The sequence below is a fragment of the Nelumbo nucifera genome, chromosome 1 (genome assembly GCF_055504915.1).
Source record: "Nelumbo nucifera cultivar China Antique chromosome 1, China Antique-T2T, whole genome shotgun sequence".
In the NCBI taxonomy this organism is placed as follows: domain Eukaryota; kingdom Viridiplantae; phylum Streptophyta; class Magnoliopsida; order Proteales; family Nelumbonaceae; genus Nelumbo; species Nelumbo nucifera.
In genome coordinates, this window is record NC_142649.1 from 179,487,458 (window position 1) to 179,631,636 (window position 144,179).

The 144,179-nt window shown below is 35.7% G+C and overlaps 4 protein-coding genes, 1 long non-coding RNA gene and 1 pseudogene across 11 annotated transcripts; 2 read left to right on the forward strand and 4 right to left on the reverse strand.

Moving 5' to 3' along the window:
• The first annotated feature begins 25,570 nt into the window (after positions 1-25,570).
• Positions 25,571-28,512, forward strand: LOC148804207 (uncharacterized). The gene is made up of 2 exons (XR_016080729.1): positions 25,571-27,789; positions 28,007-28,512. It is a non-coding gene; the product is annotated as an uncharacterized LOC148804207 (long non-coding RNA).
• A 2,160-nt stretch (positions 28,513-30,672) lies between these two features.
• On the reverse strand, positions 30,673-42,890 carry LOC104600322 (Transmembrane amino acid transporter family protein). 3 transcript variants are annotated; one of them, XM_010263203.2, is made up of 7 exons: positions 42,586-42,890; positions 42,195-42,425; positions 38,412-38,509; positions 32,990-33,176; positions 32,186-32,316; positions 31,664-31,900; positions 30,673-31,432 (listed from the first exon to the last, which is right to left on the reverse strand). In XM_010263203.2, the coding sequence occupies exons 1-7, from the start codon at positions 42,659-42,661 to the stop codon at positions 31,043-31,045; spliced, it is 1,350 nt and encodes a 449-aa protein (XP_010261505.1). In that variant the 5' UTR covers positions 42,662-42,890; the 3' UTR covers positions 30,673-31,042. The 3 variants fall into 3 exon arrangements, with proteins under 3 accessions (XP_010261505.1, XP_019053800.1, XP_088751573.1); XM_019198255.2 differs by having other exon boundaries at positions 32,990-33,151; positions 38,412-38,471; positions 42,586-42,875; XM_088895447.1 differs by having other exon boundaries at positions 32,990-33,151; positions 42,586-42,874.
• LOC148804208 (QWRF motif-containing protein 2-like) lies at positions 42,706-45,500 on the forward strand (annotated as a pseudogene).
• Positions 45,501-53,284: 7,784 nt separating this feature from the next.
• Positions 53,285-59,036, reverse strand: LOC104600321 (protein trichome birefringence-like 23). The gene is made up of 4 exons (XM_010263201.3): positions 58,693-59,036; positions 58,077-58,358; positions 57,264-57,541; positions 53,285-54,363 (listed from the first exon to the last, which is right to left on the reverse strand). Exons 1-4 carry the CDS (start codon positions 58,850-58,852, stop codon positions 53,590-53,592), a joined length of 1,494 nt encoding a protein of 497 aa, XP_010261503.1. The 5' UTR covers positions 58,853-59,036; the 3' UTR covers positions 53,285-53,589.
• Positions 59,037-63,495: 4,459 nt separating this feature from the next.
• On the reverse strand, positions 63,496-69,534 carry LOC104600320 (uncharacterized). 2 transcript variants are annotated; one of them, XM_010263200.3, is made up of 5 exons: positions 68,910-69,534; positions 66,290-68,762; positions 65,905-65,965; positions 65,579-65,802; positions 63,496-63,961 (listed from the first exon to the last, which is right to left on the reverse strand). In XM_010263200.3, exons 1-5 carry the CDS (start codon positions 69,022-69,024, stop codon positions 63,907-63,909), a joined length of 2,928 nt encoding a protein of 975 aa, XP_010261502.1. In that variant the 5' UTR covers positions 69,025-69,534; the 3' UTR covers positions 63,496-63,906. The 2 variants fall into 2 exon arrangements, with proteins under 2 accessions (XP_010261502.1, XP_088751574.1); XM_088895448.1 differs by lacking the exon at positions 63,496-63,961 and having other exon boundaries at positions 65,575-65,802; positions 68,910-69,446.
• A 59,105-nt stretch (positions 69,535-128,639) lies between these two features.
• LOC104600319 (jasmonoyl--L-amino acid synthetase JAR4-like) lies at positions 128,640-133,675 on the reverse strand. Of its 4 annotated transcripts, none has more exons than XM_010263197.2 (5): positions 133,468-133,675; positions 131,659-132,006; positions 131,438-131,539; positions 130,273-131,093; positions 128,640-129,346 (listed from the first exon to the last, which is right to left on the reverse strand). In XM_010263197.2, the coding sequence occupies exons 2-5, from the start codon at positions 131,949-131,951 to the stop codon at positions 128,802-128,804; spliced, it is 1,761 nt and encodes a 586-aa protein (XP_010261499.1). In that variant the 5' UTR covers positions 131,952-132,006; positions 133,468-133,675; the 3' UTR covers positions 128,640-128,801. The 4 variants fall into 4 exon arrangements, with proteins under 4 accessions (XP_010261499.1, XP_010261501.1, XP_010261498.1 ...); XM_010263199.3 differs by lacking the exon at positions 133,468-133,675 and adding an exon at positions 132,600-132,909; XM_010263196.3 differs by lacking the exon at positions 133,468-133,675 and adding an exon at positions 132,589-132,909.
• Between the last annotated feature and the right edge of the window lie 10,504 nt (positions 133,676-144,179).

Below are 144,179 nucleotides of genomic sequence, written 5' to 3' on the forward strand. Positions count from 1 at the left end.
CCATAACCTTAATTTTAATAATATGAAAATAAATATTTTGAAAACAAAACCATTTTCTTCCCTCTTGGTAGTGAGTAAGCAATTCAACCATTTGGGGTCAAATCCATTAATAAAAATGATATAATTAAATAATAAAAATTAAAATAAATAAGATATATAATACGAAAAAAATAAAAAGAACTAGGCATGTCATTAATATTGTATATTCATTATACTGAACAAAAATAAGTATGAAATGAAATAAGTATTTTTGTAAATGATGAAAGTGGAATGCCAAAATTAAAATCAATCTAAAAATGAAATGATGTCATAGTCAAATAATAAAATTTTTAAAAGTAGGAAATACAAAGAATCACAAAAATAAATATTATACATAAAAGATATAATTTTATCAATAATGGAAACGTGATACAAAATTTAATGTCAACCTAGAAATCAAAATATTTTTCTTTTTGGGTCGTAGGTTAGTGGTTTGGGTCAAATGGATTAATCGATGATATAATGGTTAAATAATAAATATTTAAAGAATAATAAAAAAGTACAAGTAATCAAAAGAATATATAAAAATAATATATTAATTATGTCAAACGAAAATTAAGTGTGATAAGTATGAGTTTTCAAAGAAATTCATGATGTCAATAATTGAATAATAAATATTTAAAAAAAGATAGAACACAAAAGATAAAAAAGTATTGAGTTTTATCAAAGACATTTTGGAACATTTCTAATATTATATAATCATCATATTAAATAAAAATAATTGTTAAAATAAACATTATTTTTATATACAAAATTTAGTAGTAGTAGTAGTAGTAGTTAATAATAATAATTGTTATTGTAATTTAAATTTTCTGCAAGTGTACATTTAGTACAAGAATTTAGGTTTATTTTTAACTATATTATTACTTTTATTAATTTTCAATTTCTATCCTAATTATGACATATATAAAATTCAAATAATTAATATGAAAAAAATTCATACATACAACACAGTGCATATTTACTAGTAGCATAAATAATACTTAGAAACAATTTTTGATGTAGAAATCACCCTAATCTTGACAATTAATTGGTATAAAGGATAGAGCTAGTTCAGCTAGCAAAATAAGATAGAAGCAGGGACTATACTATCGTGGCCGACCGACACATTTAAGGCCAACCTTTTTCGAAAATTTTTTGACTGTTTCGACCCAAAAGCCTAGATCATTGGGGAGCTTCCTGTAAGTGACACATTACTATGGACAAGGGGTAAAAGTACTTGCAATCAAATTACTATGGACAGGGGGTAAAAGCTTGGGTCATTGGGAAGTCTACTGCGGCATCTCCGATACAAGTAAAAGCTTTAGCCATTGTAAGGAGTTTGGAACTGCTGAACAGATTTAAGGATAAGTCAGACAGTTTATCTTTAAATCAAGTTTTGAATGCCAAGAAGTTTGACCTAGATTTTCTACTCACTTTGTAAGAGAATCCACCAAAGTGGATCCAACTTACAGCTAACCAAGAATTGGTTAAACCTTAATTATTGTTTCTGTTGTTGTTGTATTTGGTGTTGCTTTTTAATCAAAACAAAAAATTATCTTAGCCAAAAGGACAAGCAAGGGAATGAGTGAGATTACGTACGTATCATGTGGAGGAAGGTCTCCGCCGATTGGGCCCAAACAGCTAAAGTTTCCCCATTCCATCCGACCTGTCTAGATTAACTAAACAGAATTATTAGGACCTGTTTGGGAGGGTTGTTCTGAGATTGGAAGATTCAGTGAAGTTGGTTCTACTTTTTTCATTCTTTGTGGTCCGAATAAGCTATTCAAAGAGGGCGGAGTAGACAACCCTTTAAATGACTGATTGACAGCCCATTCGGCCTCTCTTGATTTGTCATCAAATATAGGCTGTTAGTGTGGGGTCTACCTCATAGTTTTCAAAATCGGACCAGACTAGATGGTCGGACTAGAAAAACCGGGAACCGGTCAGGTGACCGGTTTCGGTTTTCCCCAAAATCGGAAATTTGCCCAAAACCGTTGATTTTGGTCAGCAAACCGTTGACCTGGGTGGTTAATCGTTCGAACCATTTTTTGTTTTCTTTAATTTTTTTTTTGTCAGAACGGGCCGACCGTTCGACCCAGTAACCGGACCCCTGACCGGTTCGATCTCCGGGTGGTTTTTAAAAACCATGATCTACCTTATAAAGCCATAAGCCATTTATTGCATAAGTGTTCATTTGGGAAAGTTGAGCTTCAACTAAATTAGTTCAATTGCTTTGAATTCTCTGGGATAAGCTATTGAAAAAACCTAAAGCAAAAAGCACTTCAAATGATTGACCACAACCGAAATGTCCTTCCATCCAAGTCAATGACTTTTAACCAAATGGAACCAATTGCCTGGACGGTTCCTAAGCCGAAATATCCGTCCATCCGGATGAACGACGGTTTGAAAACCATGGTTTTTATATGCTTTTAGATTTTTACTATTCAAAGGTTTCTTCTATTGTTGACTTTATTTGAGTGTGTGAGGTATGCTCATTTTTTTTCATTTTCTGTTTTTGTATTTGGTCTTCTTCTTCAAGATCCTCCAAAATGGAGGTTTATCACCATTTTATTTCTTCCCTTTTTGTTTTTTCTTTGGGTTTCCTGGTGTAGTGTTTTTTTTTTTCTTACAAGACGATCTTCTTTGTCTCTTTCTTTGATTGCATGTATGTTTAGCTCCACCTCAAATCTGAACTTTGGACTTGATTTTTTTATTTTTTTTTCATGTTTTTCTAGTTTGGTGGATTTATTACCAATTTTTTTTTTTGTGTTTAAGGTCACTTTGGATTTATCTTTTAAGGTTTTGGAATCCCTTGCAATGTCCACCCTTCCCATGACTATGACTACAAAATTATTTTGTCTAATTATTGACATCTAGAAAAAATGACCCAAAAACAGAACTGTTCTGGCCAACGGTTTCCAGGTTGACAGTTCAACCATCCAGTTCGAATGGATGGCCCGTTCTGAAAAAAGAAAATTTAAAAATAATTAAGAAAATGGCCAAAAACCGTTGAACGGGTCAACGAGTCGTTGACTGATTCAATGATTTTTTGCCAATGACCAAGTCTGGGGTAAAACGGAACTGGTTGCCTAGATGGTTCCCGAGCTGAACGGTCCTACTGTCCCAAACAACTGGGAGTTCTCGATGTGAAACAAAGGACAAATATGAAGTAAAACTCAGAACTATCATTGTATAATCATATTCTTCTATATGAGATGCTTTGTTGAAGCAATATTTAAAAAATAAGCACATGATGATCTCTTTTAAGTTTTTATATAAGTTTCAAGACTTGGTACTTATAATTGCAAGTTTCTTATTAAGAAACCATTGTCTTTTTTAATATAGAAAATAACAATGTTGCAATTCCATTCCAACCCCTGCGAAGCGGGGGCCCCTCCGCTAGTAGCTTATTATTGGAATATTGGTCAACAGTGTGGGGCAGGGATCTGCGACCAAAAAATGCTCCCAACAGTATCTTTACATGCCACTACAGTTGTACATTGAGTGGTAAACCTGTTTTTGAATTGTCATTGATCCGAACGGTCAGGCCATTCAGCCTGGGAACCGTTTAGGCAACCGCTTCCATTTTACCCCAAACCCAGTCCCAAGTAAAAAAAAAAAACCGTTAAATAGATCATGGTTTTTAAAAATGAACCGGTGACCAAACTGGTCAGGGCATTTGGTTACTGGTTCGAACGGTTCAACCATTCGACCCGAACGGCCAGCCTGTTCTAACAAACAAAAATAAAAAATTTTAAAAAATTGGAAAACGGTCAAAACTGTTTGAACGGTTTGAATGGTTAACTGGCCGATTCAGCAATTTACTGACCAAAATCAATGGTTTTGGGGGAAAAAGCGGTTTTGAAGAAAAACGGACCAGTTCCTGGTTTTTCTAATCTGACTGTCCAGTCCAGTCCGGTTTTAAAAACCATGAAATTGATCAATAACCCACTAACCCTAATGGGCTAACCATCGAGCTATTTGACCAATTTAATGATTTTGACCACTTTTTTATTTTAATTTTTTTATTGGAACGAGCTGTTCATTCAAACCATCAACCCGGAATCTGGTGGCCAGAACGGTTCCGATTCTGGATTTATTTATTTAAATCCTTGATCAACACCATTCACATTGGGATGAATCCTAATCCTACCAGCATTCTAGGGTCATCACTTCGTGGCATGACGACCAAGATTTAGATTCGATTTAAATCCCTAGCATGCACTCTGGAAAAAAAGGAAAAAAAGTAGGCCTTTTTTATTTACCAGTCTCCCAATTGTATGTATATTGTGATGCATTTAGGATCAAATCCGGCCACCATCTGACTATATATGTTATATGGGGTCCTCTTTCCTAAACCAAGTCCAGAACACCAGAACTCTTATTATTCACCAACTCTGGGGATCCCTCTCGCTGCCTCCATCTATCTCATCTCAGTCCAACATCTTACGCATGTCAGAAGATGGTAAAAATACGATCCTAAGATGATATATGGAATAAAATGTGGACAAGCTTTTAATAGAAAAAAAAAATTAACAAATCATGCATCAAATCAAATCTAAAATGTAGAGTGAATTCTTTTTTTGATTAGTATTATCTTTTATTTTTTTTAGTTTGAGAAAAAGTATAAAAGTCATTTTATTATAACTTTAATGATAGCTTTTATGACTACTAAAATGCCCATATTTGTGTATTTAGTCTATCTCTAATTCTAAGGGTTGAAAATGTAACTTCAATTATTACTTTCCACTCCATTTAACTCCCTCTCATTAAGTCTTATATACTTAAGGTATTAACTCACATTTTCTCTTATTAAATCCTTTATTTAAGTTATTATCCACTAATAAATGTTACTAACTAGATCTATGTCAATATTTTTAACAATATAAACCCATATATTTTAAAACTAACTCAAAAACAAAATATTCTTTATCCAAGTGTTAGCTAAGCAATCCAACCATCTGAATCAAAAAATATTCTTTATCCAAGTGTTAGCTAAGCAATCCAACCATCTGAATCAAATTGGTCAACGTTGATAGGTTAACCTATGAAGTCATAGCTAGGTAATAAAAGTTTTAAAACATAAATAAATATAGAAAATTACAAAAATATAGAAAATTTTGACACATTTATGCACCCCAGATCTAGTGTGTTTGGTTTTCCTTCGAGTCCACTAAAAATCTGACATGCCAATCCGTACTTAATTGACCATCACTTGCAATTGGTTGAAACTTTATGACATAACAATATATTTTAATAAAAAATTAATACTATAATATAAAATTTTAAACCCCTTGCATTCTCGCATACAAACCCTGCTCCCCCAACCCAACCATTAACCTCTCCTTTAGCGGTGTTTAAACCGCAACTAAACAGATTTAAATATATTAGGCATATTAAAGGGTATATACCAAGCGTGTTCATTGAGGAAGATGGGAAATAGTGAGGTTATGGAATAGCTTCCTAGTGGAGTTTTGAAATAAAAAAAATAGAATTAGTATTGGAGGTTCTTCAATGGCAGGTCTTTAGTTAGGCAAGGCTTTTAAAGGTAAGATTGATGGTGGAAGCAAAGATGGCAAGGTGTTGAAAGAGGTCGATGATGGGGGGTTTTGAAGGTAAGACTTGGGAGGGAAATAAAGGGAGAGGGGTTTCTGTGACAAAGTATAACCTTCCTGGTTAGAGAGGTTTCAGTTTTTTGTTAACTTTGAAGCTTGAATCAAAAGCTACGACCTTATTGTCATTTGAGGATTATGAAGGTTATTACAAATATGTTGCTGTTGGAAATGAACAAGGTAGAGTTTTTGTTTACTTTTCAAATGGAGATGCCTTTGTTGAATTCTACACATTATGTTTCCCCATTACAGCCATGCTTTTTTACCTCTCTGTCAACGAGAATGGGCACAAAGATGGGATGGCCTTAGTATATCGTGTTTGGAAGGCTTCAAATGTAGAAGATCCCTTTCCATGGTGAATTTTGGAGCATTTTCCCTCACAGAGAATGGTGGTAGGTCTTTAGATTTAAGGAGCATGACATTAGGGAATTTGAATGTGAAGGAGCGAACCTCTTACAGTTGCGGTTTGAACACCATTGGTGGAGAGGATAATGGTTGGGTTGGGGGAGCAAGTTTGCGTGGGAGAACATAGAAAGTGAGGGTTTTAGAATTTTCTATTATAAAATTAATTTTTTTATTAAAAAATATTGTTATCACTTATCAGTCGTAAAGTTTCAATCGATTGTAGGTGATGGCCAATTGAACATTCATGGATTGATGTGTCAAAATTTTAGTGGACTCGAAGACCAAACACATTGGATTCAAATATGATATTTTTATTAAATTAAAAAAATAAGTATTATAAACAAGAAGTATTTTTATTGATGATAAAAATGAAATACATAATTTAGAACTGGACAAAAATGAAATTATTTTACTATTTAGAAAAGATCAATAAAATATGTTAAATTTTAATGCCATAAATAAATAATAAAAATTAATAAAATATAAAAATACAAAAATTTTGCAAAAAGAAATTCAAACACATGTATAATATTATATAATTATCATATTAAACAAAAAGTAAGTCTGACATATCAGAATTATTTTTGCACACTATAATACCAAAAAAAAATTATAGAAAAAATTGAACACATCTATAATTCCATATTAACAATATCAGTACAAATATGAATAAGATTGTTAAACATTCTTTTGACTAAAATACTCATTTTTGAATTTAGTCTCTATTTAATTGTGAGGTTTAAATTGTAAATTAAACTACTACTTTCACCTTGTTCAATTCCCTTTATTTAAATCTAACATTTTTTTTTATAATTTGACAAAAAAAGATACATCAAAAAGATAAAACATTACAAAAATAAAAGAGAATCTAGCCAAGCAGGTAGGCCTGTCAATGATACTTGAAACTTCACAACTCGATCCAATTATCACATATTTGGATGAGGTGTTTATGTAGTCAAATTTGGATTTTACAATCTTCATTTGATTAATAATAAAAAAATATAAAAATAAAAAATAAAAATACATAAAGTTTATAGAAATTTTTGGATACATTATTACTATAATTATCATCATCTAGAATTGCCACGTGCAAAGTACATACACGCTTACTACTTTGTTAAAGTACCCTATGTTTTAGGAAATTGCTTAACTTTACACCTACTTTTTACATATTGTTTTAAAGTACCATTAATTCTTTTTGACAATTGACAAATTCTCCCCTGTTGTTAGCGCTCATTAACATTCCATCACAATTCGTTCATATGTGACACCACATGATGTATATAATTCTTGTTATAACCTGATATTACCCTTTTTGTGGTCGATTTTGCCCTCCTTTATTTTTTTAAATTTTTTTTTCTCTAGTGCCTGAAAATTTGAGCTCCTTGTAAAACTCCATGGACACCTCTACCTGTAATAAAGGAACAAATAGTGTTCTTGTGGTCAATTATTCAAGAAGAGTGTTTTATTACAATGTTCTTGCAGTCAATTTTGCCCTTTATTGTTCTTTAAATTTTCAAAATGAAACCTAAAGACAGATCTCCATTATCACTATTTCAAAATAAAACTTGTTTCAAATAGTTTTGCATATTTTGTTGACTTATTTGTATTGTTGGAGCTTGACCATGGTCGATGCTTAGCTTACATGGTTGTGCTACCGTTAATTGATGCCAAAAAGGATTCTGGCATATTCTTTTCTATGTAGTCAGAGATCCAGATCAACATTTTACACCAAATTTAACAAAAGCTTTAAAACATAATTGAAAGCAACCCAATTAATATTAGGGAACATTTGCTACTCCGCTTTTTTTTTTTTTCTTTTAGGACTAGGTGTTAAAGCCCTTCGATGAAGGCTGGAATACATTTGTGGAGTTGAAGCACCTCCAAGGTGTCACTCTCCATAGCAAGGTTTTAAAAACCGACTTAGAAATAGAACTGCTTTGATCATTGGTTTCTAGGACAATGATTCGACTGTCAGGGTCAAACGGTTTGGACAGTTTGACCTTTAGTTTAGAATTTTAGACTTAGTATATTAGGGTTCAATCTCTCTTTAAGAGAAAGTAGAGACCTAGAGCTAGGTCAGCTGAGAAAAGGAGGAGGAAAGGAAAGAAAGAAAGCAAAAAAAAAAGGAAAAAAATTTAACGAAGGAAGGATGGAAAGAAAGAAAGAATGAATGAAAAAAAGAATGAAAGAAGAAGAAGAAGAAGAAGAAGAAGAAGAAGAGGAAGAAGAAGAAGATGGCGATGTTCACCTGTGACGGCAGCAACGATGGTGATGGCACTTTCTCAGATCTGAGATATGAGATCTTGTTTCTCTCTCTCTAATCTTAGATCTCATATTTGATCTCTCTTTCTCTCTTAGTGATCTTAGATCTGAGGTCATGTCTTAATCATTCCCCATCTTTCAGTCTCTTTTTTTCTTTTCTATTAATAATCTTAAAAAAATTAAATAATTTTTTATTAAACCGCAAACTACTACCTGGGTTGAATGATTTAGCAGTTCGACCTTCCGGGTCAGTAGTTCTATAATCAATTCAACATATTTTATTTTTTAAAAAAGTAGTCCAACCTAAAAATGGACCTAAATATTTAACCAATTCCTAGTCAAATGGTTCGGTCGTTTGGTCCGGTCCATAGTGCAATTATGAGAGTGGATTGTACATGTTCTAAAGTTGTAATTATTGGGTTGGGCAAGTTTGTATAATGCACAAGTAATTAATACTCGATACCAACTTATCCATTGGGGCATTGAAGCAGTAATGTGGCTATCAATTTGGCCCATCTCTATGGTTACTGCTTCTTCACATTCCTCCCTAACCAAAATGAAAGCCCCAACTCAAGTATTAAATCCATCTATAGTGGTGGCCACGAGTAGAACTCTTCACGAGCTACTCGAGGTTGTCTCGTGAAAATCTCGATTTGGTTCGGTTTTAATTAAGCTTCGAGCCGAGTTCAAGTCTAATTTATAGGCTCATTTATTAATCGAGTTAAGGTCGAGCCTAATAAAACTTGGCTCGTGAAGCTCGCGAGTTGGCTTAAATAGCTACATACATACATACATACATACATACATATAATATTAATATATAAAATTATAGAAAATAATATATATAATAAAAATATTATATATAATATTTTTATTTATATATATAATTATAACAACTAATTATTATAATTCTTAATTTTTAAATATCAAATAAAAAATATTATATATATATATATATTTATTTACTTTTATAAAACATTTTTCTTAAGTCGAGCTCAAGTTGAGCTCGAGCTTACAAGCTTTTGACTTGAGCCGAGCTCAAGCTCAAGGTTTTAGATCGAATCGAGTTCGAGCTCGAGCCTTGTACTACCTTGGTGAGCCGAGCTTGAATCCACCCCTACCTATCTATGAATTCCAAACAAGGTGTCAAATGTTTCATTTGAAAATTTAAAGAATAAGGATGGGTAAAATAGTCTTTCATCTTTCCATTAACAAACGTTAACGACAGGGAGGATTTTGTTAATTGTCATAAAACTCAAGGGCACTTTATGATAATATTTAAACAATAGGGGTAGAATTATTCAATTTCCTAAAACTTAGGGGATACTTTAAATGGATTTGTACAAGATTATCAAATGGACTTAAACCTTTAACCTATTAGAAATCTAGATGATGTCATGGACTTAAACTTTTAACCAAAAATAGAAAACTTAAAACTTTTTACCATAAAAAACCTTAAGCTTCTTTTTACCCAAAAATAGGTTTGTTTATGTGGTAAAAATATGAAATACTAAAACATATTTACTCGTATTAATAGTTCAAGGATAAAGTTAGAATTAGAAAAATCTACTAACTTCATTGGAGAAATTAGTATGGGAATAATAGACATTTAATGTCTTTGTCCACTTAAAAGTAAAATAGGGGTCTAGAAGTCCCTTTATCGATCCCCAAAAGTCTGGAGAGGTTTAAGGTCTTTTTAGAAAACTCAGGGGAGCTTTAAGGGATTTACCCAATAGTCTTATATTGAAAGGTGCATAAGTAAATAGGTTGCAAATTAGAGGGTGTCTTAGTAAATGATAATTAACTTCATCACATTAAAACATCTCGGCCTTGGGTTAAATACTTAAAAGTACACCTTACTGTTTGAAAAATTATTTAAAGTATCCTTAAGTTTTATGGACAAAATCCTCCCCTACCGTTAGTGTGACATTACAATCCGTTCGCATGTAATGTAACATGACTTATATAATTTTTCTTCACTCCCAAACTATCCTTTTGCGACCGATTTTGCCCTTCATTGTTTTTTAACTCTTTAGAATAAAACCCAAAGGTTTTCAAACCCATCTTCGTTTTTAGACTGATCATTTCTCTTAGGAAGCTCCGATTTTGCCCTAATTTATTTAATTATTGTATATATAAACAGTTTTAAAAATCAAAATTCATATAAAATTAAAATTTTAAGTTTTTTGTCAATTTTTTTAAATAAATAACTTTGGCCTGATGTACGGCCTAACCTGGACTAAGGCTCGACCCACGGGTCAGCCCAGCCCACGACATGGCATGGGCCCGCACAGGCCTGGGCTGTGGGCCGTGCCGGGCCGACCCCCCAAGTTATCTCTGTGGGTGGCACGGCCCGTTTTACCCCTCTATTTGAGAACCATGGATTGAAGAGTTGTGTAGAGAACGCTCATCTGGACTCTCCGGTCGCGTTCTGTCTTAGGCGAAAGTTTCCATTTTCTTGAACATGAAGCAGCTTTTGCGTTAATGGTGATTTCCTTTGATGGCAAAAATTCAAATAATGAAGCAATTAAAGCATCGCTGCAGCCCTCCATGAGCTTCAGAAGCAGCTTAGAAACGTCTTTGTCTTCATAGTTTCCTTCCATCGATTTGTCTCTGTTAGCAACCTGTTAAGCCTCTAAAACCATGGTGAGGGGGGAGAGGGGGTATGGACCATTTATCGAGTTGGGAAGTTGTGTATGGGGAGCAATGGGGGTCGTGATGTTTGGTTCCGATAAATAACTAAGACGAAGACGTTGCTGTTCGAACTGACTAGGTGAGGCAAAGAAACAGGGGAAAGAGAACGAAGGGGAAGAAGATGGAGAGAGAGAAATAGAGAGAGAGAGAGAGAGAGAGGCTGGAAGTGAAGGGTGAAGGTGCAGAAGACCAGGATGATGAGCGTTACAATGGAAGTGACCTCCGGCGATTCAAATTCTCTAAGTAGTGATACTGAATCAGGGCCATTAGCAGATCTGGGTTTTCAATGGCAGATTGGCAACATGTGCTGATGGCTCTAGCGTTGGTGTTGGTGCCAATAGTTGGAGCCTTGGAGGGCGGAGGTGGAGGTACGAGTTTTAGTTCTAAGGCAAAACAGATCTCGTCAGTTCTTTTTTTATTGATTTTTTATGGCTATGTGGCAGTCATCGTCTCGCCTTTAATGGGTGCTTCTGGTCCTGATTTGGCCTCCAATGCATCTTTATTAGATAACAAAAAACACTTTCTCTTTCCGTATTATAGCTACTAAAGATTTTCTTGAAATTGATGACAGGAATGAGATCACTGCTGCTCCACGGAGGGGGCTGGAGACGATGGATGAATCTAGGTCGAAGGAGACATCAAAGAGAAAGTGGAGAGAGGGGCTGGGCGATGTAGTGACGGTGGTTGCGGACGGTGCATGTAGCAATGGTGATGGCGGGAAATTAAATTTGACATTTTATTTTTTCTGTTATTATTTAACGATGGTGATGGTTGTTAAAACTAGTAGGGATTATTTAATATAATAGTGAAATAGTAGGGGTATAATTAGTCAATTTCCTAAAGCTTTAAGGGAAGTTTAAGAAATTTATGGTTTATGTGGGGTATTTTGATTACATGGCCATTAGAGGTGAATCGGGCCATGGCCGAGTTGGGCTGTGATTCTGTCCCTTTGAGATACTTCGGGGGTTGGCTTGAACGACCTATGGCTTGTGCCTGTGTGGGCTTGTGTCAGGCCTCGAGCTTGGACCAGGTGGGCTATAGGTTGTGCTGTAGGCCTGGCCCATGTCAGGCTAGGCTACGGGCCAGGCCTTGGGCTTGGACCGAACCCGAACCAGGCCAAACTTTTCTTTTGTTTTTGACATTTTGATTTATTTATTTATTTTTGCTAAGTAAACACTAAAACTAAAATACTTCATTTTGAGATTTGGGAACAAATTGGAAAAATAAAAAATCTAACAAAGAAAAGAAAAAAAATGCTTAAATACTTAACAAAATACAAAATAGACAATAAATTGGAAAAAAAATAGGAATTTTCTTTCTTGAATTTGAACAATACAATGGTCAATTGATGAATGAAATATAAAAAATAGAATAAAATATAAAAATATAATACAATTATAAATTGAAAATAAATATATATATATATATTGTTGAAAAAATAGCAACTAATTTAAATAAAATTGAAAATATTACAATAATTTTTAAAATTGAAAAAAAAATACAATAATTGAAATATTGAGTACACAAAAAATAAAAAATATTGACTTCATCATTTTTCTTCAGGTTCCACCTACATCTTCATCTCCTTGATTTTCATCTTCTTCTTCAGGTGAAACATCAGGTGTAATGGCATGCTTTCCTTTGCCTAATAATATATCCTTAGCATCCAACCAAACTTTAAGGAGATGCACATCTCTAGACTTTCATCATTCATGTAGCTTCTCTTGTTGTCTAGCACCCTAGTACTTGCATTAAAATAAGACTCCGGTGGAATTATAGACACTAGAGGGGCTAATAGATCATGTGCCATGGCAACAAGGACTGCATAGTTATTTTCATGTCCTCCCCACCAAGCTAAAGTATTGAAATTATCCTGTTTCTGCAAGCCGAAGGAATCAACTAAAGTAGAAAAACTTGCTTGTAAATAAAAATTAAGTTCATTAGAGACCAAATTCTGTCTTTCCCACTACTAGAACTAGTTGTTTTAGAAGTGGAACTTGCACATGTACTAGATTTCCTATGCCATAACACTTCAAATTCATATAAATTATACATTTCAAATAATAAACTATTAATTTCTTCTTTTTTATTTCTAATTTCAATATTCATATTTTCACAATATGATTCAAGTAAAATTTTTAAACCATTTTTCCTAATCCTAGGATCTAATATTGTAGCTAACCAATAAAGGGGAGAAATTTTCTCCCAATATTTTTTAAATTTATTTTCCACTATTTCAATAATACTTTGAAGTTGTGTATTTTTTCTATATTTTTCAAAACATTCACTAATAAAAAGTAATCGATTAACTAAAAGACAACTAGTGGAGTAATAAACCCCGAAAATTCATTAGTTGCATCATAAAAAATTTGTAAAAAAATCTTTTATGCAAATTGCCATTTCCTAGACTTTTTCAAGTATAATATCATGTGACATTTTTGCATTATGAAAATCAATAGAATTTTTTTTGTAAGAAATACAACTTCCTAACATAGAATAGGTAGAATTCCATCTATGTTGAGCATCTAATACAAAATGTTTATATTTTAAACCATGATTTTGACATAAACATTTAAATTCTTGTTTTTTCTTAATCTATAATATACAATTTCTAATTTTAGAAATATGATGAGAAATAATATTTAAAGCATCTTGAATACATAAATTTAAGATGTGACATACACATCTAATATGAAATAATTTACCATTTAAACATGGTTTTAATTGAGATTTTAAAATATTTATTGTTGAATCATTATTATTAGCATTATCAAAACTAATAGAAAAAAGTTTATTTTCAATTCCATAAATATGTAAAGTATTTAAAATACTTACAACAATAATTAGGCCAGTATGTAACCATTCAAGCCTAGTAAAACTTAAAATTCTTTTATGTAAAAACCATTTTTCATAAATATAATGACCGGTGACACAAATATAACTTATATTTGCAACTTTAGAATTAATATTTGATAACATAGAAATTAAATTTTAATTATATGAATAAAAAATTTTAAAGCATATGTTCTAATAGTATTTTTAGAAACTTTTTTAAATTATGGATTTATAGATCTACGTAAAAATTTTGCAAGCATAGTATCTTCAATTAGTAAAAATGGATATTTAGCATGCACAATATATTTTGCTAACTCTTGCCTCATTTTTTCTTGGAAATATTTTAAAAGTACCAAAAACCTTACTTCCTATTTGTGCTCATGATGTTTTTTTCCCTCTTCTTCTTTCACGATATGGCATCTCAAATGTTTGCCCAAGTAGCTAGTACTACCACTACTACTGTAGCTAAAGTCAATCTTACATTTTTGACAAACGACTTTCTTTTCCTTCACCTCAACCTCCTCTATGTTAAATAATGTCCAAGCTAGGCTAATCAACCTAGAGCTCTCTTTTTTCTTTCCCTTACTTCTAGTAACACTAGTAGGGGTGGGAACGTTAGCAATATCAACAGTATCCATATGGGTGCTAACGTTATCATATTGTGACTGAACATCGACATCGTTGGCATTGACCACATTGAGAAATTGGTGTCAAGAGCGAGAAGAGAATCCGACCATTTTTTTAATTATAAAAAAAAGTTATTTAATTGCACTTACCTGGATTACTAGTTTAGAATCTCAACTTGATTTCAATGGTTAAAGCCTCAAAGTCTCCCAACTTGCTAACGTGAGATACTCAAGCAAGCCTTCTTCTTGTTGAAACTTGAATCAAGTTGAGAATTGGAGAGTAGAAAGAGTATGGAAATATATGTGAGAGTATTGATGTATGAAAGAGTATAAGAGATTATGAGAATTGGTGTGATGAAAATGGAGGATAAAGCTATTTATACGAATTGCAAATAATTTAATTCTCTAAAAACTAGTCATTTTTTAGTTGTTAGGAGTATTTTGGTCATTATAAAGTGATTTATTACTTTACCTAAATACCCCCTAAACTAGTTGTTATATAGTTATTTGAGGGTATTATTGTTATTTTATCTTATTCCAAAGTCAAAATACATAAATACCCCCACTATATAGTTGTTTATAGTTGTTAGGGGTATTTTTATAAAAAACCCCAAAAAGTTAAAACTAGCCGTTGGAGTGGAGGTCTCCAATAGCTAGTTCTTCGAGTGGGCCGTGCTAGGCCCACACTATCATCTCGTGCCCAGCATGGCCCATGAACCATCATTTCGGGCAGCGGGCAGCACGGCCCGATTTATACCACTAACGACTATCAAATGTAAGCTATTTTAGACTCTTGGTGTAATGTTGTGGCCCTATATGAAGTGTTTATTGGAGATGTTTTTGCACACTATTCATATGTATAACTACGTTTACAAGAAGACGAAAGGGAGTTGACAAAAATCCTTAAAATTCAATAGTTCGAAACATATATACCTATCTAAACCTAGTACCTTAGTTTTAGAAGCCTAGTCTAACCTAAAAGGCAAACTGGACCTAGAATCAAGTCCTACCTCAACATGGAATCATTGGCCTAGAGGACCCACTTTGACCTGCATCCTTTGGCCTAGGGGTTTAATTCAACCTGGGGGCTTGAGTGAGCACATAATAGCTGTGTGATACATGTTCCAGCATCTCTAAGATATGCCATGGGGTCTGGATGTAGTAGGCATGTTAGGTAAGCACAAAGAGTGAGCACATAATAGCTGTATGACACATGTCCTGGTTAATGTGCCTTCCATTCAAATGTTTTTGTTCCATTAGACATAAATTATTCATTATTTTATTCTCTTTATCAAAATAATTAGAAATAAAAACAATGAAAAAAGAAAACGTAAATGAGTCCCAACTCCAAACACGTTTAGATTTTCATTTTTCATTGTTTTTATTTTTAATTATTTTGATAAAGCTAATAAAATAATGGATAATTTTCGTCTAACAGAACAAAAATGTTTGGATGATAGGCACATTAATTGGGACATGTTTTGCACAGCTATTACGTGCTCACTCATTGTGCTTACCTAACGTGCCTACTACATCCGGACCCCATGACATATCTTAGAGATGTAAATTGAGTCGGGCCGTGCCAAGCATGGAACGAATGTGCAAGCAGTGCTGGGCCAGGGTTTTAGGTCTGTGGGTCAGTACAGTATGGCATGGCCCAACACGACCCATAAAATAAACAATTGTATAGTATTTAATTATTGTATGCATAAATAATTGTATAATATATAGTATTTAATGATTATATATAAACAATTATATACATGGTTTTCAAAACTGGATCGGATCGGACAATCGGACTGGAAACACCGAGAATTGATTAGGTGACCGGTTCCATTTTTCGCCAAAAAATGTTGATTTGGTCAGCAAACCGTTGACCCAAACGGTTGAACCGTTCAACGGTTTTGACCATTTTTTAATTTTTTTGTCAGAACGGGCCGACCATTCGGTTCGAATGGTTAGACCTTTCGACCTAGGAATCAGACCTCTAACCGGTTCGTTCCCCGAGTCAGTTTTAAAAACCTTGACTATATACATCAAAATTCATATAAAATAAAAATTTTAAGATCATTTTTTTGGTCCGGACTTGCCCAAGTCTCGGCCCACGGACCAATCCAGCCCATGGCATGGCATGGGCCTGTACGGGCTTGGGCCATGAATTGCACCAGGCCAACCCCCCCCCCTCCCCCCCAAATATCCCAAAAGAGGAAGGCACGACCTAGGACAGTCTGCACTTTGCATGGGCCGCACGCGGGATGTGCCATGCTGGCCCAGCACGGCTGTTTTATAACTCTAACATTTGTGGCCAATAGGGTACCAAAGCATAGAATAAAATAAATAATTTTTGCGGTATTTATGATGCCCTAGAAGGTGACATTACCCATGGGTATTTTAGGGCCCATTATGGGACATGGTATTGAAATCAACTCGAGTATTTCATCTCTTCTCCCTAGTCTATAAATGAGAGTGAAAAGAATACATTTTAGGCTAGGTGGTTACCTGTAGACCACTTTTACATTTCTTTCGACTCATGGAGGTTCTTTCATGGCCTAAAGCTCAATATTGATTATTACTTTTTTCCTCCTCAATTAGTGTTTGAAGTCACTTTAGAGAATCATCTCACATTGTGGCTGCTTTCTCAAATGGCAAGAGGTGTGATTAAAAAAAGGGCCTGATATTGTTGTGGAACGTCATGATTCCTGGTATTAACCCTGAACTTAAACCATGTCAAAAAAAAAGCGAATTCTTGCTAAAATACATTAAAAATTGAACTATATATATTAAAACAAAGCGAGGATGCATTTTCCCAATAACCTAAATGATCTCTTCTCCTAAAATCTATCCTAAACTATCTCCCCCGTTTTCTCCATTATTATCTCTAATTCCTATTTATCTCCACAAGTATCTCTAATTTAATAGAGTTTCTCTCCTAAATTATCTCTAATTCCTATTTATCCTCTCCCCTAATTTTTATCTATATCTATCTAAAGAAAGTTTGGATTAAAAATTTAAGAATTATTTAAATATTCTAATAAAATTATATAATAACTTTAAAATATTTACTAAAAACACAAAAAAAGTAATTTTATATTGTTACAAAATATATCACGAAATTATGTACTAACAATTTAAATTATGTTTTTCCGGATTATCAATTTAAATCCTTCTCAAATATTTAATAATATGTAATAGCTTTAAATAAATAAAATTCAAATAACAAAAAAATTAAATGTTTTATAGATTATTTAAATATTTAAATAACTAAATATTTATCATAACTACATTTTAAATAGTTAAAATAACAAAATTATCTAATAAATAATTTTATATTTTTACAAAATATATCACGAAATTATGTACTAACAATTTAAATTATGTTTTTCCAGATCATCAATTTAAATGTTTTTCAAACATTTAATAATATGTAATAACAGTAAATAAATAAAATTCAAATAACAAAAAGTTTTAAATATTTTATAGATTATTTAAATATTTAAATAACTAGATATTTATCATAACTAGATTTTAAATAGTTAAAAGAATGAAATTATGTAAAAATTTAAAAAATTTCTTTAAAGCAGAAAAATAATGATAACATAATATTGAAATTAATAATAATTTAATATATTACAAAATTAATAATGAAATTAAGTAATAATAGTATAAATTATCTCCCCCACTTTCTCCAAGATTACCTCTAATTCCTATTTATCTTCTAAATTATATCTAATTCCTATTTACCTCCAAGATTATCTCTAATTTAGTAGAGAGTTTTTCTCCTAAATCATCACTAAGTCCTATTTATCCTATCCACTACTTTTTATCTATATCTATCTAAAGAAAGTTTGGATTAAAAAATTTAAGAATTATCTAATATACTAACAAAATTATATATTTTACATTATGTATATTAAAAACACAAAAAATAATTTTATATTTTTACAAAATATATCACGAAATTATGTATTAACCATTTAAGTTATGTTTTTCCGGATTATCAATTTAAAAGTTTTGTCAAATATTTAACAATATGTAATAGATTTAAATAAATAAATTTCAAATATCCAAATATTTTAAACATTTTTTAGATTATTTAAACATTTATCATAACTAGATTTTAAATAGTTAAAATAATGGAATTATATAATAAATTAAAAAAATTTATTCATATTAGAAAAATAATTATAACATAGTATTGAAATTAATAATAATTTAATATATTACAAAATTAATAATGAAATTATGTAATAACAGTATAAATTTTATGGATAATTAAAATCAATAAATAATTAATATTTTAAAATTTACATATTTTACATATTATTTAAGTATTTAAATAACTAATATTTTAAATAACAAAATATTTAACATAACTAGATTTTAAATAGTTAAAATAAAGAAATTATGTAATAAATTTAAAAAAAAATCTGAAAAGTAGAAAAATAATTATAACATAATATTGAAATTAATAATAAATTAATAATTTACATAATATTATAAATAACTAATTTCACTTATATCAAGTAATAATTCGAGAAAATAAATTTCAAAAAAATAATATTTATTAATAATAACCTTAAACTCTTAATATGTAGTTATTTTATAATTATATATACTAAAATTAATATTTATCGTATTTCAGTAATTATTTATTGTTTTTTGTGATAAATGTATTTTCAATGATTATGTATAAATTTATTTTGTTTTCTTATTTAACAAAAAACTTTCAATAATTATTGGAGATTAAACTACTATTGTTGAATTTTTTAAATTTAATTTATTGTACTTGTTGTATTTACTATATTTTTGTTTTAACTTATTGGTTAATGAATATTTATTAGAGATTAAACTATTATTTGAGATTATACTATTTATTGACTAAGTTAATATATTTTTAGTACTTATTGTAGTATTTTCATTATAAATATATTTTCAATAATTGTGTATTTTCGCTATAAACTTTCAATAATTATTGGAGATTAAACTATTGTTATTTATCGGAGATAAGACAATTAATTTAGCTAAAATTATAAGTGTTCATGAGTTGGCTCGGTCCAGCCGTAGGCTATTTGTCAACTAAATTGACATGGTTAGGTTGGGGAGTTGGTCAATTGAAACCGACTGACCTTTTGTGAAAACCAACACACTCAAGTTGTATCGATTTTCACAAAAGGTTAGTCGGTTCAAAAGATATAAACTTAAAAAATTAATTTAATTTTAAAAATTATAGTGCAATTATTAAAAATTAGATTTATAAAATAAAACATTTTAGAATAAGAAATATGGGAAATTTCTCACTTTTTTTATATTAAAAATTATTTAAAATATAAAATATTAATATATATTCATGGTTAGGTCATTCGATTTTGGTCGGTTTACAAATGACCAAAGTGAAATTGATCCAACTTGGTCAAATTGGGAACTTTTTTAACCAAAGCCAACATAAAATACAAGAAAAAAGACCAACTCGGGTCGAGTTGATCGGGTTGGTCAGTTACATAAGTTTGATGAATAAACCTAACTGAAATTAATAATTGTTCTTTTTTAATTATGAAAAATGTATTAAAAGTTGTACCTAAATTTTGAATAATTATTAATTATTTAAAAAATTGAAAATGTAAAACAATTGTATACTCTTATGTGTTTCTATTAGGGTCATTTACTAGAAAACACCTTATAGTTTTACATATTTACTTAAACCGACCTTATAGTTTCATTTTACTAAAACATCCCATATATTTTAACAACTTATTTACTTAATCAACCTTTCATTAAGGAGTGCTTGTTTTGCCATTAGGCCCATGATTTTTTAATCCAAAAATACCCTTAACACTTTTTTAGCCAATAGAGTGGTTGCCTGTGTCTTATTAAGGGAAAAAATAGTATTTTTATTTCTATTTTCTTTTGATTAAATTTATTTAAATGAATATTAGGGTCAACAGTATCATTTTCCACTATCATCTAATGGAAGATTGATTAAATCTGTTGCAAATTATAAGTGGCATTTTAGTAAAATGCTAATTATAGGGTAGATTTTAGTAAATCCATGAAAATATAAGGGTATTTTAGTAAATGACCCTTTCTATTATTTATCTTCCACTTAATAAACCCTATGCATCACACGGGTCCCCACTAGTATTTATATTAAAACAAAGCAGTCAAGAAATTTTCTCCTTCTTTTGAATTTTTTTTTTTTTATTCCATGTCACTTTCAACACAACCAATGAGATGTACTTTCCCAATAAACTAAATAATCTCTTCTCCTAAAATTTCTCCTAAACTACCTCCCCCACTATCCCCTACTTTCTCCAAAATGATTTCTAATTCCTATTTATCTTATAAATTATCTCTAATTCCTATTTATCCTCTCCCCTACTTTTTATCTATATCTATCTAAAGAAAGTTTAGGTTAAAAAATTTAAGAATTATTTAAATATTCTAACAAATTATATAAAAACTTTAAAATATTTATTAAAAACAAAAAATAATTTTACATTTTTAGAAAATATATCACGAAATTATGTACTAACAATTTAAATTATATTTTTCTGAACTACCAATTTAAATGTTTTTTAAATATTTAATAATATGTAATAGCTTTAAATAAATAAAATTCAAATAACAAAAGATTTTAAATATTTAAATAACTAAATATTTATCATAATTAGACTTTAAATAGTTAAAATAACGAAATTATGTAATAAATTCAAAACGTTTCTTCAAAGTAGAAAAATATTTATAACATAATATTGAAATTAAAAATAATTTAATATATTATAAAATTAATAATAAAATTATGTAATAATAGTATAAATTATGCTTTTATGGGTAATTAAATTCAATAAATAATTCATATTTTAAATTTTAAATATTTTACATATTATTTAAGTATTTAAATAAATAAATATTTTAAATAACAAAATATTTAACATAACTATATTTTAAATAGTTAAAATAAAGAAATTATGTAATGAATTTAAAAATTCCTAAAAATTAGAAAAATAATTATAACATAATATTGAAATTAATAATAAATTAATATTTTTACATATAGTAAATAACTAATTTCACTTATATCAAGTAAGAATTCAATAAAATAACTTTCAAAAAATAATATTTATTTATAATAATTTTAAACTCTTAATCCGTATTTATTATATAATTATGTATACTAAAATTAATATTTATTGTATTTCAGTAATTATTAATTGTTTTTTGTGATAAATGTATTTTCAATGATTATGTATAAATTTATTTTGTTTTGCTTTTTAACAGAAAACTTTTAATAATTATTAGAGATTAAACTACTATTGTTGGAAATTTTAAATTTAATTTATTGTACTTATTGTATTTATTATATTTTTGTTATAACTTATTGATTAATTTTTATTAGAGATTAAACTATTATTTGACTAAGTTAATATATTTTCAATACTTATTGTATTTTTGTAATTATTGTATTTTTTTCATTATCAATATATTTTCAATAATTGTGTATTTTTGCTATAAATTTTCAACAAATTATTGGAGATTAAACTATTCTTATTTATCAAAGATGAGACTATTAATTTAGCTGAAATTATGAGTGTTCATGAGTTGGATCAGTTCGGTCATAGGCTATTTGGCCAACCAAATTGACTTGGTCAAGTTGGGGAGTTGGTTAGCTGAAACCGATTGACCTTTTGTGAAATCTGACCCACTCAAGTTGTATGGGTTTGGGTCGATTATTTGGTTTGGTCAATTGGTTCAAAAGACTTAAACTTAAAAATTTAATTTAATTTTAGAAATTGTAATGCAATTATTAAAAAATAAATTAAAAATTTAGATTTATGATATAAAACATTTTAAACTAAGAAATATGAGAGATTTCTCACTTTTCCATATTAAAAATTATATTTAAAATATAAAATATTAATATATATCCATGGTTAGGTCATTTGATTTTGGTCGGTTTACAAATGACCAAAGTGAAATTGATCCAACTTGGTCAAATTGGGAATTTTTTGAACCAAAGCCGACATAAAATACTAGAAAAAGACCAACTCGGGTCGAGTTGATCGGGTTGGTCAGTTACATAAGTTTGATGAATAAACCTAACTGAAATTAATAATTGTTCTTTTTTAATTATGAAAAATTTATTAAAAGTATCATATAAAATATTAATAACTATTAATTATTTAAAAAGTTGAAAATATAAAACAATTGTATACTCTTATGTGGTTCTATTAGGGTCATTTACGAGAACACACCTTTAGGGATGGCAATTTTTCCCATCCCCAATGGGGACCTGACTTCCCTAACCCGATGGGGCCGGGGATGGGGATTGTTTTGGCGGGGCAGGGGCGGGGACGAGGATTAATAGGAATCCCCAGTTGGGGTCGGGGATGGGGATTAAGGTCCCCGCCCCGCCCCAACCCATATATTTTACAACTTATTTACTTAATCAACCTTTCATTAAGGAGTGTTTGTTTTGCCATTAGACCCATGATTTTTTATCCCAAAAATACCCTTAAAACTTTTTGTTTTGATTAAATTTATTAAGGGCAAAAATGGTATTTTTTATTTTTCATTTTCTTTTGATTAAATTTATTTGAATGAACATTAAGGTCAACACTGTAATTTTCCATTGTCATCTAATGGAAGATTAATTAAATTCATTGCAAATAATAAGTGGTGTTTTAGTAAAATGCTAACTATAGGGTAGATTTTAGTAAATCCATTAAGGAGTGTTTGTTTTGCCATTAGACCCATGATTTTTTATTCCAAAAATACCCTTAAAACTTTTTTGTTTTGATTAAATTTATTAAGGGCAAAAATGGTATTTTTTTATTCTTTTGATTAAATTTATTTGAATGAACATTAAGGTCAACACTGTAATTTTCCATTGTCATCTAATGGAAGATTAATTAAATTCATTGCAAATTATAAGTGGTGTTTTAGTAAAATGCTAACTATAGGGTAGATTTTAGTAAATCCATGAAACTATAAGAGATATTTTAATAAATGACCCTTTCTATTATTTAACTTTCGCTTAATAAATCCCTCACATGGGTCCCTGCTAGTATATTGATTAAAACAAGGATGAGTAGAAATTTTCTCATTTTTTGAATTTTTGAATTTTTTTAATTCATGTCATTTTCAAAACTATCGATTAGAAACTATTTTCCCAAAAAAAATCTTCCTAAAATCTCTCTCTCTCTCTTTCTCTCTCCCCCAATAACCTAAATAAACTAACATCTTAAAATTTCTCCTAAACAACTTCCCCCACTATCCCCAACTTTCTCCTAAGGTATCTCCAATTTAGTAGAATTTCTCTCCTAAATTATCTCTAATTCTTATTTATCTTCTCCCTCACATTTTATCTACATCTATCTAAAGAAAGTATGAATTAAAAATTTAAATATTCTAAAAAAATATTTAGTAACTTTAAAATATTTATTAAAAAGATAAAAATTTATTATAATTAATTTAATAATATTCATATTATTAATAATTATATAATTTTAAAAAATTCATCATGGAATTATGTACAAACAATATAAATTATAATTTTCTGGATTATTCAATCTAAATTTTATTCAAATAATAAAAATCTAACATTAAAAATGAAATATTATTTAAATATTTTAATAACTAAATATATTAAATAAAAAATATTAAAATTAATATTTTAAATCAATTACTAATATATTTTAAATAGTTTCTAAATAACTTTCAATTATAATAAATAGATTAAGATTTTAAATATTTAGTTAATTAACTAAATATTTTAAATAAAAAAATATTTAACATAACTAGATTTTAAATAGTTAAAATAACAAAATTATGTATTAATAGTACTATAATTTTATGGATTATTAAACTCAACAAGTAATTGGTATTTTAAAATTTAAATAATGATATTATTTCAATAAATAAATAACATTGTAAATAACTAATTTCATTTATACCAAATTAATAATTCTAGAAATAACTTTGAAAAAAATTATTGTTTATTAATAATATTTTTAAAAATTTAATATTTATTTATTATATATTTATCTATAATAAAATTAATAGTTAATGTATTTCAATAATTATTTATTTATTTTTCATAAATATATTTTCAATAATTATGTATAAATCTATTTTTGTTTTGTTATTTAATAGAAAATTTTCAAAAATTATTGGAGTTTAAGCTACTATTATTTAGATTTTTAAATTTAGTTTATTGTGTATTTCACTATAAATTTTTAATAATTATTAAAGATTAAACTATTGTTCACGAGTTGGTTCATTTTAGTTGTAGGTTGTTTGGCCAACCAAATCGACCTGATCTGGTAGGGGGGTTGGTCACTCAGGTTATATCTATTTGGGTCAATTTTTGGTTTGGTCGGTCGGTTCAAAATATTTAAACTTATAAAATTAAATTTGAAAATTAAGTTTAAATTAAAAAAAAAAATACAATGGCATTATTAAAAATTAAATTTATGATATAAACTATTTTAGCCTAAGAAATATTGGAATTTTTCCACTTTTCCGTATTAAAAAAATATATTTAAAATATAAAATATTAATATATATCTATGATTGGGTTGTTTGATTTTAATCAATTTAAAATGACCAAAGTGAAATTGATTCAACCGATTTGGTTTGAGAAATTGTCGAACCAAAGCCGAATATAAATACTAGAAATTGGGTTAGTGAGTTTCATTAGTTTGACTCAGAATGGCAACGAGGGGGGACGAGGAGCCTCTCCCCATCCATGTCCCCAGGAAAATCCCCATCCTTGTCTTCACGAGGATCCCCACTCCCCGTGATTCTTTATAATGCCAACTGTTATGTTTTTGTTTTTTATTTTATTTAAAATAAAAACAAAATAATTAAAATTTACAATCCTATTGTAAAAGATTCAAACATATTCATCCATATTTTAAAAATATTAACATATAGACATATATGCATATATGTACATATATATAAGCTATGAATATACATATATATATATATATATATACATACATATATATTAACGGGATCCCATGGGACGGGGATCGGGGTCCATGTGGGGCAGGAGTGCTCTCCCCGTCCCCACACCATCCCCACCAACGTGGATGTAAATTTCCTCATCTTTGTCCCCGCGAGGGGAAAATCATCCCCATCCTCGCCCCATTAATTATTGTTTTTTTGTATTATAAAAAAATTATTAAAAGTAGTATATAAAACATAAATGATTATTAATTATTATATAAAACAATTGTATACTAGGTCAGGTTATAGGGTCGGGTCAGGGTCAAGTATATTTGGTTTAGAGTTGGGTTAGAGTTTTGATTCTTCGACCCAAGTCAGGTTCGGCTTTTGGCTGACCCGCCCTGCCATGTCATGATACTTTGCATATATACCAAGTATTCTTGCAATTTTTTGACTTCTAACTTCATAGGCTTAAAGTTTATAATTTATTTATATGTTGATTTTGATTTTCTTCTTTTTTTTAAATAGAAAAAATAACACCTTAGAATCTATAAAACAATTTCCTTATTTAAATTAATGTATTTTAAGTCTTCAAAATGTGTTAAAAAATACATTTAAAACAATATGGGTCAAGTCATGTCAGAACCGGGTTAAATTTTATAGGGTCGGGCTTGGGAATCGTGTGTTTTTTAAGCTGAATCAGATCGGGTTCGAGTTGGAACGATGGAAAGTGATGTTAGGATTGAGGCAAAACCATATGAAACACAATATGTTGACATCCCTATGTATACTCTTACATGTTTCTAGTGTTTATCTTTAATTTGACAAATCACATGCCCACTAATTCATTATTAAATTAAAGCATCCAGACCAACAAGATAGGTAGAGGTGACCTCACCGATGAGCTCTATCAACGCAATCCCAAAATAATCTATTACACCTCTTCTTATTCAAAATAATTATAATAGTATGAATATTAATGTTCTAACTTCTAATCTATTAAAATGGTCACAAATTCGGTAAATTAGCGACCGTTAGGGCGACCCTGAAATACCGATATATGGTGATTAAGACTACACAGATCGGAGGGGAAATCTGTGTTTACACTATTCTAACATTCATTTGTAACCTTGTATTGGAAATATCTCCTTTAGGTATTCTCAATGTAAATCAATAAATACTGCTCAAATGGAGTTTGCCCCAAGTGAAGCCGAATTTGTGATTATAAGAGGAGTTTTGTCAAAATCCTACGGGTTGTTTGTCAATGTATAATTTTGCAAATTAACCAAAAAGAAAAAGATTTTGTTGATGCGTTTACTATTTGTATAATTCCTTGTTTTGATGGGCAAGTCAAAAAAGATGAATAGGCAGGTTTGTCTGCATTAAGCCAGTGCCAGTGAACCCCACGTGCATCTTGTCACCGACTCCAATGACTCATTAGCTTCGTCCCTGTAGGAGTCAAATCTGCATTAGCCATCCCTAAAACCACACCAAAATTATTAAGTCTAACGTGGCCGATTTCCAGTGCGTAGCTAACTGGAAATCGGATTTCCTTTATTGACAATTACCGAATTAAGTTGCGATGTGATCAATAAGATCTTAGGGTAAAGTAGTCCTACACAAGGGTCATTAAACACAATAATCTCTCTCTCTCAGACACACACACACACAACTACCCAAGATGAGTAGCAAGTATGTACACCGTATCAACATGAATCAATTAAGCACAGGAAATACCAATTCTAGTTGCTGTAAACCGTTCGGAGGTGGTTCTCCTTGGCAGTGAGAGTGAGTTGAACTCTGGAGAAACCCTGATCATCATGTTGTTGTAGTTCATACCCACGTCTGCAACCTCTGGAATTGTTGAAAGCGTATGGGATGGATCATAAAACGTGTACGGCGACTCGTGTTGTGGTCGCTCCGCTGCTCCATACATGGTGCCGGGATTCGGTTTTGATCGAAAAACTGATCGAAGAAATCTGTTGAGGGAGCGAGAAATCTTGGAAGATTTCTTGGGCACCGGCTGGGCCTGGGGTGGCCGAACTGGGTCGGATAACCGCGGCATAGACATGGTCCTAGAGGCGATGGCTGAGTCAAGATGGCGTTTGAATGCATTGAGCTCGAACGAATCGTAGAGTGAGCTACCACAATCCCAAATTGGTCTCTTCTGTTCTTGGGCTGCTTTTTCCATATTTTCTGCTGTGAGCTTCAGCTTTCAGAGAGCAGGAGGGAGGTAGGGGGATGATGATATAGAATTAATAAGACTGTGTAAGAATGGAAGGTTTGAGAGAAGAGAGAAGGTAGGTTCGTATTTATTGTAATGGCTTGGCCGGTGAAGGACTGAAACGCGCTAGCGACGACTAAAAGGGATGGGTAATTGGGTAGGAGATACCTTCCCCCTTCACATTCTCCTCATATTGACTCACACTCACCATTAAATTCCATGTGCTGTAAGACTGCATAAATTAATTGTTGGGACATAGAAATCTAGCTAATTCATTCATTTGAATAATGGAAATGGTTTAGTATTGGTTTTCCATCTCTAATCAATCTTTAATCCTTCGTAAAGTTGACATTGACCTGCCTCTGCAACTTCAGATGCATCCGTACCGTGCACAGTTGTGGGGTAAATGAATCCCACCGAATCAGTTGGTCGATCTCATCTCACACATCACCCCCATCGGCGTGTTTGATAGATAGGACAAAGGGCACGTTACCTGGTATATGTATGTGGTCTTATTTCTCTTTTATTCTTTTAAGATTGTTTGAATAAAATAGTATAAATAAACCCGGTGGGGTTTGCTTTGCACGGAATTAATGCTTGTAAAGAAAGGTGATTGGTTAAGGGCTTTAGTTGGAAAGCTATTTAATATTCTGTTCATCTCTCTCTCTCTCTCATGATTCATGAGCGATGGGATGACCGGATGAGGATGGAATTTTAATGCTTTCATGAGCTCCCTGCAAACACGGAAAGGACAGTTAAAGGGTGTTGAGTTGAGGTGATATGCCCACTTTTCCAAGCCATGGTTGTGGCTGCTATTCTCTGTTAAGCTGACTTTTCTTTTTCTTTTCTTTGTAAACACCCTGTTTTGGGGTTTCAATTATTCTTCAATCCTTTACACGCGTCTGGGTATCTGGACTCTGTGGTGGATTTTACAGGAATCTGACCATCTGAAGCAATAGAAAATATCCAATTGCTTGCTTTGATATGGCGACCAACGATTAGTATATTAATTATGATTTGTGCTCTGTTTCCGTATTTTTCTTCGTCCAAGCAAGAGGAAGAAGAAGTACTCCGTATCCTATTTCATCTCATCTCATGGAAAGTCTAGAAGCAGAGACGCGTCCGGGTGGAATGAATATCATCGACTATGAGTATGAGCCATGCATGGCCCACGAAGAGGGTTGTCGGCAATGAAGAATTTTAAGAGTTAAAAGAGTTATTACTTATTAGTGCCCTATGCCCGTGGCTAGGGTTGTCAATTGAATTGGATTTGATCTAATCCGATCCAGTCCGATGCAAGAATGGACCTAGTTCAATCCAGTCCATTGAATATTTTGGATTGATTCAGAAACTGTCCAATTTGTTCAAATTCTTGTTAATTTGAATTGATTTCAACTCAAATCTGGTTCATTGATATTTATGTTCTTATCTTTTATTCAATAGACCAGATATTAGCTCAATCCATCCAATATAAATTCATTATGGACAGATTGATCCATCCAGTCCGTCCAAATTCAATGTCTTGTTGGTCCTCGAATCCATCCAAATTGATTTTGATTTGTACAGAATTCAACCCAAAACCGATTCATTGACACCCCAATGGGAATGGGGTTGAGTGATTTAACAACTGGGCAGGTAATTAGTTCACTAATAAAGTGGAGCCCAAAGTAGAACAGCACATACTTCAACAAGTAGTTGGCGTAGAAAAAACAGAAATAGAAAATATAGAAACAGGACAAAAGGGGAATCAACAGTGTATACTATGACAATGTAAAGAACATAAGAAATGGGTCACCACCAAAAAAAGTGCTTTCAATAATGTTTAGACTTTAGATAAGCAAGAAAGCAAAAAAAAAAAAAAAAGAAAAAAAAAAGCAGGAAAAGAATGTATATTACGCATCTTTTCACAGTAAGACAATAATAAATTAAAGTCATGTTTAACGGTAAAGGGGAAACCGGGGCCCTGTTTCCTCTAATAAACTCTTCTACGTAAATTATGGTTTCGTAGTTCTCAAGTCACATCACACAAATCCATCAAATTGCTGATATAAAGCCAAATTAATAATTTGTTTTAATAAAAAAAAATTAATAATTTGTTTGTGGCTTTGTGCTTAACATAAGACTGATAACCCCCAAGAACGCCCACTGAAGCATATGATGGATTGGTGTGATGTGAAACCATGTAATCAATTTTGCTACACAGATTTTAACCATGTCAGTTCCACCACATTATTTTATTAATTATTCTTTTATTTTTATTTATTAATTTTAATTAAATTATCTTATTAATATGTTATTAAATAATTAATAATTTTTAATGCATCATTGGTGTAATTAACTCTTAAAAATACTACAAAAAAGGTTTGTTTTTGTTAGATTCCACATCCCAAGAATTGAGAATTGCAAATCCACCTATTTCCCATCCCATCTCATTACATTCCACAAAGGAAACATGGGAAGAGAAGAATATTCAAAAACATTCCATTTTTTTCCCTTCCCATCCCACAAATTAGACAAGACCAAAAAGTATAAAAATAAATAAACAACGAAACAAAACATATCATTCACAAAGGAAACTTCAATTTTTTATTTAGTTGGAAAAGCAGATCTGTATATCTGATTAAGGTTTGCGAATTGGGTCAAATCAGAAGATGCAGGTGGACTGGGTGACACTAGATCAGATCCTTTCTAATATATGTAGCAGAGTCCACATCTGCTGTTACCATGATCCCAGAAAAATCTACTATCTCCCAACAAAACACCTAACACACAGGCAACCTAATAAAAAAACAGACCACTGGGGTCTAGGCATCCAGCCCTATTCTGAATTTTCTGATCAAATTCTACTTTAAAGCCATTTGTTAAACATGCTCCGGAGTTGTGGTCTTATTGTGCAATTGTGCAGGTTGATCTGGGGTGCCCAGACTTTGAATTCAAGTTATCACATGCATGGGTAACATGGAAACTTTGTTGCCTCACCTGAAGTTGAATATGATCCTTGAACTTGAAGATAAAACAAAAGTAAATAAACAGAAAGAAAAGAAAGAAATAATGTGCACTCTATTAAATAAACAAAAGCAAAGGCACAAAAGAAATGTTACCAATTGTTTTTCCAACTTTTGACAGCAATTCCTTGTAATGTGTACATTAATTTCACAGTTGGGGCTGAAGAATGAATCCAGATTATGGACAATAACAACTCCTACTCCATGTTTAGCTTTGTATTTTGTCAAACTGTTAGCCCATTTATCAAATAAAACAGTTGTTCTCGTATAATATGTGTGCCCTGATGGCATTGAAACAGCGAATAGCCATTGGATTTTCAACAAATTAGCCAGTTTCTGCACACTCTCCTTGTTTCCCAAGATCAAGCAGCAGTTCTTGATTTCTTGGAATGGTGAGATCACATTTCAGTCGACTACATCACTACTGAAGAGCTTGAACTTTTTAGCATCAAGGATCAACTTCCTTATAGAGGAGAAGGAGCCCATGATTCCAACACCAGTGAAGACAACTATAATAGATATGTTGATCCAGAAGGTGAAGGATGTTTTTGGAGGTCTATGGGTCATGTTGAAGAGAAGCATGGGAAGTATAAAATCAAGAGGAATAAAACCGATAGCCCCTACTACTCCACTGATGTCACCAAAGAATGGCAGCATTGCTGCAAAAAATGCACAGAACACCATGTACAAGGTTCTCAGCAGTAGCCTCGGAATTAGGTTCCTCCTGGAGAACATCCCTTGATTCACATCGGCTGATTTTTTTTCCATGATTTCATACGCAACTTGAGAATAAACCTGCAGTCAAGTCATATATAGTTGAGGAATTATTACACCACTGGAAGTCTGCAACCTAGTAAGATTTTAAATTAAGGGAGGACAACACCAAGCAAGAAACTGGATCTTGACAACTTTGAAATAGATAAGAGTAATCAGGGCTGGTAAGACAATATTCTTGTTGTTTAAGAAATTAAACCCTGAACTTCAGCTTCTCAGAATACCATAAGAAGGTATTGTTTATAGGTTTACCAGACCAATGGCAAAGAGCTGAAAGAGAACAAAGATAACTGCGAGACCAAGAACCCATATTGGAGCCAACGAAGGCGCATCGTCTGGCATTAGGCTCTTGAGAATGTTTGAAATGGATTTACTTCCGAATGCCCAATATCCAGAAACAGCTATTGAGTAGAAGGTGACAAATGAAACTGCATAACACATAAGAAGCCCTTTCACCATTTTTCCTGTAGCTGGTGGAGCAACAGTGGCCTGTATGAATCACAATTTGCAAATGAAATTATGGTTGAAGAATTAAAAAAGAAATTGCCAGAATACAGAACTGGATGGGTGCGACTAGCTTCAGCAATTTTGTACTTATTAGAAGGATCTACCAAATAAATAAATAGCACGATCAAGTTGGTTATACAAACTTATATTAATTATTAATTCGTGTGTAATCAACCATACAACATGAAGCCTCCAAGGATGAGATTAATATGGTCAATTGAACTGTAAGTTCTCTGAAACTAACAGATTTAAAGGAAGTGATATTACTTGTATCTCTGGTAGGATTCCGTTCCCAAAGATGCCTGCCAAGATAGAAATGGATGTAAAAGCATTGAACGTTCTAGTTGATTTTGAAGCGTCCAAGGAGTAATCCTTTAAGGGGGCACGTTTGGAATGTCCTGCAGGCAAGAAATAAACTCAAATATTAAAATCACTTTCAGAGAATTCCCAACCAATTTAATTCGATTTTCTTTTGTCTTTAGGCATGGATGGAGCCCAGTCAACCCAACGCATTTCCAAGCCACGCCCCCTCTGCACGTAATTGCACTACTTGCAGCTCCTGACGGTCCAGCAGCTGGATTGGCCCAAAATTTTCAGAGGAGTACAGACCGAAGAGAGTAAGTCAGAGGCAAACTAAATTACCTAATCAGTAGATCCACTCCACTCAATAATTAAGGGATCGAGCTGCATGGAAATATAATAGGTAGCAGAGCTGCAGCCAAGCAGGCAAATAGGCAATAATAGTTCGCTGAAAATGCTGATCCTTACAATTGGATCATCGAGAGCTGTTCAACAGTTGTTTGAAATACCAGCCCACCCAGAATCCAGATTCATTTCTCGCAAATCAATACGCTTCTGTGTAACAATTATTTTCCTCTGGCCGTCAGCCGTCGGGATCTGTTAATGGGTAACCAGCAGATTCAAGGCCATCGGGGTGGGGCGGGGGGAGTGTTCCCTAATATGCATAATTTTGGGGTTGAATTGCTGATGTCAAGATTCAAGAAGAAAAACAAAACAAGTAATGAAATACAATTGAAATGAGAAAGAAAATAATGGTTTTCTTATCAAAACCTGCATAAATACATGCACCAACCACCAGAAAGGTGTAGCCCAAGCTTAGCAGAAGCGAGCCGAGGTTAATGTATCTGAGAGAATGGAAGGATGGAAGTTGAGAGAGAACTATCATGACCACTGCCACCATTGCTATGAACTCGTATAATTTCAACGGCCCATCTGGATAAAGATTCGAGTACATGATCTATCTTGTTCAAACAAAAGACTGTTAGAACTTCAAATAGAACATTGATCGAATTGAAATATACCCCTTGAATATAAGAATATAATTGATTCAAAGTTGATTCGTTTATATTTGGATTCAAATGATCAAATTTTATCTGAATATTTCGGATTCATATTGAATTCAGATTGCATTCAGATTGAATAGTACTAGTAAATTAAACTTTCATTACACACACACAATATTCAAACCAACTTTACTAAATGTATGATACCGAAAGATCCTTGACTAATCACTAATGAATTTTGACCAATACCACCTGATTCATTACCACTATGATACAGTTTTTTTTTAAAGCCTACTTATGGTACCGGTTGATTGGTTATAAGTTTTTAAGGTATTATAGTCGAACCCCAAAATTGGATACGACGGATCCATATTCCATCGAATTCAGATCACCCTTACCCAAATTGAACTAGAATTCGGCATTCAGATAAACAGATATATGACTATCTTTCTAAGCTATCAAGCTCTCCAAGGTCCAAACAAACACAACTCATCTTATAACCACCATATTACACAAGTTTGGATCAGGGTTTCCAAATCCCAGAACTACAGTTTTTATTTTATTACCAATAGAACTTCATTTATGGTTCATATTCGACCATATGGTGGTACACATCCCTCTTAAACACCATTAGACTGAGTGGCACTGAGCTTGTAACTTGTAAGTTGTATAACTGGGCTTACTATTATGCCTAACTGCCCGGGCCTGATACTTCACTTTTAGTCCATGGGAAGGGCCGGGGCCAGGCCTTAAGTAGCTTGAGCCAGACCAGGCCTAGCCCAAACTTCCTTATGTATAACAAATAGCGAATAGCAACATAGGACTATAGGAGGCAAGTAGGCAACATAACTAAGAATAACCTTAATAGAAAACTGCAACTGATTAAGTTGTAGCCATATACATTTTATAAGTTCAAAATATAAAAATTGCTTCACTTGTTTGCTTATATATTTTACTAATTATTTGAGATGGAACACCCTATAAAATCGAATGAGAAAATTTCATGTACCAAAAAGAAGACTTGGAAGACTTGTCATCCTATACTTTTTGGGGGAAAAACTTTAGCTGTTGGGGCCCAACAGTCTCTTCTGTTGAGAGAATTTTTAGGAATGCCACGTGATTCTGAGAATGAGTAAATTAGTAATTACATATTAATTTATTTTTACTAAATATCAAAGTATGGACGTGAATAGGTGAACTACGCAGAACATGCCCAGTCCGGAAACTGTCTCAACAGCCTATGCTGTTGGGTCCCAACAGCCAAAGTTAGTGGGTAGCGACACTTAGCCCCTGAATTTTCGTTTGCAACAAGGACTCACCCTGAACTTATTGCGTCACTTCGCACTTACCTTGTTAGCAAGCTCAACAATGAAGGTAAAATTAAAGCACCCCCCATTGAAGTTTGATAGGTTGAGAAAAATAATATCAAAATAACAAAAATAGGCATATTAAAGCACACTATCTTTTTTTGTATTTTTAGTTTTTTTATGTATTCCATTTTCTTCAGTGTTTTCCTCTTTTCTTCCATTTTTTGTTGTATTTCTTATATTTTTTTGCAGTTTTTTAATTTTTCTTGTATTTTATGAATTTTCTGTAAAATGTTTTCATAAAATGATACAAGGGCAGTTTGGGGTTTTTGAAATGTTTAAACATGCACATAATAGTCAGGGACCTAAGGACCTAAGTGTCACTACCCCCAAGGTACAAGGTGGCAATCTGTAATTTATCCTAAATTTTATCTAACTATTCATTTGGTTTGGCTAGGAACCTTTAATTTTTCACACTAAGGTTGTTCAATAAATAAAAATAAAAACAACAAAAAGACACTCCTAATGAATATACTTTTAAGCTGTGTTTGATTGTGGTGTAAATATCATTTGCACTTGTATAAATTCGTGGGATTGCAAAAGGTTTTAGTGTAAATTCTGTTTTACTTTTGCTTCAGATTTAACTTTATCTTATTTATTGGTAAGAAGTAATATAGGAAGCAAAATGAAGCTTTTACTTTAAATGAAAGAAAATGGAGGTAGAAGGGTAATCTGTCTAAGAATAAGAATAAGGTGGTATTTCGTTGGTGTGTTAGCTGGGTTGTCCCAGCATTGACATGGAATTAAATCCCGCAACCAGCACTTTGGGAAAAAAAGGGGGTACAGGGGAAAGGGGAAAGTTATTGTTGATTAATAAAAAAAAAGAGTAAGGTAGTATGCAAGATGAATGGTCTCCACTTTATATAAAAAAGAATTGAGATGGGAGGAAGGTGGTGTAAGTTTTGGATCAGTTTTACAAAAGTACAAACTTTGTATCAAATAGAAATGCAAATCATAGTTATAAAAAAACCAAAGCAAAACAGAACTAGGTACAAATTTTACACATAGTCAACGTTTCCACTACAACCAAAATAAGTTTAGTTTGTCTTGTTTTAAGATTTAAGACACAATGCTATTGAAAATAGGGATGCAACTTGGACAGGCTCAGGTTGGGCTTTTGTCAAAATTTGAATGGGCCTACCCGTAAGGCCCTGTCCTAAACCAGTGTAAAATGCTAACTAGGTCCACCCAAGTTGCACCAATGGTATATTAGTAAAATACTTAATTAGTCCCCCACCCCATATCATCACTTTTGGGGTTCTTAGAGAACTGTGTTTCATTGCGGGGTGGGGGAGGGGGGGAGGGTGCACGCAGCTTTCTCCTAGCGGGGACCCGTGCATGGGATTTATTAAGCGAAAGCTAAATAATAGAAATGGTCATTTACTAAAATACCCTTTTTAGTTTCATGGATTTACTAAGCACCCCTTCTCTATTATTTTAGTAAATAATATTTTTATTGATGATGAAAACCATGAAAATACCCCTTATAGTTTCATGGATTTACTAAAATAATAATGTGATTAACAAGAATTGTTTTTATTGATGATGAAAATGAAGTACATAATCTAAAACTAACCAAAAATGAAATTATTTTTCTGTTTGGTGGAGATCAATAGTTTAACTTCTGGGTCAAATGTATCAGTGTCATGATTAAATAATAAAATTAATAAAGTATAAAAACACTAAAACGAAAAAAAATACATAAATTTTACAGGAAAAACATTTAGGCACATGTATAATATCATACATATCATATTAAACAAAAGATAAGTATATATAACAGAATTATCTTTACACACAGAAATAAAAAATATAAAAAAAAAATTGAACACATCTACAGTTCTATATATATATACTACTTTTAAAAATATGAATAACTGAAACTTTCTTTTGATTGAAATACCCATTTTTTGAATTTAATCCCTATTTAATTGTGAGGTTTAAAATGTAATTTGAAGTACTACTTTTCACCTCATTTAATTTACTCTCTTTAAATCTTATATTCTTTTGATAAACAAACAAAAAATGATACACTAAGAAGATAAAATATTACAAAAAGAAGAGCCTAGCCAACCAAATAGACCTGTCACATCTACATCCGATTAATAATGAAAAACAAAAATATAAAAAAGTATATGAATTTAGTAAAAAATTTTTTGATACATTATTACTATCATTATTATCATCTAAAATTACCACGTGCAAAGCATGTGCACACTTATTTAGTTCATTAAGAAGTTACTTCAAATCAATTGTTAACAAATGAAACATGATTAGAAACAATTCAGCACAAGGCTTTCAATGCATTACATGGTGTGGGAGTCATTCGTTTTTATATGTTACAAATATGAATATTCTCAACTCTAACCTTTTTGTACCTGTTTCATAAGGCACTTGGGCAATAGTACGTAGATAATATTTTATAATATATTAACGCTTGTTAGTAATTAAAATTAACTAATCTCTAACATTTGGCATATCATTAACCATGAAAATCGATTTGTATATAACTATATATTGTGTTGTGCTTTGAATTTTTTTGTTGTATCCTGTTTCATGTCCCGAACAAGGTTCAAAGTATTTATACGTATCATGCCGGTGGCTTCCCAATATGCCCCTCCAAGGAGTGTATTGTGTCAGACTATGGTTCAGAGGGTAGCCGGGCCTTAAACCGACCCCTCTGAACCAGTTTTGAAAAATAAATAAAACCTAAAAAAAGTACCGATACAGGTCAATACGCCCTACTGGTGTATCGACCTATGTCAATACTTTGAACCTTGGTCTCAACCTATATTTGTGGTTAACAACCTAAAGGAAAATTTTCGAAGTGTTTTATGGTGAAAGTGTAGCCCCCGTGGTGGTTTGGAGCTGATTGATCCACATTCAGCTTCGGGTCTGACTTAAATATGTTATATTATGTTGTTGATGCTTTTCTTATTTATGCATCTTTCGGTTTGCACAATGAGTTTGAGCAAGTCTTTGAGAGAGAGTTCAAGTGTATTAGCCATTAGGTTTTGGGGTTTTTTGAGAGAGAATTTGTTCAATTTTGCATTCTTCTTAGTGGAGTTTTTGTTCCTCCTTCACCCGTACATATAGGCTTTAAGCCAAATCATATAAATCCATGTATGTATGCTCTGTTTTTGACTTCTTTTTATATCTGTTTTGCTTCATTTGTGGCATTTAAATTTGAGTTTTCTGATGTTTTTTGTTCTGGACTAATATCATTATAAGTCTACAAAAATACATATCAATACTATGAACCATGTATATCATTGCCCCATTTAATATAGGTTAGATGCCTGGGCCCAACTTACCATTAAGAAACAGAGCAATTCATAGTGCACTAAAACATCTCCACACAAATGTTAAAGTGCTCAGAGGAGAAAATAGCTTATGCAACAAATTTTCTAACTTCTGTAATTTTTCCACCATACATGCCCTTAATTTTCTTTATCTATTCATCTGAGTACCATCTGTCCATGTTTTTCCTCCCTCTCTGTTTTGAAACTTGGGGTTAGTTTGAAAAGAGTATAAATATAAATATGTATAGAATAAATACATACAAAATACAAGGTTTTGCACTCTATATATTTACATCTGTACTCCTCCCAAACTAAGCTTTGGGGAAAATGAGCATTGGCTCTGTTTGGGAAGAATGCAAATACAAACATATTTGCATTTTTATTGTACATATTTACATTTATACTTTTCTCAAATTGAGCCTTAAATTCAATATTGCATTAAAAAGAATTTAATCAGGACGGATTACCAACCATTCACGAAGAAAGAACACCAGCAAATGAATGAGAATAATATATATACCTGGAGGCACTCCCCCGCAAGCAGTATAGCACCGATTCCAACTCCAGTATTGATAGCCGTCTGAATAAAAATTACAAAATAAAACATCCACCCCGACCCTATAAAGGGCAAAAGAAAGCATATTAATAAGTAGATGATTTAAATTGGGTTTGGTATCATCGATGTTTCTACATGAGACGTTTTAGGTTTATCAATATTAAATGGCATATAATTATTAATTGAGGCTATATTTATGGTTGAAAAATGCATTTTGAGAGGTCTAATCATTTTAAATGAAGTAATTTTCACATGTGATATGACAATACATAATATCTTTGGTCAATTTATATTGATCAATCTAAAATGTTTCATGCATAAATAGCAATGGTATCAAACACAACCTTATTAAACATTGTACATGCCAGGGATGATCCCATTTTTTTTTTATATCAAGAGAAAAACAATTCCAATTTTCTTTGCTAGATGGTTAAACTTTAGTGCATTTGAAATGGTAGGTTTTGAAGCTTATCATTCAATGATATTTCATATTTTGATAATGTATTGTATATTTCGAAATATTGAGAGTTGAGATATAAATATTTCTGTCAACTTATATATATATTAAATCAATGTTTATCAAGTGTATCAATGTGTTTTGTGTTATAAGACACAAGATTTTAATATGTTCCAAAATCTATCTGAAACCAAATTCAACCAGCTCCCAAGGATGAGACAATTTAAAAGAATGCATGTTTGTCATGGAGCCATGGAATGTTCTGAACGGAATTTATGAAGTTTTCCATTAAATCAAGAACCTAGCTCCTGTTGTTATCTCTCCAAGCTTAATATACCTTTGTCGTCCCATCTTCCCTTCAGCGAAACCAAGCCAGAATTATGAAGGGCCAGGAAAACAAGGTTGATAAACTAATAGATCAAATAGAACCAATTATATATTCAATTGCTTTGTGTTTATGATAAACGCAAAGGTAGGGTTTACAAGTGGATGGCCATTCTATCATAACATTCGCATCTCCTCTTACAATGGTTAATTTCCTTTTAAATTTACCTACTTGTGCTTTTCTTTTGCCTCAATGCTTCTCCAACTCCAATGAATCTTATACATACAGTCGCTAATGGATTTGTTGACTGGATGTTTTGGTCGCGACGACGCGAGTGATGCAGAGAGGAGCCACTGCAAGTAACATTTTGCTACCTCGCAATTCTGGACTTGCGGGGACTGATTTCAGTAAAAAGAGGAGTTTTGTTTTTTCTTACAGCTCAGTTTGGAAGGAGTATAAATACAAATATATAGAATGCAAAACTTCATATTTTATATTATTTTGTATGTATTTATATTTATTCTGATTCCAAACTGAACCTCAACTCAATTTAAAGGTTTTGCACTCTATGAATTTGTATTTGTACTCCTTCCAAACTGAGTCTAATTAAAAGATTTGAACCAATCAAAAACCCCACATGAATTTGAATGAATAACAGTTGATGGGTGATAGATACTGGTTGGTTGGTTATCAACATTTTTGGTACAATTCCTTTTCAGTCGAAGCCTACACGTTTTTGTCGTGTGCAAACGAATATAGGTGCTGATGGCAAAATTCTTTTAATGATGGAATATGGATAATAGAGCCGCACCAACCATGTTATTAAGCTTTTCATGGTTAACATGGGTGAAAATGGTTATATAGTGTGTTTCCTAAGGCCGGGTTAGGTGGGGTTGACCGGCCCAACCCGAAATTGTGAACCCTCAACCCTGACCCTAACCCAGCCGGGCCAAACCTTAATTCCTCTTACAATTTCTCAAGTTCTCTTAATCTGGCTAAGAGACTTAAATTCAACTTGATTTGTCTACTTTTTTTTTTCATTAGCTGTCCTAATGAAAATAAAATCTATCGTCCATCATAATAGATATCCTACCAAAATTTCAAAATCATGAAATCAGCAATCATAGAACACGAAATGTAGAATAAAACCCACTAATAACAACTTGTCATTAGAATTATGGATTAAGAATTAAGACAAATGGATATGATAGTTTGTAGTGAGAATATAATAACAATACAAGAGCAGGCTCAAGGTCGGAAACAGTCAATTCAAGCCTTAACTCATTATCGACCTGACCTAATCCAGTGGGAATGGATAGAAACATTCCTCCTGACTTTTTCTTTGAGTCCGATTCACACGATCGATGTTAAATTAAGGGTCATTTAATAGAACACCCTTCTTGTTACATGAATTTATTTAAACTTACCCTCTACATTTTATGTACTAAAATACCCCTTATTATTAACAACCTATTTACTAATCAACCTTTTAGTAAGAAGTGTTTATTTTTTCTTCTAAAAATAGTAACATCATCAGCTAAACTGAATGGAAAATGTTCAAGGGCATGGGCCATGATTTTTATTCCAAAATTACCCCTAATATTTTTTCGTACAGAAAATAAAATTGACCAAATAGAGTAGTCACTTGTGTCTTATTAAGAGCAAAAATGGTCAAATCAGTTTCTTTTTACCTTCTTTTGATTAAATTTATTCAAATAGAGATTAGGCTGCGTTTTGTTGAAGTGCAATTTTATTTGCACTAGTACAAATGGATGGGAGTGCAAACAAAAAATTGCAAATTCCAGTTTAACTTTGTTTTGATTTATACTTTGTTCTACTATTTCATGTATTAATTAACTTCATTTGTACAACAATCAAACAAAATAAGCTAAAATTTGAAATAAAAATAGGTTAAAATTTACACTCATATCATTTGCACCACCATAGTTTTGCATCAATACAAATTTATTTGTATTAAAACCAAGCATAGCCTTACGGTCAAAACTGTCATTTTCCACTGTCATCAAATGGAAGGTCAATTAAGTAAAGTACACTGCAAACTATAGGATAAGTATCAATAAATCCATGAAACTATTGAACCCTTAGGAGGCCTTCTTTTTTTTTTTTTTTGAGAGGGGGGGAAGTTGGTCAATGAGATTTTGGTTCCCATTGACTAAGAATTCCATATTCATTTTCCAAGTGGTATCCATCCCCTAGGTGGATACATAATTTTTCCACCAGGAGAAAAGTTGTTAACACTTGAATGAGACAAAAATGCCCCTATTAAGTGTTACTTGAGAAATAAAAAACAATGCAGTTAAATTAAAGCCACCTCATCTATAAAATTACAACACTTTTCAAAAAAAAAGAGGATTTGTGAAACAGAAAAAGCATGAACGTGGAGAAACTTTGGGAAATTTCGGTCAATACACCTAACACCCCATGGGTGATGGAACCGAATCCCATCTCCTACAACTACAAACTACAATCATGGCATGTATAACGGACCAAGAGGAGACCGGATCTGCTCGACCAAGAGTAACAAACAGATCGTCGCTGGCGCATTCAGTAGTACTCTTGACTGGGTTAACGTAGCCCGTTTTACACGCCCATGTTTGTAGCACATAAAAGTGTATACCTAACCTGACCTGATATTTTGATTGTTAATTCATTATTCAAGGATATTAGCCAAATCCAATTAACTATATGCTGGCCCAGCCAATCAAGCCCATTCAGCTCTGCAGACTGTAATCTGCACCCACCAAATTCGTACTCCTAAGTCTAAGAGGTCGTCCAAACTTTCGAACTTTTCCCTTTCTTTCTCTGTAATTTGGGTGTTTCGATGATGATTCAGTTGAGAACATCAGATAGATGGTTCAGAGTTAAGAGTATTTTGTCTTTTGATCCCGAATTTAACTATGATAATATTAAAATAGGAGGCAAAGGTTTTGAGGAGGTTACCCACCGAGGACATCGGCGGCGAGCTCCCGGAATCTGATGTGGCGGCGACCCTCCTTCTCGCAGTGGTCGAGAACCTTGGACATGAGATAATAAGAGTAGAAGGTGACAACGGCCATCCCCGTCAGACAAAAGAACCCCATCGCCCATCCCAGTCCCCTGAAGGCGTAAGGCAGAGTCAGTATTGATGGCCCCACTATCGCCGTCGTCAGATGAAATCCGGCATGCCACCAATTCCCTGATTGTATTAAACAGTACCAGTAGCATGGCCAACAGAGAAACGATTGTTTATTTCTTTTAACAAAGAACTTGAGAAATTAAGCATTAATAATAAAACTGAGAGGGAGAGACTAGCTCAGTAGAAGGCACGGAGCCATGCAGCATGGTTCGGTTGTTACCTTTTGATTCTAAGACGAAAGCAGCTCCAGCGTCGTCTTCGCGATGATTCCCTGAAAATCTCGGAGGCTCTGCCATTGACAACAGAGAGAGCTTAAGCCGTTTGGAGGAGGCCTGTGAGAATGGAGAACACAGCAGCAGCAGCAGCTGCAACAGGGTTCCGGCAAAGGAAGGGAATTTACGAAACTCCGATCACTGGCCTTAGTGCTCACATCAAAGAGGCGTTAAAAGCAATATAAGCATTGCACGGCACTCCTTCCCAGTTCTCTCCCTTCACACAAGACAGGACCCAAGTCTGATGAGTGATGACTGATGAGTTAATGTAACGTGTATTAATTTAATGTGTATAATGTGTATCTTTCTAAAAAAACGTCTGATGAGTGACGAGTTCTAACGATACGGGATCTGCTGCTACCAAAAAGCGTAGAGATACGCTGAGAGCATACATCCAGCCGCACATCGGGTACATCTTCCGATGAATTCGGCGTACAAGTGCGGTTAAAGTTCCCGATGTAAGGCAGGGTGCCGTACTCTTGATCTATTGCTTGCAACTGATTCGGGCTCAATGTCAACAGACGGGACTCTTTACTGATTATTATTTACTATATCAGACCCACCAATCTGAACGGTCTGTCCAACTCCATCTCTTTCTTACGGTAGCGAGATTAATCACTCTAATGGCTATGGACAAATTAATAATTAGTCTGTGTTATCAGTAAAACTTATTAGCAAACTTTGCAAATGCAAGGCTGTCCTGAACATTTGGAATTTGGAGGGGATTTCATTTTCAACTTCGGGCATGTAAATCGAAAGTCAGACTCGCATCAACGGTTTTTTTCTTTTTTTTTTTTAATTTCGGGGTTAATTACTTAATCCTCCCTTTGTTTTGTGAATTTTATGGTAAATACTTAAAACCTCCTCTATACTTTTATTAACCACCCTTCACGAGGCCTGCCCTTCATCTTAATTATTTTTATTTCAATAAAATGTTTGGATAAAATACAAAAATCTCCTCTGAAGTTTCTGACAATCATAAAAACCTCTCCTATAAAAGCTCCTCTATAATTTCATTTTAACAAAAACCTTCTCTCTATTTTTGAAAAATTCAACAAATACCTCCCTTCCATCAATGACCAGCTCGAACACTGTTCATCTTCTTCCTCACACACATTGCAGTAGAATGGCGGTGCACTCCCCCCTCCAAAATATTACAATAGACCTCTCCATCAAGACACTCCGCTTACCTCCTCACAACAAGAAGAGATTCATCAAAATCTAAAAAGGCCTCCCCTATTACCTTTTGAAAAGGACACTGGCGTCATTGATTCTCGGAGACTAAAGTCCAAAGAAATCACTTTTAGGTACATGTCCCCTTCCACTTCCACCTCTTCTATTTCCTCCTATTCTTCTAGACGATGCCCACCTCCTCTTGTTTTGAGGCCCACTACCTCGACAACCGCTTCAACACTTTTGTTGTCCTTGAACAAACGGTCTCAGTCTGCCGAGTGGAGGCGTCCAGTCGCCCCTCAACCCACCACGCCACTTGCCTGATTCGACGAGGACGGGCAATGCTGCCGAAGTTTCAGTAGCTTTAAAAATGTTGTTCACTTCTACGCGGAGTTTATCAGTTCCGTTTCATATGGGGAATCGTTCTTACTTCCGATTAGTAAGATGAAGGCCGCTCCAACGCCCAATTTGAGTAATACAAGAAAGGCTACATTGGAGCAAAGGAGGACAATGCCATTGAGAGGGAAGATTGATGGTCCTAGAGGAATAGATCAGATGGAGAACTCAAAACCCATTGATCAGCAACGTTGGCCAGACAGAACTAGAATGGCGAATCCTTTAACAAGAAGTTTAGATTACACTATTGACAAGAAAAAACTCATTGGATCTAGAACTGTGGTTCGTGCATTGCAGCAATCAATGATTGATGAAGGTAGGAGGGCATCGTTTGATGGTAGATTACATCGGGATTCAAGCATTGCCGACTTTGTAAAGACTGCTTAGCATGCAATGGATGCCAATTCCACAAACCTCCCATTGAGGTTTGTAACCACAGGTTTTTTTTTCAAAATTACAGGAGGGTTTGTTAAATTAAAATCATAGTTCATTCTTTTCTCGGCAATCTTTCTCCGACTCTTCTTTTGTTTTCATTCCAATGTTCTACTTCCAGCTGAATCTGGTCCTTTAAGACCTTGAGTTGATTCTTTTTTTAGGAAGTGAACAGAGGTGCATTCTTGGTCTTGAATTTTCTCTTTTGATTTGTCTGGCAGAAATTTGTTTTTTTGAGAGTTTGGTCTAGGGTCCTTGCATCCCCTATTTTTTCCCTTGCAAAGTTTGTATTATATAGATGAGTTGCTTTTCTTGTACGAATCCTCAGGGAAAGGGCATAAGAAAAATTGAAGACAGTAACAATGTTCAATCTCGCTATCGCCATTTCTGTAGTTCTTCAGGTCGCTCTTATTCCTTCATTTCTCTTTGTCGATTCAAACCTTCTGTTGATCTCCTTACCACTGCTTTGGCTTACAAAAACTAGTTTGTAATGGATGCCAATTCCAAAAACGGGTCATTAGTTCCCTCCGGTCTCACTACATCTGATACTGAGAGTGGCTCCTCTGGCAGAACTTCTGGAGTACAAGAGTGCAACGGGGTTTCTCAAGCTTGGATTGGGCCTCATGGAATCAGTGTCCCTACTAGGTTTTGGCAGGAAACAAATAGCCGGTTGCGACATTTAAAAGACCCTAGTTTGCCATTGTCAACGAACACTAGTTCAAGGATGACTGCTCCACCAAAACTTATTTCATCCAAGAAACCATTGAGTTTAAGCAATGGTCCCATATCATCTCCTCAGATTATCTCCACTATCGGTAATAGGACGTTGTCAGATATTGGTAGGTTGCACCATCTTTTGTGATGAGGAGGAACAAAGTGGCTCGTGGGGAAGCCTCGGATAGAGAAAAAAAGAAGAGGGAGAGCAAGAGGAGACGTGGAGATGCCATTGAATATTGAAGAATGATAGAGAGAAAGTGGAATGATGAATAGTGCTATTTCATGTTGGTAGAGAGAGAGAGAGAGAATCAAAGGAAAATTCAAGAAGATGAAAGGTTGGAGGGGGGAGTGCACCACCATTCTGTCATTGTGCGTCGTGAGGAAGAAGGTGAACATTGTTCCAAATGTACATTAATTCATAAAAGGGTAAAATAGGTATTTTGAAAAAATATCATCTCTTTAATGTTTTCCGTCTTGATCATTAACAGAAGGGAGGTATTTGTTGAATTTTTCAAAAATAAAGGGAGGCTTTGTTAAAATGAAACTATAAGGGAGGTTTTTATGATTGTCAAAAACTTCAGGGGAGGTTTTTATATTTTACCCAAAATGTTAATATAATGCTTTTATTTAAATTTTCATTTTTTCCCACGAGGAATTTTATTATTTTATTAGATTAAAGACCAAAGTTTAAGGAAATGGACCATGGGATTGGGCATCAAACCATAAAAGAGAGACATTCGTGGGTAAGAAGTTCAATCAAGGTTTAATCAGATGTTGAACTATGATCACATAATAAATATAAAATACTATCATTTAACATGTAATAATTGTATAATATATAATATGTAATCTGCATAGTTACAATATATATTATAATATTAATTATATATATTCAAAATATATAATTATATTTTAATTTTAGTTTTAGTTTTTATACTAAAAATAAGATTTGAGACCAAAAAGGCTTTTTTATTTGAAAAAAAAATAAATAGGTAAGCAAAGTTATGGCTTAAAAAAATCACTCAATATGGAGCACAAAGTTAAAAGAAGGGTAAATATACCTTGACTTAAATTAACGTAAATATACCCAGAGTTTTTAAAATAGATTATTTTACCCTTAAGATGCAGTTACGGTTGAGATGTTGACATCAAAAACACCACCAAAACGACACAAATGGCTCCCAGCGTTGGTTTCAGATAGATATCTGATTCAACTACCACTCAACAAGCCACTAAGAAGTTACAGTACATTATTACATCTGGTGTGTTAATGTTTCAAAGACCTATATGGTGTATGGGATATTGGACAATGGGATCACGCGCATTTCAAAGACCCATCATCAAAGGCTAATTCAAACACTGATCTTGGATGGCCATGGTTGTCTTGTTCTCTACGAACCAAGAGCTCGACAGTAAGAGTGTCAATACATCGGTTTTTTGATCGAATCTCATTCAGTTTAAAATCAATTTGGATGGATTGGACGGACCAACAATATATATTGGATTAGACCAATCCGGTCTAAAATATTTGTTAGATTGGATTGGACCCGATTCATCCGTAACAAATTTATATTGGATTAGATTGGATTAAGCCAATATCTGGCCCATTGATATAAGATAAGAATATATGTATCAATAGACCGGATTTGGGTTGAAACCAATCTAAATCAAAATGAATTTGAATAGATTGGATGGTCCATACATTAAATTGGACTGGTCCAAATTGATCCAAAACATTCATTGGATTGGATTGAACCTAGTCCATTTATAATAAATTCAGATTGCACTGGATCGGATTGGACCAAATCCAATCCAATTGACACCCCTACTCGACAGATCCTCCATCACTCTGGACGAGCAGAGTACATGAAGGAGTGAAATTAAAGTCAGCTAGCTATCCCCCTTCTCAAAAGTCCAGCAAAGAATAGTAGTTTCTGCAACTCTAATGTTTGATCACAAGAAGATCCTCCATCACTCTGGACGAGCAGAGTACATGAAGGAGTGAAATTAAAGTCAGCTAGCTATCCCCCTTCTCAAAAGTCCAGCAAAGAATAGTAGTTTCTGCAACTCTAATGTTTGATCACAAGAAGTAGAGAAGTGAAAGCTATGAGTTTATAAAGCCAAAGCTTCGACCATTTCCCTAAACCATCTCAATACACCATATGTTATATATAGAGAGAGAAATTGATTAAGGATATGGTACATATGGTCTATATCACCAGTCACAACAAATTTCACTTTTCCTTGTAACGAATAGATAATTATCTTTTCTTCTCCCTTTGCTCTCTTGCTCTTGTTGGAAGAAGAGGAATGTCATTGGCAGAACGATCACACCGAAAATTGGAAGGCAAAATAGAATTAAAAAAAAAAAAATTATGAGTTCTTATGTGATATTTCACGAATGGAGGGTATGATTAAGTTTAATGGGGTCAGCCCACCAGTTATGTCTTATGTATAAGTCTATTTAAAAAACTCAAGGTATGTTTAAGTCAATTTCTAAAAAGCCAGAGCATGTATTTTACTCTAAAAAAATGAAAACTGGCTGGTTTTATAAAATGGGAAGTAAACATGTATTTTATCCATATAAATACATATATCGGTCGGTTAAATTAACCACCGGTTTTTTCTAAGATAACCAAAAATCGAATAGGTCTTTCAGTTTTGCAAAAATTCTGAACTGAAACCGAACCAATCAATTTAATTAATCACATTTTTCGAATAGGTTTGTTCAATTCAGTTAGGTTTTTCAGTTTTTTATGACCACCCCTACCCATTAACTCTTTTTCACCCACTTTGAACAGAGAAATAAAAAAAAAGAAAGATAAGTACTACACATATATGTAAGAGAAAGGACAAAGGGTGGCGATGATTACCTTTAAGATCATTTTATCCTTTCAACTAAGTTTATCTAAAATACCAATTCTTACATGTTTCTCTCAACAAAGGGTGGCGATGATTCCTGCCCTCTATGGAACTGCTACCGAACAAGCAGTTCATCTTAACACTTTGAATGAGTGTTTGGTCTTTAGTAAAGAAAAGAAAGAAAGAGCTCAATTATATTGTTGGCAATTGGAAGCAGTGGAAATGCATGCATTATTGTTGGCAATTGAAAGAGCTCAATTATATTCAGGTAAACGGGTGCTTATCAAAGGTGATTGTTGTGTTGTCATCAACCATTTCAGAGATAAGCAGATTGAGGCACGTTGGAGGTGGAGCCATTGCTGGTGGATACCAATAAGGCTTAAAGTATCAGAAACGCAAGATGTATCAAAAAGACAATTTTAAAAGACGTATCAGGATATGCTTTGGATATTTATGGATATTGACGAAAAATCAAGATGCACATAAATATGGTAAAAAATTCAAATAAATCTTAAAAAATATATTACTAACTATAATTACAAATTTTATATGATTGTAAATAAGTCATTTAAATGTAAAATAACCATATTTTAATGGTTTGTATAAAGTGTGACATCCGAACACAATTAATAACCATTGAAAAAATGATGGAATAACTACAATATAAAAAAAATTAAAATGTGTATGTCAATTTTCAAAAACCAATATAATTAATCTTAATATTTATCAGTATATAAATTTTAATAATTAATTCTAGCATTTATTAATAAAAACTTGTCACTCATTAAGGAAAGTGAAAATTTACTTAAAATTAAAAATACATATAATCATAGCAAATAAATATGTGTGACTCATTGGCAAACTTGTGGTTGTTAAAATTTAAAATCAAGTGAACAAGGTTTGAATCTTGCTATAGCTAAAATTTGAAGTTTTAGCACTAACAAAATGAAATTAATGATAGGGGATCACTAATTAAATGAATTAATGAGAGAATTTGAATTAGGTGCTAAAATTTAAATTTAAATTTAAATTTACCTTGGAGTAATTAGCTAATTAATGAAAGAAAAATTAGACTTAAATAAACGATATTAATGAAAAATTCGGTATTAAATATGAATTAACGAATAACGATACAGATCCAAAATATATCGAACTATATCGAATTCTTGTCGGAACGATACGATATACGGACCAATATGTTGTAATATTTTGAACCTTGAATACCAAGAGTCTTGCTTCTAGTTCTAGTCATGGCCTTATTTCAGTCCAGTACATTCAATGATCTCAAAATATTGTTGCTGATGCTTTTGATAAGTTAAAGTGGTGTTTATTGTCACATACATTTTGAGACTAGCCTAGCAGTGCTCCCTCATGTATTCTATCCTTCGATTCTTGTTCAATTAATTTTTTTAGTAGCAAAAAAAGAACAAAAAGAAAGAACCAAAGAAATTAAAAAAAAAACAGTAAGTGGTTGGTGGTTGGTTTTCAAATGGTATGGTTTAGAACGAGTATTTCATAATTTTTGCCATCATTGTTGCTAGCACATAGAAACTTGGAGGGGTAATTTGATAATGTCATTTTTTATTATTAACCCCATTAACCACTCAGTGATGAAATCTAAGATTATAGATGGGTTTCATTGTATAACAAAATTGGGACAAAGTGTCACAACCCCAAAACATAGAGTGAATGTCTGTAGTTTCTCATTTATTTATGTGGATTTCAATTTCATTGCTCATTTCAATCAATGGAACACCAAAGGCCAGGTTGGGGGTTGAACTTAAAGCCATCCTAGCTATTAGTGTAAACGTTATACTTCGGCAATTTGAAGAGTGAACATAACAGTGTTCATTGTGCACATTTGTAGCAAGGGCATAGTCGTAATTTTAATATCATCATCACTTCAAGATAGTTAAAGCCTTAAAGCTGTTCATTTGTGTATTTATTTGAAACGTGAAAGGAGGCTTTTGCAAACGTCAAAGTATAATGGAGGTTTAAGTATATGATTAAGTGATTTTTTTCTTAATTTAAATATCTAATATTAACTGTTCCATTTTTCTTTTTAAGAACTAATGGAGATGACTTTTAGATGGCAACTTGGTAAGACTTTACATTAACACCATCTAAAGGTCAGAGTATATGTAAGTAGTTTCTTATAGAAAATATATATTAAGTAATTATTCCTATTTTTATTTGGAAGATTGGATCAAATTCAGGTATTTCTTGGTCCAATTTATAAGGATTCATTTGTGCATGCATCTACAAATATTATTTAGGGTTATTATTTAAAACACAAATATACTTTTATGTAATACCAAAAAAAAATACTGTTACGACTTTCTTTTAAATTTATCTTAACCTTTTGATACCTCTAGCGACCCAACTGTTAGACATTTGCCGTTAAAAATCCAACAGTGTTTGTAAGATCACAATGGTGCCCCTCTATTCAATTCTATCTTTGACCAAAATTCCAAAAAGTAGGTCCTCTCATTCACTCTAATTGAACTGGTGGTGGGTTGATGGATGAGTGAATATGAAATAGACAATAAAGTTCGGAAGAAATAAATCAAGAGTATTTTTATCATAAAAAAAAAATAGATGATAGGGTAGTTTAGTTGTTACTTGTATTTCTGCCCGCATTGTAATCAAGGTTCAAAATATTGTTATCTATTAGTCGATACATATCATATCAGGGTCTTTCCAATACACCCCTGCAAAGGGTGTATCGGGTCAGGCCATGGTTCAGAGAGTAGTCGGAACTTAAACCGACCCCTCTGAACTGGTTTTGAAAAAAATAAATAAAACACAAAAAAAAAACACTAATACAAGATAATATATACGTCAGTAGGGCGTATCGGCCTATATTGATATTTAGATCCTTGATTCTAATACCAAACGGTTATAGAAGATAAAAGCACTAATCTTGTATTTTTTTATTTGCTGGGCAGTAAATTACAAAGACCCTTTGTACATGGGGTCACTGACAATTAGCCCCTGAAATTTCATTTGTGACAAAGACCACCTGTATTTTGGAGTCAGTGACAATTACCCCTAAGCTTTTTCGTTTGTGACAGACACCCCTTGAACTTTCACTTTATGACAAATACTCGTACTTGTTATCAAAACATCCACCTAGACTTTTCTTATTTTCTTTTTGTCCCCTTTTTTCTTAAACCCTAATTGACCCAAAAATACCATACCAAACCAACTAAAATAACAAGAACCATTTCATTGATATAGAAAAACAAGCTTCTTTAAATTCTTGTTTTATTTCACTGACATTCATATCAGTGAAATAATTGTCACTGACTTCATAATTCATAATTCATTTGTGACAAAGACCACCTGTATTTAAATTCTTGTTTTATTTCACTGACATTTTAGAATACTAGTAAATATGTAGAGTAAACTATTTATAATTCATAGACAATTTCTAAACCGTTACAAATAAATAATTTTTAAACAGTTATAAATGAACAGTTTCTAAAATAAAAATAAAAGATATATACACGCTTTTTATGCCCACTGTATTCTTACATAAAGAAAATTAAAAACGTTCAATAAAAATGTCATCCAAGTGATACGTACCAATTCAAACCAAGGACCTAGTTCATCAAAGCAAAGGTCAAAGTTCAAAGCATTATATCAACTGACAATTTATGAGTTCAGAATAATAAAAATACTCCATTAATCAGAAACTCTTTACGCAATTGTTTTGTATTGAAATTCTCAATACTTTGAACTTTGAACCAAAGTGGTATCCGTGCCAAAGCTTCATAAGACAGAATTTGTGATTCCTGCCATTAATAAACATCTTACATCAGTCTTAATTACTAAGTTCAATGTAAAAATGCAAAATCTTATATATGGTTTTAAACTTTGAATTCGAGTGATGCATATTTGCTTGCACTCTTCCCAAAAAAATTGAGGTTTGAAATGTAAACACAATATATAGGCAATTACTCCTTCACCTTTTATATCATCTGGGGATTCATGTTTCCCTATCTCTCCTTCTTTTCATTACCTTTTCTTTTAAATCAAACACAGCCCAAATGAAAGTATTAGAGATAATTGCGGAAAAATTATACAATGGGCCAAAGTAAAGGGAATTTCCTATAATTTACCCTTTTTTGTGAACAGGAATTTGGGAACTTGGCAAGATGAGTGTTTTATTTTTCAAAAATGTGTTAATATTATATTGCAAAAAGACTAAAGCATAACAATACAGCATAAAACCTTATATTTGCAAATTTGCATTATATGCATTTGTATTTACACTCTTCTCAGTTTGGTAATAGTATAAATACAAATATGTACAATGTAAATACTGTGCATATTTGTATTGATACCCTTCCCAAACTGAGCCTAAGAAATAAATACCTATTTGGGCATAATTCCCCATTAATCTTGTGAAACAAATATCCAAGGCGTGAATTAGCTGCAGGGCTAAACATGTCTTATTTACTGATTCAAAGAAAGGAGGAGGTCAGGTTGCTTTCGTTTTCATCTTCACCCACATCAACTTTTTTGCTTCCTCAAGGCAACCTAAATAGATCGAAAAGCAAAGTTTTGATTTTATTTTTACTGTTACAAATATGCACAGTATAAATACATACAATATATAATGTTTTGCAGTCTATAAATTTGCATTTGTACTCCTTCCTAACTGAGCCATGATTGGCTTTATGGTTCCAAGTTCCAACACAGAAAACCACATGAAGCTACTCCAAGTAATTTACTGTGTACCGGTACCACGCCTTCTCAACTTTAGCATCTCCAAAACGCAGGAGCCCTGCCAAACCGGGCTATAATAACAATTTTCTAGCAATCTAGCCACTGCCCATCATCTATTCCTTTGGAGCAATGACATTCCGAGGCCCTGGGCCCAAAAGGCCCATCTTTTATTTGTTAAAATGGTCCCAAAAATGACTCGGTGTGACATTAACCAATTTCAGTCCACATATTCATTTCAGTAAACTTATTGAGGCCTTTCTATTCATTCATTTCATGGGCCTCCAAATTTTTCAAGCCATGGGCACATAGCTGTTGACAAAACTGCGAGAAGTGTGATACAAAGATCAATTTCTTGAATTTGGAATGGGAGTTGCTGTAAACAACATAATAGTTAATGCATTACAAGTTACTTCTGAACCTTCCTAATCAAGACCTTAACCCAGAAGGCAACATGCAGAAAACCAGCTCTGCAACTCATTCACTGGATGGGCTCCCAATATGGCAAATCCCCTTTCCTCTATGACTTTGTTAAACAATCTTCTCCTTTGCCATCCAAGAATCTCAAAAATCGGAGATGTGAAGACTGATTGCAACAAAGATATTTTTACATCGATCATCACACTCAACAATGGAATGTTTCAGCTGTTTACCACCATTTCCATCAGCAAATCGTTCCATGAGTCTATTGGTCCTGGCAAGCACCAATGGAGGCAATCATTTTGAACTTTTGCATTTGCATCCTCTGCAAATGGGTGGAAACTCCGGTATGGACCAGGATGCCCATCAGGCCTCAACAACGAAAGCCGCGTAGTATCCATAAGTTTCACATTCAACCCCTTGTCAGATGCTGTTGCCACTGCCTTGGCAAATTCCTCCAACTCGATGTCATGCATTGCCTTGTCTACATCTTTTATATCAATCTCACCTTCTTTAAATGGTGCCGTTCTGTTGCAAGTCCCTCCACTGAACCATTCACCATTCTCAAAGTGATCTGGTGTTGTAGTCCTGAACAAAACGAACCCCTTGTGGTTGGATGTGGTGATGAAATTGAACACCAATTCAAGGGCTTTACGATAAGCATAGTCAAACCCGAGATCAGTTAAATTCCTCCCTCGACAGTAGTGGCAACCCACGATTGTGTTGTTCTCATAGTAGATTGCAGTCTTGAGAAACCATTTTCCTCCAGCAATTACCACGTAATCGAAGCTCTGATATTGGTCCATCCATTTACTGTCTAGTTTGTCAAGATGCAACTGAACTTCGGATGTTGAAACACCATTATTATCTTCAAAAATAACAGCTTTCACAAGGAAAGGGGACCAAACTACTGAGATTGTGAAATTGTAGGAAGGGAAGTGCCATCTTTTGGATTTGTATTCCTCATCATGGTAGACTTCCACTGCCTTTTCTACCTGTGGTAACATAAAAATGTCACATTGTCAATCACAGTGCTTCCAAAGCGACGTTTCTGTGTCACATTTACTCTATTTTCAGTAACATCACCGCATTGCTCAGAACATATGATGGTGCAAAAGAAGCAAACATGAAATTAGACATTACGTACCGGATTTTAAAACCAAACCACTTCACAATAACAACAAAATACTTCAGCAGCTTCTTTTCTAATATTCAAACCTAGGGGAATTTATTTCACAAAAATAAATAAACCCACAATGCATTGTCAAAGCATGCAAAATAACAAGTCTCATATTGTTAAAAAAACAAGCTATTAAAATTTAAATAGTCCAAATTAACTAGTTATACGCACTCTTTAAACTCTCACCAAAAGGCTGATTAAAGAACAACTCACTAAAAAGCAGGAAGCTTACCAGAAAACCATCTAATCTAAGACCTAGAAAGGCTTCTAAATAACCACTAAGAATCCCAATCACAATAGGCAAGTAGTAATTGGAGCAGATAAGAAAACTAGTGCACCAATTGAGAGAAACGCAAGCTGGCATTCATTCAATATTCCTTTGCTACAGCAATGCTCATGGGAATTAACTGTGTGAATTCCTAATCACTGCATGTTTCCCTTCAACAGGTTAGATCTTTCTGTCAAACAAACCTATTACAATCCTTCAAACATGAAGAAAGGATGGTGCATATGCATTCTATGGTATTGCAGACTTAATAAAAGGTTAAAAAATATTTTTTTTCTAGATTCCACTTTGCAAAGAACGAAAAGTAACTAGAGCAGTTGGCTCAGACACGGAAACCCACTAATCTATTCTGAAGATGGAAATACTTCACCAAGGAATTAGAAAAGAGAAATTCCTAAGCATCATAGTAGTCAAGGCTAGGCGACAAGGCGCCCTTGGAGCCTCACCTCTAATCGCCAAGCAGTTTTCTATAGTGTGTTAGACAAAACTTTTATATTCTTAATTTTTTGAGGTTATAATTTTAAAATAGACATTTTTAAACTAAAATATTCATTTTTTGTGTTTATGTACTAATTTCCTTTTATTATTTTCTTATTTGTTAGGGTTTAATCAACACAAACATTGCTAAATATTGTATTGAACCCTGAAAGACTTCAAAACCTGAACCAATAAGTAAGGAAGAACTTAAAATGTTGTCTAATCAACACATTTACTTCCTTTTCTTTACTAATTCTGTGTGTCTATACTATATACCAATTTTCTTCTTCCACCTTTTCTTTTCTTCTTTTCCTATAACAGAAATAGGGGTTCAGCCCTTATATTTTTTGAAATTTCTTTTCTTTCTTCTTTTTTCTCATTAATATGTTGGAATATGTTGATTTTCTATACTTTAACATGAAATTTATACTTTTCACATGAAAATTATGGATAATTAGTAAGGAAATATGACTATGGAACCTAGGGAACTACCCTAGGATACACATTTTTACTTGAAAAAATCCATTGCCTAGACGACAAGGCGCCCCCCTGTCGCCTAGCCCCACCTTGGCGCCTTGAAAACTATGCTAAGCATTCTTTTTTTTTCTTTTGTAAACATTACAAATCCATCTTACATCATAAATCTAAAATAGAACGTGGAACTTACCTATAGTGGCAGCTTCTGAACTCACTCAAAATGACAGAATGTTTGGTTCACTTCTGTTGGCCTCATGCTCGAAATTCTTGCTCATTCTGGGCCAGAATGAACTAACATCCTTGCTCACCATTGACCACTAATCAACAAGGGACTGATTGATAACAGATGCAGACTATGTGGTATTGGATAGGATCCTCATCTGATAGGTTGGGATCCTCAAACAATTTGTAGGAATTGAACAGGAATAGTTTGGAAGCTGGTGAAGTATTCTTTACTTATTGTGTAAGGGGGTGGGTGTTAATGATGGTGCAATCCTGTTTTGTCTTTGTTGTTGCACAACTGAGGGAACCTCTCTCTCACTTTCAATAAATACAAATTTCTTTTACAATTTAAAAAGTAGATAAAGACTCCAAAATGGACACAGATAGGAGAAACAGGGATATGAGACTCCATTCCCAATGTTAATAACAATAAGTCTCTTTATTATTTTTTTTTTTTTTTTGAAATGCTAATAACAATAATTCTCATTTATCACACTTATTATTGTTAAATATGATGCAGGTTTGGGCCTGGGATGGGACTGGAAAACATAGGCCCTAGCAGGTAGGCCAGACTAAGCTACAAATGACAACCCCTAACTGCAGCCCAAAATTTTATTTTGGTTCATTCAAAAGGAATGAGAATGAAAATTGTAACCAAACAGGTCCATATTCTTTTTTTTTTTTTGGAAAAAGTGTTTGGTTTACAGCAACATTTTCTCCTTCTTGCCCATTCTAGAATCTCATTCTGAGCAAAAATGAGAATTCAACCAAACATTGCCTAAATTGCCATGGCAATTTGAATGGTGAGGTTAAATTTATAACTATAGCTATAATACATAAGGTTCAAAATTTAATTTATGCTAAATAATTTGTTTTTACAAAGGTTGCGTAATTGCACTTGTTTCAATGTAAAATGGGTGGAAGCTTTTCCGGCTGAAATATTTGAGACATATTCATGATGAAAACTTTATTTTCCTTGCTCTATTTACATCAAAACAAATAAAAGGGATGAAAAACAAAGTTTTCATTAATAATAGCTGAAATATTTCAACCTGACAATCTTTAATCTATTATACAGACAAATAAACATAGCCTGAACTAAAATGAGCATGTCTGAATAAAAAAAAAAACATATGAACATTAAATTCTAAAGAGAAAAGCCTATAAATACACAAACCAACTTGATTCAATAAATAGTTAAATACGATAATCCAAGTATATGCCAGATAAGAAACAGCAAGGCTAAGAAGTACCCTTGATAGAATGCAAAGTAATGACTGAACGTGGTTGCGAGAAATTGAATCACCGATTAATGCCCATGATTTATTCTTCATCAGCTCGAGAAAATTCTCAGCATCAAACTGCGGCAACTCACAATTCCGAGGACTCCACCTCCAGTAAAGATACTCTGCATCAGGGCGACCATTCCTCATGCAATTCTGATGATCTTCTATGAAAGGGCAGGTCTCATTTGTGTAAATTGGACCTGATGGGTTTGAGATCCAATCTCCGGTGAAGAGATCGCATTTTTCTGCAATTAAACCAGTGAAATTGCAGTCGAATACAGTATATAAAAATAAAACGAGTCTTCTAAGTAAGGAACCCGTTAAAAGCAAATGATAACAAGGAAATATCAAAGTCGAAGTATGAGGATAGTTATAGTAAAACTGATAACTTTTTTATCATTCCAAATGCCAAGAAATTATTTTTCTTATTTTGAGCCGATCAGAAAGCAGATGTAAATTCAATACCAACATCTAGGTGAATCAAAATCACTTGATCTCAGAGATTGAAGAGGACCATAGTATGAAACTATGAATTTCTATACCCATCAGGTTTCATAACATCCATCAATATTTATTGAAAAAACAATTAAAAATAAAGCAACCCAAATCAAATAAACAAAAAGGGAAAAAATATCCGGGGAAAGCCGGGAAAAGAAGAGAAAAACGGAAGCAGTTTATTTGGCTATTTTTCTAGACTACCAAACGACTCTTCTGATTTAAATATATTGTCCATGCATTTATTCGAAAACCCCAAACAGAAAAAATTCGGAAATGGTATACCTTTCTGAGGCATCTGATCTTCAATCTCCGGGCCATCGATCAATGCCGGCGACTCAACAGGAATGGGTGGTTCAACAGGAATCGGTGGCTCAGAAGCCAGAGCCACTGTTTCTTCTACAAAGGGTGCTTCAGTAACGGGAGAAAAATCAAACGAGTGAAAGAAGAAGAGGCGAAAAGCAAGACCTAGTACAAGGATCGAGATGGCGAGTTTAACCAATACATGGTTGTACTTGTGAAGGGACAATGGGTTCCAATCGAATCTCATCTCCTTCAACATTTGTTCTGAAAAAATAGAAGAAAAAGTGAAACAACAGAAAATGAGCCGAGACCCAAAAGCTTTGCCACCAGTTGCCAGTGGTAATCAACAATACACCAAGAGCAGTAGAGCACACACTCAGACAGAGAGAGAGAGAGAGAGAGAGAAATATATATATAAAAACAGAATATAAAACACCCAACTATTGTCTGTTCTCTGAGCTGTGGCTGCGGAAAAAAGGATTTGATTTGAGAGGGAAAAATTAAAAGGGACGATAAATTAGACGGTTGGTTTAGAGAAGGATTAGTGAAATAGCCGTAGTAGCATTTAATATATGATTAATGACAAAAATCTCCTTACTCGTTGCAGTTTGTAGCTTGCACCATGCTGTAACTGGACAGGAATCTAATCTCACAAGAAAATAAAGGGAAACAAGCAGGAGGAAGAGACGGACGAACAAAAAAAGAAAAAGGTAAAACCGTAATTGTCCTTGATCAGCTTGCACTGGTTTGGTTTGCATTAAGCTAAGTTTGTACTTTGAAACAGTTCAAGTCTTCAAGAATCAGAAAACCCAACAGATGACCCAGATGAGCCACCTGCCTTACTAATTAATTAGCAATAACCACACCCCTCGTCTTCAAGTCTTATGTTTTTCCCATTCTCTCTATCTCGCTTGTGAACTTCGGGCTGTCATTTGTTCAACCTTTTTTAATTGCTAGTGTGGATTGGTTCACCTCACGAGTCACGACTCACGACTAGCAAATTCCGACTCTTCTGAGTGGATTGGATAGGACCCTCTTGTCCATCGATTATTGTGTTTCGTCTGATTTGTTTGTTGGAATTGTAGTGCAGTAAGATAATGGACATGGGATATGTATGTCCCCTACCGAGTGCGACTGGTAATATACACAAGTACCAATTTGCACTCAGAGTGACCAGGATGGACATGAGATGAGGTTGCCATCTGGCCACCTAGGCTTCGAAACAAACATTTTCGGCCCCACAAGGCTGCTCCTAATTTGGGTGGTTCGGTGTGGGGGAGGGATATCCATGACCCAACAACAGCAACATGACCTACAACAAAAGAGAAATTACTAAAACAAAGCTACCCAACCGATAGTTGTAAGTGGTTGTGTGGACCTCACGTTAGTGTATTGAGAGAAGGCACAAGACAAGGATAACAAGAAAGATTGGAAGTTTAGAGAGGAAGGAAAGAACAAGTGGGTACTTGGACAAATTTTGTACCTCGAAGAAAGAATATCTGTCATGTGGTCTAATTTAACCTATGTAAGTATGTCTATCATGTGGGATAAATTAAATAGACAACAGTTGGGGATTTGGGGAGGGGAGGGGGGGGTGTTAATTCTGATCTGATTGGTGGGATCCATCCATATGCCCACTCATGGTCATGCCCAGCTGGAACTTGGTGATACCTTAACTTTATTATAAAGACTCTCTCTTCACTCTGAAGACTGAAGTGGGAGATGAGAAGAGGAGGCCCATGCCCACCCACATTCCCAAACACCGCCCATTATCATACATAATAAATTTATGGGGATTCATCTACCTCTACCCTCTCAAGTCTCAGGGATTGTATTTGTATCCAACACCAACACAAACATTAATTTGAGCCCTCTCTTCTCGGCGTTCTCGCTCCTCTCTTTTTTTATTCTCTCGTTAATTAATGATGTTTCATCTACAGCCAAAGAAACAAAAGAAAATTTTCAAGTTGCTTTAAGAGTTAATAAATAGATGAAGCTTTTTCAGAAGCACAGGAAGCCATGTGTATATGCGTTACAGCTATCAAATTTAGGTACGTGGTCAGTTTCAAATAAAGGAGTCGTCCTCACTCCTCATCGATTCATCGTCTTTCTTTCTTTAGGAGATACGTCGCTTTACCATTTTTAGTTGGAGAAAAGAAAAACAAAGATGAACAATTAAAAATTTGTAATATTTGATTGTTGGGTAGAGAGAGCCAATAGGGAAGGGAACCGACCCGACGCATCAGTAATAATCTATAATAAACCAACCCCAGCGGGCAGCAGTACACTGACTAATTTATGAATCATAATATAATCTCACTGCTTTTTTATTAAATGTGAAACTCAATCCTACATTACATACACAACCCGACAAAAAAAAATAACATTTATTTATTTATCTATAATTAAAAGTAAATTTTCACGTACAAATAAACCGAAAATAGGTACAAGTGTTGCATCATAAATTGTGACATCACACACAGAGAGACGGTGCTAACTAGGCTCAGAGGTCTGCTTGGTTGTAGTAGAGAACTAGAGTGTAGAGAGACTGTCACCAGAGTTATGGGTTGTTTCGGGTACGGGCGGGTTATCCTGTCCCCGTGGTGCAGCCGAATGAAGAAAAATAAAATTGGGATTTTTGAACTGTAATAATACCCCTCAAAAATTTTTTGCAGCTCCTTCCTATAGTCTCTTTATAAACTGCATTCTACCCATAAATTTAGCATCAATTCACGGGCAGATTCAGTCCACCCTTAGGAAATCAAGGGTGAACTGAATCATAAAAACTCCAAAAAAATTTATAGGGAAACAGGGAGAGAGTCCATCATTTTGGATTAACAGTGTTGGGCCAGACTAGCAGAGATCAATAATTGGGTAATAAGGAGCCCATAAAAGAAGACTTGTTCAGGAATTGGATTAATTCGGATCCCAAATTCCAATGAGTTGATACTTTTAATCAACTAGCTTTATGCATACTGAACAATAATAACTACACATCTTTTCGTACCATTTATAACTTTACAACTTTTTTTCTTTCAAGGATCAACTGACAAAAGCAATGACTATATCTAAGAACAGGATTGTTCTAAACTTCTAATATATTTCAGTATTGGCATCTCTTCGAACAATATGTCTACGGTGATATACTATTTGAATTTAGCTCAATTAACAATCGAAGCTGTATTTTGGGCTTTGAATTCAGCTCGAAATTTAATTTAATTTAGACCTATCTAATAGGAGTTTGGAGTAGGGGAGATTAGATGGTAGTCTATCATGACACCATTTGCTACACACATGCACAAGACACTAGGCTACAACCGCACATTTCAAACTTGTATATTGTCAATAGTAATTAATGGGATCATGTGCGTGTAGCAAATCTAGATTCAACTATCATGTGGTTCAAATGTGGATTTTGGACAGGTCAGATGTAATAGGCATGTTAGGTAAGTACAATGAGTGAGCATGTAATAGCTGTGTCACACATGTTATATTTAATGTGCTTTTCATCCAAACATTTTTGTTCCGTTAGACAGAAATTATCCATTATCTTATTATTTTTTTCAAAATAATTAAAAATAAAAAACAATAAAAAGGAATAAAAACGTTTAGATTTTCATCCAAACATTTTTGTTTAGGTTTTCCTTTTTTATTATTTTTATTTTTAATTATTTTGACAAAGATAATAAAAGAATGGATAATTTCTGTCTAACGGAATAAAAACGTTTGGATGAAAAGCACATTAACTAGAACATGTGCCACATAGCTATTACGTATTCATTCATTGTGCTTACATAACGTGCCTACTACATCTGGACCCATTTTGAGTAGCAAAAGTTAGAAGGAGTGCATCTCATGCGGCTTGAGTCGATTTGAAGGTTAACTATCCCAACCCTAAAGGTGAAAATCTTGGGATTGGACCATCCCAACCCTAAAATTGAAAACCTCAGGCTTGGGCATGGCCCAACTTGAGATCAAGTCTTAGTTTTCAATCCAAGCCCTATCTGAGCTTAACTAAACATAATACAGATTGGGTTTTAGGCATCAGGTGGGGTGAGTTAGATTTAGCCAAAATCCGATATCTAGACATAATCTAAACATAATACAAATATATATTTTATGCATATATATGTACATAGGAGTGTCAACTGTATCTAAAAATCCTATTTTAAATTTCAGATTCAACATAACCGAAATGAATTCATATAATTTATATATAATATTTAAATTATATAAATAAAATATTTATTACATATATTAATTATCTAAAATAGTTAATTGGTCAAGTTCAAACATTGATTTTCAATATCTGTCAATATTAAATTGAATTTGCATATCAAATTTTCCAACCGAATTCAAATTTGTGTATTTATATGATTCAATACGGTTTAAAATGGGAATCAGAATCAGCAGGTATGAGATTTCCTTCCTAAGAGAAAGGCAAGGAATGAAGGAATGTCATGGGATTCCGTTTCCACTCAATCAAACAGTTAGAATCAGAATAGCCCATTCCGATTCCAATTTCAGACCCCTATTACCGTGAATCAAACGGGGCCTAAATATAATAGAAAAGAAAACGTATTTTTATATATACGTATGAAAATATTTGAACGGACTTGGGTTGGATAAGACCGAAGTTGAATTGGACTGAGATCGTAAGTCAGGCTAGGGGTACCCAAGGCCTCAACCCAAAACCCAATCCAAATTTAGGTCAGAGATCCAACTTTTCTGACCCAGGACCAAGAGCCGGTGCAAAATGGGTCAGGTCAGGCCCATTCCCGTTGCACTCCTATGGAAGATGGTAGACGTAGAGACAAGATTGCATCTGACGTGCATCAAGACAACAAATTACTCTACTCAAATTCTGAGCTGTATCCATCAATACAATATATATTATCTGTAGAATTGAACGCAGTCGTATTGTTTTGTTTATTTGCCATCTCCGAGAATGACGGTGTCCTACTCCTACCCAAAGCTAAAAAACATGAGAAAGAGAGAAGAGAGGTGGGTGTAGTACTGGTAGAGTGGTAGAGGTACCATACCACAAGTGGGCTGTGGGCACTCCTATATTTAATTACAAAAAATTCATGATTTGTCCCCGGGCCCATTGGATGGAAATTGAGTTGGGCATGCAATCACAAATCTAACACAACCCAACCTGGAATAAAGCGTTCGGTTAAAGATTGAGTCAGGGATTAAGGTTGAAAAATACCATGGCCAACTCAACCCAATCCAAACCCGGTACATTGTCATCAGTCATCACCGGAAATCTCTGCCTGTGAAGGTTTCAGGCAAAATGTCATCGGTGTTTGTTTTTTTTCTTTTTAATTTAAATTTTGAATTTCAATACGGGGTTTAATGTATCTAATAAGAAGTAGCTTGCACAATGCACATGGGCTGATTGGAAATACAGAATCGCGAGTGCATGATATATACGAGCTCACCATCACCATTCCATGGCTTCAAACACCGAATCTGACTTTAGTGTCCCACTACAGCCTTTGATACACTAGACATATTCAGATCCAAGAAAAAAATTATATATAGAATTACATACAAAAAAAGAAGGGAAAAAATACAGAACAACACTCGAAATCTGTCCCAGATTACACACTCAAAATGCTGACTTCTGAATTACAGAACAACACTCCATATAATTCCCAGAATATATACCAGGCATGTATATTTCTTCATCAGAGGAAAACTTTCTTTGTGGATTGCCTTTGAAAAAATATTCTCCCAATCAAATCCTTTCCACTCTAAAGAGGGGATTGACTTCAGATTCTTCCTTGTGAACCAATAAAACCACTATTTACATGGCGACTTTTGGAACCCTCATGCCAAATCCATGCTTTACCCTCTCCACTCTGTTCAGGAAGCAGAAAGATAAAATGATAAATTCATTTCTGCAGATGGTAATATAAATGCATATTCCACAAGCATCCAAGATAGAGGAGATCAAAGAGAACAAGAGTTTCCAATCAAACAAGAACTGGTTGCGTGCATCTGGGCTGGAGTATTTCAATTTTCAACCACAGGTGATGTCAACGAAAGGGTGCCCATTACATTTATACACAATTATTAAACGGTGGAAGTCATGGTGCTGGAACCAGCAGGATTATTTAACCAGGCAGCTGAGAAGCTAACAACCAAATCAGACCCAACTCCTAAGCTACTGATTCAGCAATTGATGGTTGCTTGAAGAATTAAAAATAATAAATAAATAAATGCTATCAGAGACAATGTGAACATATCGGCAGAACACGCCACCTTCACTAGAAAGTCTAAATGCGAAAAGCAAGAAAACCCAACCAATCCATTTGAAAATATGCAAAGAGGCTAACAGAGGATGATCATCGAGAGAGAGAGAGAACAAATCACAGATGCTCCAATTGCCAACTAACAGCCTACTATGTTATTGCTTGCTTTGGTGAGAGATAGTACAAGTGTTGCAACTGAGAAGATATTGAATGGACAGAAAAACTAAGGATTTTCAGCAATGGCAAAACCCAAGATAACAATGTGGGGTTCAAATCCAAGGGGATATTTGATGAAGGCTAAATGACTTAACTGAATGACAATGTTTTGCATTTTAGTCTATCAAATGATAAAATTCTATAATTATAATCAACCATTAAAGAACTCATAATCTCCTTAATAAATTATTCAGTGAAAGACAACAATAAGCCATTAATTTCAGCCACTTTAGATGTTATTAATTGGCCCTTCATCGGCTATTTTCATGCAAGAAAATGTTGAAGGGTAGATTTGTATCCAGTCCACCCCTCCCAAGTACTAGTATTACACATACGTCTGATTGTTATGTTTTTAATCCAATCAACAGAAAAACTAAGGCTGTGTTTGTACTACACTCCATCCAAACATTGACAAAAACAGACTGGGAGTAGAGTTTTAGACTGCTACTTATTTACACTGCAAACATTGACAAAAACAAACTGGCGGTAGTCTTACATCAATGGTCTTTTGCACCACAAACAAACACAGCCTAAGGTATGAATTACCATTTGAAACCCTGCCTAACATCTCAAAGTCACTAAGACCTTGGGAATATTGATACAATTACACTGATTCAAACCATGCAATCTTTAGGTTCATTTACCACAAAACAGGAACAGGAAGGATATGATGGATCCACTGCTCAGATCCAGTGTAAAGACAATATCAGAATTCAGAAGCATGGGGCAGAATCATGACAAGAAGCAGATCCAATGTAAACCCTGCCTTATATCTCAAAGGCACTAAGACCTTGGGAATATTCATACAATTTCACTGATTCTAACCGTGCAATCTTTAGGTTCATTTACCACAAAACAGGAACAGGAAGGATATGATGGATCTACTGTTTAGATCCAGTGTAAAGACAACATCAGAATCATGACAAGAAGCAGAACTGATTTATTAATAGTTGTAGCCACAGAATAAAGAAAACATCTACTTTGAACTTTGAAGGTCAAGGTACTTACGTTGGGGCAAGTTTGCCAAGGCTCTCCAATTCTTCGCCAGAGTCTGCATCCATAACTCTGCCTGAAATCTCGATAATATATGACTTATCTGCAGTATCTGGCAGGCCTCTGCTGGAAAGTAGATCCAAATCTTTCTGATGAAGTTCTCTCCCATTCACAAAAATCCTAGTATTTCCACCAGCACAATTCTTGGGCATGGGATAATTAAATTCTTCGATGAATGGCTGCAAGAAAGGCAAGCACATGACAAACACATTCATGAACATAAACCATTACTACTAAATTCCAATTCAAGGAAATATTCAAACAGCAATAGTTGAACTTACAGGAATTATGCCTAGACAAGGTTGGCCCATCACGCCCCAAAAACCACCTTGGGAGTCATACCTGGTAAATGCAGGTAAAAATATTACAAGACCATAAATTTAAACATCTTTGAAGAAAAAACCGAACATGTGTAAAACTATAGAAAGCGAAACCAAAGCAGATGAACATTGAATATAACTACGAAGAGGAAGAAACCAAACTTTCATACAACATTAGAATTTATTCAAGCTTCATTAGAAAACAAACTTGTTGTATATAGCAACAGCTCAATAGGTGCCAGCAATCATTATTAGACACAAGCACAAGCACCAATATCCATACAAACAGGGCAGAACATTGTTATTAAGAAGTGAAAATACCGTATGAGTAGTTTCATGTGCTTACCAGTATTGTCCAGGATGAATTGGCCCGGCCTTCTTTTCAGCCTTCTTAACCAAACGATCTGGAATAGGTTGCCCATTGACTGAGACAATACATCTCTCATTCTCCACTGTATGATTAGATCTAGTGAAGTCTCTGAAGCTCTTCTTAATGAGGCCTGCAAAGAACGAGTCACCCGCCTTACTGACCCTTGGCACATCTTCTCTGCTTACCTCCCCTGAATCCTGAGACATCCCAGTATTGGAGTATTCATTGAATGAAACATCCATCTCAGTTGCTGCTGATGCATCTTTTATAGAATCTTGTCTGAAAGTACCCTTATTAGAAACCACCTTTTCCTGCTCTGATCGTTTACTCAAGTTTCCCTTTCCAAACCTGTTCGTCCCTTGACCATAAGTTGAATGCTCATGAAGGGGCGACCCTGGAAGAGGTGGAGTTACAGTGGCCTTCAGGGGTTGCTCCCCGGATTTAGACACCTGCCTCCTCGCAATAACGCTATCAGGGCTCTCCTCATTCTCAGAAGAACTGAATGACGAAGAGAGATGGCCTTGCATTTTCTGAGACTCGCCTAAATTCCACTTCTGGTCTTTTGACGACAAACCTTGCTCGCTGTCCATACACTGAAAGTTATAGCCTGAATTATCGAAGTCCTCGGAGGAGTTTATGCTATCTCGGTTGACATAAGTATGAGAATGTGAAAGACCTTTCACCATCTCTTCAGAGCCATCTTCAGCCTGATCAGGAGATGTTTGCATGGCTTGCACTGGGAACGAAACAACGAGTCTCTTGCTCTCAACTGATAGTAACATTACGGTAGAACAGGCACCACATCGCAGTTTCTGCTGATTCTTCTGTATCAGAGAAAGTTTCCTAGGCAATTGTAGCAATGCAAAGCAACTGCAGCATGTTATAAATGGCGCACCACCATCTATGGGAAGGCAACGACGCCCAGTAGCATTAGCTACCACCACCCTTCCTGAACGGGCCCGACCAAACCCATCCATTTCCGAGTCAAGATCAACTTGCCTTCTTGCTCGGGACTGTGGTTCCCGAGAATGCAAGGAAGCTGTATTGGCACCGCCTCTGGGAGCAGCACAATTCCGCGGAGGAAATGGAGCAGGGGTCTCAAGGCGGTTGAACATAGGATCAATTCCGGCGTCGGGAATTCGTCTATTTTGAAAGACAGGGGGCGGGAAATGTGCAGGCATTTGCCAATGTTTGTTGTAGCACTGCAAACAAGAGCAGGCTGGTTGGTGAAAGAAGGTATTCTGGGGGTATGAAGCAATAGGGTCCGATTCAATGTCCATGTAATGCCCAGAAAAGAAATCGTGGGATGGTCGTTGAGTATATTGACGAGGTGGCTGATGGGGATTTCTTCTAAGCATCGGTGGCCCAAAAGGATCTCCGTACCCCGGAATGTCATTTGCAACGTGCATAGGAGGATAAAAATTCTGTAAATCCATATCGGGTCTGTTCATCAATTGAACAGATTCATGGCCATTGCTAAAAAAAGAGGGCCTTGGCAAGCGCTTATCTGGCGGAAATGCCTGCACGGAAGACCTACTGCTTGATCCGGCCAAGCCCTCTGGAAACCAGGGATCACGTCCCCCATAAGGTTCTGGATGGACCATCCTCCTATCCATAGCAATCCTGTCATTTGATTTCTCGGCCACATCGCAAGATCTACTAAGTTGATCTTTCAGTTCATCCAGCTTTCTCAGAAGCTCTGCTCGATCTTGTTCCAGGTACTCAACTTTGTTGGACCCAGTTGGTTTGTTCTGATTCTTTACGGAAGGCTCAGCATAGCCATGAGAAGATCCCAGGTGATAGTTCGAGGGGCCTTCGTCGGGATATGGGAAATTAGAGTATCTGAGACCTTCGACTGTTACAGTTCTGGGGGGTCTTCTAGAGGCTGGCTGCCCATCTCTTTCCCCACCTCGCCGCCAGTCTGGTGAGTGTTCAAGTCCCAGCGACCCATTGCCATTTGTAACAGTTCGGGGTTTTACTTCTCTAATTCCCTTTTCCATGTGTGACTTGTCAAATTCATCCCTATTCGCATCGATTATTTGATTTTTCCCATCGACCCAGTAATCGGCCGGAGCCTTGGAAGGATTCCTATACCTACTACCACCACCGTAACCAGATTCCTTTTCCGTACTGACATTGTTGTATCTGGACGGGGTAGGTTCAACACCTCTCCCTCCATTATGATCACTACTCATACCCTCCCTACTTTGGGGCCTGGACGAAGATGCAGAATTTGAAACAAACACCTTTTCTGGCGAGGATAAGGGCTTCTCTCTGGACCTCCGGCATTCCAATCCGTTGCTCTCCCTATCCGTCTCTGAGGCGTCGCTCAAGTTAGCTCCACCTTTCTCAGAGGAAATCTCCAATTTTTCAGAACCACAACCGCTTCTAGTCCTCTCCTCGACAGACTTGTTCGATGATTCATCGATTGCAGATGCTTGAACTTTAGCTGTATTTATAAAACAAAAAAAAGGCAAAAATTTCTAGTCTCGAAACTTATTCAAGAGCACGCCAAAAGAAAAAGTAAAAGAAAACCAAGCAAATGGGGAACAGAAGATAAGAAGAGAAACAATGAAGAAGATGATTAATAGCGTACCACGAAGAACAGCACCACACCCACCACACTGATAGACCGAATAATCAGGGAGCTCTGGTAGAAGATTCTCGCACCTGGGGCAACGCACAACTCGAACTTTGGTTCCCTCGGCCATTTTTATGAATGAAAAGGAAACAGAAGCGGAGACAAAATCGGAAGAGCTCAGAACTTGGGAGCTCGAAAAAGCATAAGCACTACCCTACCAAGACATCACTTTTATACGGGGAGAAATCATAGAAGCAAATAAGATAGAGCTGATTTAAATTGCCTGTCTTTTCAAATCCCCTGTGAAGGCTTCCATAAACACAATGGAACGGGGAAGCAAAAAAAAAATAGAACAGGCAAAATGGTAGTAGCTATAATATTCACAGCATTCTACTTGGACAACCAAGAGAAGCTAATCATGAAAGGTTCCTTGGGGAGAAAATATCCCTCTCCTGTTGAGAAAATACATCTTCCGTCTTAACTCTTTAGTCTTTAACGAGGATGGAGAGAGAGAGAGAGAGAGAGAGAGAGAGAGGGAGAGGGAGGGAATGGGTGTGAAAGGCTTTTTGAACTGCGATTTCCCGATAAAAGGGAAGCTTGGAGGGAATAGGTCGGATCGATTCCCAACGTTTGAAATGAAAGAGAAAGAGTGAAAGACTTCAAAGATCCAAAGGGCAAAGGAAAAAAGAGGAATTCTAACGCTACGGCCTACGGGAAAAACAAAAGCAAAAGTTGTTGAGATGTGCGTAATTAATCGTCGGTTGAACTCAAAAACTCGGCGACCATGCGCGTAAAATTAGAACAATTTTCAAGATATTTGGTGTTTATTATTTTTGCATGTTTGTTACCTAAATTAATTAAAATAATACAGTTACAAAAAAAAAATACTTTTAAATTCTGTGTTTACTATTTATTTATTTATTTGGAATTAAAATGAAAGCATGGGAAAGTGGACGTACACGATGAAGATGGAAACTACGTTCCCACGTGTAGAACATCTGACATGATTATGCCCTCTTGATTGCTTTCTGCTTACACAGTTACATGTGAACCCACTAACCAGAGCATAATACGGTACCAATTACAGAAATATATATCCTATAAACAAATAATTGTGTGGTATACCTGCCCTGGCCTCACGTCCAGCGGTCCAGGGCTGTTGGATATTGGTCCAATCTCATATATAAACAAATCTTATTGGATCATCCAGTTTGATTTCGGACGAGCCCAACCCAAATTCAGTCCATTTAACACCCCTGGATACTGTCATCCCGATGACCTGATATGCGAGAAGGTGAACCTTTGCGGCGATTAACGAATCGTAACAAATGTTGGTAGAAGGAGACTTGGTTGCATGGTTCACTCGTTTGGGTGGAAAAAATGTACAGATGACAAGGGAGAAAGTAAAAGTACGCGTCGTCTAATCTGGATGCCAGCTCTTTATTTGTTTTATTTGATCCGTAATTTGAATTTATTAGTTTGATTAATCGGTCTACTCCATCTACAAAATAAACTCATAATTTTAGCACTAAGCAGCCAAATTAAGAAGAAATAAAGCCTAATTAAATAAAATCTAAATCTCCATTGTAATAAACAAGTACTTATACAGTAATTAGATTTGGTGCTTAATCCAATGGAATCCATCACTCACATATAAAAGCAGTTGACTTCTATTACTGGTCTACTCTATCTCCATTTTATTTTATAACTATTTTATGCCTCCATTTTTTTTTTTTTTTTGAAGTTTCATCTCAACAAGTTACAAGGCAAGGCAAGGCAAGCATTTAGTCTCTTGACGTCGCTCAGGGATTGCTTATGATATAAGCTAACTCACCTACCATTTATTTATTAAATAAAGGGAGAGAAAAAAGAAAAGAAAAATAATAATTGTAATTTGTATGGTGTTGAACAAGGATCATGTAACGTACAATTTAGCGTAGTGTGATGTAATGATGTTTGAGTAAAGCGGAGTCCTGAGACACCATACTTGCATACACATGCATGTAAAGCTGATGGCAGACACAATAATCTCCGACCGATCTTGTGTGGACCCATGCATATTTTCATCACACCGGTGTAATTTTCCAGCAAGAAACCTCAGAAAAAAGGAATAGGGGCCACCCTCCTCGTCATGCTGTCGTGTAAAGAACGGTGAGATGCTATCTAGCATCGTCCCCTTTTAAGTAAGTATGTAGGACTATAGGGTACAATTGCAGTTTGCTGAAAACTGGAATCCACTCTTCTTATGGTCCATATGGTCTATACTTGGATGTTTTCAGCAAGGACACACCTGAGACCTCCACCGGCTTATCTTATATATTTTATTAAGGTTGTGTTTGGTTGGTTGTAGTGTAATTTTATTTACACTAATATAAATGTATGAAAGTGTAAATTTTGATTTAATTTTATTTTGTTTTGGGTCTTATTTTACTTTATTTTTAATGCAATCAAACAAGGTAAGATAAAATTTGAAACAAAAAAGTTTAAAACTTGCATTCAAATCATTTACACTATTATAATTTTTATCGGTGCAAATGAATTTACACTGCAACCAAACACAGCCTAATGAAAAAAAAAAGTCAGAATTATACACTTATTTTATATATTCATGATAATTTTGCAATGCATTGAGCAAGGGTGAGATGGTGTTGATGTGGCAAAATTTAATTACTGGCCAAGGGCTCAACTAGTCGAGTGATGTTTGTTTTCAATGAATGAACTTCCGAATCCGGTCTCGTGAAGAAAGAACGGCAAAATCCGGTCTTGGCAGTTTCCCCGAATTTTAATAAATACATGAACAATTAAATACAAGGAAAGAAATGTTCTTTTGTCCTGCCAAGGAAAGAAATGCAAAGAGTGAGATGCACACGGGGGTACCAATTAGAGAATCGGAAACCAGAGACTACCTGGCAGTAGACTACCAGTAGGGCTGTCAATGGGACGGTTCTGGGTCCGGACAGAGTGTCCAGTTCTCTAACCCATTATTAATGGGGACAAAATTACAACACCCAGAAGGCTAGAAGCTAGTATCGTTCCCACTCTTGACTCGACAGACCTAATTATTTATATAGATAATAAATTAAAACTTAATTTTTGTTAATATATAAAATATATATTATGTTAACAAATCAACTATTTTAATTAAAATTATCTTATATAAAAATTAATAAAATTAAAAAAAAAAACACACACACATTTGTTTTTCTTAACAAAACAATCGATTTGGGTCTGTATTGATATGCAACAAACAAGAACCAAACCCAGTTCATCTTAAAACTAGAATTGATATAATCGGTTCGGTTCAATCGGTTACAACCGATTCATTCACAGCCCCAACTATCAAATGTGGGTGACTGGGTGGGGAGAATATAACTCTTCATGCATGATGCACCACTGGCCCCTGAATCGATTCGTTGTGAGGTGAGAGGTTGGTGTGGTGATTGAGACTGAGTGGTGAATAATATAACAAGAGGCGTAAACTTTGAAAGGAGTGCCATAATCCGTAGAGAAATATAATCGGCGATTTATAAGAACTTTAATGTGCGAAAGGCTGGTTTTGGCTGTTGTGAAAAGACGCGAAAGAGCCGCGCAATCTCAGTCTGACCGGTCCATGATCCACTTTGCAGGTGGTCCCACTCCATTTGCAGGCAGGCATGGCCCCCACCATCTTCTTCTATTTATCTCGTCTGCCCTCTGGACGTTGCTCTATTAAACTTCTTTATTCATACTTGCAAATGATTTTTTGTGGTGGGGTCATCCTTATTGGATACAGCGGATGTGCTCTTGGCCCAGACCGTTTGATTCACAGATATGGGTTATAAGGGAAAGAATCAGATATAAGCATCATAGATATTGCCTTCTTTATAGAATGATTTAGAATACTCGTATGAGTGGCAACTTATTCAATCGATCCCGCAAATGGTATATTTGAAAATTTTCAATCCATCCTTTTTATGCATAGCTGCTTAGGAAAAGGATGAAGAGCGCAAAGACCCAGAAAACAACATAGAAAAAGGAAGATCCGAATGAACGGAGGGAAAGAAAGATACGGAACGTATGTGCATCAAAAAACGGTGAGAAGTAACGAGATAGGGCTGAAAATGGATCAAATAATTTGAATCCGATCCGATTTTCGGGAAATTTCCTGAACGGTAATCTGAACTTTTGGGTTGGGCCTAGACACCTAGTCAGTCCCCAAATTTTCAAACGTATCTCTCTATTTTCCTAAACTTTCAACAACCAAGTGGAATGACCGAATTGCCCTTCATATTTCGAGTAAGAGAGAGTTATAGAAAAAGATAATACTGCCCTCTCTTGTATCTTGCAGGTTCCTACTGTTAATTGACTGTCAACAGCCAAGTGGAATCATCGAATTGCCCTTCATATTCCGAGTAAGAAGAGAGAGAGAGTTTTAGAAAAAACAATACTGCCCTCATCTAAAAAAGGGTTGTTGCAGTGGTTGCCGCCGGTGTTCTAAAGGTTCTTCCTAGAATCCAGTCCAGCCAAAGGCCATATCTTCCTTGATGGTGCACAATCTGGCCGATCTTAGCTGTCAACGATCTTGCCTCTGAACCGGGTGGCAGGGACCTGAAACGGAGGGAGAAGAGAAGCTCCGGGGAGAACCCGGCGTAAGGGCTTCGAAGCTCAAGTTAGAGTTTTTCAAAGGCAAGATAGACCAGATAGCGCAAAAGTTAGCATCCCTCGTTTCTGGGGGGTAGGAGCCTTTTATAACCACCTCGCGCACTCACTTCCAGGCTTCTGTCAGATCGGGCATGATTACTTTTGAACTCCTGCCAGTTCGGATGTCATTTCCTCTGGCCGGTCAGAACCGCCACTGTTCCTTTGTCGGAGCCGTCTCTGCGGCTAGTAACGACGGTGGCAGGTGGCGGTAGCAGGAGGCCGTTTGAAGTGCGGCTGTCAGGCGTCAAATCCCAAATCAGTCAGGTGCGTCGCCCTCGGATACGGACGTCCTTGGCGTCAGGTACGTTTGATCAGCCTGGTGTTTCGGAAGCGAAGTGTTGGAGTGAGCGAGATGTCTTGAGTTCGGTTTGGGGAGTGTTCCGAGCTGCCACGGGCCAGCTCGGGTCACAGCTTTGCGAGGCTTTGGGGCCCAAATACAGTTTGTGCTCCTTGCAGGGAGCTCAGGTTCTCAGTAGGGAGCTCGGGCTCTTGGTAGGGAGCTCGGGCTCTTGGTGGGGAGCTCAGGCTCTTAATAGGGAGCTCGGACTCCTAGTAGGGAGCTCGGACTCCCAGTAGGGAGCTCGGACTCTTGGTAGGGAGCTCGGGCTCTTGGTGGAGAGCTCGGGCTCTTAATAGGGAGCTCGGACTCCCAGTAGGGAGCTCGGACTCTTGGTAGGGAGCTCGGGCCCTTGGTGGGGAGCTCGGGCTCCTAGTAGGGCGGTCTGGAGTTCGGGCTCAGTAGTGAGCTTGGACTTTGCTTTCGGTGTTTGCTTCGGACGCTCTACTGTCCCGAGTTGCTTGTTTTTGCCACGTGTCAGGTAATTGCGAGGTCGGGCCAAATTCCCCTTCATCATTCCTCCTTCAACAATGCCAGCCCAAGCCCAACACCACTACTACGACTAGAGCACCCTGCAAAGCATTGCAACCTGTGATTTTTTTTAAGCTAAGGAAGGGTCTCGATTTGCTTTGGCCAATGATTCCTGTTCGAATTTTTTCCAAACAACTCAATTGTATCCACTACTCAAGGGACTGTTCATTGGCCGGTCGGATCCTATATGGAGCCTCATCATGGCAAAATTCGGGCTGGTCCGAGCAATCTACAAAAGAGGGGGATAGACACCAATACATGGGTGGAGAGTGAAGGGGTAGGGGTGTCCTCCACATGATGATTAACTCCAATTTCAGTGGTTTGTGACTTGCGACAAGGAAAGAATCATTCAAACCAATGTTCCTAGAATCCATTGGAAACTACATTGATTCAATTTATTCTTTTAATTTTTCCTTTTTTTGTTTATGAATAGATAAGTAGTGGTTCCCCTCTCTCTGTTGGGTCCCGCCTCTATCTTCTGACTTCTTATGAACTTTGGCTTATAGAAGTTGTGGAGCTGAAACCTATTACAAAAAATGAGAATCATGTTGATGATTGTGTCAACATCATCTTAGTCTGTTCATACACTTCAATTCAGTTTGGGAAACCATTTGCAAAAATTCTGAAATGATTTTTCTTTCTTAAGTGACAAATAGGGCAAAAATTCTGAAATGACTTCTCTTTCTTAAGTGACAAATAGGGATGACAATTTTCCCCATTTTCCCAATTTTCATGGGGATCCGCCCCGAATGGAGTAGGGATGGAGATGATTTCCCCCATGGAGATGGGGATGAAAAATTTTCATTCCTATTAGTGGGGATGGGAAGAGCACTCCCCACCTCGCGAGGACTAGGGGTGGCAATTTTTAACCCAACCCATCCATTTAAATGGGTTGGATTGGGTTGGGTTGTGGATAACCATTGGGTTAACCATTATAAACATAAGTATTAATTCTTTAGCCTTTTTTTTTAATTTTCTTCATTTAAATTAAATAATTTATAATTAACACATTAATTTTCTATATTAATAATTGACTAAATTTAGTTTTGTCTTTAATCAATACATTTCAGCCAACATAAATCCAAATCAATTTGACCTGAGTTAGGACCAGTTCAACGCGGTTTGACCCCGATCTAGCATATACTAATCCAGGTCGACCCAAATCCGAAATAGGCCCCGGGCGGGATGGTTCGGTGCTGCTTGCTCTGTCCGATTTGGGCCGTCCGGTGCAACCAATTTTCACACACTACGACCCGACCCAGTACAACTTGATCCGCGTGAACCCGAATCCGAAACGATTTTGGAAGGGATGATTCAACCTCCGCGTGCTTTGCTCGATTTGGACCGTCCATCCAACCAATATCCACACAATCCAACCCGAATCTGGACGACCCAATTTAGCTACATTGACCCGATTCGGGCCAGCCGGTCCGGCCCCGAACCTGTGCACTAACCTAATATGGTCCAGTCCAAGTCAATCCACCATTGACTAAACCGGTCCGATCCGGTCTGACCAGATTGATCCAGATCTAAACGGTTCAACCACCTTTGAACCTAAATGGTTTAAGTTGATTTTACCGGTTTGAACTTAAGTGGTTTGATCAAACCCAGAATCCAAACATAGTCAAATGGTTTCACCGCTTGTGTGTAAAAACAATATAAGATTAATGGGTTTGGGCGGGTTGGATTGGGTTAAAGCAGGTTTGATTTGAACCCAACCCATTTAATTTTATATAACTGGGTCATTAATGAGTTGGCGGGTTAGATGGGTTGGGTTGGAACTCAACCCAAACCAAACCCAACCCAATCTACCCAATTGCCACCCCTAGCGGGGACTCCAATCCCCGCCCCATGGGATCCCCACTATATATATATATATATGTGCACATACATCTATATATTAATATTTTCAAAAATATGGTTGAATATGTTTGAATATTTTCTAACAGTATTGTAAATTTTAATTATTTAATTTTTATTTTTTTAAATAAAATAAAAAACAAAAACAATTTGATTAACATTATAAAAAATCACGGGGAATGGGGATCTCTGTGAAAACGGGGATGGGGATAACCTTGGGGATTTTTGTGGGGACGAGGATGGAGAGAGGCTCCCTGTCCCCGCCCCACCCTGTTGCCATTCCTAGTGACAAGGCCCTCTATTCTCAATCACTTGGGACTTCTCTGCAATGCCATTAGAGCTTGGATCTGAAGATGTGTTCGAGGTTTTCGTTGACTTCTCTTCTCATCCAAATCAATATCGATCTGGATCTCCATATTCAGCCATTCATTAGGATCTTGAGCCTCAAAACCGATATCCAAGATAGGAAACCCTAAATAAAATTAGGGCTTTTTTCATTCAATCCACCTTCGGACCACATATTCACTCGAACAAAGCCAATCGGAGCAAGAGATTAACCCGAATCACATAAAATCATCAGCTGGGGGAGATTAACTCTTTAGCGCTATTAGAGATTCAACAAAGAAATATATGCTGGTTTTGGCCTTTTCATCAATTGGAGCTGTTCATTCATAGGCTACCATCACAACGGTGGATGAGGCAATCTAAATGGGGGATCACGGTGGACCGGGGCGCTTCAATTGTGGCTCACAGAGGACTGTGGAGCCTAAATGGAGAGCTTCAACAATGGCTCGTTGGATAAAGAGCTTGAAGATGGGAACTCGTTGATAGAGAGATTGAAGATGGGAGCTCGTTGACACAGAGATTGAAGATGGGAGTCTGTTGACGGAGAGCTTGATCGGCATCTGATTTCCCATTTTCTTCTTCCCTTCCATTCTTTTAACACTCAAACGCAACGGACAAAATGGTCACAAAAATATCAGAAAAAGTTAATTTTGTCATTTTGAAAAATTATACGCACTTGATGTCACATAACAGTGTTGATTTAAGGTCAACTAACGACAAGGGCCTGCTAGACACAAATTGAAAGTTCAAGATACTGCAGAGACTGTTCAGGAATTTTCCCTAAATTTCCCCCTCATTTCGTATTAAACGATTCCGGATAACAACAATAAGGTGTTTTAAATTTGCTTCTAAAATTCCTGTACCGGAGGAAGAAAAAAAGAGAAAACTTTGTTATTAAATTGTGTTTTTATTTTGAATATGAAAAATAAATTAAGAGCAATACAAAATCATCAAAATTTTCATTTTTAAACAAATTTTGTAGTGTAAATAAATTTAGGAGAAAATAATACAATTATATGTGTGAATTAAACAAAAAAAGCAAATATTAGATTCTTTTGATATATTAAAACTTTGGATTCTTATCCGATCTGAAATCCGACTAGTTGGACTTGGATTGAATTTAAATTTAATCCACATCAACCTTTTCTTCTTAAAATGATAAAGAAAGTTTATAAAACTAGTTACTTTTATATAAGTAAATCTATATAAATATAAAATATTAAATTTGTTGGTTATAACTTTATATAATTGTATATAATATCCACCTACATACATAATTATACAAGATATATAATATATATATATATATATATATATAATTAGTTTTTAATCGGACTTTTATAGAGTAAAAACTATATGTAATTTGATTATTAACAGATAAGTTTTACCACCCAAATTCAGGATAGTTAGATTTGGTGTCAAATTAGATATTGGACTTTTTGGAGTCCATTGACAGCCCCCAAAAAATACAGTGTAGATGAAACAATAAAAGTGTGTTGAGCACATTGTGTATTTGAGAGGCAATGGCATGTTGGAAACTTGTATGGTTGGTACTTATGCTAATTAGGCGTTGAACAATTATTCTTAGCATTTTTTGAATTTGGTAATGACATTGATACTTAAAACTTTTAAATGAAATATTTATGTTTAATGTGATACCACCCTACCATACTGACTCACATATTATGATTAAATTCAAAAAAAAAAAAAAAAAAAAAGCTGGCTCATTATTACAAATAGATTAACATCTAGACGTAGTGTAAGTGTGGTGGTGATGCTTCGTATGAGGGTCTCTTTGAAGGACAAAGGAAGACCAGATGTATGAGGTAGGCTAAAGGCCAGGGCAAATGTGAGTGATAAGATGATGATTTCATTACAAGATGGACCCCCTATTTATCGGGAGAGATCCCAGGGTCCCGAAAGAAGGAATCAGAAGTATTTGATTCCCACTAGGAAAGGGAATATTGGATTCGTTGTTAGTTGTCAGAGAGCACTACTAGGGTTTTGCCATGTGTCTTACGAGACTCTAGGGCAAACTTTCCTTTTGCCCGAAGATTCTTATAATCCGTGTGTACTACTTCCTTTTGTCACCCATTTAACCGACGTGGCACGAGTGATGTCATCATTTAGCGAGCGCGCCTTTATTAGGCCCGTGGGGCAACTTGTCACGTGCATAACTTAAAGACGCATTGTAACTAATATTTATTTCCGGTCTACAGTGATTCTGCGGTTCCACAATGGCTTTGAATTTATCGCAACTCCGCGCGTGTCTAAAACTCATTGCAAATCTGTGTATATCTGAGGTTAATCACAGATTTGCGTGTGTCTAAAGCTCATCGCAGATTTGTGTGTGTCTATAATTCTTTGCAGATTACATTAGCCAAGGTTCGTTGCAAACCGTTTCGAGTACGGGTTTGTCACAGTCATGCGATGAGTTATAAATTCATCACAGACATCTGATGAGTTATAAACTCATCGCAAGCATCCATGTGGTATTAATTCGGTATCCTTTGCACTCTGATGGTCTGAGTGATCACTATGTACCTACACGTAGATCTAATGGCTTTATATAGAATCGAACAATCAACCTTTCTTTTGAAAGTAAGGTTTAGGAGTATTGGTGGTAGGGGCGTATTGGGCAGTATTGATACTGTTCTAAATATTGATATGCTTGATACACTAGTAGGGGCATATCGGTACAGTTTTTTTTTTCAAATCCGGTTCAGGGGGCCGGTTTAAGGTTCCTCCACCCCCTGAACCAGTCAAAACCCTAACACACCCTCTATTAGGGATGTATTAGGGTGCTCCCGATACGATAAGTATCGGCCGATATAGGCCAATACGTAACGATTATTTGAACCTTATATTGATGATGTATATCCATCTCTTGTAAGAAGACTCCAACTAAGAGCCAAGCTATTGGATTGTTTCTTAAAACAGGCAGCTGATGGGAATTTTTTATGCTTCCCCCAACGGATGGGACTGTTTCTTCAATTGATACAATTTTAACTTTTTTTTTTGGGCACGTAGAATACTATTTTAACTCAAAACAGTCTCAATCAAGTAGAAAGATTTTATTTAAACTCAAGTAAAAGTAACCATAATAACAAACATCACCTAAACCAGTGGTTTTGCTCTTTTCTTTGCTTAAGATAGATTGGAGATTTAGATTAATTTTATTTTTATTTATTACTCTATTTTTAGGGGGCTAGGACTTGGTTTAGGGGTCCACATTTCTATTAGAGCAATGGGTTATTGGGTGAATCACCCAGTCTGATGTGGCCAAATGTGATGTGACATGGCAGATCAAAACTATAGATATGGAAACATATTGTCTTTGATCTTAATATGCCACCTGTAAAAAATTGAGCATAATAAGAGATTTGTACATCATCCAACAAATTGAAATCTGGTTATTCTTTTTTTTTTTCCACAATTACTTATGATTGTTGCATAATGACACATATCTAACAGGGTGTATCGATACACCCGATATGGCGGTAGAGGCATATCGGAGTGTATCAGTAGCTGTTTCAGTCCCTCCCCTGACATCTAAACTCTAACCTTAAACCCTTACATCTAAACCAAGTAGGAGTCAAATACTTTTGTTGACTCTATTGTATTATTTTAATTTCTAATTCATGTAATGTGTGGTAGGTTAAAGTCTTGTGGAAGCTTGTGAGAAGCAGCTGGCTTTCAAATTAAAGTGGCATATTTTCTTACTTCCCAAGCTTTGGGTGCCCTTCTCCGTAGGTTGACTCTGTTTATCTTTTTAATCTCGAATTCATTGCAGTTGAATCGTTGACTAATGCCTAAAGCTAAAAGAAGAAAAGGTCTTGTACAAGTCATATTTATACCCATTTCATTAAACTGATAATGATATAATTTCCCTTCACCTTTCATGTCAATGTGCGGAATGGATGCAGACATGGCCCGCTTTCTTCTTACTTAAAAAATCAGAGCTTGCAAACACTACAGTGGGCGGGCCTCGTATGTCGTATTGCTTCCTTTAACACCAATAGCAATTCACAGCTGTGGGGACCAAATCCACGTTGAAAAACCAAAACGAAACGACAAGCTCACAAACAGCAATCCAAGACCGTGGGCCGTAAGCCCGTAAAAAGACGAAGGCCCGTTTAGTGTCGTCGTGGTCGTGGATGCCAGTCGGCGTTGCTTATGATTATGAAATCCACCGTCCATCTGGATTCAGGACCATCACTGATGTGATCACCCCCCACTTTAAAGTTTCAAGCCTTGAGCCTTTGCGATGACGGATTCCACGCTTTACTTGTTCCACACCTGAATTGAATTCGACAACTTATATTTTCTCGTAAGTCGTAACCCTGGAGTGGTCAAACTTTGACTTGATCCTTTTCCTGGCGACATGCATTTAATCTTTCTCTCCTGTTGCTTACACCTATACCCTTTGTTCTAGAATACAAGGTGAGATCATGGTGGATGTTCGATTCTTGTCCAATATTCTGATCTCCTAATCACAAATTTTTCTCACATCTTGACCATATCATCACCAATGACAAAGGGAGATATTCCTAATAAATTAATCACACATGTATGCGTATGTAGGAATTGTTTAAATAAATTAATAGTCCAGATAAGTGAGCCATTAATTTGAATTGTTTAAATAAATAAATTAATTAATGATGTGATCGGCTTAATTGGTCAATTGCGAGCCATTGTTTGGCTAAAGTAGTGGTTGTTTCACGGTAGTTAATGGAGAATTTGGCAAGAATAGCTGGCCTTAACATATCGCATTCAAAATTCAAACGCGGTCTCGTTGAATCACAATTCTAGGTGGTGTTTGGTAATGTGAACGTTTTTTGGGTTTAAAAAAAAAAAAAAACGTTCACGTCCAAGATGGTGCATGTTAATCTGTTTGGTACTGTTTTCAAGATTCAAAGTATCGATACGTGTCATATTGGGGGTTTCTTAATATGTTCTTTCAGGGGTGTTTTGGAGTCTAAGTCGGTTCAAGTGGTGGACAGGACCTTAAACCGATCCCTCTGAACCAGATTTGAAAAAAAACTAAAAAAAAAGCTACCGATACACTCCGATATGCTTTTACCGATATATTGGGTGTACCGATACTTTGAACCTCGATCGTTTCTATCAGGTAGGCTGTAAAACAATGCTTTTCACCTTTTTTTACTGTTGGTAAGATGATTTTCATCACTTTTTTCTTATATATGCAATCTATTTGGTACCAATCAGCACCACGTCAGAGTGCCACTGATGCAATAAACATCAAATTTGATGTTTCATTTACCCAAAAAATTGCAATTTATGAGGTGTGGGCGCTTTTTACCATTTTTTCAAAAAAAAAACCTGAACCAAACAACATGATAGGTGACAAAAGTAAAAACGCCGAACTAATTTTAAAGTAATATTATTTTTCTAATAAACGACATTAATACCAAACATCCCCTAATCTACACCTCAGTACTCAATTGTATTTCTCAACAAATCTACACCGTAGTCCTCAATTGTATTTCTCAACAAACAAGAAACAATCTCTTTGACTTTCTTACCTTAAAACCAGAGGATTAATATATGTCTTTGCATCATTGCATGTATAACATTACTGACACTATTGCTCTTAAATTAAAAGGGTTACGTTTTCAATAAGCCACCTGAATTTAAAGATTGTTTTTGAAATAAAAAACTACCCTTAATTAACTTAGGATAAACAAAACATAAAGGCCAGAAAGAAAACATTAAACATCTTCGCTTGCTTAACAATAAAACTTATTTATTTTTTGACTTTCGCCCAAATTATAGATCCAAACTCTCTAATGATTTAGGATTTAGGATTTAAGATTTGAGGATTTTATGAAAACTGTTCGAAGTAGAAAGCTTATATTTTAGCAACAACAGCTAGAGAAAATAGATTAAGTACTCACAAAACTGTTCTCATATTATCAGTTATGCATTAGGAATATCTCCATGAATAAAAACATTTAAGTACTGAGATATTTCCAATATAAAACTGCAAGGGGTTATGAGGGTGATTCTCGGAAGACCAAATCTAAAATTTTCCAACTAGAGTAGCAATTTGGACCTAATTAGCCCAAACCCATGCCAGAAAATTCAAAACTCAGTTTGGATTGGGTGGGATTGATGTTGGAATTATGATAAAATCCAGGTTTCCTCTCACAAATACGGGTGATGTTCTCAATGAACGATTGCAGCATGTTGTGAGGTGGGTGCGAGATCCATCTTGAACGCATAATTCAATCACCCTTTTTATTCTTTAACACTCAGCCACAGCCTTTATTATATCCTCTCTTAATATTTAATACACGTATAACTCATCCATTTTGACATGGACAGTAAACCACTAATCTGCTGTTCAATCGTAAACCGTCGTAGTTTACGGTCCAAGTTCGTGCTGGACCATCGTGCCGGGCCGTCTCCTTTTGAGGCCAAACCTACCAATAATAGATCTTCCTATTGCTGGAAGCAAGCCCATAAAACCCTCCTTGAATTCAAACCTAATCTGTTATGGGAAATACACAATAGGGAAGATACACTAGTCTTTTCGGACCCATGGATACCCACCATCCCAAGGGGAACACCAACCTCTAGGGTCCCATTATGTCCACAGGATTTGTCCAGATCTGCTCCTCACAATGTGCGCCTCACACTGTCCTCACACCATGTTCTGGCCACACATGTAAAACATCTCTCATACTTGTATTTGTTATTTATAAGTAGATATTCCCAATATAGAGTGTGATGTAACTGTGAGATTGATGTGAGATGCACTCTGTGAAGAGCAGATCCCAATTCCCACCTGGTTGCAGGCTAAAAGTGTTCAGCCTTATCAATCAAGAAGGATCTTGGAATCAAGCCTTGTTAAATCATTTCTTTGAAACCTCGATGCATACACACGTCTGTCAAATAACCCCAGGTACCGAGGCCGAGGCTGAAAAGGACACAATTATTTGGAAAATAAATTGGGATTTACACTGTAAAATCGGTTTACCTCTCCTCTGTAAATACCAGTCCCTCATCCTCGAGGCTGGAAAACTCTATAGAAACTGAAAATCCCGTATAGGTGTGGAGTTTTTCTATGTAAGTTAGGCCATGTTTGAGAGTGCTTAAGTTAAAAATAAATGCTTATTCGAATAAACACTTATTTTTTACATTGCATTTGGCATCCAATGCATATTTACATTGATAATAAGATGCAAGTACATCAATGAAAAAGAAGTAAATTTGCATTAAAGTAGGCTTTCGATGAAAAAAGTATATACTTTGTTGGAATTGGTATATGCATCCATTACAACTAAAAGTATGTTTGGTAAGAAGGTAAATTTAATAGTGCAAAACTAACCATACTTTACAATTTATATGAACCATTTTATACACTACATATTTGCATTCACAATTCTTTGCATCGCTTCCAAACGCAGCATAAGGACTGTGACAACATGCATTAGATCCTCAACCTTTGGTGGTCAAAACTCAACATCTTTGGAGGCCTTATATCTGTTTGGTAAAGGTTGTGCGGCTCTTTATGTTCTATGTAGAGTTAGAAATAGAGTAATTTTTGAAAACTCTTCGAGCACTCCAATCGAGATTAGCCAAAGGTTCAGGAATATTGCCCTCCCTACTCATCATTTACTCCATTAATAAGGAACACAGCCTCAGCCTGACAAGGAAATAATGAACAATTGAACATAACATGCATATGTTATATTTGGATGGTTCTTTTGATATTAATACAAGCTTTTCAGGACGAGCACTCATCCTCCAATGCTCTTATGCTGGGCCATCAACAGTTGTGATACAGAAATCAGAGCACTGATTATGGGGTTAAAAGCAGCTTAAGATAACTAGTTTAATTGGTTATTTACAACGATTCTCTGCAGCTGGTTAATTTTTTGAGTAGCAGAAGCCAGTCGAAAGCATGGATAGAAAGACTTAATTTTGCAAGCATAAGTCGCCTCCTATCACCTTTTGAGCAGCTAGGTTTTGTTAGAAACCTGAATCAGGCTGCGCATACCTTGGCATATATATATATATATATAGCATGTAAAGTCAAATTCACTATCACGTTTAACTCTGGAGAACATCCTCATGTACAGTTTGATTATCGTGAGTAATGAAAGCTGCTTCTTGTAATAAAAATATAAAGCTCTGTCTATAAGGAGTACAATACATTATATTTTGTGTTTATAGATGTGGTGTTTATTTGGAAAATTTTACTTTAAATGTTTTATTTTATTTTATTTTAAACATTTGATGATTTTGTTTTTTGGTTGGAAATAACTTTAAAGGTTTCTTATTTTCCACCTCAGATAAACACACCATAAATTATTCCATATAAACAACACTGAGGCATTGGAGGAAACAAGGATTTTACGTTTTCCCAAATGCCTCGTTTTTAGTATTTATTTGATAAACTTTGAAACCAAACATGAATGGTTAAAGTATCGATACCTTACACCCCTATCGCAGGCAAATCTGACTGTGCCTTGTGCTGTTTTGGGTTGTACCTTGAATATTTAAGCTGCGACCATAAAGAGCATAAGGTGCAGTCTTGCATTGTATGGGAATTGGGATACAAGTACAACAGTAACATATTCTCCCTCGCGCCATCGCAATGCCATGAAATAATAAAAACATGAACGGCAGGAGAAACGGAAGCCTAAAAAGCCAAAGCTTCGTTTCTATCAATAAAAAGCCGAAGCTTCGGAATTGCACACTCCGAAGTCTGAGCTGATGTGAAATGGACGAAAATGGTTGAAGGCCTAAAGCCAAAGAGATGGGAAACTGTCAACCTGATTGTTCCAACCAGAATCAGCCTTTTCGCATTCCGATGGTTGTAAGTGGAGTAGAGCCGTAGAGCTGATTGAAACTGGAAAAGTTGTTGCAGCCTGCAGCCATAGTTCAAACTATACAACACTGTTTTCGCCCCTGAATTCCATATAATGGATCCAAACGTAGCCTCCAGTAAAATGTACGTACGTGGCTTAGCTAGGAAGTTGACACATGGTCAATTCAGTGTGTTTATATGGCTCACTAACACTGATAGTTCGTACAAATGCTAGCTAGTGTCACGACCCTTTTTATCTTGTCTTAATAACAAAAAGAAGACGACAAGACGTACTAGAAAGCCCGTATATTTGCACTGCAACAACCCATATGTGGGCTGTGGACCTGTGGTCTGTGGGTGCAACCCCAACCAAGGACCAGGGGCCCAGGGCCAAAAAACCAAAAACCTCTGTTGACGGGGTGAAAGGAAACCTGATGTTTTAGGCCCAGCCCAACCCAACCCAAGTATCCCTAGGTCTAGGTATCAAAATTCAAATCCAGTTCATGCAAAAGATGGAGTTGATCACTTCGACCCACCATTGCGCTGCATGGTGAGAGGGAGGCTGAGAGCAACTATTTATTTAGTAGGTAACAAGTGCATCAGCATTCATCCCTGAGGAGAATACATACAACACTGTTTGTAAATTAAGTATGATGGCAACTGGCAATGTTGAGGCTGATATTTCGAAATGGCAGAGCTTCCTAAACATCACTGCCCAGTGCCCAGCATCATAACAAACAACGCCATTAACTGAAGGGTTTTAAATGCATTGTTTCAAGATCAGGACCTTGTTGAGACGTCAGACTAAGAAGATACTGACTACACTAATTAGGTAGTAGATCGAGAGAGAGAGAGAGAGAGAGAGGATGAAGTGAGCTACACCGATTCATCCATCGATCAGCTTGACACCCATTCCAATGTCTGGAAACGGTTCGTTGCAGGATAATTGAGTACTTGTATAGTAATTGCCTCACCTATCCCATCCGAGTTGTGGGTGGTACTGTGGTAAATGTACAGGCCCATTCATGTTGCAAAAGAAATGCTTTTGCTTGATAGTGCCTACGGGTGTCAATTGGACTGGATTTGGTCCAATCCGATCCAGTCCAATGTGAGCCGTTATAAATGGATCAGATCCAATCCAATCTAATGTATGTTTTGGACCAATTTGGATCGGTATAATTCAATGTCTGGACCATCCAATCTGTTCAAATTCATTTTAATTTAGATTGATTTCAACCCAAACCCAGCCCATTGATACATATATTCTTATCTTATATCAATGGACTAGATATTGGCTTAATCCAACCCAATTCAATATAAATTTGTTACGAATGGATTAGGTCCAATCCAATCTAATAAATATTTTGGACCGGATTGATCCAATCCAATATGTCTTGTTGGTCCATCCAATCCGTCCAAATTGATTTTGGACTGGACGGACTCCAATCCAAAACCGGTCCATTCACACCCTTAATAGTGCCCGGTGGACACTTGACTGTGTTCTCTATTCATGTAAGGATGGGCTTGGAATGGGCCTGGGCTTTATAGAATTCCTCAAAATAAGGCTTGGGCTGTGTCTTTCTGGCCGCAAACTTGCTCCATGTCGAAGCCGACTCATAAATAATCTATGAAAAAGGGATTCGAGTGTTCCACTATGATATCAGAAAAACTTGTAATCAAGTATCATAAATTGTGTTAATCAATTCAGGTGATATTTACAAAATTTATGAGTGGGTTTTGATTGGTCAAAACTCTTTCAATACCATGTCTTTCGGGTATCATAGATTTTTCCATAAGAAAAAGTTCATCCCATAACTGCAACGTTTATATTTTCGCTGCATTTAAACGTGATTTAAAGGTAAAAGTACACTGATGAAGTTGTAAACCGGTCAATTTAAAGTTATGGACTGTTGTAAACTGGAAAGTGTGATTATCGATGTAATTATTTAAATTGTTTTTATTGAAGTTGTATTTACACTCTAAGTGATTGGAGTTTTACATTGACTTTCTATGTTCAACTACACTTCATCCAAACGCCAACAAATATGGATAAGAGTATTTAATTACACCGGTCTGGATTTACATTGCAAACAAACGTAACTTAACTCATGTTCAATTTCAAGACTAAGGTGGTGTTTGATAAATCTGAAATTTCAGATCTGAAAAGTTAAAAAGATATTTTTTGTGTCTGAAATCTGAAAAGAAGCATATGTGCTTTTCTACTTTTTAGAGACTCTGAATCCATAAATTTGTTTGTTTTGGATCGACCCTTTGGCCTTTACTATCTAAAATTCACTGATTTTACTAATTTACCCCTAGAACATACTATTTAGAAATGTTGAGTTCAATTTGCATTATTTCATAAAAAATAATTTTCAACCTCAAAATAATATTGAAACAATACAAATAAAAAATAATAAAATTAATAATTAAAAATTATCAATTAATAAATGAAATGATTAAAATTAAAAATAATGACTATAAAAATGTTAAAATAATTAATAATTAATAATAATAATAATAATAACAATAACAACAACAACAACAACAACAACAACAACAACAACAACAATAATAATAATAATAATAATAATACCAAACTGTTGCTGCAACTTGCAATGGCGGTGGCGGGAAGATAGGGAGAGAGAGAGAGAACCGTTGCTGCTGAGAATTGTAGTGGCAGTGGTATGAAGACGAAAGAGAGAGAGAGGGGTTGAATGGGGTAGGGGTATTTTTGACTTTAGGCCATGTCTGAAACGCGCCTGAACGCATTAAATGACGTGCTTGAGTCTTAAAATTTCAGATCTAAAATTTTTTTTCAAATCATATTTCAGATGCAACACCAAACAAAGGTGGCATCTGAAAAGCAACATTTTCACGTAAAGGCTTTTGAGTTTGCAAGATGGGCCTCACATGGAAAGTCTAGAAGATATATTTGGGGAAAACCCAAAAAGTTCAAATTCACATTATTTCAGTATGCTAGTTTTAGAAGCTTCTTCAAAATGGCTTGTTTAAAGTAGCTCAATCAAAGCTAAAGCCCTCACAAATGGGCTCTAACATTTTCACAGCTTTTATTATCTTCAAACCTACCTACATTCTCACTTGGCAACAAATACAAATATGTAGATTGCAAAACCTTATATTTTATATTATTTTGTATGTATTTACACTGTACATATTTGTATTTGTACTCCTTCCAAATTAAGCCTTAGGCTGCATTTGGAAATGATGCAAATGGAGTGTAAATCTTGGTTCAGAGTAAATTTGCACTCTGTTTCACTTTTGACAATGTTTGGCAACATTTCATTTATGCATTGACAAATGACAGACCAATGCATATATATATATATATATATATATATATATATATATATGCAAAATCAAGAACAATTTGAGTAGTGGCCTTCCACCTTCCAATTTTTTTGAGAAAAAGTATACAGTTCCTCCCATTATTTTGCAAAATCAATAACAATCTGAGTAGTGACCTTCCAAATTTTATGAGAAAAATTAGACACCTGTCAACAATCTGAGAAGTGGCCATTCAAGAACACAACCCACAACCATGGAAAGTCATGTGTCATTCGAACCAAGGTTTCAAATGTCATGAAATGTCGCCAATGTCGCCCGACATATGTCACTGTCGAGGCTTAGTGACATGAAAATGAGTTACAACATAAATATTACATTATTTCGGTCGACACTTCCAAATTAGTCCAAAAAAACAAAAACAAAACATCTTTCCTTATATGTCGACAGGCATGTCAACTAACGTACAAGAAAAAGAATATGGTTTCACATCTAACAGAAAAAGAGAAAAAAAGCATCCGCATGATATAAAACATAATTTCATACACAGAGAATCACATACATGCTTAAAAAGATAAAGAACAAGGGGACAACATGTTACATACATAGAGAATCATTGTATTGATTTTAAGCTTATAAGAAGAAGAGGAAGAAGGGTTTCATACTTCATAGAAGAAGGGGTTTTTTGTTCCCTTACCTAGAAATATATAGGAATTAGAGATAAATGGGTAATTAATTATGTGGAATTAAAAAAATAAATAGTTAAGCTTATGTTATTTCTTTATTGGTTTAATGGGGAATTAAAAAAAGTAAAAAAATTCAAAAAACATAAAATTAGAAAGGGATATGTTGTTGCGCGATCTAACTACTCCCAGCTGTAGGACGATCTGGCTTCCAATCGAGCTGCGAGCTGGACGAATCTGCAAGATAGTGGATTAGAGAACCCGGGAAGGTCGCTCCGATGCTTAAGTTAGTATATTGTGATGCGTGCTGAATGCTTTGAGAGTTTGAGAGCTTGAGAACTAGAGAGTAGAGTAATCACGCGTACCTTTTGCCTTGAGGTTCTGGTCTTTATATACTGAAGTAGTCGTGGGGCTCACGAAAGAGCTACGGGATCTCCGGGGTGTGGAGATAGAGTTCATTCCGCTTCCGAAGGAGTAGTATGTAGATAAGGCTTATCGTTCCACTTTCGACTCTGGTAGAGCCGGGATGAGTCCTCATCGTAATCTCGAAAAAGTCGGGATCTGTTAACTCATCGTGATCTCGAGAGATTCAGGATCCGTTGGAGAGACTTCTGGAGTTGGTTACGCGAGAGTTGGTTATGTGGCGATTTGCCCGAGTTGGTACTTTGGTTCTTTAGTTCTGAATTGGATTGGATGCCGAGGTGCCTCAATGCCGAGGTGAGTTTTAGGCCGAGGTGGCTGAATGCCCGAGCTCAAACATTGCAAATTAGGCTTGCCAGGCTGAGTTGTCATCTCTTGATTAAGTTGTGTCCACGTATCCCCTTCTCGCTAGGTCGGGCCAAGTCACCCTTCATTAGGATATATATATATAGCGGAAGGGCTATGACTCGATTATTTTAGTTAGCCTGAATAAAAATATAAAATGGTGAGCTTTAATTTTAATTATGTTTATATAAAAGGCTAATATTGGTTAGTGTCTTAGATAGAAGTCTAATATTTTCACATTTAGATCCTCTATTACGATGAAAAGTGAAAAGTATTGACTTTGTCAAATGACGACATGGTTGTGTCATCTCAAACAAAGTGAAAAAAAAACGCAATTCAGTTAAGTATAAATTTTTTTGATCAATAATTCAGTTAACTGGTTAAGTATATAAATGCAAAGGCAATCAATTTGACTAGTCAACTTCAGCTTTTTTATTTTTTGATACTTCAACCTAGGTACATGAAACCTTAAAGAGTACTCATGCCAACTTGGTGGCTAGATAATATGGATTAGATGATATTCAGGATTATTACAGGTGATGAAAGAACTCAGAAAAACTGTTTATGTAATGGGACTAAACGACTTTTTAATCTCGGTAAACTATTTGTTCTTTAAATGACATTAAAATGGTCTATAAACATGAGATAAATTGTTCCCAACAGATCAAAAATCAATAAAAACCTCCTATTCTCCTTGTTTCTTTTATTTTCTTCTATTTACTTGTTATAGTGAGAATGCAAACTGAAATAAAAAAAAAATCTTACATGTACAAACAACAAATGAAAGATATCATTATTATCATCACCACCATCTATGCCTTATCCCAACCATATGGGGTCAGATAAATGAAAGATAGCATGTTATTAACATTAATTGATGCTTCAATTGAGGTGTGGCTCTACACCATAACCTAAAGAATCCACAAAGTACCTTTAGGCTGCATTTGGAAATGATGCAAATGGAGTGTAAGCCCAGTTCTGGGTAAATTTGCATTCTGGTTCATTTTTGCTTGTATTTGGCAACATTACATTTATGCATTGAAAATGACAAACCAATGCATATTTACATTGACAAAAAGATGTAAATGTACATCAATAAAAAAGAAGTAAATTTGTATTCAATTGGGCTTTTGATAAAAAAACATATCTTTTTATTGAAATTCATGTTTGCATCCATTACAGCTAAAAATGTATTTGATAAGAAGGTAAATTTGTCAGTGCAAAACTAACCCAACTTTACAATTTATATGAACCGTTTTACACTCTACATATTTGCATTCACACTTATTTGCATAATTTCCAAACACACCCTTAAGGATTTGCATGTGTGTCCTCTTCCTTGCAAAATTTCTCATAAGTAACTTGGAACTTTGCATCTTTCTTCAATGAACATTCACACCGAAATTCATGCAAATATATAACACAATAAAACCAAGGCATCATCCCTGCAGCTATAATAAAATCCATCTCATCCGATCTACATTAAAAATCGGCCCTATTGTGCAGACCTCTTTTGAGCTCTTTGAAAGAGCCTTAACAAAGCTCTGCCTGTGAGAAGATAACAAAGCAATTAAAATAATACCCATGCTAATAGAATGGAGAGAAACAATGGTTGAAAGCACAGCAAAATTTGGAAGCTTAGAAAAAAATGCACAAGTTTATACAAAGTCATGGAAAAATATGTTTTTTTTTTTTTTTTTCTTCTGACCTTTCTTTATCAAATTGTGACCTTGCATCATCTAGCATGACCTTGATCTTTGAAGCCACACTGCCACAAGAACCATATTAGCATGAACAACCAACTCATATTGAATTCATACAGCACCTAGCTAGAAAAAAAAAATAGGACAAGAAAAAATCATTAGAGATAACATAATAAAATTGATAATCTTGTGTCACCAAAGTTCTGTACATCACACGATAGTATGGTATATGGATACAAGAAGAAAGAGAGGAAGCAAAGAAACCAACCAGAATGACAAATCTAGGAAAATGTTTCACTATTTTCTTAATTAAGATCAAGTATGAAACTCAATGGATAAAAAAACATGGAACTTGATGAATTTTGAACAGATTATATAAGCACTCAAAGACAGACTATAGCATACACGAATCAGGGTATATGTAACCAGCCAAAGGATAATCAGCACTATTTTCTGATTGTAGTGAAAAGTTGGGATCAAATCCCGCTGCAGATGGGCTCCCCCCCCCCCCGGAAAAAAAAGAAAAAAATAGATGGTGCTATAAGCACCTAAAAAATAATTTAAATATCTTGGGATCCAATCCTTTTTCCCCTATGTGTACCTCCTCTTTCTGTAATTTTGCTTTCCCCTCTTTCCCTTATTCATTCTCCCTATGATCAAATCCTAAACAGTCCCATTCTCCCCTAAATCATTGTCATATTGAAACAATCAATACAAAGAAAAGAAATAAAGTTTTGAATCCTGGCCACCCCATCTCACTAGTGGACAACCCCAATTTTTACCATTCCATCTCCTCTAAGACGTACATAAAAAAATTTCTAGCAGGCATAAATAGAAGATATCAGTATGGTACCCAATACAACTTCTGTCAGAACAATGCACAAAATTAACTATTTTCTCTATTTTTATTTTCAATGGGGGCAGCAAATTCATCCTCAATCTCCATAGCCCTCACAAAAGGGCTCCTACAGCCGACTTCATAGTCAAACGCTTCAGAAACTCCAAAGAGGGTATTCTAGGCTCTCTACATTTTACATGGTTCAAGGACTCTGGCATCTTCAACTTCTCCGATCCTCAGTTTAAGTGGTCAACTATGATCAGGCACAGAGAAGCCCAGAATTACTTGTTTTCTTGTGTATATTCTTTCCTCTTTGATTTAATTGTTAAATTGGTATGACCAATGTAACTAAACACCACAAGGACAGTTATTTTCTCCAACCATGAAATTAGTTCCATTGCTCATTAATTGATCAATCCTTATCTGAAATTTTTGCTAGACATAAATTCTTGTAAAATTAGATTACCGTTTTGAAGTCGGTTAACTGTTTCTTGCACTTGTTGAATTGTAAAGGCACATCTCTTGATAAGTCATGTTGTGAGATCAAAAGATAGCATATAATATATCTCATAATAGTCCTCATCTCCTCTTGGAATATATAAGCTATCATCATTTCTTACATTTGTATTTGTACTCCTTCCAAACCGAGACTAATGAAATAATTTCAACTTTGTAAACACCCTATATTAAGTTATTATATCAGCATTTACATGTAAGGAAATTGTTTGAATTTTTATCCATTATTGTCCAAAAAAGACTAAATTGTCAAATTTTCTCTGCTGTAAATGTAACACATTGGCAAGGGCAAGCAACTAGCTACAAGTTGATGGGAAGAATAAAAGAGATTTAATTGTAGATCTCAATCCCATTTGTGTCATTGGTTTGGAAGATATATAGAAATAGAATACGAGGAGTGGCTCAGTAAGGTTCCTTTACTGGATGACTATAACATCCCATCAGGTCACTATTAGTATTGATCAAATTCACATCAATGCATAAAGGGAATAGATAATATAATTCTGATATAAAAGATAATCTAGCATCTCAAATTTCAAGACTTTCTATTACCATCCTTTGAGAACTAAGATCAGAAATATATGGAATTACAAGAGTTTGGTTTCAGCACTGCAATGATCCAAGCTACAAACACATACATACAGTTACAGTTCTTCCCAGAACAAGGTAGATCTATTTGCCCCCTGTTTTGCTAAGGTATCTGCCATACCATTTGCAGTCCTTTTTATCCAACCAAATTGAGAGTTGAACCTCCTTGCAAGTATGCCAATTTCCCTATAGATAAATTTGAGCTTCCAAGGTGCTGATGTGATTTATTTAGCCCAAGAAATGACCAGAGAACAATATTAATATTGCCATAATGCTAAAACGCAGATGATCAGGACCCCAACTTGTTAATTGTTAGATTTAATTGATACACGATGCAAAAGAATATTATTATATCTATTCACTATTCACCTATCAGCCAACAAGAGACTGGTTTTTTCTGCATACCTCTCCAGATGAATAAAAATGGCATGGGTTATAATATTGTAATCAAGGAGATACATTTAGCAACTTATTGAAGAAGGGGCTTCTATCTCTGAGCAAGTTCTACCATGTAGAAGCATTTGTAGCCAAGACCAAAGGAAACTGGTATAAAGTATCTATCTTAATTTCCCTCATCACTTCCCTCTAGCTAGCTCGATAGAACACAAGCTTGTTTATAGTCACCCAAGCTAATTATAACCTCCCATGTTCAAAGCAAGAAATTCTGATACACTAGCCTTGCTTGTGCCCACAGTTGGAGTACATGTCCATGACGGAAGTTTGTGTAATAGTTTCGGAAATAGAACTAGTTTTGATGACCAAAGCATGGACTTGTCAACCTTTCTTGAGATCTACCAGGGCTGTAGACGCGCCAATAACAGGTGTAAAGGTGTAAGAATCCAGATCATGGCGCGTTTGGTGCTTCTTATGGAACAGATGCCATGCAGCCTAAGCGTCGCCATTTCGAACGTGGGCAGCAAGAAGTGCGTTTAGTGACCACAAGTCTCTGTTGGACATTTCATCAAACAGGTTCCTAGCATGTTCAACGCCTTTATGCGGTTTTAGAACGTTTGTAGTACAAGTTCCATAAGAAGATTTGTTTTAGGTAATCCAACAAGATGAGATACTAGAGACATAAGACTTAGAGGAGAGAACGGGAGAGGATAAAACAAGATGATTCAAACGAAACAAATAGTAAAACACACACGCAAGAAAAAAGAATTTAAATATAAAAAGAGCAGGTTAAGGGTAATTATGTGGAATAGTTAAGCTTTAACTTTTTAGAAATACTTAAGTTTATGTTATTTCCTTATTGGTTTAATGGGTAATTACGTGGAATTAAAAAAAAAAAAACAGAAAATAAGAAAAGGGGTTTGGAGCAAGGAAAGACATGGTGACGTGGAACATCTTGCTATATATATATATAGGGACCTGTGCGATGCACGAGCTTGTTAAAAGAACTTGAGGCAAAAGGAGTTAGGGGTGTAACTTTCATGAGTAGGCCTAACCTAAGCCTGACCCAACTAAACCAAAGATTTTGCATAGGTTTGGCTTGAATTTTCAACGTCAAGCTAGGCTTAGGCCAAAAAATTGAAGGCTAACCTAAATTCAGGTTGGGCTTGGATAGCCCTAGTCCAATTTGAACAATTTGAACCCACCCAACATTTTGTGATATACATATTTATATATTATCAATATATTCTACCTAGAAATTGGGCTACAAAGCTCAACAATTATTGATAATTTACTAATACATAACAAAAATAGAATGACAATAATTATTCATAATTTACTAACTCAAGCCCGAGCTTACCAACATAGGCCCAACCCGAGCTTAACCTAACATATTGGGTTGAACTTGGGCTTGGTAATATTGAGCTTTATAGCCCAATTTCCAAGTAGAACATATTGATAATATGTAAATATGTATATCATAAATTGTTGGCACAGGCTCAAATTGGGTTAGGTTGAGCTTAAACAAATTTATTCTAGTATGGGAATTTTTTAATTAATCACAAAAATAATTAATTTATTTTGGTATAAGATAATAAAATAAAATGAATTTGTTAATTATAAATAATAGGTAATATACCATTCAAAGTAAATGGGTCGGATTAATGAAAACCAAACCATAATTGATCCAATAAACCACATCACTTTAGTTAAATGGATCGAATAGTGTGTGTGAGAGAGAGAGAGAGAGAGAGAGAGAGAGAGAGGGAGAGAGAGAGAGAGATTTTAGGTAAAATATATTGAGCTAATTAGGAAATGGAGACATAGGGTGTTGAGTTGGCTTAATAGGAGTAGTGGGAAGGGAAGAGGAGAGAGAGTGAAGGAGAATGTAGGGTGGGGGTAATGGAGCAAGGAGAGGCATGATGACATGGACCATCTTGCAATATATATATATATATATATATATATATATATATATATATATATATATATATATATATATATATATATGTATATGTATACACTAGCGGGGACCCATGCGATGCATGGGTTAAGCGAAAGTTAAACAATGCATATGAGTATATAATTGTTTTATATTTTAACTTTTTAATAACCAATCTAATCGAACTCAACCCAAGTTGGTCAGTTTTCTAGAATCGGCTTTGGTTTAGCAACTTTCCAACCCAACCAAGTTAGGTCAGTTTCGATTTGGCCATTTGTAAACTAACCAAAACTGAACCGACCTATCATAAATATATTAATATTTTATATTTTAAATTTAATTTTTTAATACAGGAAAGTGGGAAAATTCCCATATTTCTTAACCTAAAATATTTTATATCATAAATTTTATTTTTAATTTATTTTTTAATAATATCAATGTATTTTTTTAAATTTAAATTTAATTTTTAAGTCTAAATCTTTTGAACAAACAAACCAAACCAAAAATAGACCCAAACTAATACAACTCAAGTAGGTGGGTTTTCACTGATCCTTCCAAATTCGAGTGACAAACTCCCGACTTGACCAGGTCGATTTGATTAGTGAAATAACCTACAACTAAACTGAACCAATCCCCGAACACTCCTAATTCCAACTAAATTAATAGTCTAATATGTAATAAATAACAATAGTTTAATCTCTAATAATTATTGAAAATTTATAGCAAAAGTACACAATCATTGAAAATAAATTTATAACGAAAATATAATAGATATCTAATAAAAATACAATAAATACTGAATATATATTAAATTAGTCAATAAATAGTGTAATCTCAAATAATAGCTTAATCTCTAATAAATATTAATCTATAAATTATAAAAAATATATAACTACTAAAAAATAAATGTACAACAAAAACACAATAAATACGATAAATTAAATTTCAAGAGTTAAATAATAGTTGTTTAATCTCCAATAATTATTGACAATTTTATGTTAAATAACAAAATAAAAATATAACTATAAATAATTATTGAAAACATATTTATCAAAAAATACAATAAATAATTACTGCAAATAAAATAAATATTAATTTTAGTATATATAAATATACAATGGATATACACTATTATTGAAAAATTATTACTAATAAATATTAATGTTTTTGAAAGTTATTTTCTATAATTATTAATTGATATAAGTGGAATTATTTATTTAGAATATTATTTAGTTATTTAAATATTATTTTTTTTATTTTTGAATAATCCATAAAATTATAATTAGTACTATTATCATATAACTTGTTATTAATGTTGTAAAATATTTAATTATTATTAATATCAATATTATGAGATCTATTATAATTCTTTTTCTACTTTTAAGAAATTTCTTAAATTTATTACATAATTTTGTTATTTTTTAACTATTTAAAATTTAGTCATGTTAAATATTTATATAATATGTAAAATATTTAAAATTTTCATTATTTGATTTTTATTTATGTTAATGTTATTACATAATATTAAATATTTTGTATAATTATTTAGCTATTTTTAATGTTTTGTTATTGAAGATATTTAGTTATTGAAAATAATGTTTTATTTTTTAATGTTAAATTTTTGTTATTTTAATACCATTTAAATTGAATAATTCATAAAATTAGAATCTATATTGTTACTATATAATTTCATGATGAATTTTGTAAAAATATAGAATTATAAATAATATGAATATTGCTAAAGCTATTATAACTAATTTTTGTGTTTTGAATAAATATTTTAAATTTAGTTTATAATTTTGTTATAATATTTAAATAATTCTGAAAATTTTTAATTGAAACTTTCTTTAAATAGATATAGATAAAAAATAGGGGAGAGGATATTATGTTTTATTAGATAATCCGCGTAGAAAGGTAAAAATGATGTAGGTCAGCAACTATTTAAGGTAATTATATTATCTTTTATTAGATAATCCGAAAAAGTGTACATCATGTGTTGGATTTATATGAATAACTCTGCCCCTGGTGGGGTGGTGTCGTGTGCTAATACTGTAGAAAGCTTGCTGGTGGTAGGAGTGAAGTTTAGTCTCCTCATTTTAAAATTGAGGGAGTGATCTTTTCATGGTGGATATTTAAGATTATCATAAAAAAATTTAAATATTTTAAAAATAAGAAAGCATGGCCTTGTCATCCACCATGAAAAGGACTGTCTACTCTTTTTAAAAGAGTGGGAGTTTTATTTATTTATTTTGGTGTTAGGAATACCTAAAATTGTGTCCAATCTGTTTCTCTTGATTATGAAATTTCACAATTAGAATAATTTTTTTAAGACGGTGGATCACTCTAAAGTGAAAGCTATTGTTCACTGACTGTTACAAATTAAAAAGGCTCCAATAGGGCAAACGAAAATAAGAAAAGGGGGTATCGTTGAAATAGTAAGAAAATGACTGTAATAATTAATCATTCAAGAAATGCACATGTGACACTATAACATTTAATAGTGGAATATTCAACCCTGAATGCCAATCCACTTCAATCGGTGGTAAGGGATACCTTGGATCAAGGAGTTTTTTTTTTTTTTTTAATTATTATTTTGTGTGTTAAATCTGAGGTGGCATGGGCTCAAATCGCATAAAACAGGCTCTAACATATGCTAAGTAGGTTGCACTCTATGACTATCCAACTATTAAATCCAATTTGTGCATATAAAAGAGTTAATTTGGTAGATACATCTTAATTGAGTTAATTTTATGTTCTACATTAATTAATATTGAGCATAAAAAAGAGTCTTAAATAACCATTTGTTTGTTCCAATTCAACCACCACCATTACAAATCAATTGAGTTCGATCCAATTCCATATGATCTTCCGAATTTTAAACCTTATCAATCACTAGGGTCCATCCATTTTATTCAATCGAATTACAACTGCTATGACATAATGGTAGAATGGGATAATCAAACATTGGTGCATCTCCTCATGAATCATGATGGCTCTCTTCCTTAGAATATCAAATTAAGTCTCAGTTGAGAGTTTCCTTTCACCACATTCATAGGGGAAGGCTAGCTAGCTAGCTATGTCCTCTCCTGTGTTTTTGATCTTAATTAGTGATTTAATTTTTAATAAATTCTTTTTGGTGGTTTGCCTCAAGACCCGGAGTATAATATTTGGGCAAAAAATAAAATAAGAAGAAGCAATGCCATAGCTTTTGGGTGGGAGAGAGTAATAATTATAAATTCTTCTTCGGATAAACTAATGAGGATTTGTGTTTAAACTTTAAACCCCCCAAAGCACAAACCCAATTCTAGGCTTTGTGATTTTGGATTTTAGATTATGTTTCTAAAATACAAATTTATCAAATGCTTAAAATGCTTGTTATTACATTTTTATTTACCATGCTCAAAAGTCAAAACAGCAGCTTATATATTCAAAAATAGCCTTACGCCTCCCTTGCAATTTTAATTAATTTTCTACGTCGGTCAGTGGGCGTGGAATAATATAATAAAAGGATCATTGTTAAAAGAATAAAAGGTGTTATATGGCTTTCTTTTCTTGGTTGTGCCGAGTGTCTGTAGAGTTGTTGTTTCTGTCTTATCTGCTGCAGGGGGTGATGTGTATTTTCTTTATTTCGTGTCTATGTAGACGATTGATTGATTTCAGCGTTACAAAAAGTTGCAAATTCGTCCCTTCCGGTCTTACTCCATTGTCTTGGTTGTTTACCTATCTTTTCAATAATGATAAACCCACGAGGTGCAGATATCACCTTCACCCACTAAACGACCCTATTAAATTTTGGAGGAACAAGCGAATTTAAGCCTGTGTCCTTCAAAAATGGGGTAATCTCGTCTTGGCCGGCCGACTTGCCGTGAACCCTTATTGAATCTTCTTCGTGTTTGTGTCGGTTCAAGTTTTGGTGGCCACTGCACTGCAGAGATTGCAGAGTTTACAACTTACAAGCTAACCCAAATTTAGCTCTAAAGGATGATAGTAGGAAAACAAATTAATGACGATTCGTCGATCCGACTAAATTCGTTAAAACCAACCCATTACGACGATGTTGTTATTCCTTATATATATATTTCATCATGTTCATCATTGGCCTTATTTGAATTCTTCTAAAAGTTTCAAAATTGTTTTCAGCGTGATCAATGAAAGGTTGTCGTCGTCGATCAATACAACCGGGAAAGAAGGGCGTAAGAAAATGAAACGGAAGGAAGAAAGAATGAGTATTAATTTCTATCTGTTTTACAAAAGAGCTAGCAGCAGCAATAACAGAAATGAGAAATCTTATTACATTCATGATTCTGGGAAAGAAACAAATCAAAGATTAAGAGCATATATAAAAACATACACCATATACATACATCTATACATAATATATAAAATTCTAGGCATCTACAACATGTATACATCATGATCATCTACAACATTCTATTAATTTCTTCCACAGAGACCAATGCCAATACGATTTAAAAAGCCATATAACCCAACTTGCTGCTGCTTCTTCTTCTTGGCCTTCTCCTTCTTTTCTTCTTCTCTCATCTTCCTCCTCCACCTATATTTCCCCAAGAACTCATTCAACGACCCAACCTTGGATAACTTGTTCGCAGGACTCGCAGCATCCGTGGTCGATAGACTCGACGGAGTTGGAGTAGATGCATCGGAGAAGATGCCGGTGAACTTGCAGGTTGATAGACATGAGAAAGGCAATATCATCAGGTGCCTTTCTATCAGATGAGTAAGAGAGGCCAATTCGAAGGAGTCGTATAGAGGACTCCCGCAGTCCCAAATGGCTAAGCCTTCCCTTTCTCCATCACCCTTTTCCTGTTCCTTCATTTGGGCTTCCGGGGAAGTGATGACTCAGTGTCGACGGATGTGAAACTGAAGCGAAAGTACCCAAAGGAACCCAAGATTATATTTTGTTTTTCTGTCTCTAATTATAGAAGAGAAAGAGTGTTAATCAATTTGACTTTGGGTGGTGAAAAAGACAGCTTGTGTGGTACTGGTTATTACGTTTTTTAATTCTAACATTAATTATTGCACATATTTTTATTAGTGATCCATCACAGGAAAACGAATCTGAGACATCAGAGCAGCGCGAGATTAGGCAGCGTTTGGCGTGCGGGCTTTGGACTGTTTAGAAGCTTGGAAGCCTGAATTATAGGCTTTTCTCGTTTGGCAAGATAAAAATCTATTGGGAAAAAACTCTAACCCATAAAAGACGCAACAGCTCGAACCTGGCTTTTTTAAGAAGCTTCAAATGAAGCTTTTACAATCTTTTAGCGCCCCCCTCTTCTTCGAATGTGTGGCACAATGCATACATTTGGGGAAAAATGGGTTATCTTTTCACAAAAATAAACTATTTGAATGTGTAAGTGGGGCCTACCAATGCTGTGGGGTCCACCTTGAAAAATGTATGTGGCTCCACATACATATCCACACATAGACCCCACGTACATGTCTACCAATAGTATATGGGGCCCACCTTGAAAAATGTATATAGATCCTACATACATGTTCACACATAGACCCCACATGCATGTCCACCAATGGTATGTAAGGCCCACCTTGTAAAATGTATGTGGGCCCCACATACATGTCCACCAATGGTATATGGGGTCTATCTTAGAAAATGTATGTGGGTTCCGTGTGTTAAATGAAAGGTTCATTGGCCCACACACAAGACAATCATATATACATAATACATATTTTCATCACATTACTAAACGATCTTCTAGCTTTTATGGTTTTCATGAGATCTATAAAAAAACATTTCATTCAAACAGTCATTTATCTTCTAAGATCTATTTGCAAAAGCTTACCTTGTCTTTTAACTATCAAATCTTATAACAGATTTCTTGGAAAAAGCTTGCCAAACAGGCACTAAATGAAGCAATGTATAACACAATCTAGTTATATATATATATAAAATGGTCAATATGTTGTTTACAACAAAATGGTCGGCCACAAACAGCTATTCCTACAAGAGAGAGAGACTAACAATAAATTACCATATTATATCCATGTATCTATATAATAACTGATGTTGCCAAAGCCCCTAAAAAATTTGAGCCTCTGGACGTGGTAGGCACATTTGCTAAACAGAGTTCAGATCTGTGCCTCGACGGAGCGCCCCACAACATTTCACAACGCATCCCTGCATTGTATTATGACATCATCAAGTTTAGTATTATCATCAGGAGATATTCCTAATACACCGCGGGCAGAGATGTGCTATGAGACATTATGGAGTGCAGATGTGAACTCTGATAAACATACTTGGTAATATCATCAGTGTGCCAACAAAGATGCCTATTATTATATATTGTGGGTCTGTGAGACCAAAATCCAAGCAGAACAAAAGAAAACAGCCCTCCAAAAACATCTTCTGAACTGATTTTTTTACTTCTGCAAGCAGTCGTAGCATTATATGACAGACTGCTATTCGCATTTCATTCTCAACTATAGGGCAACAAAAGATCTGAGATGTCCATATTAATTGCCGAAGACAAATATTAAATTTTGATCAAGACTCTACTTTCTCTTTTACCCATGGTTTTGAAAATGGGATCGGACTGGGTGGTTGACTGGTTAATCTAGAAATTGATTACGGTTTCAGGTCTGAATTTGGACCTCAAAACTGTAACCGAATGATTAGATCATTTGACATAGAAACTAGTGGTCAAAACGGTTTGGTTTTTAGAGTTATATTTTTACCCCTTAGCTGGTAACCAAAAAATAAAAGTGATAAAATGTTGAAACACATATTCACATTTTTTAAAGATCATGTGTTAAATCACCCTTTTTTGGGTAAAAACAATATATAAATTATTCATGAACAAGAGAAGATATACAAATTAAATAGTATAAGTTGTAGAACATATAGGACCAAAAATGCATATAGAGTAGTATATTGACATATTAAACATTGTAGGGAGGTTAAGGGGGTGGGGACAGAGAAGGATTCACACAGAACCCGCAGTTAAGTGAGTCCATCTTTGGAGGGATGTTGAGTGATCACCCCAGCTACTAGGTCATTGGTAACGCATACAACTTTTACCATAGTATATTAAAGATCATGTTTGGGTCTTTCTCTAGGTTTTATATTTTTTAATTCTTATTCATTCTGGGCAATAATGGGCAAGAATGAATTACATTAGAGCCTACTGGTTGCCACTAATTTTTTAATGCTGAAGAGGCTTTCAGAGCGTTTGTACAGTTTGCTCAAAATCTTCATACCTCTGAATTTCTACTGACATCCCATCGATCAATTGGCATCGTAAATTTAATTCTACTTTTAACCCTCTCTTTATATTTGTATTCTATTTTCTACAGCACACCCATCTTCTCCACACGAGTCACAAGGGTACCCATTTTGGGAGATCCATGTGCACTATGGTTTTTAATAATAATAATAATACTTTTATTTAATTTAGTTTAATAATGGATTATTAAATATATTAATTATTTTAATATGAAAAACAATTTTATATTTTCAAATAGTTATTTTAGTAATTAAAATAACCATTTAAATCATTATTTATTACATAACTAATTTAAAAAAATTATTATTAAAATATATTAATATTTAACCACAAAAATAATAATTAAATAGTTATTTAAATAATAAAATTAAAAACTCTTACTTATTTTAATAAGTAAGATGATTATATTAACTTTTAATTCTTAATTAATTAAACATTCATGGAAATATTAAAAATAAATAAATAATTATTTTTATTTATTTAATAATTAACTATTAAAATTACTAACTTAGTAAATATTATAAAATAAAACAAATGTTTTAAATAATTTATTATATATGAATGATTATTTTATTATATTCTCAATTATTGAATAATTATTATTTACTTATTTAATTTTCATTAAATAACTAATAAAATAATATGCACTAAATATCTCTTTATAAATAACTATTAATTGTCATCAATTTCATTTTTCTTAATTATTTTATATTTATTTAATTAATTTGTTAAATAGTTAAACAAAACTTTCATATCTAAGGTTAAAATGGTCATTCGTTACTTTTCAGAATTCAACATTTAGATTTCATAACAACATTCTCAGCATTCAGACTTCAAAACCAAGAAAAGTTCACCAACTCCAATACACTTCTTAAAGTAATTATTACAGTTTTAGAAGCATTCAGATTTCATAATTCAGTGCAAATGAGCAAGCCCTTAAGAGTGTTTGGTTACAAAATTCTTGCCAGGGGCCTTATTCTTTTTAGAATGAAAAATTAGCCATAGCATAACCTGTACATGAAAAATAATCATGTCCCTTCTTGCTTATTTTCATTCTTTAAAGAAACTCTATCCTAGGGGTCATAAACAGCCAACCTAGGTCTACAAAACCACCACCAAATAACTATTTATTGGCGGATTGCCGTGGAAACTTATGCCAATTGGCATTGACTGCTTTCCGTCCACCAGTAAACATCTATGTAATGATTTTGGAGACCTAGGCCGGTGGTTTATGACCGCTTAGACATTTTCTAAAAATGTAAATGAACAATATAAGACACATGGCAATTTGAAAAGAAATTATTTTTTTAGGAAAAAATGTTTGGTTCATAGTAATATTTTCTCATTCTACCCATTTTTACCAATTATTTTCTATTTTAGAATTTCATCTTGGGTAAGAATGAGAGTTGAACCAAAACATGGCCTTTGTTTGACTGTTTTTTTAATTCTTTTATCTTTGATGTCAGTTGAACATAAATCTCTTTTGTACCATAGTTTGCATTTGGGGCACCACTCTACCAATTGGAGCTCCAGATAGTCCATGGACAGCCTGTTCTACCAAGCACAATTCCAAATTATATACAGATGTGTATGTGTATATAAATTATTATGTATATGAAATATAATGTATTTAGTGAAATCCAACTCAGCCCAGCCCATGATCACCCAAATAATGCATTAAAAAATAATATAAAATGGCAACATAATTGTTCAAGGATGTCCATTTGGTTTGTAGTTGGAATCAAAATCAAAAGCCTTTAGAATTAGAATTAGAATAGTCTGTTTAATTCAAACTGGAATCAGGTTGGGAATTGGAATAAGATGAAATGGGTTCTGATTCCGTCCAACCAAACAGTTAGAACCAGAATGGTCCATGACGATTTTGATTTCAAACCCCTATTCCTACCAACCGGGTTCTAAATGTGTATTTTGTGAATTTCTATTCATAAGATAAATTTACTGTTCAAATAAACTTGTTTTTCGGGGGGGGGGGATTATAATACAAGAGGCATGTTGGAAAAACTATGTTATATTAGATATTTACAAAAGGGCATGGGCATGGAAAGTCTTGGCTTGGCCAGACTTGTTTTAATAATGTAGGCCCTGGAGCTGGATCCATTCAAAATTTTAACAAATGCTCAATCAGAGCCCTCCCAATTTGTTTTTCTTTGTCTTCTTTTTATCTTTATCTTGGTTCCTAGAACTACACAATCGGGGCAGGCGGGCAGTCCATCCCCCAAAACCCATAAACCATCTCAACCCTGTGCATGTGGGATTCGATCCGAAGTCTCCACTACAACTAACAGGAGAATATCTTGCAGAACTCTCCCAAGTTGTAACCCTAACAAGCTAGAGAACATCTTGTGGGGCAAAAAGAAATCTATATTTTTGCAGGCCCATTTTGTGGGGTATAGGCTCTAGGCCCAACCCAAAGTCCGTCCTAAATTTCCAAGCCTGGCTAATTGCTTTTTTTTTTTTTTTTGGGGCATCTTAGTACTCGGGGTTGGTTAAATATTAGATGTTAATGGAGGTTTTCCAATTTATAGGTTGCTTTGAAGATTATCTGTTCTGCAAAAATATGAAAATAGGGAAATTGAGTATGTACTGTGAAAAGAGAAAGTGTAAAGGGTAGAGGATTATTCATATCCTGAGTTTTCTTTGAGTTAGAAATATCTTAATGTTTTTTAAATGTTTTTAAATATACCTTATAGACTAATCAGATAATTGGACTTAAACAAATCCTCTATTACTAAAACGTTAAGATCCAGTAACATGTGACTGCCGTGGCTTCTACATGGTGCCGTAGAAATCGACAATGAAACCAAACAGTACCATGAATAAACATTTTCTCAAAAATCATTACTATAAAGAGAAAATTTATGATGTGAAACTGGAAAAGACATGATATGAGAAGAGTTTTGATCAATCAAAACCCATTCATAAATTTTGATTAATAACACCTGATTGGCTACCACATTTATGAATCCAATTGATTAATCAAAAGTTTTTCAGATATATTATATCGAACCCCACAATAAAACTAAACACCTTCTATTCTTCCCATATGATAACTGATACTCTTTTGTGCGTATTATCCACAGTTAGAATCCCCACCTTTTACTTTTTTTTTTTCATTTGGCAGGAATCGAATGCACTCAGGACCAAGTATGAATATGAATGTAAGACCTTTCTGGCCCTGTTTGTTTTTTGTCAAATAAAAATATTAATACAGATTTGATATGTTACAGTTAACACATTTATAACATGTGGAGACATTCAGAAAATGGTTTATTGCCTCCCTCATCTCACATTGTCCTCTTGTTCCATGCCACCAAATCCTTGGAAATAACATACATAGCACATTAGCACCACATGACGTTCATCCTTCTCTTTGCTTTGCCGCGCAACACAAGGGCTTGGTTAATTTGGGGAATTCGTCATGTGCTGTGTTGTGTTGGAAGGAAAATTGAAACTTTTTTTTTATTGCTATTTTTTTTCATCTGCCAGTTTTCCTTACTCCGTAGGGTTGTTTTTTCTACTATCAGATTTGGGCAATATTTGGGGGTGCTTATGTTAAAAAAAAAAAAATCTATTGAATAAATGATTAAAAACAAGTGGTTATTGAAATAAATATTTCTCTGCATTTGTCACTTAGTGAGCTCCCTTCGAGTACTCCACACTGTCAGAGTGTCAATTGGACTGGATTTGGTCCAACCCGATCCAGTCCAATGTCAATCCACTTACAAATGGATTGGACCCAATACAGTCCAAATCCAATTCAATCTATTAAAATGTAAATGGACTGGATTGGATCCAATCCAAACCAAATAAAATATATAAAAAAAAACAGAATGAAAAATTACAAAAATATATTAAAATGAAGAAAATTTGAAAATTATAAAATTAAATCCTTTTGGCCTTGAAAAAACACTTTTGTAAAAGTACATTCATAAAAGTACTTCTATAAAAATACTTTCCTAGAAGTGCTTTAATAAAAGTATTTTCATATAAGTGCTATTGTATAAGTACTTTTGTAGAAGTGCTTTTATAAAAGTGCTTTTGTAAGAATGCTTTCAATACTTTCATTAAAAAAATTTATTTGATTGTTTACTTGAAAATGTTTTATGCATAAAAATACCAATATTGTTGGATTATTATGGATCCTAGTTCCAACACTTACCGGGTCAATGGATATCCATTTGATCCAGTGTAGACAGGATGACCAAGTGGTTAGATTCTTGGTCAACATGAGACAGTTGTCTCAAATATGATGGAACATGAATTTTACTGTTGAGGAGCACTTATCTCAATTGGTTATTTTGGTTACTGTTTGTTCCTAATAACAGGGAACTTAACATTGGAGAAGCAGACTATATAAGGGATCACTCCCAAGTGCTTCACATATACATGAGATAAGCTCTTAACTGAGAATGGAAATTATTCTCTCAGCTCCGGCTCTAATCAGATTCAGCAGTTCTCTCTTACATTTTGTTTGAGAGGTTGGTGTCTCGGATCCCATATTATGTGGCAGCTACACTTTTCTCTTTGTATGCAGGTTTGGAGTGCCAAGCATCAGCCGTCCATCTCTGCATCTTCATGGTCCTATAGGTTTGGAGTGCCAAGCATCAGCCGTCCATCTCTGCATCTCCATGGTCCTACAGATTGTCCCTTCAAGGGACTTTCACTATTCTGTTCATCTACTTTCCAATGCTCTGGAAGTTGCTCTGGCTTCTGAGTTGAGCTACCACGACGTCAAGGTGGAATGTGAAACGCAGGTAGTTGAGCTGCTCATTACACTTGGCGATGGCCTTCTGGGCCACCGTCATTAATTGTTGCACTTCTCAATGGCCTCTTGACCTTAATCTTCTCAAAACTTCCCCTTTTGTTAGCACTTGCTTGTTTGCTGAACCAGTGACTTGGAAGTGTGTTTCAACTGGAATATCTGCTCCATTAACTTCTCCTTCCCCGTTGAAGAAAATGTAGATCAATTTTGAGCACGTTGACAGAGAAAAACGGGGTTAGATTCTTATCAGTTTTGGTTTGTAATGTAAACATGGAGGTACAAGCAGTAATTACGGGTGTAAATAGATTGAATTCAAATCTGATTAAAAAAATTGGATATCTGAAATTATTTTAGGTAATTAATATTTGAATTCAAATTTAATTAAATATTCGAATATTAGACTCAATTCAAATTTGACTAATTAATTATTTTAGGTAATTAATAAATATATAAAATAAATATTTTATTTATATAAAGTATATAAATATATAAATTAAATAAAACATTTTATATATTATATAAGAATTAAATAATCGGTCGAATTCGGATTATCAAATCGAATCAGGTCATATCTGAATCGAATTCGAAATTGGATTTGTAAATACCGTTGACACCCCTAGCAGTAACTTTAGAAATAGGGAAAATATCGAAGCAACACCTTATTTATTATTATTATTATTATTATTATTGGTATTATTATTGCTTATTGGTATTAGGTCATTATCATTATTGTTATCATTTGAGTTCAGGTGGCACTCAACATGTGGGTACGTGGGCTAAAATTAGTTATATGTGTAGGTGAAATCAGGGCTAAAATTATAATTTATAATAAAATAAACACATGTGAGGATAATAACTCACCAAATATTACTATCCTAATAAGCACTTATTTCAAATAATCACTTAATTTAAGCACTCCGATACTTGGATTTAACCCATTTTTATCCATTCTATACGTATCTTTCCTTTATTTGAGGCAAAGAGGCTCCCCGCCGACCTTGGCCAATGACAGCCACCCATTAGTTGGTGTCTGCCTCTATACAAAGCACTCGAGAACGAATAAATGAGACCAAACTTATAATTATACTCGTTGCCCCATCACTGCTACCTAGGTTATATTAAAAAAGGTTAACTTACAAATAAAAAACATTTTTTAGATTAATATGACAAGAGAATAATATTTCAAAATGACTAAAATGGACAAAGAAAAATCACGTTATCTTCTTCTTGCCCACTTTCGGTGAAAATGAAGAAGAAAGAAACATAAGTGAAGGGAGGGCTATACTCCTTTGAGAGAAATTATTTATTTATTTTCTTCAATTTTTGTATGTTTGTATGTTTCTTTTATTTTAGAAATATAAAACAATAATCATTGCTTATCTTGATTAGATTAATAAAATTGCAAATTGCACATTATTAGAGAAATACCTTTGGGTTTTCCAATGCCTCCTACTTTAGTACATGTTATTATTACATTTAAAAAAGACATTTAAGAGAGATAGATCTTTGGGCTTTCCAAAGCCTCTTATTTTAATGCATGTTATTATTACATTTAAGAGAGAAAGATCGAGAGATAGATAGAGAGAGAGAGAGAAAATAGTAATAATATAAATAGGTTGAGGTTAAACAATCAAAAAATTATTAATTTAAAAATCCATTAAACTTTCACTAAAAATAAATATTAAAAATGTGTTTCAAGTCCACTTAAAAATCAAACTTAATAAACACTAATAAAAATAAGAAATTTAAATATAAAAATATTAATTGATAGTTTTAAAAATATTATTAGATAACTTATGAGTTGAGACCACTATTGTGCATAATGAACTCATTAAAAATGATAAAAATTAATGAAAATTTAAAATGCAGAACCCATTTTATTAATGGTGTTTTATTGCAAAAATTACTAAATAGAAATGAAAAAAAATACCAACAATTAATTAAATATAAGAAATTTAAATATAAAAATATAAATCGATAGTTTCAATAATATTATTAGATAACTTTGTATTAATGAATTTTTAATTAATTAATAATTTTTATGAGTTGAAACCTTTATTGTGCATAATGAACTCATTAAAAATGAAAAAATTAATGAAAATTTAAAATACAGAACTTGTTTTATTAACATTGTTTTATTGCAAAAGTTACTCATATGCAAAAATTACTGAATAATAATGAAGAAATACCAATAAATAATTAAAAATCCAAAAAATTTTAAAAAACACAAACATAATTAAAATACTAAAAAAATTAAAAAATATTGAAAATTAACACTATTTTATATTAATAAGGATATTTATTGAAAATAATTAAAAAGTATAATTAATATTTTTTAATTAAAAATACCAAAAATTATTAAAAAAATATCCACGCTAGAAATTATTGAAAAATATTGAAAATTAGTTGTATTTTTTATTCACTATGGTATTTATTTAGTTATTTAATTTATTTTTTATTGAAAGCAAACGAAAATTAATTTTGTAGTGACTAATATGTAAAAATAAATGCTGAAAATATTGAAAATTATTGAAAAATACTCATATGCAAAAATTATTGAATAATAATGAAAAAAACACCAAAAATAATTAAAAATCCAAAAATTCTGAAATACCTCAAGCTTAATTAAAATACTAAATATAATTAAAAATTTAAATTAATGGTATTTTATTGCAAAAATACTGAATAATAATGAAAAAAATAATGTATTTTAATTATTAATAGTAATTTGATTAACAATAATTATTTTTAAATTGTAATTAACAGTAATTATAATTTAAGCTATGAATAGTAGAAAATTACAATATTTTAATAGCTACTAATATTTAAATAATTAATAATAAAAAGTAACAAATCTTTTATAACTTAACCTAACCCGATTAGATCTATAAATTTGTAGGCTCAAGCAATTGTTTTCTTTTGAGTTAGGCCTAATTGAGGTAACCCTTAATAAGCACAACTTGGAAGTTATACACATATATGGTAAATATTATTATATAATGTTTAAATAACAAATTTTATATTAATAATATATATATATATAGAGAGAGAGAGAGAGAGAGAGAATTAAATAACTTTTTTATACTAGACTAGAATTAAATAAAAAATTTAATTTATCAAAAGTCATAGTTTTGTAATTAACACGGTCCTCTTTATCAATAGAAAATATACAAGCCCGAGCCCGAGCCTGACTCAACCATCGGGCCTAGATCTTAAGCTCGAGCCCAGCCTTTATATAAAACCCGAAGATCGAGCCTGAGCCCAAAGCACAATTTGTACACAAAATTTCTTATTTTCAATATACTTTTATAAACTAATATTATATTGATTTAGTAATAATTTAATAAATGAATATACTAATTTATATTTTCTAATAGTAAATTGATATTTATTAATAATTTAAGAAGCATATATATATATATATATATATTATATATAACATAAGTACTTTTTATATATGTAATAGTATAGGCCTGAGCTTGGGCCCAGGTTGGGCTTATTTGAGAAAGCCCGAGCTCGATCCCACAAGCTTGAAATTTTCTCCAAGTCTATAAAATAAGAGGTCAGGTCGAGTCGGGCCATCGAGCTACCTGGCCCGTGAACTAAAGCCTATAAAATATAAAATAAAAAATCATATGAAATAACATAAAAAATCATATGAAATAAAGATTTAAACATCTTTTTCAATTTTTTTGAATGGACCTCTAATAGCTAGGCGCGGTCCGTGGGCTAGCCTAGCCCAAGGCTCAGCCCATGGACCAACCCAGTCCACAGCATGACATGGGCCCATGTGGTTTCAGGCTGTGGGCCATGCTGAACTGACCCCCCAAATTATCCCAGGGGAGGGAGGCATTGTCTAGGACACCCCGTGGGCTAGCATGGCTTGGCTCGCACTTTGTATGGGCCGCATACGGATCATGTCGTGCCACCCCAACACGACCCGATTTACCTGCCCAATAATGGAGACGGGGCAGGGAAATTGGAGGATTCTCCATCCTTGATGAGGAGTGGGATGCCTTGCCCCACTCCCAATTTACCCCAAAATAACAAGCCCATTGTTATTTTGGCCCAAAGAGTCCCCACCTATTTAGCATTTTGGTGACCCGTTGAGGTCTCTTATTGGCCTATTTTGGCCTATCCTCAGTTTTACCCATGAGAGTCTGTTGTTAGATTGGCTCTAAAAGCTAGTCCATGGTGGCATTTTGGTTGATCCATTGAGGTTTTTTATTAGCCCTTTGTGGCCCACTTTGGTTAATGGAATCTCCCTCTTTCTTGATGAAGCAATGGTACACCACATCTACTTGACAGTATGGGTGTCAATGGACGAATCAAAATCAATTTGAATGGATTAGACGAAACAATAAGACATTAAATTGGATCAGTCCAGGTTTAGGGGGTATTTTAAGATGTGGATAAAAATTGGTGAGTGTGGATTGGTTCATACTACACCATTGTGGTAGGAACCAATCCACACCATACCACAATTCACATTTCTTCTGAGCTGTGAATAAACTGTGGATTGAATCAATTCACGCCATATTTTTTGATTCCATATATCTCAAATACAATTTGTGAAAAGGCTATACAATCAATTATAAATAAGTAACTATACCCAATAATGCAAATTAATTTGAAAATATTATCGATAAATTCATAATAACTAACAAAAAATCTAATAAAAAATAAGTGAGAAAAATAATTAAAAAATATTTTTTATTAAAAATTAAATTATTCAATAAATAATTATTGAATTATTTTTATAAATTGTAAAATGTATGCTAAAAAATTAAAAGGCACATCATTAAATTATAGCTTTAGGGCTGGTGGTAAAAACAACAAAAATATGTATTAAGGTATGCGATGTATAATATCACATGCCCCATTTGTCCACTCCATCCATGAAAATAATAGGATGATCTCTATCCATATGTTATACATCGCATGCCCTAGAACACAATATAGAACACTACCTTAATGCTCCAAAGTATTAGTTTGATTGAATTGGATCAGGTTCATTTGCAATTGATTTATATTGGATTGACTTGGATTGAACCAATATCTAGTCCACTCATTTATATTGCATCTAGCTATCTTGGATCATATATGGCAAAAGTAGTAGTGGCAATTGGGTGGGTTGGGTTGTCCATCTAACCCGTCAATCCATTAATGACCCAATTATATAAAATTAAATGGGTTGGGTTCAACCCAAAATCACCTTTACTCAATCCAACCCGTCCAAAACCATTAGTCATATATTTATGTACTTAAAACTAAAATTAACTCCCACTTAACAAATAAGTTGGTCATAGCTTGGAGGTAATAGTAGTTGACTATTGTTATTTACACAAATGCTGAGGGTTCAAATCACATTACATGCATATTAGTTTTACACAAGTAGCGAAGCCATTGACTATGTTCGGGTTTCAGGTTTGACCGAACAAGTTAGGTTCAAATCGGTTAGACCAACTTGAACGATCTAATTGGATTTGACTTCAAGCTAATCACATCAAGAGTCGTTGAACCGTTTGGATTATGATCAATTCGGTCAGACCAGATTGGACCGGTTCAGTCAATGGCGAATTGACTCGGACCGGCCCATATCGGGTTGTGCATGGGTTTGGGACCGAACCAACTAGTTCGAAGCACGGGGCATGCCGGTCCAAATCCGGGTCGGGCCGCTTCGACCCGAAAAATGAAACGAGTGGATCATGCTGCTTTGGGTCGGATTGGATCTGGGCCAAACTGGTTCACACATTATTGTTTCAAAACCGAGTCGGGTCGACCCAAAGGGGATCTAAAAACGAGTGGTTCGTGTGACTACGGGTTGTACCAGATCTGGCCCAAATTAGTTTTTCATAACTGTTTGTGATTTGGGTCAGTTCACGTTGAAACAGGCCAAAGTAGGTGGGCCAGGTTGCTTCAAGCCAGATCAAACCAGATCTGGTTTGAAGTCGTTTGCCTAGAATCATTCCAAATTCGGGTCGAATCAGATCGCTCCATACTTAATGGGGTTGGGTTCGGACTAGGCTGATCGACCCAAACGAATCAAACAACGCAATCAGATATATTTATATTCAGACCGGGCAGAAATGATTTGGACTGATCCAGACTTGGGTCGGGTTGATTTGGATTTATGTTGTTTCGGGTGAAGTGCATTCATTCAAGGAAAACTAATTTTAGTAAGTAACTAATGCATTAATTATAAATTATTTATCCACAACCTAATCCATTTAAATTGATCCAATAGGTAATCAACCAATTTTCAAACAGTAAAGTAAATAGACAACTTGAATGGATTAGATATTTGGGTAGATTGGGTGGATTCGAGTGAAAAATTGCCACCTGGGCAACAGTTTGCTCAATGGTGATCGTCACAAGAAAATCTCGAAGCCGGTGGTATATGCTTAATTATGGGTGGCTTTGAAAGAAATAGTGTAAAACAGTGATGGAAGTAAACGGTCTGTTGTCTCCCTGTTGAGCCAATATTATTGTTGGTTGTGAATGTAATTTAATAACCAAATATGTTTATAATAATAATAATCTTCGACTACTTCATACGTGAACTTGGGCCTTTCTTTCTGTCCAGGACTTTCTTCGTCCTGTACTTTGAATGGTATGAGAATTGAGAAATTGATGATTTTTCTGGAGAACCTTAAAAAAAATGTTTTATTAATTTATTCTGTTTTATTTCTCCCCTCCTTTTACTATACATTTGGAATCCGAAATACCCCAAACCAACCCAATTAAGGTGGCGACCGAAACAATCTCAATATTTTTACTCTACTCTATTCTGGTCAGCTTTCCATGATGTATGAACGAATCAAGGATCAAAATAATACCACATTGCGATTGTCTTGTCTAAAAAAAGGAAAAAGACCATTGAAGTTTGGGATTTCTGAGTTTTAATATTGATGGGGCCGGGTTACAGGTATACAAAGACAAGGAAATGTGAATTCAAATAGAAAATCAACAAAGCATGGCATGTTTTCCAATGTAAACATACATGGATGGATCTATTAATCTTAATTAATTCAGTATGATGTAAATAAAATCTTTATACAAAATTTGATTTAACATCTATGACGGGTACAAGTACAACATCCATGAGAAGCATGTGGGCGCATTTTCGAAATGTACCATAATTTCTTTCTTTTTTAATTAATAATAATATATTTTTTTTTTAGGTGGAAGCATTTTTAATAACTAGTTTCTTTCATCCATTTCTCTTTTTACCTTTAAATTTTCTCCTTTGTCGGTGGAGGTTTGGCTTGTGGGTCTTTTACTCCTCTTCACCCAACTTCGGATTCATAAACTAAAAAGTTTTTATAGATTCGATTAGCTGAATTTGATAGTTGCGTTACTGCAGGGGCACCAATGTCTTATTCGATCCACGCAATTGAGAGATTAAGTGATTGTGGGCTACATGCATGCTATGATTAAGGATTTAGAGTAGAGCAAAATGATTGATCGCACAGCCATTAAAACAACTATCAAATTCAGCTAAGCCATTCTCACATTATCTACTAAAATAAATTTTGTTTCAATAATTATGTGATAAGGGTTGCAATCACAAACTAAATTCAACCCAGAACCGGATCGATCGGATCCACGGCATCTTTATCAGACTTTTGGATTTAACCCAAGTCAACTTTACTATTTTAAAAAGAAAGAAAAATAGCAAAAAATAATTAATCATTCTTTAAGTTATAAATCAAACTTATATAAAATAATTGTTTATTGATAAAAAAATTACCTAATTATATATAGCCTAGGTTGGATAACCAGGTTGCCCATAGTTTGGCGAAGAGAGTTCGAGAAGAGTTTTATTTTTTTATAAATGTATATATATTTACACTATACATATAGTTGTTCATTCGGATCTTAATTCAGCCTTATAGATTTGTGATTGATCCAATTATTAAATACAAAGAGGAGGGAGAGGGGGAGGGATGAGGGAATGTCATTCCATAAGGGAATAGGATTTTGATTTCAAATTTCTATTTCTGCAAACCAAATGGACCATTGAAATACAAATTTAATCTATTCATGTAGATGGATCATCTAAATCCAAAATAATCTGGTAAAATCTTCGATTGGATTTTTTAATTGAGTCCCTATTACCAATCACCTACAAACTTGACACGGGGTGCAACTTGGTATGTGTTAGCCCAAACCAAACCCATTGTAAATCGGTTTGGTCGACGAAGGTTGAATTAGGTCCAAGTCGAAAAATATAAGCCCCATCCAAACTTTAGGTTGGGTTAGGTTTCAATACCTTGGCCAACATGAATCCAACATGCTTATATATATCAAGTAAGAAATTTTCTTTTCGTGAAATAAAAAAAAAGGCAAAGAAACTGGGCTATCTAATCTAAACCCAGTCCAAATCAAACGCAGGCCTAATTCAATCCATTGTCAGCATTAGGGTTAGAGGTGTAAAGTGGGCCGCAGCACAGCACAGTCCGCGGCCTAAGCCCGTGTGGACCCATGCCATACCATGTCATGCCGCGGGTTGGATTGGCCTGTGGACCGAGCCTTGGGGTAGGTCAGGTCATGCATTGGGTCAAAATTATTTATTTCAAAAAATTAACAAAAATTTTAAAATATTAATTTTATATGAATTTTGTGTATACAATTATATATATATATATATAGTAATTAAATAAATTAGTATAATAAAATTAAGAAAAATATTTATTTTATTAATATATTATATAAGCTATATATTATTATATAATTATAATTTATATAATATAAGATAATATATATGAATCGGACTGCGAATTATAAACCTAAAACCTCAAGCCCAGCATCCCTCACATAATCGTGCCGGACTTGGCACGGCCCGCGGACCGCCGTGCCGATTTACACCTTTAATTAAGTTTAATGGCTCAACAAATCGGGACTAGGTTAGAATCCATCCGAATTTGCCATAACCTGCTGGATTTTCAAATTTCAACATAAAGAAACTCTCGCCTACACGACACGGACTGACGGATAATTCACATGAAAACATATCGTCCATCATCACATGGAAGTATTTTTCCGGCATCCACTTGTCTGAGCTGGTGTGTCGTGTGTGTGTGGTGTCTATATTTTTCTTTTTCATATAGACGTACGCTACAGTTTTATACAAGATGGAAGTGATATTGATTGATTTGGGGTGCAGACTTCTGTCCAGCTTTTTGCCTCCCCCGTCAGTCATCACCCTCACCTAACACAAAAAGTATGTTGTGAAAGAAAGAAAGAAAGAAAAATAAATAAATAAACTGATTTCAATTTCTATGTAATTAATATTTAGTTGCAAATTTGCATGAAAGCGTCCTAATCTTAATTAAGTCCAGAATTAGATAGGCTTCGTGAGTAGGAGATCTCAGCTCTCGTGTTACAATAGCAACCAATAAACAAATTTTGTGAATGAATCAACCATCACATTAAATGTGATGTTGTACGTGAAACCAATTTTAATTTCTTATTGTTTGGAGCATGCATACTAAGTAACATCTGTTTCCAGATTGTTTGTTTATGAAGAATCTGAAAGAGGTCCAGCCAGCCATCGGGTTGGAAGTTGAAACGACCCAATTACCCGTCACATCATACCTTAGAATAAAGAAAAGATATATCGTATAATAAATACAATTGTGGTTGGGTCATGGGTGTGTGACTCTCTTTAATTTATTTATAATGATAGGTGGAGGCATGTAACTCAATGGCTGTAGGGGGTCAACCATCCATCAGGCAGCCCATGGATAGCGCATATACGACTCATCGACATATCTTCATAGCTACTGGTTGATAAAGAGTTCTCTTTATGAAAATACAAATGATTTAAATTATCTTTTTTTAAGAGCTTTATTATTTTGTTTTGTTGCGTTGCAGATGAAGTAAAAAAGAAACCTGCAATTAAACCTGTATCATTTGCACTGCCATGTATTTATACCAATACAAACAAATTTGCAACAAAATTGCTTCGGATTCTACTTTTCGGCCTTTGTTTATTGCATGTTTTACTCTAATGGACTTTGTCTTCGTCGTGCATTTCGTTTGTTTTCGGTCAATGTAGGAGCAAAGTAAGACGTAAGCAAATATATAACTATTTGGTTTGTCAAGAAACAATGCCGGTCCTAGCCCGTAATAAATGAGTTCAAATTACGCCTTGGTTATGTTTATAGGCTCCCATATGGGTTTGGAAGTTTGCCCATCTGATTATCTACTCTGTCCTTTGGTTTATTTATTTGTTATCACATGAAACATTTTGGGTTGATTAATACAAATTGGGATATTCAACTATTACCTGAGACTTTAAAGTTGAAAAGGGCATATCTTAAAAGAATTTCAAGGGCATACCTTTAAACAATGCATGTGCTGGATTAATCATTGAGTTTCGTAATTGAATCATCAAATTGACTTTCTTGCTCTAAGAGGATGAAATCTTGTCATTCTAGCTCAAGTGGCTCCATATGTGATATGACATGAATCTTTCATCAATTTTTATTGATTAAGGGAAACCATTATGGGTAGTGATGAGGGCAGATTTGGCCCTCCAGTGAAATTGTGATACGTGGCACCTCGTGACAACTAGGCAAACACCCAGGCAACAATTTACTAAGTTGGTCTCCCCCCCGGGCACCGGTCTGGTTGGCCTGGCGTGACCTGAACGCGGCCTGGCGCGACCTGCGCAAGGCCTGCGCGCGACCTGGCCGGATCAGCCTGCCACAGGCGCCAACCTGGCAACCTGGCCCAAACACAAGCGCCGACCTGGCAATCTGGCCCGGACACAGGCGCCGACCTGACAACCTGACCCGGACACAGGCGCCGACCTGACAACCTGACCCGGACACAGGCGCCGACCTGACAACCTGACCCGGACACAGGCGCCGGCCTGGCAACCTGGCCCGGACACCGACCCGCCGACTGACACAGGCGCTGACCTGGCAACCTGGCCCGGACACCGACCCGCCGACTGACACAGGCGCCGACCTGCCAACCTGGCCCGGACACCGACCCGCCGACAGACACAGGCGCCGGCCTGGCAACCTGGCCCGGACACCGACCCGCCGACTGATAGGCGCCGACCTGACAACCTGGCCCGGGCGCCGACCTGGCCGCCTGGCACAAGCGCCAGCCTGACAACCTCGAGGAGTTCATCACCGTACCCCGGTTCTGACGGGATATGACGTCTTACCATCTGAAAGCTTTTCACCCACCTAACCCGCGAGGGCACCACTATATAAGGACTCCGACCCCCAAAGCCAAAGGGGGGAAAAAAAAGATGTATGGTAACCCCTGCTCTCTAGCTCTCTCATTTCTCTCCAAGCCCTCTGTAATCAGAATGCTAACTTAGGCATCGAAGAGTCCCCGCCGGGAAAATACCCCCGGGTCCTCTGATTCAGTTCCCGCAGGTCCCTCAGCTCCCGCTTTCTACAAAGGAGAGAAAATCATCTCACGCGGAGGGTAGTCGGGTTGCGCTGCACCAGGGACCACTGCCACCAGGCAGTTTGCCCCCAGGCAGTTCGCCACCAGGGAGCACTACCACTCAGTTCGCCACCAGGGAGCACTACCACTCAGTTCGCCACCAGGCAGTTCGCCACCAGGCAGTTTGCCATTAGGCAGTTCGCCACCAGGGAGCACTGCCAGGCAGTTCGCCGCCAGGCAGTTCGCCACCAGGGAGCACTACCAGGCAGTTCGCCACCGGGCAGTTCGCCACCAGGCAGTTCGCCCCTAGGCAGTTCGCCACCAGGGAGCATCACCAGGCAGTTCGTCACCAAGTAGTTCTCCCCTAGGGAGTTCGCCACCAAGTAGGTCATCACCAAGGCACGTCACCACCAGGTCAAACAACGAGGTACTTAGCCAAAAAAATTTATACATCACAAAAAATGGTACGTGACCAAAAACGGTTACATCAATTGGCGCCGTCTGTGGGAAACGCTACGAAAAGCTAAGTTCTCATCCTACAAAAGCTAAGTTCTCATCTTACCAAAGCTAAGTCCTCACTTTTTTTGAAGCTATCACTTTATAGTTTACATTTTTTATGAACTCAAAAACTATGCAGGGGGCTAACAGACTAAGTAGCTCTACCAACCTTACTTTCGATTTAGATAATGCCTCATCAGTCCTCTCTGCAAGGTCCCCCTACAAAGATGAGCTCTTCGTGGCTTCCGCGGGAGTTGGCGGCCAACAGACTACATAGGCGCCCTTACCGGTCGAGCCTTCCAAGGCTCCCGTGTGAGCTGGCAACCTAAAGTTAGTAGTGCTGCCCCCGAAGGTCGAGCTCCTAGTAGCTTCTTGTAGGAGTGGGTGACCGGCATTACGAAGCTGATGCAGCACAATCATAGCTCGACACCTCACAGGCAAAGCCTACGGGCCACATTACTGCTTAAGACCCGGTCGCCTCTCCGGCACGGGCAAAGTCAAAAAAGAGTAGACTACGTGTCACTCCCAAAAACCTACGGGCCACATTACTGCTTAAGACCCGGTCGCCTCTCCGGCACGGGCAAAAATAAAAAAAAAAAAGAGTAGACTACGAGTCACTCCCAAAAGCCTACGGGCCACATTACTGCTTAAGACCCGGTCGCCTTTCCGTCACGAGCAAAACTAAAAAAAGAGTAGACTACGAGTCACTCCCAAAAGCCTACGGGCCACATTACTGCTTAAGACCCGGTCGCCTCTCTAGCACGGGCAAAAGTCAAAAAAGAGTAGACTACGAGTCACTCCCAAAGCCTATGGGCCACATTACTGCTTAAGGCCCGGTCGCCTCTCCGGCACGAGCAAAAGTCAAAAAAGAGTAGACTACGAGTCACTCCCAAAGCCTACGGGCCACATTACTGCTTAAGGCCAGGTCGCCTCTCCGGCACGAGCAAAAGTCAAAAAAGAGTAGACTATGAGTCACTCCCAAAGCCTGCGGGCCACACTATTGCTAAATATCCAATCGCTTTCTCAGCAGGAACAAAATCAGCAAAAGAGAACTATAAGTTGCCCCAGAGCCTAAGGGCTACACTACTGAACTGGCGGAGACCCCCTCGTCTTAGTGGCAGCTCGCCACATACAGGCAGCTCCCAAAGCCTAAGGAATTGGATCAAAACTTGCTAGCTCGTTGACTTACGGGCCAAAAGAAATCTACTCCCTTCGCTGAGTTACTCTCAGCTCGGGAGTGGGGGGCAATTGATGAGGGCAGAATTGGCTCTCCAGTGAAATTGCGACACGTGGCACCTCGTGACAACTAGGCAAGCACCCAGGCAACAATTTACCAAGTTGGTCTCCCCCCCGGGCACCGGTCTGGCTGGCCTGGCGCGACCTACGCGCGGCCTGCGCGCGACTTGCGCGGTCTACGCGCGACTTGGCCGGATCAGCCTGCCACAGGCGCCGACCTGGCAACCTGGCCCGGACACAGGCGCCGACCTGGCAATCTGGCCCGGACACAGGCGCCGACCTGACAACCTCACCCGGACACAGGCGCCGACCTGACAACCTCACCCGGACACAGGCGCCGGCCTGGCAACCTGGCCCGGACACCGACCCGCTGACTGACACAGGCGCCGACCTGGCAACCTGGCCCGAACACCGACCCACCGACTGACACAGGCGCCGACCTGCCAACCTGGCCTGGACACCGACCCGCCGACAGACACAGGCGCCGGCCTGGCAAACTGGCCCGGACACCGACCCGCCGATTGACAGGCGCCGACCTGACAACCTGGCCCGGGCGCCGACCTAGCCGCCTGGCACAAGCGCCAGCCTGACAACCTCGAGGAGTTCATCACCGTACCCCGATTCTGACGGGATATGACGTCATACCATCTGAAAGCTTTTCACCCACCTAACCCGCGAGGGCACCACTATATAAGGACTCCGACCCCCAAAGCCAAAGGGAGGAAAAAAAAGATGTATGGTAACCCCCGCTCTCTAGCTCTCTCATTTCTCTCCAAGCCCTCTGTAATCAGAATGCTAACTTAGGCATCGGAGAGTCCCCGCCGGGAAAATACCCCCGGGTCCTCTGATTCAGTTCCCGCAGGTCCCTCAGCTCCCGCCGTCTACAAAGGAGAGAAAATCACCTCACGCGGAGGGTAGTCGGGTTGCGCAGCACCAGGGAGCTCCACCATCCTCTGAGTTGCAGACCGCCTAGGAGCAAGTCAAGTGACGAGTTCGCCATCAGGCAGTTCGCCACCAGGGAGCACTGCCGGGCAGTTCGCCACCAGGCAGTTCGCCCCCAGGCAGTTCGCCACCAGGTAGCTCGCCACCAGGCAGTTCGCCACCAAGGAGCACTACCAGGCAGTTCGCCACCAGGGAGCACTACCACTCAGTTCGCCACCAGGCAGTTTGCCATCAGGCAATTCGCCACCAGGCAGTTCACCACCAGGCAGTTTGCCATCAGGCAGTTCGCCACCAGGGAGCACTGCTGGGCAGTTCGCCGCTAGGCAGTTCGCCACCGGGCAGTTCGCCATCAGGCAGTTCGCCACCAGGGAGCACTGCCGGGCAGTTCGCCACCAGGCAGTTCGCCACCAGGGAGCACTACCAGGCAGTTCGCCACCGGGCAGTTCGCAACCAGGCAGTTTGCCCCTAGGCAGTTCGCCACTAGGGAGCATCACTAGGCAGTTCGTCACCAAGTAGTTCTCCCCCAGGGAGTTCGCCACCAAGTAGCTCATCACCAAGGCACGTCACCACCAGGTCAAACAACGAGGTACTTAGCCAAAAAAATTTATACATCACAAAAAATGGTACGTGACCAAAAACGGTTACATCAGGTAGAATGCTAGTTAGTCTTCATTTGGAAGGTTCCATGTGTTTTTCGTTTTATTTCTTTTAAGGGTTTGAATGATTCCAAATTACATACACTATTGTTCATTTGCCTAATAATCTCTTTATCTATGTCTATGTCTATATTTATATTGTTAATTTGTACCAATTTAATGTGGATACTTGCCTTCATTTCAATGCAGCTCATAAGAGAAATTCACACAAGACATTACATCAACTATTTTTTTTTTTTAATTTCAAAGTGAAGGGAAGGGAGATCCATCATATGGATGGATGAACCATACAGGAATGCTGGGCGAAATTTTAAAAATTTATTTATCCCTTCCGGGAATCCAATTCACAGTTTTAGAAAAACTTTTACATTTTTCAATGATCTTTTTTGAAACAAACTAGACCAGATCTGAACCAAATATTAGGGAGAGAGATACCTGATACGGAATCCACGCAAATGCTCCTCCCAATATATGTGTTCACGCTCAAAGAAAGTACCAAATCTATCATCCACTGAAGATGACACAACTTAGGATGAGGTAGGATCAGCAGGGAAGTTCTTCAGTAAGAACCCCAATTCTTCAGCAAGAATCACACCAATGATGTGAGCGCAACTTCAAATTACTTCTTCTAGCAAGAAATAATATCAAGATCAAATCTTGATCAGTCCAAGATAGAGATCGAATAGGGTAGGTGGCGGCAAGAATAGAGGGAGAAAAGCTGAACTGAGAATTTAGTACTAAGTGCCCTGTGAAGAGAATTCGCCCTCCTATTTATAATCCTCTTTTGGATCAACTTCCTAATCTAATTATAATCCATCATATGGATGGATGAATCATACAGGAATGCTAGGCGAAATTTCAGAAATTTATTTCTCCCTTCCGGGAATGCAATTCACAGTTTTAGAAAAACTTCTACATTTTTCAATGATCGTTCTTGAAACAAACTAGACCAGATCTGAACCAAAGATTAGGGAGAGAGATACCTGATACGGAATCCATGCAAATGCTCCTCCCAATATAGGTGTTCACACTCAAAGAAAGTGCCAAATCTGTCCTCCACTGAAGATGACACAGCTTAGGATGAGGTAGTATCAGCAGGGAGGTTCTTCAGCAAGAACCCCAATTCTTTAGCAAGAATCACACCAAGGATGTGAGCGCAACTTCAAATTACTTCTTCTAGCAAGAAATAATATCAAGATCAAATATTGATTAGTCCAAGATGGAGATCAAATAGGGTAGGTGGCGGCAAGAATAAAGGGAAAAAAGTTGAACTGAGAATTTAGTGTTGAGTGCCCTGTGAAGAGAATTCACCCTCCTATTTATAATCCTCTTTTGGATCAACTTCCTAATCTAATTAGGAAAGAATTCCTTTGATTCAAATCTGCATTTGAATCTGGACTTGATGTAATCGTTTCTGGTTACGTATCATTTTTTTGTGATGTATCAATTTTTTTTGGCTAAGTGCCTCGTCATTTGACCTGCTCCCAGGAGAGGATGGTGGAGCTCCTTGGTGGTGAACTGACTGGTGGTGAGCTACTTGGTGACGAACTCCCTGGTGGTGAGCTACCCGGTGACGAGCTCCCTGGTGGTGAACTACCTGGTGACGAGCTACATGGTGACGAGCTCCCTGGTGGTGAGGTGCCTGGTGACGAGCTCCCTGATGGCTAACTGCCTGGGGGAGAGCTATGTCGAGCTGCCCGAGCTATGCCGAGCTGGGGAGAGCTATGCCGAGCTGCCCGAGCTATACCGAGTTGGGGAGAGCTATGTCGAGCTCCCTAATGGTGAACTGCCCGGGGAAGAGCTATGCTGAGCTCCCTGGTGGTGAGCTACCTTGGTGGACTCGTCATTTGACCTGCTCCTAAGCAGCCTGTAACTCAGAGGATGGTGGAGCTCCCTGGTGTCGCGCAACCCAACTGCCCTCTGCATGAGGTGATCTCCTCTCCTTTGTAGGCGGCGGGAGCTGAGGGACTTGCAAAAACTCCATCTTTTCCTCCTCTTTGTAGGCGGCGGGAGCTGAGGGACCTACGAGAACTCCATCTTTTCCTCCTCTTCGTAGGCGATGGGAGCTGAGGGACCTGCGGGAACTCCATCTTTTCCTCCTCTTTGTAGGCGGTGGGAGCTGAGGAACCTGCGAGAACTGAACCAGGGGGCCCGGGGTATTTACCTGGCGGGGACTCTCAGATGCCTAAGTTAGAATTCTAATTGTCGAGAGCTTGAAGATGATATTAGAGGAATGAGAGAGCTAGAGAGTAGGGATTACCTCCATTTCTTCCTTTTTTCTTTTGCCTTTGGGGGTAGGAGTCCTTATATAGCGGTGTCCTGTCAAATCAGGCGTGATCGCCTCTGTCAAGTCAGGTACAACCGCCTCTGTCTCTCTATCGCTGTCGTAGCTGTCAGAGCTGAGGCGGCGGGTGCAGGCGACTGTTGTAGAGTACGGCTCTGCCAGGCAAGGTGCCACCTGGCGAGAGACGTGGGCGCAAGTCTCCAGATCTGTCAGGTACGGTTGTCAGGCAGGAGATCTTCCTGCAGTACGCCAAACTGCTCTTCTATACCGAGCTACCCTACAAGTGCCGAGCTGGCCGGGGGAGCTATGTCGAGCTCCTTGGGCTATGCCAAGCTGCTTGTGGCGAGCTCTACCGAGCTGCCTGGCTCCTTGGTGGCGAGCCCCTTAGAGAGCTGCTTAGCTCCTTGGCGAGCTCTTTGGTGAGCTACTGAGCTCCTTTGCGAGCTCCTTGGTGAGCTACCGAGCTCGTGGGGTATGCATGCCGAGTTTATCGGTGGGCGTCTTATGGGTTGCCAGGTCGGCCAGGTCGGGTCGTGTGCAAGGCTGATCCAGGTCGGCTAGGTCGGCCAGGTCGGATCATGTGCCGAGCTGATCCAGGTCGGCTAGGTCGGCCAGGTCGGATCATGTGCCAGGTTGATCCAGGCCGTGCCTGGCAGTAAGCAAGCCGCATGCAGGCCGCGCGCCAGGCAGTGCGCAAGCCGCTTGCAGGCCGCACGCCAGGCAATGCGCAAGCCGCGTGCAGGCCGCGTGCAGGCCGCGCCAGGCTGTGCCAGGACAGCCAGGCCGGTGCCCGGGTGGGACACCAACTTGGTAAGTTGTTGCCTAGGTGTTGCCTATTTGTCATGAGGTGCCACGTGTCACAATTTCACTGGAGGGCCAAATCTGCCCTCATCAAGACTCTTAAATGGATAATACTTATCTTATCCATCAGCTAATCCTATTCTGATTATAAACCCAATTCGCCACCTATTATTTAACCTAATTAAATACCCAATTCGATGTGGTCTTTTAAGGCCCATTAAGCTTTCAAATGGATAATACTTACCTTATCCATCAGCTAATCCTGTAACTGCTAGCTAACTTGGTTCTCTTTGTATGGCGTGAGACCCTAGCATTGATCTCCACAAAAGCCATATGGGTTCAGCCAAGCCTCTGTTACAAGGCCTGGCTAAATAAACCCCTGAACCCATCAATATGGGCTCTTAAATGGGCCCAACATCTACACTAGATGGTCCATGAGTCCAGCCACCTTATGTGAGATTAGCCCATTAGGTTTATTATCCCTAAATGGTCTTACACTTAATCTCTCAGCCCTTAATGATCATACACTGCCCAACAAGAGAGGACCTCCCTCGGCTACAAGGTACAGTGCTACACTCTCTACTCACATGGATCATGGGAATTAAAACCTTTTTGCAAACAATTTGAAACCATAATATATAAGTATATCTCTATATAAATATATTTTGCAAAACTGAATTTCAAACACATTTAAAATCCATTGCCGACAGTTTAGGTTTCCATCAGAGAAAGTGCATTCCCCGATCATTCACTTTGTCCGACAAAGGGGCTAATCCTGTAACTATGATCATGTAGTCATATGAGTTCTCAGATTGTCCCAACATACCTAGGTTTTGACCCCCTCTAAGGATCTCACTGATTGGCATATCAAAGGCAGTCCAATCCAACACCTAGTGAAGTACCATAATCGAGTCTAGGGGTTAGGTGCAAAATTTCGGTTTTGTCCATCTATCTCCAAGGTCCAGGGCAATATTGGAATTTGGTCCGGTTTAGGGTTTCAAGAAAACCCACACTACATGTACCTCAGGTCTCACCCTGGTAGCTGAGACAATCCACTCCAATCAACTTGGTGGCACATCAGTGTCAGCTTTGGCAGGATAAATCTCCCTAGATCTATCCAAAAGCTGTGAATATTCTAAACTAATACGAGTCTCATAAGTGTCTAGTTTAAGGGTATTATACAGAAACACACCAAATCACATGAATCAATTATGCACTTTTATACATTTACAATATATGACAATAAGTACATCAATCTGATTGGAGCTAAGGGCATACACTATCTAAAACAAATGTAATGTACATGTTTACGTTTCAATATAGTAGGGGGTCTCAGGATTATTCTGCAACCACGGTTGTAGGTAATGTTTTCTCTCATAAGGTTGTGTTTGGTTGTAGTGCAATTTTATTTGTGCTAGTACAAATGCATGGATGGGAGTGCAAATGAAAAAAAATGCAAATTCTCATTTAATCTTGTTTTAGGTTTTACTTTATTCCGCTTTATGTCTTAATTTACTTTATTTTTACTACAATCAAACAATATAAACTAAAATTTGAAACAAAAATAGGTTAGGATTTACACTCAAATCATTTGTACTGCCATAATTTTGCATCAGTGCAAATTTATTTGCATTGCAACCAAGCACTGCCTAAGGGTTTGATCACAACATTATCTCATATAAGGTTAATACTTGCATATTTATGTTTTCCATCTTTTATTGCAGTTCAATTTCATTGGTACAAAAATATCATCATTTTCTAAGCCTTATCCCAATAATGGGAATTGGGATCTCTTTCTCACACAGGGCACCTCACACCGACCTCACAGGCACATCCTACCATGTATTGGGATCATCTCCTATGAATAATAATACACTAGTATGGGAAATGTTCCCAAAACATGGTAAGATGTGTCTGTGAGGTCCGTGTGAAGAGCAGATCCGATAGGTCCCAATGGGGCCTGCTACATGAATCCTGTTTTATCATTCCATTACGTTAAATGTCATGCGGATCCTAATTTTTTGCTTTTCTATTGTGTCATATCCATTATTGAACTGGTGCTATAATATGCTAGTACGAATTCTGGATTATATTATGTTTTATGTTTTAGTCTGGCTTGTTTGTTTGCATTCCAAATAAAATAAAATAAAACCTGAAACAAAAGTTAAGCAGAATTTTTGTATTCATACATTTGTACTGATGCAAAGTAAATTGCAATATAAACAAACGGAAGGGACAAAGCCCGGTAAAATGCAGTTTGGACTTGAATGGATTTGTTCTCTTTCAATGTACAAGCTCTTGGGGATGGTACCTTGGTTGGGCTGCTGGCCAAAAAACATGGTGAAGCTTCCTACCAACTAGTTAGTACATGGGTCATGGGACATGACAGACAAGATCAGGATTGGTCAACTGTACTCAAAAAGGCAAGCAATAAATATAAGTACAGTTGTGGGTATGATGTTTGGAGGTCCAAATTTTGCAGTAGTATGTGATGTGGAGGTTCCCACTTGGGTGTTTGAAGCATTTTACTTGGGCCTAGTTTTATAGACTCATCAGACAAAGCCCAAAGAAGTAAGGAATTGAATCAGCCAACCCAGACCTTGAGTTTTGGGCTCAAGTACTGGCGAGTGGGGACTACATATATAGAGAAGAAATTCATTGCCACAACAATAACAAAGTTTATGACATGGAATTTGAAATTTCAACAAAAAGCAGTGCTGAAATACTTGTTGACCACATTGTTACACAAGATCTGCAACACGGTGTTGTTGGATTGGCCCACACATCGTGGGGTCTTGAACTGGCTGACAGCAGATCCAAGGCCCAGGTAATGATCAAGAATTTTCTGGAAGGTTCCCCTCCTCACCACACGGAGCTCAAGCGCCCCTATTCCATTCACCTTCCGGGAGCTAACATATCCTGCATCTACAAAGGATCGATCCAAACAGTTGCAACATTCATTTAGGATTTGCGCATCGCTGACCCCGTTGCTCAACTCCCAGAAGATAACATAGTGTCCTGGGTCTGTTGATAAGTCCACATGGCTGGTGAAGTCGATTACCTCTACCTTTTCCTCCAACAACAGTTTCCCAGCAGTTTCAACTGCTAGCTGCAAGTCTTTCTCTGTGTTCTTATCGATGTTGATGTTTAGTAGCAGATTCCTCCGGCATACAAATTGGAGCTCTGGTGTAGAATTGTGGAAGCCCACTACCTTGACCACGTCCCCAAGCCTGTAACGGTATAGACCTGCATGTCACATTAAAATGGTAAGACATAAGTAAATTTCCAGGTCAGGGAACCTTAATTCTATTTTAATCTCTTCTCTAGTATAACTGATAATAATACAGAGACACTTCAATATTGCTATATGTTAAAGCTTTTCATTTCCCCTTTTTCCATTGCTTTACTCACAAAAATGAAAAATCTATGTCAACAACAACAACTGGCAAAGTAAGCTATTCTAGATAATTAGAAAACTGAGTAGTTAAAAGTTAAAACTAGCAGTAGCAGGTAGCAGCCCCTGCGCATATCATGTGAAGAAAAGGGTAATTGTCACAGATGTAGACAAAAAGAGAGCAAGGAGACAAATAAAGCACAAGAAACAAGAGAGCTTTTTGTTCAGACTGATTTATTATAGCCTTACCGAGTGAAATAATAAAATAATTCTACTCTCAAATGTGAACAGATTACAAGTGTGATTCTGGGGAAAGATTCCTCCCCTCTGTAAGTTGAAAATCATTCAAAACTGGTGGCTACAAGTGTCCACAATTCCACATGATTTGGGTATCATCTACCAGTTTGGTCATTCATGATTCAACTTCTGAATAATTAACTATCAAGTGCTGAATAATTCTGATAACCTATCCCAAAATCCTTTCCTGTATCACGCTACCCACACTTCTCCAGTTCTCCTCATCTTACAAATATGGGAGACTGGGAGTGAATAATTGGAATCCACCTTCCCATTTTTCTGATCTTATATATTCCCATTTAGATATCCGAGGTGGAATCTACTGTTGGTTGGATAGGGTATGTTAAAAAAAAAAATCAACTTGCATAAAGTAACAAGGGGGATGACAGCTAGCCCAGCTGCTCACTTTCTCTCTCTAACAAAAGAAAAAGTGGGTAGAATCCTAAAGAAAATTATTTTATTGCTAACATTACAGTCATACCTGCGAAATTGGTGAGGATGATCTCATACTCTTCCCCAATCTTCACTTCGGCCAGGCCGATGGGCTCCGCTTCTGTAAAAGAGTAGCTAACAGCAGTAATATCCAGGCTCTGATCCTCCTTCTCCCTGAGAGGAATAAATTCGAAATACCCGATATCAGGAAGCACCGCAAAGGTAGCCGACTCAGGAGGCAATCTCGGATTGACATTTGCCGCGATCCACCCTTCAGAAGACCCATAATCAGAGCTCAGCAGGGGCAATCCCCCGGCGTAATGTCTTAACTTCTTCAAATAAGGCTCCATGGACCCAGTCATGATCCCATAGATGTACTTAACATTTGGGAAAAGCTCTGGAATTAAGCCATACCAATTGCTCAATCCCGAGCATTTGTTGTGTATCAAATCCGCCAGTTCAGGGTTGGGCTTGAGAAGTTTCGACAGAGCAGTTCGGATAGAAGGAACGGCGATGCGGTTGCTAAGAACCCCGGTTCTGATATCATCACAGAGTTCCTCCCACACTTGCTCAAACGTTCGGAATGCAAACACAATGCTGTGGGCGAAGGTGGAAGACACAAGCTCCACTTCATCCCGGTAGATAAGTCCACATAGAAGGTGGCAGTACAAGGATTGGTGAAAGTCCGGGCCGAATATGACTTCATCGGGGCTGCAACATTGGGATCGTATTGACTCGAGTGTCTTCTTGAACTGTTGGCTTCGAAAGACATTTGTTGTGGCGGTGCCTGCTGCAAGACCCCCTTTCGTTTTGAATTGTTTGCTGCTGTAGATCAACTGTAGAGCCTTTCCATTTCCAACGGGGAACTCTCTGCAAGTTACAGTTTTTCCTCTTAATATCAGTGGCTAATCAACAAATTACCCCCTCTTTTCGATTTTTTTTTAGGGGTCACGGATCACCGTACAATTTACACTCGTATCCTAGAATAGGAAAAAAAAAACTGATAATTTGCCCTGAAATTTTAATAAATAGGACTTCAGTCTTCAGATATCATGGCCATCAGTTCAGGAAACTTCACTTCTATTTCGACTCTCAGTAGTCTAACTCATTATAAAGTCGCAATGGAGCCGAAATAAAAGTGAAGTTTATGGAACAACAAACTAAAAAAAAAAAAAAAAAAACTCTTAAAAAAACTGAAATTCTGAACTTGTTACCTGTTTCTGAAAGCAAATGACGTCTCGTATATACGTATTGTGGTTCTCATCAATTCTTCGTTGAAGGGAACGAACTTAGGTCTTCCCTGGGTGGTGCCAGAACTGCAAGCAATATATCACCGAGTCGTTGCCATCATCATATGATCATAATTAAAGGGGTCTCTTGTATAGATTAGAAACCAAGGAATTTAGAGGGAGAGAGAGAGAGAGAGAAACAACACCTGAGTGAGATAGTCGTTATGGGTTTTCCTGTGAGAATAGGGGAATCATCGCCATCTGCGATTCTTTGAATATAGGATTCTAAATCCTTGTGAGTGACCAGTGGAACACAAGCCTTGAAACTCTCGGGGTCGGTCCTTCCGTTGAGGCCCAGATTCTGCAGGTATTCCGCCTCTCGATTTTCTTCTAGGATCCATTTAAGAGTTTCTATCTGAACCCTCCCAACATCCTTTGTCAGTTCTTCGAATTCTTCTATCACCTTCTCGTAATCGAATTGCTCCATATTCTCCAACATTCTTTAAGACTCCTCGCAGCAGCTAACAAATCCTTGATAGAGGCCGATGGCTCAACTGCAGAGAATAAAAACCAGCTTAGACCTTAATTCGAAGACTGCCGAACAATCCCGACGGAACAAGTTATCTACGTTGACTTTGTGGGGAGGAACGAGAATTTAAGCCCAAGTGAGAGAAGAATAAACCCAGAGATTCATGAATATTTTGTTCGAGATCTTCGAACCAAAAAGGCTAGCAAGCAAAAAGGAAGTCATCGACAGTTTAATTCTAAAATAAATAATAAAAAAAAAAGAATATGAGCTCTGAAAGTCTCGGGGAAAGAGGTAAGGGGAGTCAAAGATCCGGCCCTCACGGAACTGGGAAGCCTTCTGAGCCACAGATGATTAATAAATTCGACTCGAGTCTGAGAGTACAAAGACCCCAGCCCATTAGATAATAAATATTCTTTCCAACATGTATATTATCGGTTTTCTATTAAAATCTAAAAATCGAGATGGGAGCAGAGAGAGAGATTTTCTATTTACCCTTCAAAAGGAAGTAAACAGCTGTTGCAACTGAGTTGCCTACATCGATTTTTGAATATCAAGAGAAGAAAGTTAAAAAGTTCGTACGAGAATGAAAAGAAACGAAATAAGATACCATATCTCCACCTCTGTTCCGGCGAAAGGGGAAAAAAGAGGCGAGACAGAGAGATGGATTAGATTGTTGGAGAGCACTCAAAGTCCTTCTACCAGAGGCTTCAACGCTAGATAGAAAATTGCAACTTTCTGCCCTACTGTTCATCGAAGAAGAACAAGTAGAAGAGATTGAGACATCGTTCAATGCATTTAGCGAAAAAAAATGCATTTAGGCTCTACTTATTCTCCAAGGGGAAAGGCGGACGAAGAAGAACAACTGGAAATAAGAAATTGGTGCCGACGCGTCAAACCCATGCGCATAAACGATAAAAAATAATCCAGTATTTCCCAAACCGCGTGTTACAAACAAATATTGCAAAGCAAAAGGTGAGCTCCTCCTTTTGGAATTTTGTCTACTACCGTTGACTGAAGTCAACACAAAACGGATGAAAATAAGAACGTCAGCCAAAAAACAGGCAGTGATTCAGCAGGATTTGAGCTCACAAGTCTCGAACTTAGACCAGAAAAAAAGCTAAAACCGCATAACAAACTCGTTGTTGCAACTAATAAATGAAAGTCAGATATTACAAAGCTCTTGAGTCCTGCATAAAAGATCATTCAATCCAAGGTTCAACCACACCGTTTATACAAGAACGATTACAATTTAGAAACTTGAATTTATCATCAAGAAATCATGAAATGAAGCCGATCCGCCCGCACAGCAAACTTCAAACTCTTTGGACAAAGCAAAATTCTTTCTTACAAATACAAAAATAAAATTAGAAACAATAAGAAAAGCAGCAAGCAATCAATCTTGAAGTGTTTCTTGTATTGTAGTTCAATATGGAAAACGGGGTGATAATCGATAAGCAAATTCAGAGCTGTGAAAGGAGATCAGTACCTTAGAGAAGTCCCCTGCTCTAAGACCTCGAAGCAGAGAGGGGGAGAGAGAGAAAGGGAGAAGAGGGGAGAATTATTAGTGTGGGAGTGAGTGCGTATCGTCATCGTGTGAGTCTGCTTTATAAAGACAAAACCCGCACGTGCGGATGTGCATATCTGCTTTACTTTCCGAGTCTGAACTCTGAAGAGACACCAACGTCTCGATCTCTGCAAGAGATTCCTCAGTCTTTAGTCTTTACGCTGGACGGTGGTAGAGCAGAGACTAGAGACTGGACAACGAGTGGGTTAAAAACTACAATTATTTCACCCTTCTGCTTCTCAGGCTTGGGAGGCATAAGATTTCTACTTTTTGTCGCACTTATCTGAGTATACCCCTCGTTTTGCAGTATATTATAGTCGAACCCTTATTCATACTTTTTATTCTTTTTTTCCTTATTGTGACCTTTGACTTTTAAATTTTCATTCATTATCCGCCCTTCGAAAGTTGGAAAAGTAGAGGTGTATAAATCGGGTAACCACGGCCTGCCACGATTTTGAGTTCCGATGGTTCTTAGGGTTTCAGGTCGGCGGGTCGGGCTGGCACCCGCACTGTCATATTGTGCCACTCCTGACCCGCGGGTTGAAATGGCCCATCTATATATATATATATATATATATATATATATTTTATTTATATAATAATATATATTATATAATATATTAATAAAATAAACAATTGTATACGTCAAAATTTATAAAATTAAAAGTTTAAAGTTTTTTTTTAATTTTTTAAATAAATAGTTTTGACCCAATCCATGGCCTGGCTTGACCGAAGATTTAACCCATGGACCACCCTGAACGATTCTCTAAAATATCTCAGGGGAGGGATGCATGGCCCAGGCCGCACGTGGTCCATGTCCAGTACAACCCGTTTTACACCTCTACGAAAAGAGGAAGTCTATCCATTTGAAAAAAGAAAAAAAGGGGCAAATATATGATTACGTTTAAACTTACAATTATTTTTTTCTGTATTTGTTTAAACTTTACAATTAAATCAAGGAAAATCTCGAATGGGTTCTCTATTTATTTTCAACTTAGAAAATTAAATAATATTTTATATATAATTTAATAAAGGTTCGGGGGGTTGAACTGAATGCGTTATTGTTTTTGTTGTTTAGGGTTAGTCTGAAAAGAGATTAATATAAATATGTATATACAGTGTAAATATATACAAAATATAAAACTTTGGGTTGCAAAACTATGGTAATGCAAATGATTTGACTGCAATTTTTATTTTATTTTGTTTTGAAATTTTACCAGATTTTATTTGATTGCATTAAAAATGAAGTAAAATAAAACCTAAAATAGAATAAAGTAAAATCCAAAATAAAATAAAACCAAAATTTATATCTTTTCATTTGCATTCTCATATATTTATACTTGTACAAACAAAATTGCACTAACCTATTTCAGTTTGAGGAGCTCACAACCATTTAAAAGTTGATACACTAAAATACAAAGCAATAAGTTTTGCGGCTCAGAATGTTCAGAAATTATCAAAGCGCAATTAGACTGAATTAATGAAATAACCTTCCACCGACATGTTAAAGTTGCACCACTTTTTGTAATTAAAAACTCAATGTTTATAAAAGTATTTTAACCAAAAAAAAGTAGATAAATCTTCAAAATAAGAAAAATAAAGAATGTCAAATGCTGTTTAAGAAGTTTCTTCAAATCAGTGCTGTTTAAGAAAAGGGGACAAAGGTTTTCTACGTAGAAAGTTTCACCTCGCACAGTTCGCAGCATTAAAGTTGGCCACATGGCCCACCACATCTTTAGATCCCGGGCCGCATCATCTGTTGTATGATCATATTACATCATGTATTCAAATTATAATATTTTAGGGTTGATGTAACATTTACCTATTAAAATGTCATTTTATACACGTGGCAAAGTTTTTGTAGACAAATTTGTAGTAGGTGAAGTACAAGAAGATTAGTTGTACTTTGTAGACTCTTTAATAAGTTTTACACGCGGAAAATGTTAAATACCCCCAAAAATATTAAAATGTTAATACGTAGACGGACCAAAACTATGAAAGGAGAGATGGGCTACGGTCAGGGCAAGTCCGCCTGAACATAAAATTGATGATAGCCGAACGGAAAGGAAGGGGAATACCTTGGAGAGTATACTAGTTAGTACCCGCATCCATGGCTCAACTTTAAGATTTTATACAACAAAACCTCGTCAAATAGGATTGCTAGAAAATGATTAATTTATTTATTTTTCAACGTGTATAAATAGTTTATATTTATTTCATAAAATCCAGTCTCACAGAAAATTTATATTATAAAGAACATCTAATGAAACTAACGGTTTTCCTCGTATTCTCTACTTGATTGTAAATTTTGGAAGAAGAATAATATGCATCGGATGATGCTGATTATTCCCTGTTTTAAAAACAAATGGGAAATAAATTGTAGGAAGTAGTCATAAAACCTGTCCTGAATTGCCCAATAATTTAATATACAAGTATGGAATTACTCTGCCGGCCCGAAACATAGCTTTTTATAAGAGAAAATTTTAAATATATATTTTGGGTTTGAGTTTGACCAACCCAATTTGCTTTAATTTAAACTATCCTCCTAATTTATTATTTATATACTTTATGGTGCTTTTTTTGGAATCAACGATACCAATTCATTGTTTGTTTGAGCCATTTAACCGATAAATGTTTCTCTGAATTTATGTAAGAACCATTTATCAGATAAACAACACTAAACGTGATACTTTTCATTTTGGGGCATTTCTTTTTTGTACTATTTGATGCATGTGACACCTAATCGCATCTAGTGGCTTTCGTTGTTCCATTTGTCGAGACAAATTTGTACCAGAAGTTTATCAAATAAACTCCATTGATACCAACACCCTCCAAGTTTATAATTCAAAAGGAAGTACAAATATCTTTCACAGATGTGAGACATCAAATATACATTAATGACGATATAGTTGCCTCACAGTATATCATGAAACGGAACAATGTGAGGCCAAAGAAAAACCTTTTATTACCACTATTAAAAATGAGAATGATTAATGGCTCTTTCTTGAACACCTTATTTTTATTTGCAAATTTACCTCTATTAATAATATAAATTTATTTTCTCATCTCATTATTAAAAATGAGAATAATCAATGGCTCTTCGTTGAACACCCAAATTTTTATTTCTAAATTTACCCTTATTAATAATACAAAACAGCCAAACTAACATATACACCAAATGAGAATGACTAATGGCTCCTTGTTGAACACTCTGATTTTTATTTCCAAATTTACCCCTATTAATAATACAAATTTATTATCTCATCTCATTATTAAAAATGAGAATGAACAATGGCTATGCGTTGAACACCCAGATTTTTATTTCCAAATTTACCTCTATTAATAATACAAAACAGTCAAACTAAGATATACCCCCCTATTTAATAATTTTAAAAATAAGAAAATGATCATTTTTTTATTGGTAGAACACCCTGATTTTTATTTACAAATCTACCCCAATTAATAATACAACTATGAATGGGTTGACAGCCAATCTAGCAAATTCACAAGTTTCTATTTTACCCTTATATACAAGAGACACAAGTGCCCTAAAAAGATGAATATGTGGGCATCCAAATTCTCCACGTAATGGTTACCCTATTAAGGTAGTCAAAATGTTGGTTAAATTTTTATCAAATATCAATGTGGCTGAACCATGGTTACTGGACCGGAAAAACCGGGAATCAGTCAAGTGATCGATTCCGTTTTACCCCTGAACCATTATTTCCCCCAAAGCCATAGATTTGGTCAGCAAACCGTTGACCCAGGCAAAAATCCACCAAATTTGAACCTAAAAAGGGGTATAGTATGTTATAGGATTTGGATGCTAATTCGTTTTATTTGGATACACAATCAATTTAGAATCCAAAATAAGAATTCACTCAACAAAGTAGTTAGTTTATTATTATTTTTTTATTTTGTTTAAAATTCTAAATTTGATTTAACTTGCACTCTCTTTTGGTTTCTCTTTTATGCTTATTTCTTTGGTTAATTTGTTTTGGGTGTATTGCAGTTTATATGAAGAGAAAGGTTATACAACCCTATAACTTGCAACTAAGATAGTGGTTCGACTCTTCACTTTTAAACCACTTTGTGAATAAGACTACTATTTCTGTTTTGACATGAAGAGCAGTTTATTTTTTATTTTTTTTTTTGTAATGAAGAGGAATTTAAATTAGAGAATGATCGAAAATATTTGAACTTACATTTTCCATTTGTGTTCTTTTTTCATGTTCAATTGTTAGGTGGTTCTGCTCAGTCATTTTCATTATGTTCACTTGCTAGCTTAGTAGCTTTGATTGATTACTATTCAAATAATGATTATAACGCTAAAGTTGGATTATAAATTCATAGTGAATTTAGTCATATTATCATTGTCGGGTTGTTTTGTGTATTATTTTTTTGGTACTTGAAAATCAATTCTTTTTTGTTTAAATCACTTCAATTCAAATATGTTATTTTGACTAGCTAGGGGTGTTCATTATATGGTTCAAATCGCAAAACTACCTATAAATGGTTTGGTTCGGTTTAAGAATTTTCTAAATTACGATTTATAGTTTTGGTTTGGTTTATTTAATGTTATAAACTAAACCAAACCATAAACTATAAACCAAATATATATATATATATATATATATATATATATATATATATATGAATATTTGATATATAAATATTATATATATTATATCTAAATGGAATACATAAAATTATAAATATATAATATACACTTTATTTTATAATAAAATAATAAATAAAAGTTTTTAAGTTTTAAATTTTAGGGGAGCTATTTGAGCTTTCTAATTGGGTTAAGCCCAAAAGAACATAGAATGGTCCAAAGTCCCCAAACCTTATTAGAAACCGCACCAAACTGTAATAAAATGCTTTGGTTTGGTTTGGTTTAGTTTCCATACCAAAACAGTTTGGTTCAGTTTAGAAAATTCTCAAACTGTAATTTATCAGTTTGGTCTGAGATTTTCTCTAAATCACACTGAATTGGACCGTGAACACCCTAATTTTGGCAACTGAAACATACACGTGCAATGCACGTGCACTCCCACTAGTATTAATAAAAGCAAGTAAAGAAAAGATGAGAACCAAGTCCTACAAAACCAAATTATTTTACCTTGTAAGGCCATACCAAGTCGACCTTGCAAGTATACATTCCCTATGAGAATGAACTACTTCACCTCACAGAGCCACATCAAGCTGGTCTTGTGAGGCACTCAAAACTAGTATACATTTGTTACGAGCACCCATAACTGAAAGTGTGATGGGTCTCTGGAGGAGAGCAAATTGCCCGGAATAGGTTACCAAAGAGTCTGCGAGAAGATGTTCTCAGTTAGTCTTCCTTATCTTTGCAAGAAAATTAGTATTCCTGGGTTAGTTCGAGGCAACTCAAAAAAAAAAAAAAAAAACTCCCAAGCAAGGTTTAAAATATCGATATGCTTGATACGCCAGAAGGAGCGTATTAGGCGATATCGATAGTGCTTATTTTGTCTTTTTTTATTTTTCTTTTCAAAATCCGTTCAGGGGGCCGGTTTAAGGCTCCTCCACCCCCTGAACCGATTAGAACCCCGATACACCCCCTATAAGGACATATCGGGAAGCCATCAACACGATATGTATTGGCCGATACATATCGATACTTTGGACCTTGCTCCTAAGTTAAAATCTGTTTAAAAATAGATAATGATGATGGCATCCTTCAGTCAAGAACGTAAGGGTATTTAAATGAGTTACACCCCACAACCAAAAACAACTCTACAGATAAAAGCAAACTCCTACCAACAAGTGATAATGGCGAGAAAGTCGCCATATGCATCTACTAATTGGAAAGTTAATGTAAAAATGATAATTGTAGGCCTAACAACATTGACTGGTTCTCCTTTTCAACCGTTAGAATGTTTAGTGGGCCCATGCAAGGCTTGTATGTTATCCATGTGCACAGTAGACCCGTAACAACTATCCCCTCCTAAGGATTTCTCTTGTCCTCAAGGGAAAATTCGGGAAATTGCTGCTTCATGTGATCAACTAGTTCCTACGTTGCCTCAACTGGTGATAATCCACGCCAATGAATGAGAACTTCTCTTGTTGCCTCGCCTGACCCTTCGATCAATCACTATTTGTGGGTATTCCCCTTCAAGGTGTAGAGTAAGGGGTAGTTCTGACTGGGGAGAAGTATGGGAACCCAAATGTTTCTTGAGCAGTGACACATGAAATACATTATGGATTCTGGACCCTTTAGGCAGAAGTAACTTGTATGCGACCAGGCCCAACTCAGCCTATGATCTGAAAAGGCGCATAGAATATTGGTGTCAACTTCATATTCCTTCTTGTAGCCATTAACATTTGTCTGTATGGCTATTATTTCAAATACGCCCATTCTCCAACCTCAAATTGCATGTCTCCATGTTTACTATCATAGACTTTCTTCATTCTAGACTCTAGCAATGTCCAATCACATTGAAGCAAGACCCCTTCAACTGAAGCATGTCCAGCTATTCCTGGTACATATGGGATCAATGAGGGAGTCAGCTTATCATATACAACTTCAAAGGGTGTGTGCTAGATAGATGAATGGTAGCTTTTATTGTAATACAACTCAGCCCAACCTAACCATTTAGCCCACATGCTAGGTTGAGAATCTATAAAACATCGTAAATACATCTCCAAGGTTCTATTGGTCACTTCAGTTTGACTGTCTGACTATGGATGGTAAGCTGAAGTGAAGTTGAAGCTTGTTCCTTGCAGTTCAAACAACTCTTTCCAAAATGAACTCATGAATATGGGATCCCAATCACATACTATGGTCTTGGGCATACCAATAAGTTTGAAAATATGATCAAAATAGAGTGGTACCATTTTATGAGCTGTGTAAGAGTGGCCCAGTGGGACAAAGTGGGCATATTTGGATAAACAGTCCACTACAACCAGGATAGTAGTCTTCCCATTGGACCTGGGTAGACCCTCCACAAAGTCCATAGAGACATCTACCCATATATGCTTCGGTATTGGTAGGGGTTGGAGAAGCCCAACTGGTCTGACTTGCTCTTGCTTGTTATGTTGGAAGATGGTGCATTCTCTGATGAACTTCTTCACGTGGGCCTTCATTCCCTTCCAAACGAAAGTTGTTTTGAGTCTATTAATAGTTTTGAGGTACCCTTCATGAGTAGCTCTGTGGAATTGGCCCAATGAGTGTGATCAACTCAAATTCTTAAGCCAAGTGGATTCTTCCTTTGAAGTATAATACTCCTCTATATTCCCATGGCCCAACAGGTTCATGTTGCTCATAGAGTCGTATTAGACGTCCTATTTGAGCATGTTCATGCTGGTCAGATTTGATAGCTTCAATCCAATGTGGGATGGGTTGTGTTAGTGCTAGTAGAGTAGGCCCATTTAGATCTTCTAGATTGTCGCCTTCATCTCTTCTTGATAATGTATCTACCACCTTGTTCTCAACTCCATTTTTAATACAGTACAAAAATCAAACCCCATGAGATTATATAACCAACATTGATGGACTGGTGTGGTTATATGTTGGTTCACCAAATATTTTATACTGTTTTGATCTATGGAGACAATGAAGAGGCACACCAACAAATAATGCTGCCACTTTTGTACAGCAAGTATCAAGGAAAATACCTCTTTTTCATAAATGGAGAGCAAGAGGTTCTTTCCTTGGAGATCTTGACTGATGTAAGATATTGGCCATCCATGTTGCATCAAAACCGCTGCTATGGTTGGTCTTGAGGCATCACACTCCACCACAAAGACAGGGAAGTGTCTCATTGCTTATTTGAATTGACGAAATGCATCTTCAGCTGTTGTAGTCCATATAAAAGAGCTCTTTTTAATCATCTGGGTCATTGGGTTGGCAATCTTTCCATAACCTTCAATGAACTTATGATAATATCCCATAAGTCCCAAAAATCTATGGAGTGCCTTTGTAGATTTGGGCTTGGGGTAAGTCTAACATCGTTAGATATTGTATACCCTTAGCTCTAATCAGATTGATGTACATATACATTTATTATAAATGAATAAAAGTACATAATTGATTCATGTACATTTGTTGTTTTTCTGTGTAATTACCCTTAAATTGGACACTTATAAGACTTGTGTTAGTTTATAGTTTAGAATGTTCTCAATGGTTGGATAGACTTGGGAAAGTTTTTCCTGCCAAGGCTGAAACTAATGTGCTGCCAAGTAGGTTGGGGTAGCTTGTCTCAGCTGTCAGGGTGGACCCAAAGCACATGTAGTGTGTGTTTGTTTGAAACACTGAACCCAAACCATTTTTCAGTTATGCCTTGGACCTTGGAGACTGGTGGGAAAAACTGAAAAGTTACACCTAACCCCTCGACTCGATTATGGTATTGCACTGCATGTCGGATTGGGTTATCTTTGATATGCCAATCAATGAGATCCTTTGGGGGTCAAAACCTAAGTATGTTGGGGCATTATGAGAATTCACTCGAATGGGTAATCATACTGATAGGATCATAGTGAATGACCGGAACTGCACTCTCTCTAATGGAAACCAAAACTGTCGGTAGTCAATTTCAAACTTGTTTGAGATTTGTTTTGCAAAATATATTTATATGATAATTAAGGGCTGAGACCCATCCGAGTAGAGAGTGATTGATCATTAAGGGCTGAGAGGTTAAGTCTAAGACCATTTAGGGACCTGATGGGCTAATCTCACTTAAGACCATTGTCCTTGGGCCTTCATAAGATGGCTGGACTCAATGACCATTTAGTGTAAATGTTGGGCCCATTAAGAGCCCATACTGATGGACACGGGGGTTCATTGTGTTTGAGACTGAATTTGGCCAGGCTTTGTCATAGAAGCTGCATTGAACCCATATGGGTTTATGAGAGGTCATTGTCAGGGTCCCACGCCATACAAAGAGAGTCAAATTGGCTAACAACTAAAAGGGGCGTGAGCCACTTGCTTAATGGGCCCAAAGCACATAACTAATTGGATTAATTAAGAAGTCACATGACAACTTAAGCAGCCATGTGACTGGCAAATTTGGGTTTGGATCAGCCTTTAGGATAAGAGGATAAGTCTTATCCAATAAAAGAGTCCAAATCCAAATAAAAATTTGGATTAGGAATCTCCTAATTGGATTAGGAGAGCCGATCTTGAAGGCTTATAAAAAAAGGAGGGCGAATTGCTCCAGATTACACACTTTTGCTCTCAGTTTTCTCCCTCTGCTTTGCCGCCCAAACTCTACTTCGCTCTCCATCTAGTGACTAATCTTGATTAGTCTTGGTTTCTGATTTTTTAAAGAAAAATCAGATGTGCTTCGTGCTCACATTCCTTCCTCGATCCAAGCTGTTGGATTGTAGTTCTTGCTAAAGGACTGCGTTGCTGAACCTGCTTTAATTCAAACTACGCCATCTTCAGTGGAAGCTAGTTTTGGTATCCTCTTTGGGCGTGAACGCTCGCTTTGGGAACTAATTGTGTGGAATCTGTATCGGGTATTCTTCTCCATTTCTTTTGGTTTCAGATCTGGTCCGGTTCGGTGCAAGAACGATCCTTCAAAAATACAGTTTTTCTAAAACTGTTAATGCGATTCCGGAAGGGTAAAAAGAAGCTTTTGAAATACTCTTTCACGGTAAAATTAGACTATCAATTTGCTAGTCCAGTCAGTTGGATTTTTTCATTGAATGATAGGGGCGCTATAGAACGATCTGAGAGAAATCTATCCTAAAATGGAAAACTCTTTCACGGTACCTTGGGGTCCACGATATGATAGACAACACTTAGTAGACATAAAGGTTTAACCTAAAATGGAAATGAACCTTGTCTGATAGATGTCAAAGGGAATGCTCATTGGAAGGGTGGATATGATCCTTCATAGAAAGTGTTGGGGTTTTGCAACTGAAACAGTTGGCTCCATGCACCTATGTGATTTTCCACATTTCCAGAGACATGCACCATATCTCCGTTACTGAGATAGGAGGAAAATCTCATAGATGAATAAATGGAGATGGAATATAGATAAAAGACCTTTCTATGTAGATAACATGAATCAATTTTTAGGTCATGGACTAATATCCGTTTCCCTTTAACAGAAATGACAAACGGACGATTCACCAAATTGTTGGATGATAACAAACTTAAGGGACCAAACTACATTGACTGATACCATAACCTTAATCTAATATTGACGTCCGAGAAATTGGACAAGGTTGCTAACAACCTAGCTCCGGAACATTCGGGTGACAGGGCTTCTAAGTCTCATAGGAGAGAGTATCAGGAATGAGAGGAGAAGAATTTTTTTGCCCAATGTTTCATCATAACATTTTTGGACAATTAGATCCAAAGACAATTCGATAAGATCGAAGTGTCCAAAGACATTCTGGATAGTCTGAATACAATGTACAAGGAGCAGAATCGTTTTGCCCGTCAAAAGGTCATCAAGCTATTGATGACCACACAGATGACCTAGAGCCAACAGGTACATGACCACACTATCAAAATGATGGGGTACATTAACAAACCGGAGGCTCTTGGTTCTCAGCTGGATGAAGACACTAAAAACCGATGCCATCCTTAACTCCCTACCTCCCTCCTTCAATCAATTTGTCATGAACTACAACATGAACAAGCTAATGGTTAGCCT

Excerpts from the sequence above, each read along its gene's own strand:
- LOC104600322 (XM_010263203.2), bottom strand. The coding sequence starts at position 42,661 with ATGGCAGAGCCTCCGAGATTTTCAGGGAATCATCGCGAAGACGACGCT. Across the intron at positions 32,317-32,989 it reads TGGTGCATGTATTTATGCAG|GACATTCCAAACGTGCCCCC; the intron begins GTTTTGATAAGA and ends TCTTGCCTGCAG. Across the intron at positions 31,433-31,663 it reads AGCTCTTTGCCATTGGTCTG|GTTTATTCTCAAGTTGCGTA; the intron begins GTAAACCTATAA and ends ACTTGACTGCAG.
- LOC104600321 (XM_010263201.3), bottom strand. The coding sequence starts at position 58,852 with ATGCAAACCAAACCAGTGCAAGCTGATCAAGGACAATTACGGTTTTAC. Across the intron at positions 58,359-58,692 it reads CAAGCTACAAACTGCAACGA|AACAAATGTTGAAGGAGATG; the intron begins GTAAGGAGATTT and ends CTATTTTTTCAG. Across the intron at positions 57,542-58,076 it reads AGATCAGATGCCTCAGAAAG|AAAAATGCGATCTCTTCACC; the intron begins GTATACCATTTC and ends GTTTAATTGCAG.
- LOC104600320 (XM_010263200.3), bottom strand. The coding sequence starts at position 69,024 with ATGGCCGAGGGAACCAAAGTTCGAGTTGTGCGTTGCCCCAGGTGCGAG. Across the intron at positions 68,763-68,909 it reads GTGTGGTGCTGTTCTTCGTG|CTAAAGTTCAAGCATCTGCA; the intron begins GTACGCTATTAA and ends TTATAAATACAG. Across the intron at positions 65,966-66,289 it reads ATTCATCCTGGACAATACTG|GTATGACTCCCAAGGTGGTT; the intron begins GTAAGCACATGA and ends TGCATTTACCAG.
- LOC104600319 (XM_010263197.2), bottom strand. The coding sequence starts at position 131,951 with ATGTTGGAGAATATGGAGCAATTCGATTACGAGAAGGTGATAGAAGAA. Across the intron at positions 131,540-131,658 it reads ATAACGACTATCTCACTCAG|TTCTGGCACCACCCAGGGAA; the intron begins GTGTTGTTTCTC and ends TATTGCTTGCAG. Across the intron at positions 131,094-131,437 it reads TCATTTGCTTTCAGAAACAG|AGAGTTCCCCGTTGGAAATG; the intron begins GTAACAAGTTCA and ends TGTAACTTGCAG.